The sequence below is a fragment of the Apteryx rowi genome, unplaced genomic scaffold, assembly GCF_003343035.1.
Source record: "Apteryx rowi isolate R43461 unplaced genomic scaffold, aptRow1 scaffold_149, whole genome shotgun sequence".
In the NCBI taxonomy this organism is placed as follows: Eukaryota; Metazoa; Chordata; class Aves; order Apterygiformes; family Apterygidae; genus Apteryx; species Apteryx rowi.
This window is the reverse complement of record NW_020447741.1, coordinates 1,669,547-1,808,567: the sequence shown is the minus strand read 5'-3', so window position 1 is coordinate 1,808,567 and position 139,021 is coordinate 1,669,547. Positions and strand designations below refer to the sequence as shown.

At 38.7% G+C, this 139,021-nt stretch overlaps 2 protein-coding genes across 2 annotated transcripts in view; both read right to left on the bottom strand.

The window, feature by feature from the left end:
- Positions 1-408, bottom strand: part of TTC39C (tetratricopeptide repeat domain 39C) — a 39,323-nt gene extending 38,915 nt beyond the window's left edge. The window contains exon 1 of the mRNA XM_026058641.1: positions 351-408. The gene's annotated coding sequence lies outside the window, so the exon portion shown is untranslated. The remainder of the gene's footprint in view (positions 1-350) is intronic.
- A 17,097-nt stretch (positions 409-17,505) lies between these two features.
- LAMA3 (laminin subunit alpha 3) lies at positions 17,506-87,371 on the bottom strand. The gene is given in 57 exon segments (XM_026058613.1): positions 17,506-18,207; positions 19,105-19,224; positions 19,573-19,666; positions 21,042-21,169; positions 21,324-21,483; positions 22,284-22,424; positions 23,081-23,270; positions 23,678-23,847; positions 23,951-24,095; positions 25,676-25,807; positions 26,657-26,787; positions 27,584-27,724; positions 28,997-29,117; positions 29,476-29,600; positions 30,453-30,572; positions 31,315-31,465; positions 32,012-32,145; positions 32,656-32,818; positions 32,920-33,071; positions 34,265-34,441; positions 35,483-35,625; positions 37,722-37,901; positions 37,985-38,101; positions 38,512-38,611; positions 39,216-39,357; positions 40,712-40,866; positions 41,412-41,528; positions 42,961-43,157; positions 44,314-44,481; positions 45,037-45,148; positions 45,248-45,358; positions 45,871-46,022; positions 46,415-46,465; positions 49,154-49,260; positions 50,752-50,832; positions 52,392-52,501; positions 56,188-56,301; positions 60,121-60,351; positions 61,553-61,636; positions 62,706-62,807; positions 66,435-66,599; positions 68,037-68,177; positions 68,968-69,112; positions 71,762-71,966; positions 72,795-73,006; positions 73,530-73,645; positions 74,023-74,162; positions 74,245-74,371; positions 74,782-74,947; positions 77,289-77,386; positions 79,625-79,733; positions 81,982-82,142; positions 83,681-83,834; positions 83,939-84,039; positions 85,557-85,699; positions 86,971-87,103; positions 87,294-87,371. Coding segments are annotated over 57 exon segments (7,809 nt in total). The 3' UTR covers positions 17,506-18,061.
- Positions 87,372-139,021: the final 51,650 nt, after the last annotated feature.

Genomic DNA, 139,021 nt, shown 5'->3' with positions numbered 1-139,021 from the left:
GGGGCCGCGCGGAGGCGGCCGTGGCCTGAGAGGGGACTGGCGGGGGAGCGCTGCTGTGGGCGGCCGGGGGTAGCCTTTCCCGTCGCTGGGGGTGTGGGGGGTTATTTGCGGGCTCTCGCCGCCGGTGAGTTTGGGTAACGGCCGGCCGAGGACGGTGATGGCGGTTTTCCTCCACGGAGGAAGCCTAACCGCCCTGTTGGCCCTCCCGCCCAGCGCGGGCCCGCCGTCCCCGGCACCGGGGAGGTGGCGCTCAGGGTAGCAGGGGTTTGTGGCGGGCTCCCCCCACACACCTCGTTTTTCCCCTCAGTCTTTGCGGTTTCCTCCCCCCCCCCCCGGGTATTTTCACCTACCGCCTCCCGCTACCGCAGCTCTTTGGCGTTGGGAGCCGTTTTTGCAAAATCTGCTCGGTTTTCCTCAGGTGGGACGTGGTAGCAGGGGCTGCAGCAGCCAGGCCTTCAGTGCAAAGTCATAAACAGATACCTCGCCCTGCAATGCAGCTTTCCGTTTTCTGTGCTTTCTTGATTCTGTTCTTAAAGTGATTTCAGTCGGTGGCTGAGTTGACTAGCACAGAGGCTGAAGTGCTTTGTTTATTGCTAGAGCAGTGCCTTGGCGACTTCCCCTGTGCTGGCCTAATGGTAATTCACTCCCTGCCCCTCAACGCTTCTCCTGTTAGTAGTAATGTGAACTTGCCCATGAAGCTGACTGCAAAACCAGAGGCAGGCATTCAGATAAAGCCTAATCATGCAGATGGCTCCAAAAGGATAGATAAGTATACTTACATAAACGCATCCCTTCTAGCTCAAAACAGCAGTGTCTGGGCACTGAAAATACATTCACAACATTTCCCCCTTTGCTGGGAGAAGCTTTCCTTTCTGTGCTTCCATTTAGAGAAAGCCAAGGGCTACTGCTTGCAATCTGGTCTTGCTTCCTGCTGGCTAGGACACTGCTGCAGCTGCTCTAGTGAAAATTAAGAATTAGGCTGCTTTTTTTTCTTCCCAGCATACAAAAGAGTGGGACCACACTACTTGTAGTGGCAACCCCAATTCCCTGTCAAGAAAAACATCTGTCCTCTTGTGAATCCGGTAGCAATATTCCTGTACATGACTTAGGGGAATAGCCATCACCACCTAAGGAAATACTCTGTTCCTAATCCCTCTTGAGACAACCCTTCCTGAAAGGCAAGGAGTGCCAACGCTGGGAGCCCTCTGAGATCTGCCGGTTGTGAATCAGGCCCTTTGGCTCACTCTCAGCCCCTCTGCCTGTGCCCTTACTGAGCAGGGTAGATGCTCAGCCAGGTGTTTACAGAGAAACTACCTTCTGTTGCAATGGACGTCTCCAAAATAGCACGATTGTCTACAAAGTCTAGAAACCCTCAAGAGCTTGTAGGAAGAGCAAAGTCAGTACAGCGTGAGTGGGGAAGTGCGTGCTCTCCCATACATTCGCAGGCAGTTTGTGAAATTGGGCCTCCAGAAATTCAGACAGCTTCACTGAAAGGAAGTTGCAGGTTGCAGTATTACTGCCTTTATTTTCTGTTTCAGTTGAGGGCAAGATACTGCATGCTAGATAAAAAAAAATTAGGAAATTGTCTCTCACAGGGGATTCTGTGCGCAGAAGTTCATGGTCAATCTATGAGATTTCCTTTCTAGGACCCAGTTACTCCAGGTCTCTTTCAGGGCTTGCACTGAGAATCTGTTTTCTGTAACAAACGTTTTTATAACTATCCAGTAGCTGGCTATTAATTTTGAAACTCGAGACACAAATAGCTAAATCAACACTCCAGAAACATGTCTGTAAGTCTATAGAAAGATTTGGCAGAATAAAACTGCATTTCAGTGGCTAAAGGAGAAAAGTAACACACTTAAACATCAATATTGAAGCCATGTGACATCTGCAGTTTGGTTTTAAAAGCTTAGCAGCAGCAGTTTTATAGTGCCTATAATGTTATGAACACTTCAGCCTTTTTCTGTAGGACTGGCTTTGAAATCAGCAGTGCTCTAAGTTTTGCCTCCTGCCACGTAATGGCAGACAAGGTCTTGTGATGGGTTACAGTTGATCTGATTCACATGGAGGATGTGGTACTGCTGATTCAGTTTACTGAAGAGGGCCAGGGTAATGAGGAAACCTGTGAGAACAGAGCAACAGGGATGGCTGGTACCGGCTAATCTAAGCTAGTATGTACTTTCCAGTGCACTGACACTCTAAATAATTTTTTTTCTTTTAATCCTGATCACATACAGTCATCAGCATCATAGGCACTCGCTAGAACTGCAGCCAGTAATTTCAGCAGAGGGGCCAGTCAGTGACCATGTTCAACTTTCCACTTACCCCCACAGCTGCCCGCAGTGCAGTATTGAAGAACCTACACTGCTGCAGCCTGTTATCCCTCTGTTACAGACAAAGATTGAGGTGAACAGTTTGTAATTTCTCATGGGCAATAAAGTTACTGATGGTGAGCAAGAGTTGTACTTTTAATAAATTAACTGGCCTAAAATTTCCAATACCTTTACTCTGGTTTCCCAGAGACTGTTTTAAAAAAAGGAGAAGAAAAGGTGAGGTGGTTGGAGTATTCATCTCCTATAAGAGATACAGAATGCTGGTTTTTTAATAGCTCCTTTGTAGGGGACTGCTGTCACAGTTCAAGATAGCCTATGCCCTTGAATACTCAATTGCTCTTTCCTTTGATAAGCTTTCCAAGTTTTTGCACTGTGTTTGTACTTCTGACAGGAAGTCCTGCAAGTCCTCGTATTCATGGACTGGTTCCTGAATCAAAAATTCTATTTCATCAGTGTTTTTCCTCTGTAAGACTAGTTGGAATTTAGCCCTACTATAAACTCCATGATTTACAGACAGTGTCAAAAAAATGTAGTCACAGGGAATAAATTATTAAATAAAAGCATTATTGATTTACTTGAAGTATCAGAGAGGAAAGAGTTAAAAACAAGAAAAGGCCTATATTCCTGTTTTCTTCCTTGAGTGTCATTTCTTTACAATCTAAATTAGGTCCCACTTGTCCCAGGGCCCTTCTCCACTGTGTCTGGATAAGACAACCTAAACCCTTGCTTCTGTCTCAGAGTGCCCCTAAATCTGATTTTCCTGGGTTTCCTTTTACTTGTTTTCTTCTAAAAGTCTTCCTCCATCCTGGAAAACCTCAGTAAGCCTAGTACAATTCATGCTTCTTAACCCAGAGATGAAATTTCAGCAGTGGATTTAGAATATTTGTTCATCAGCAATTGAGTTAGAGTCACTGCTCATTTGAGTAGAGAGAAGTAAAATCCTTCAGAATTGAATTAACTTTTTTCCTCCGTGCTGCTGAAAGCATGACTATATATGTATAAAGTTTTGAAAATTTTGAAAATTAGTTAAAATCATAAAGACATCTCACACACTTTTTCAGCCTCAGATGCAAGGCTGCAGAATCAGCTCCTATAATTTCAAATTCCTCTCAGGGATTTGCCATTCTAGTTAAATAACAGATGCAGTCTCACTGTTAATCATGAAGGCATGTTAGCATCCAGGATATAGCTATCTTCTCCAGACCAGCTGTCAGACAGGTCTTATCTCTGTCAGTAACTGCTCACTGTCAATAATGGTTAGTGAATACATAAATTTTAGTGTTTTCCCTTTTTGAGTATATTGTATTTTGTATGGAAAAAATGACTACACTCACAAGTACATTTCTAAGGAAACATTGCACTTTGTAAGTAGCTAATGGCCTTTGTTCTTGGGCTTTGTGTCTCATACTGTATCACTGAGTCTTGCAACGATGAAGGTTCTGCCTATTGTGTCTTATCACTTAAATATTTATGAGTGGTGAGCTCTACATCTGTTATCATCCTGCATTTTCCATACAGCACAGCAGCTAAGCAATCCTACAAAGCCAAGCTAATCTTCAGAGTTGGCTCTCCACATCTTCCTATTAGGATGTATTGTCTTAAAATGACAATATAGGGCTAAACCCGGGCTAAACCCGGCCTGAGGACATACATACACACATTTAGGGCCGGGCTAAACCCAGCCTGAGGACATACACGTGAAGTGACTACTATATTCTGCTCTGTCAGTAGACAAGAACTCTGCATACATATCCTGGTAAACTAAAACAGGCTTCGTGAACCTCTTCAGTCAAAGCATACCAAGGAGACTGAAATTGAGTCTTTTGACCCTTTCTTCTGATTAAATAGCATTACAGTAATAACAATTAGAAAAACAACCTCTGCTTGTGGACTTCTATTCCAGAATTAAGTACCTCTTCCCCTCACAAGCTATCTCTTTTTCCTGCCTATCTGTCTCCCCCCCAAAGGTTGGCCCTGTATCCCTAGCTGTCAAATGGGAAGTGAGCGAGCCCCCTATTCTGTTCCCTTGGGCACTTGGTCATTCGTGGCTGCTCTCTTCTGTCTCCACCGAATTTCTGGTCTGTAACAACAGCATTTCCGCACAGAGAAGCCTCAGAGATGGTGGGTCAGAGCAGGTAGCATTCTTGGAAAGTCAAAAAGGGAAGTAATAGATGAGACAGAGCAAGTATTTCCAAGTAGTCTGACCATTCTTAGATAATGCTGACCTCTTCTGATGGCTCTTTTTTCATGCGTTGATTATATTTGGTAACAACATTTATTTTTATCTGCACATTGCTGCTCTGGATCCACTATTTAACCAGTCATGTAATGGTATAAATCCATGTGCAGTCACACAGAGCTATTTTTACTGAAGCATATGAAGGTGTGTAATTTTTGCTATTTAAAGCATGCTAAATGGCAGAGCATTTTGTTGGGTTTTTTTCAGGATTTGCTATTGGCCAAACATATGCACCCAATTCCAGAGAAAACAAAGGAATACACAAGTATTAAATACTAACAGCTGCTCTGTTCAGGCAGCAGCCACATGCTGGCCCATTTCATGAAAATTAATTGGGAAAACTTCAAAATAATCATCCTACTTGTATTTTTAAAAGCCAATTTAAAATGTTTTACTTCTGAAGGAATGCCTTCATAGAATTCAGATCTACATTTGGTTGTAAAAATACCTTCTTAACCAAACTGTATTGCCAGAGAGCATGAAATGTAAAGCACAAAGTGATTGCTAGAAATCACCTAGTTCTAGTCCAGTCCTTACTAGTGAGTCAGAATGAAGTTCATCTGGGTCATTCCAGACAGAGCTTTGGCTAAATGTCCTTAAAATCTGCTCATATGGAGAGTCTGCAAGTTAAATTTCCCTCCTGTTCTTGCTCCAGCAACTAGTGAAAACAGTTGATTGTCAGCTTTGTTGCAGAAGCAGGGGTGTAATAGTAAATGCAAATGGATGAGCTCAATGGTTTGCTTATGGGAGAGTGAGGTAGGCTGTCTTGCCCAAAGTGGAAAATAGAAACATTTTTTGCCCCACACAATACCCTTGTTTTAACACTGTGGGATCTTGACTGGGGCCCTATCAGTCTTTCACTTTTTAGAACAAATAACCCAGTTGCTTTGACTTTGAATGGCCATGAATTTTAAACCTCTTAGCATTCTTCCTGACCTGCTTTGGAGCTTCCCTCCAATTTTCCCACATTCTTCATTTGTGCATATAGCCATTTCACAGACTAGATGCATTTGTAAATATTCTTCTATATACATGTGCATGTATCTAATTATATGTGTAGTCTTCAGTAACAAATATATTTGCCAAGTTACTGAAGATGTGCCTTTGCACTTTTAAGCTTCTCATGGAAAATGAGGGGTCAGCAAAGCCATAGATAATCAGGTGAACATTTCAGCCTTAGTAAACACCCTCTTTATTAGTGCCCCCCCCAATCCTTGTATTTTAAAATAATCAAAAATCCATGTAGAACATATTTTACAATGCTTGGAATGTAATAAATATCTCATAATATTTTGCTAAGGCTTATTTTCCTTCTACTAGTTTAGCAATAAATGTTTTCTCACAGGTGTCAAGCAGCTTGATGCGGTCTGCAATGAGATTATTTGAAGATTACTTGTAAGCAACATTCATATTTTTCTACTTCCATTTGGGACTTTTGGCRTTAAATGTGTTTTATATTTAGCATTTTAACATTTTTCACTAACTTGTTCCTCAGTCCTTCACTACAAAAGTAGAATGGCCTCTATTGGCCTCTGCAGAGGTTGTATTTGGGCCATGTTAGACTTCATGTTTGTTTTTCAGTTTTGAAATCTGCACTCCTTGCACCTTTATTTTTTCCCTTAGCTTGAGAGCAGGGAGTATTTTGTTAAAAATTCTAGTGACAAGAAAGTCAGCAGACCCCACTAATGACAGTTTTTCCGACACAAAACACAGGGATGTGTACATGTATTGTCATTTCCTACATCCAGGCTGATCATCTAGGAGATGCTGGGGAGGGCTGTGTAAGGCTGGGGCCTTACGTTCATTTTGCTGAAAGATATTCACAACCGGCAGGGCCAGTACTTGAGACAGACAGAAAGGAAGGACTGGAAGAAAGACGGGGTGGCTGTCGTTTGGGTCCAACCGGCAGCCAAGAGCTGCCCCTGCGAGGGAGAGGGACCCATGAAGCGGCTGTGGCAAAACCATGAATCTCCCTTTCCTTGCACTGGTGAAAATGAAAACCAGTGGATTCCTGTGCAGATGTCCTTTCTGTTCCTCTTTCACTTTTTGCTGTTGCTGTAGAGTTGTAGGGGGGAATTCCCCCTTAAGCTCTAACACACCACCCCCAAGTGATAGTCGTCCTTCACATCACTCGCACATGAGGAAACCTTACCTCACTTACCTGTATCCTTCAGCAAGACACCTAAATTCTCTGTGCAGTGGTTTTCATACCTATCGAACAGGGATATAGCTCACAAAAATGGTGTGCCTGTGCATGCGTTAACATCGGTGGCTATACTGCATCACGGCATTCAGCAGTCTACAAGTACCTCAGACTAAAACATCTTGACTTTCTATAATGGGAATAAACCGCACACAGATTTTGTTCTATTGAGCAGCCCTGTCAGCAGTGTATTTGCCTACAAAGCTGGTGAGCCTCCCCCCTTGCATATAAACTTTGTTAACTACTGATTTCTTAGTCCCTGACTATTTCTGTTCTTTATGTTTTCAGAGTTTGCTCCTGTCTTCCGGAACACAGTGCTCTCTGCTTTATAAAACTCTTCTCTGGGGCTTGCACACATAGACATGGCAACTGCCTTTTAAAAGAAGCAGTACGATCTGCGGCATCTATCATGAGACATAAAAAGCCTAAAAAACATATTGAGAGACAGATGCTACCCCAGATATCAAAGTTCTTGTTTCTGGATGCTAGCTTTTCATCTCTGAAACTTGTGCTTTGGTCTGAAAGGTTTTGCTGCACGCTCAGGAAAATAGCTAGTTATACCATATAATTTAGAGGGTGGGAGGAAAGTCATCATCTCTGTTTGTATAAACCTAAAGTGAAGGGATTATCTTCTATTAAGTGTGTATTCAAGCAGCATATCTTTTATGTGCACTCAGGTTACAGCATTATCTAGAGGAAACAGCTAGATAGAGCCAATCATGCTTAGATCATTTTTATTCTAGTGCCTTCTTTGCCTTAATTTGTTGTTCTATCGTCATAAGTATTTGAATAAACAATTCATGTAACATTCTTTACATTTTGATATAACTATAAAGCAGACATAAAGCCAAAATATCTCAGTCACTTGATGAGATTATTTTTCCTTATCCAACACTTAATTTAAAAGAGAATTTAAGAAACTGGAAGCTGATGCTTGTCCAACTTCCAGATTCTTGGTTTTGCTCTGTGTGTTATCTCCTGGTACTCAATGAAATAATCAGCAGCATAGAGTTGACCCAGCTTCCTCTTCTCTAAAATAAAAATATGATTTCTCTCTTTGCTTTGCTTACCATCAGGTTCTCCTTTCACTTACTTTTGGAAACCTAGGCCATTTCTTCAGAATACATACTTTCCCCAACTGGTTTATAACATGTCCATGTGTAGGCACTTGTCAGTCTAAGTACATGAACTAAGAAACTATATCTGGAGGGTTAAACACTCTTCTAAGCAATGACTATCAGACTCAGTTCCAACTATGAAAAGTGGCAGACACAGCATTTTGTCCTAAAAGTGAAACACTGCATTGCAGATAGAGGGAAATGGCAAAGCCAAGAATCTGTATGTGTGTGTGCATGTGTGTACCTCTGTGCATATGTAATAATCACAGGAGTCACTTGCAGATCTTAACATGCAACAAAACTCATATTAAAATACAGCAGAACAACAAAGCTAATAACCTTCCTCTTCAAAATTTTCAAAGTGCATTTGGATTCTGAAAGCATACCTGACCTTAAACAGTGTAGTGCCTTTTAAAACCACATATTGGCAAGTGGTTCTGCACTGACTCATTCTGCATTGCTCCACCAACAKCATTTTGTGAGGCTGCGAGCTGTATACCATGCAAGCATCTTAAACTGGGTTACGTAATTTTAGCCATTATGAGTTACGCACAGCAATAACCGGGGTAATACAGCCAGAAAAGCTATGCTTTTATTGCAGGCCGTTTTTTTGGAGTTCCTATTCCAAACATAGCACAGGAGAAATAATCTTTTATTTTCTCAGTGCACTCTCCATTTTTCATTCCATTAGCATTTTTCTCAAATGCTTTCTTCTACTGCAATTCATCCAGCAAGCATTCTTCTCTTTTTTCTTCCATTCCTTTAACAGCTCTTTCACTTGCCTATTTTTAAAGGGGTTATAAGCACACATACATTTACACAAACACATCTCTTGATTTTATATGCCTTTCTCTTGGGGTTCAGTCTACATTTTCTCCTCAGGTTCTCAAGCTTCAAATCATATAAAGTGCAGCAAAAATAGTTCACATATGTTATTTTTTCCGTGATGTAAGGGAGAAAAAGAAGCCCACCAGTCTGCCTAGCTCATCACAAAAGCAGTGACTTCAGTAGAGGTTTCTTCCAGTGGTAGCACCAAGACACTGAAGGTGGAGAAATGCTGGCAAATCTAGTGTTATAGATCCAAGCACTGTGTTATCATCGTGATGAATGACGGTATCGCAGYGCAGAGATGCTAGGAGCTAACCACACTATATTTGGGTAAATCAATACTGAAAAGGATGAGTGACAAAAGCATTTGTAATGGCAAATTTTCTTTGTAACTGGAAGCAGGAGAGACCTTGTCATTGGAAGCAGGAAGCAGGAGAGACTTCTCTTTGGCTTGCTCCTTTCTTCGGTGAGGCCTGCTGACAGCACTGCACAATGGTATTTCCAGACGTAGGTCCTAAAGCAGTCTAATTATTCCTTAGGACTAACATGTAATCAAAAGCCACATCCATCTTCAGGGAATTAGTTCAGTGAGTTTCTTGCTGCTGTTCCAAATGGTGCCTTGGGAGCTCGGAGCTAGGCTGACTGTTGCCATGTCCTCTTACGATACATGTTTAAGATAGTGTGTGGGTGTGCTCTTGTTTAGGGATCACTAACCTCCTCAATTGATTAGAGAGAGAGAGCAAGCGCATAGAGTAGATACCCAGCTTTTATACAGCTGAAGTTGTGGGATGAGTAACTGTGCCACTCTGCAAATGCTGGGGGTCCTACTGAATTGAGGTAGATGTTATATGGCCTGTGCTACTAGAGTTTCATATAAGCACAAATCTATGTCTAGCTATTCAGTTTGCTTAAAATCAAGTAGGTCTACATACTTTTGAACTTTCTGTGGATCGCAAATGAAAAATAATGAGTTGACCTCTCCTAATAGTAAAAGTCTTAACATTTTTGCCTGGATTTGGTGGAGGAATGTGCTCCCATATGCACAACTATGCCTGAACTGCAAATGCATGTGACAGCGTTACAGTACTGCTTGGTGCCAGTCAGGCTTATTTTGTGCATTGCTGTTACAGGACATTTGCAAGAAACCTACATTAGCATTCCCTGCTGAAACACCAGCAGATTCCTCTTCATCTTTATGAAAAGCAAACTTTTGTTCTCAAACAGATCTCTGGGCCTTAATAAGTTTCTGAAGCTGCAGTTATATTTTCAGACTAACAATGCAAATGGTTTCTGCAATTTGTGTGAATTTGTCATAGCTGGGTAAGTGCCTACTTACTACTAACACACGCAAGTAGAAATGTTACAAATTATACCCAAGAATGTCATTTCAAACACATGCAGGAATTCTCCAGTGAAGCTCACTAGGTAGGTGTGAGACTCACTTCAAGAAAAGCCTTGATCAGACGGCTGGGTTATACAGTGAGCAAATGCAAGGGACCACATGGAGTCATCCCTGTTATCCAGCCTGTGAAGCCTTTCCGGTGAACCTAAGTACTGCTGGTGGCACAGCGGACCCCTTAATCATGCTCCAGCCCTTCCTTCTCCAGTTTGGGCCTGCCCTTTCTGAACCTGCCCTGCCTATTACTGTGTTCCACTTTGGCACATAGGTAAAGTAAAACAATGATGCCAGTAGCAGAAATTCAGGAATAGGCAGCACAGTCTTTGGTTTTCACAGAACTAGAGATGTTTGCTGTACTTTGTAACTGACTCTAAATTGTATCTCTTACTTGCAGCTCAGAGCAACTTACATGTTACCTGTCCAGAGAGTTTGACCCTGTTACAGGAGAAATGAGGACACCTGTCATGGGTGACAAAATGCTGCCTATGGCTCCACTGCAGGAGACTCTACAGGTGAAAAGGCAGGCGTAGGCTATATGAATTTACTTGATGTGATAAAATTTTAAAATATGCCATTCATAGGCCCGGGGTGGAAGCCCTATAACAGGTGTAAACTTCTTCATAGCTGAAGGGAGTAGAGAACCAGCTTCTGCCTTGCCCATGCACAGGGAGGCAAGGTTCAGATATAAAAAATATTATCACTCAGAAATGACTATCCAGAATTCAGTTTCCCCAGAGCTAAAAGGAGGGACTAGGAATAAAACCAGCTTAGCTCCAGCTCTTCTTTCTGTGAAAGCTTATGACTGGAATGCAGACACAGGTGTTTGGATTTGGGCTGCTTGCATCATGTCTTAGGCAGGAAGCAGTTTCTACTACAAATTGATGACTGAAGTTCAGCCTCATCAAGGTTACATCAAAGGGTTTAAGCTCAGCCATGCAACTGTCTTCACAAATATATAAGAGGTCAGCACTCAGCAGCTCTCGGAAACATGTGCTTGAGAGGGCACTGCAGGGGGAAGAGCAGCACAGGCAGGAAGGGGTGTGGAGAGCGCTCTGTATGACTAATTGCTGTTTGCAGCTGCAGACAGACACGTGTTTAATTATCTGCTATATGCATGCAAATTTGGTGTGCTGTCACTAGTGTCCAGATGTTCCCTTCTGCTATAGAAAGTAAAACAAACAAAAGGAAAAAGGGTCAGAGAGCAAAATAAGAAAGGGTAGGAGTGGCAGCCTCGTGCTATTTTCCTTCCTGTTGGGTGCTACCCTGGCCTGTCCTCCCATTTTTCTGAACTCCCAGCGCAGACTGAGATTTGGGAGCCCACAGGTGGAGCATCTAGTTAGGGAGGAGGTGAGGCCTGAGAAAAGCTGTTCCCTGCAGTGTCTCCCAGGCCAATAGCTTTCTTGCTAGCTTCTCTCCTGTAGAAATATCCCTCAGCAGGGGTTAAGTCCTCCCTGACCAGTCTTAAGGCTTTCTTTCCCTTATTTACTTTTCCTTCTTTAACTGTAAAATCTTTGTTCTTTCTATCCAGCCCTCTAGGCTCTCATCTGTCCCCTATGCATTTTTGTACGGATAAAAAAATGCTGCATTTTTTCACAGAAAGTGAATCAAAACATTCTTAATTTTAACACTTTGTAACAAAGAGATTTTCATAAGAAGAGCTATACTTTGTGTTCCCAACATTTAAAAACAATAGGCTACACAGGCAAGACCAAATCCTTTTCTCTGGAACTCAGCTCTGATCCGGCATCAATGGAGCGATGTTGATTTATGCCAATCATGCACCTGGCCTTTATTCCCTTTGATGGCATTTCAGTGTCTCTTTAGAAGATTGACCTATTCATTCCTTTTTAATTAAATAATCATTATGATTATTAGTGTTTTTGTGGTGTCTGTTTTGAATTAAATTTGTTCCGAGTATACACATCAGGTCAGTTCATTTTATCTCCCACAATAAAGATAGTATATAGCGATTCAATGATCACATGTCTTCCTAAGTGACTCAGAAGTAGGAGCATTTCCTTCCTCTAATGTGGCAGCATAAAGTTAGAAGAATCCAAGTATTTACAACTTATCAGTTCAAAATCTGGATTTATTCTTTTGCACTCAGGGGTTATATCAGAAGGGTTTTCCTTCTGTCTAGTGAAGGCACAGCGGGATCGGTGAAGTTAGTTCTGATTTAGAGCAGTGAGAGAGAAGACTAAGCCCAGAGCGCCTCTGCGGGCTTGCCCCTTACTGGCATACTGAGGCCACTCATCAGTGCTGCCTTCACCACTGATATTTGTCCGTCAGAGTGTTTTACTTGCTTGGTCTCCTTGTTTCCAGCTCTGTTGATAATGCAAATACCATTTGCATTGGGTAGGGTTTACATTTATGTAAATTTACATAAGAAGGGTTATCTTAGGTCTTCCGGAGACTGTGTCCTGCTTTCTTGCATTACAGTTTTATTCTTCAATACAAATTCTTTATAAACCTTGGCAATATCTTAGAATATATATTTATAAACATTATGTAAAATTTTCTGAAGGTTTTACTAAAGTGCGTGAATGAAAGTCCTGTGAAGTGGTTAGATCTTTCCACCAAGCCACTGAACTTTGGATCACACCTACATATTTTCTTGGAGAATTGCCCAGAGCTCCTTTAGCTTCTTTAATACTTGGGTTACTCTGTCCCCAAGGGTACATCATTACCTTTGATTTAAATGAATACAGCAAAGGGAAAGTTACAATTTCATTACTGACACCTTGCTCTCACAGGTAAACTTTATTAGCTGAAATCCTTGTCTTAGCCAGAGGAATTGGTATCTGTGCATTTTACTAACTCTCTAGGTTTGTAGCTTCTAGCCAGTAATTTTGATCAGAAAGTAATCAGAAGCTTCTGGAATTAAGATTTATGGCAGGTGCTATTACATAAGATTATAAATCTTATATACCAAGTAATATCTCATTCTTATAGATCATGGCTCATTATGTTATTAACACATTGTTAATTAAAACTGTATCTGCAAGAGTTGGACACAGAGCTATTTATATCAGTATTCTTTAAAATTATTTTCTCTACTATGTCTTCAAGCCTCAGAAAACAGATCTCTGAACAGTTCTTTCTGGACTGAAATTCTAATAGCGACAGTCTTTTTCTATACTAATTGAGATTCCTATGCATGTAATTATTCATTCTTAACAGTGTCTAGTTCTTCAGTGACAGAAATCTTAGTTAAGACATAGGCTCATGCACAACAGAGAAATCTATTGCTGTTCCAAGTTTAAATATAACTGAATAGAGACAAAAGATCATGATGCAAGCTAACTCTGTCTTTTTATTCTGTGTAATAATGCGGCAGTGCTCAATCTCTATCAAGGAGCAGGTGACATCTTAACAAAGAAACTGTGTTGCACCGACCATTTCACATGTGCTTCACATTCAGAACAACCTTTAGGAAACACAGTCACTGACTGAGGTGCAAAGCAGTGATAGGAGTGTGTTTAAAACGTATCTTATGCATTTTGCATGCTGGCAGCTGCAAACCTGGAGACACTGCATGATATGCACACAGGTCAGAGTTTGGGATCCTCTGTAGCAATGAAGCCAGAAATCAACACAGAGAAAATCAAGACCCAGTGGTTATCTTGCTTTCAATTCTTCTTACTCAGAGGATGCTTCACTGCAGCTCTGGCAATGACCAACCTCTTGCAGCTTTGCAGCATCTGGGCCAGCTGCATAAAGGAGGTTTGTGCTTATGCCTTCCAGTCTTAATGCCTTGAGGGAAGCTGTAAGATTGTATTGTGGCACTATCCCATTTAACATAAAGTGGTTTCTTTTGCCAGGAACATCCATTTAATGTATTTTTAGAAAATACAGGCAGATTTACAGAAGACTGGACCATTGTGCCCTAAGTTTCTTTGCAGCACTGGAGAAAGATGCAGCAGTTTGTAAAATGAGGAAACCACAAAGAAAATAGTAAGAAACAAAAAGCATAGCACGAGTTCATCACAAAGCCATAATGCGTTATAGAGTATTCAGTGAGACCACATTTTCCAGCCTACTCTGCTATTTTATGAGGGGTAAAAAGGAAGCAAAGGGGAGCATAAAAACAAATATTGCACTGAAGACTCCAGAAGATCCAAGGCTACAAGCAGGAGGAAGGGCTAAAATGAAACCACTCACGGATGAACCCAGACAAGTGGTTACAACTCTGGAGAAAGCTGACCCTCCCAATTAATTTTGCTGCTGAAAGAAATGAAAGGATGAGGGCTCTGTATTTGCATGAAAGCTCCACAGTAACAAAAGCAGAGACCTTCAAGCACAGATAAGGGAACACTGTGAAGAAGTTTTACTTGGAAGCTTTTATTATTAGAGACTTAAGTACCAGTATTGTTTAGAAGTAAAATGAAAAATGTTTTCCTTGCATATACATATGCATTCTACTGCTTTCAACAGTAATTGTGTATTTCTTTCTACAATGCCTGTGATCTATTTAATTTTATTTGCCTGCAATTCTCAGTGTTAGGCTTATTAACTCTCTTTCAACTCCCATTATAATCTGGCTGTGCTTTGTAGTTACAGTAAATGGGAACTCACGGACCTTGGTGTCATCCACCTCAAATCATGATCCTGTTAAATCTAATCCAAATTAACTAAAGAAGAACTCTTTGCCCTTGATTCTTAAATAGACAAGAGAGAGGCTTGGCAATGGAAAACAAATGTGGTTTAGTCTAGAAAGAAAATCTTCTTCCTTATATAATTGATTTGGGATTCAAATGAGCCATTTCTGACAATCTAAACATACTGCTAAAGAGCATGATTATTTAGCAATGCACTCTCAGTTTATTGAACCCTGTATTTGATATTTTTCATTAAACTTTTCAAAACTTTTCTCAGAGGCTTGACTTTAAAGAGGTACAAACAATATAGCAAAAGTTAACCAACAGACATTAACATATGCATTGTCTTTGGTTACTACTTTTAATCATAAGGTGAATGACACTGTTTCAAAATACAAGCTGTGATATCTTTGCACCCTTGAACACAAGCAATGAGCAATGAGCAATAATGCAGGCTGAGAAAGGATGGCCAAAGTTAAGAGGTTTTACTGTTCAAAATATTAGCATTACTTCAAGGCTTGAAGCAAATAATAAAGAAGACTACAGAATAAAAAATTACAAGTAAAATCTCTCCTGATGGAAAGTTATTTACTTTTATTATGATACAGGAATGGATAGATTTGGATGTCCATCTGAAATAGGCAACAGAGGAAAATAATCATGGAAGTTACCATCAAATGCCAACACTAGAATGACAAAAGCCTGGTAACAATAAAAAAACGCAACAAGGTATTTACCAAAGGCCTCGCATTGCTATTTATTCACTTAACTTTTCATCTTACTACAGGATTTGTTCACTTTTTGTCTGTTATAAAATGTATCGGGGGAAATTGTTTATTTTCACTTTAACAAATACCTTTCTTGGTGAACTTGAACAGAAGGACTCTTTATAGTTGAAATTATGCCTGCCATTCATGACTTGAAATACTTGAAAATTCAGGCTCTTGTTTTCCAGTAGATGTTTCCCAGTGAGAAAATTCAGAGTATTCTAAACACAGATCAGGCAATGCATGAAATATAGTTCAGTGTCCATGTGGATTTCCTCAAGTAATAAGAATTCTTTATCAGACTAATCTAAACAGGACAACTTCTTTCCTCATGTAAAGATTATCCACTGGCTTTTTTTGGATCAAAAAGCCTTGTAGTAAGTGTTTATCAGCCTGATGTAGATTCACCTATGTTTCTCAACAACTTGTGAGGCCTGACTCTATGGAAACAATACGACTCAAGAAATTGAAAAAAAAAAAACCCAAAGCCAAAAAGAGAGACTTTTCAACACTTTTTAGTTATGTGTTAGGATTGTACCGGAATGAATGCTTACTCATCATTATTACACACATTTACTCAAGTCTTTATACATTTTTTCATTTTTTTTCTAGTCAGCACTAAAACTATTTCTGATAAAATAAATTCAAATGGAAGGGAATTGAAATCCAGGACTGGCTCCAGGTTGGGATGCAAAATCTTTGCTATGCTTGTTTTTTTCTGGGGAGAGGAAGGGAAAAAGGAAAAGGCTTTTTTGTGAGTAGGAAAAAGTCACTGAGATGTTACTGGAGAATGGCTTGATAAAGTTTATTTAACTGTTCTTCCTTTCCCCTCATGGGAATTGTCAGTGCCAATTAAGGCCAATAAATCAGTTGAGTATTTCAACTGTTTTCGTCACCTGAACATTTGGCAATACTTCAAAGGTAGGGAGCATTATGCATAGAGAGGATTCAGCTGTTGCCATCTGAAAAGATCCTTTCCAAAGCCATGGCCTCTAGGTAGATGGGTGTTGCTTTCCGGAGGGGCAGGCAGCCATGCAGGAAACAGTTTCTGGAGTGCGTCTCCAGAGAGAGGGGGTTGGCCAGTACGTGCCCATCGTCTGCTCCTGCCAGATCTCACCCCAGTGTGATTTCACCATGTCCCATTTCCCCAACATTAGTTTTATGGCCAGAAGACCTCAGTGCAAAGGGACGGATCTGCCTGTAACAGAATGGCACCAAAAGACAAAGCAACCAAAGGTTTGATGTGAGCAGCTTTCTGACCGTTTTGCCACCATGAGGACCTGAAACTGCAAGATTTTATAAGGAATTAACGACCAAAGCCATGAGGGCTATTGATCTAGCATCTTCTTCTACTAATCCAGCTAGCAGCTCCTTCCAAACACTGACACTGAGGATAAGCTGCTGAAGCTTGGGCAAAGAGGCACGGGCAAGGTGGGAGCAAACGGGAGCAAACATGGGAATCGGTGGCAAGGGAGGTCTGCTTGTATTGCTGTCTTCTCCTGCCTGGTGGCCAGCTGTAGAAAAAGCTTTAATTTTAAAAGGGAGAGATGGCATCAGGGAATGGGGAAAAAAAATAGCATCAAAAGGCTGCTTCTGAAGGACAGTGGGAGGAGAAGCCATGTCAAGCCTTCTCGGGCCAGTCCTTTATCCAGAAAAATAAAGCAATAAAGCTGTGTTCTTTCGTCCACAGGTCATGATTGTAGCTCTGAAGCTTACAAGGAAAAATAAAGCAATAAAGCTGTATTCTTTCATCCAAGGGTCATGATTGTGGCTCTGAAGCTTACAAGGAAAAATATTTTCTTTCAGAGGTTTTTATATAGCCAAATCCTAATAAGCAGAGATGATGGACTCCTGCTTATTCAGGCAAATGAACTTTTAAAGCTACAGAAACATTTGCATAAAGCAAGCAGGATTTAGTTGCTTGTAAAAAGCGCATTAAGGAAAAAAAAACAGATTAAAATAACCAAACAAGAAAATGGACAGTTTACAGAACATACTGCATTTATTTGGCCCCCAAATTCCTAGCACTGTAACAAACTCCCAGAGTTTCACTCCTTAAAGTGCTTCAAACTCCATTTATATTATTATTACTTTTAACATTAATGTACATTTCTGTATAAACATTCTGTTCATCACTCCAAAGAAATTTATATTTTTATAAAAATTCTGTATATTAGTGGATCAAATTTGCTCTCAAGATGACCAGCATTAAGGCAAATTTCCAAAATTAAGACACTGGAGTTACTCGATACTATGCTGTTATGGGTGAGAGCAAAATTTGGCCCAGTAGGTGTATATACAATCCTGTTTTATATTTTATGCATCTATTTTCAAAAGACACAATGGATTACCTTGGAAATCAATAACATTTAGCAGGGAGTTTATCAAATCCAATACTTTCAATTTGCTTCGGCACAGTCCACATCCAGAGGATGCATTTGCTCACCAGCCACTCTGAATAACCAGCCTGAGGACAATGACACAGTGATCAGGAAAAGGGAACCCACATTGCATGAATTCACAGAGTACTGCAGCAGATCCAATCTGATGAGTGTATGAGTAGTGTAACAGCAAAGTTACTTGGCAGGGCATCCATGCAAACTCACTACACCATGAATCTCTGAAATTTTGTTGGTGGAGACAGGTTTGTCATTTATGCTAATATTCCGAAGACAGCCAAAAAATGGATCTTTAACTGGAAGCCATGGTGTGGCCAAATTTGCTACATAAAACAAAGTAAAAAGATCACATTAATAACATAAAAATGATTTTAAAGAACAGTAATTACTGCAAAACTTGCAATGTTTTGATAATGTACTCCTAGATCTTAGATCCTTTCTGCTAAATGTAGTAGGAAACAAACATCCCAAGATGCAGTGAACTATTTTCTACTGTAGATAAAATACTTAGAATATTTTTCCATGAATCTATTTTTCCATGATTTGGCTCCAAATATGACCAGCACCTGATGTTCTTCATTCTTCTTTCAGTTTGAGGACCTTTTCCTCATGATCTGTCTTATGAGAAGAAACACCTCCCATGTAGTTGTATTCTCCCCTGCTTCCCATCTGAGTGAAAACTCTCTCAGCGGGAGCATCACTTCCCATCTTTTCTACCCAAACTTAATGGGGAATCTCAGCACAGAATAAAGACACCAAGCCCTAGCACTTCTGAGGCAGGGATGTACCCAGCAGACACTCCTTTTCTGTTGAAGCTGAACTAACTGGAGATTTGAGTGTTAGAGCTTTGATTTGATCTTGGAACATCTGAACTGGATTCTTTTCAGGTGAAACTAAACCAGAAGATCCACTCCAGGAACATTCACCTAATGCACCCCAGCCACTAATAGGCAGTCAGCCTGTTTAAAACTAATCGGAAGTAAAGCTCCCAAAACATGCATAGCATACATGCTGGGCCCTCAGCAGTTCAGATCTAGTTCTCTCTACAGATCTGCTCCTATTGCATGGCACTACTAGATAGAGTCTTAGTCTCTATCAAAAAGAAGTTGTTCAAGAGAAGAGAGGGAATGATATAGGACTACATGCTTGAGTGGGCCTTTGTACTGGAAAGGAATAAAAAGCCAGTAGATAACTGAAAAAGTAAGCAGCAATAATATTACCTGGAATTCTGCCAAAGTAGAGTGGCTGACGCATGTGTCTAGGAGTAAAGGGTGGAAGTCCAGTGGTATAGTTACTCTGCGTGCCTACCTCTAGCTGCATGGTGTTCTCCCTCTGAGAGACTGTGAAGAAACAGGTAAATGAATTCTCTTTCTCAACCCTATTGAAGAATTGGCGAGATATGACACTATTTTAAAATGCACCTGTCTTGTTGAAACGTAATTCATAGGAAAAATATATTTTATTCTAATTCAAAGACAGATTGACACATCTAGATACTCTGGGGCTAAATAAACATACCCCCCCACACACACACGTAATGCCCTGAATTAACACAAGACACTTATATTGTTCTAAAGAGCATTCTCAGAATAAACAGAAATGAAATGATTAGTATAAATCTGGGTGTGCAAAGCTCTGTGTCCACCCACCTTTCCAAGTCTCAGAAGAACTGGAACAATACAACATACCTGCAATTGTATGCCACTGTCCATTAAACAAAGATTGCTTAGGTGTGACTGATGTCTGAAACTTGCCAGCCCCATTATTTCCAGTAGCAATGAGCTGTAAAACAGTTATCTTTTAAGGTACCATAGTAAAGAAAAGAGCAACAGAAAAATGCAGGACTAAGTAATTTACAGGGAAGATGGGTTTCATTTAATTTTAAGAGTCACAGTCAGTGTATTCATATCCCAGAAATGATCTTCTCCAAGAGGAAACTAAATTTCCCTAGTAGAATCCTAGGAGAGGATATTTTATAAATTGTACAAGCATAAATGCACACTTTTGTCTCTCTTTGCCCCTCAGTCTTACAAAATTATGTTAATTCTTTTGACATAAACTCATTCCTTGTGAACACATTATTTTTCTTCAACATCTTCCTTTCAAACTCTCTTTTGCTGTGATGCTTACAACAAGCTTGATAATGGTCAGGTGACAGATACGCTGAATCCACTTCCTATCAGGCTGACTGATGGTGTCTCATTGACCTTTTATTCCATCCTGTTGCTTTCGGTCCACACACACACCCAGCATCAATCTAAGTTACTGCTGAAAAAAGTGGGCTTGCCCTTAAGGAGTCCCCAGGTGCTGATGCTCCTGCCTCCACGTGCTCATTGTGCTTTGAACCAGATGAGTGTTCTGAGTGAAACTAACTAAAAACAACAATAAATAAATAAATAAAAATGTCAGCCATCTCAGTTCCCTAAGCTGGTTCACTGGTGCCTGCCCTAGTGATGGCCAGGAATGGACAGCTATGTCTGGCGAAAGAAAGGTAAAGCTGACCCTTTCTGCAATTAGGTGGACTCATGCTGGTTTAAACCACGTCTTGAGACAACAAGTTCTGTGGAGCAGAGACTAGCTTTTTATTTGATGTCTCTCCAGCAGAGAGCACAATGGTTTTGTGGTCCAAGACTCACATTCTGAAGCTGTTTTTTATGAAAAAACAACAGTGATAACAACCAGTATCATTACCCGTCAGCTAGAGGCAAAGATGCTAAAACGAAGCAAGACTGCTCACGTTCTGCAATGGACATAGTTATGGAACTGCATCAGTACCTTAGCCAAACGATGACTAAAATAGGAGTGGGAATAAGCCATGGAGTTCTGTGGCCTCTGGCCAAAAGCCCAGTGGGCTTTTGTAAAGGCCAAGAAATCCAAGAAGATGAAGATTGTGGCCTACTGCTGACTATCGTGAAGAGAACATGTGCAAGCCAGTGTGCACACAATGGAAGCTCCTTATGCAGGCACAGAGACAGGTTTCATGCTCAATTTTCCATAGGATAGTTTTAAATCATTGGAGGAACCACATGAGGAAGTTGTTTAATGTTAAATCTATAAATGTATGTTGTAATAAGTAAGTCCAGTATTCAGGGTCAGAATTTTCTCTGCTGAATGATGGCAATACAGCTGAAATGGAAACAGAGCCTGTAAAACTTACCTTTCCTCCTTCTATGTAAACAGTCAAGTAGTTGTCTTGCTTGCTTCCAGAATGGAGGAGTACACTTGTTGAGCTCCTTGGTCGAATAGTAAATACAATCCTAAAATCCAAGCCCATCACCAAATTATCTGTAGAGAATTAAACAGTGGGTAAAGGAGTGACCACAGAAGAAGATAATTGGAAGAACATGCAAAAAACGTAAAAAAAATAAATTAAAAAAAAATCCTTGCATATACACATTCAAGACATAATTCCATATAACATAATCTCAACACAGCTTACCAATGGTGATATATCCTCCTTCATTAAAGAAATAAATCCCAGTCTCCGTGGGAACACCCAGACATGGAAGTACACCATTTTTTTGCTGAGGTGTATTCATGACTTTTCCATTCATCTTAAAATTCCTCAGGCAACCTTTGAAACTGTTCACTGGCATAATCTGAAAGCATATTTCAAAACGTGAATACTAGAGCATGATGACAATCTTTTTAGTAAGAACATCCAGTATTTCTTTTGTATTGTTCAATTGTAGAAAGCCAGCTGTCTTTAAAGGCATCTAAAACCTGTCTCTGATGCATTGAAAACATCCTGAAATTAAAACAAACAAAACATGAAAGTAACAGCTGATTTTGAGTTAACACAACCTGCTTGCAGAACAGTTGCTTCCCAATGATGTGTCAAAAAGACAACGCAACAGGAGTTGTGAGAGCTCAAATATACCTTTCCTTTCCTAAGAGGCTGCATATTCATATCTGATTTTATACAATGCCTTGCATCATCAATTGTCCATTTTTAAAGTAATAGGGACAACACATATTTCAGATTAAAATCAGGTTTTACGTTCATAATTCCTTAATGAGAAGTATTCCCTTGCTCCTCTACTGAATATCATTAAGTCCATTAAAATAAATATTCTGTAGGAAGACCGTATCTCTGGAATTAAAAATGTGACTTTGGCCTTTTCTATTTCTTAAAGAACAGAAATGAAAACAGCACATGGTTATCATCAGTGTCTCACCAACACATGTTGAAAACAAGGGTCCAGCTGGTAGCTGTGTGTACAGCTGAGGAAGAAGATCTGTAATGAACAACTACAGACACCAAGCACAAATGGTGCTCAGTCAGTGCTTGGAAATATCTCCCAAACCTTTTCACCATGGAAATACGGCATATTAGTACTTTCACATGTAATTAATGCAGCATGGGGAGTGTGTCAGAGTGGATGCATCAGTTATTTACCTGTTGTTTCAGTGATGGCAACCCTCCCAAGTAGATCGGTGGCTTAATGCTGTTGGCAGAATTTGTTGCTAATCTTCCATGCTGTACCCTTAGACCATCAACAACAAGACGGATATTCTTCCCATCTCTACTGAATACCACCTTTGCAGGGTGCAGACATAACAGAATGAGAAATCCCAAGCCCAGTGAAAGTCACGGGAGCTAGTGCTCCAAACAGCAAAAAGGTGTTTTTAGAAAAATTAATCATACACAGTACAGCTTTAAAGCAAGCATATACTTTTCTGTCTAGCCTGAAACTAGTAAAAATAGAAATGGAAGTAGATAAATAAAATGCTTCCATCAAATATCAAGATGGTTTGAAAACCAGGAGCACCTTGCACCTCAATCATTCAGACTTTCAGGGATCCATTCTGGTCACCCTTGCTGCAGTCTATGAATGGAATAATTGCATTAGCTCTCTGGGTGTGACAAAAATCAGAACACTGCCTGCTACACCTACACTCACCATCTCCGGAATCTTAATGATCCTTTTTGGAGAATTTTTCTTTAACACAGTATTCTTGAAATATTTAAACTGAAGATAACATGTTAGGACCTTAAGTCACTATAAGCTCTCTCACAATAGATACCTGTCAACCACATGAACTTTCAGCAATATGAATTAATTTCAGATGCCCAAAAGGAACAATTTCGCTCTTTGCTTCCCTGCCTCTGCCCAGTAACTTAGAAATTGAATAGGCTGTGCCTGCTGAATGCTTATTGTGGTCTCACCATGGTTCCTGTGCCATACTACTTACAGTGTGCCATTGCCCATCATTGTATTTAGTATCAGTTTTGATTTTGATTCGTTTTCCTCCAGAAACAAGTGAAAAGACAAAACGTCCTTTTGAAATGTGGAGAGCCATGTAAGAGTTCTCAAATCTCTCCTCCACGAAAAACATTAATCCTCTTGATGATTGAGTCCGTATGTCTACAGAAAAATGTAACCTACAGTGGAAAGAAAGCATATTCAAATGTAGGTCTATTTTGTTAATTGTTGTATCCTTTCTGTTCTCCAGAAAAATGCCAGTAAAACGCCATTTGGGAAATGCAGAATAGCTTTTGGGTAGAATCACTGTTCTACATTCTTTCCATTTCTGAATGTGGATGAAAGTTGGCATATTCAGCTTTAGGACTTGGCATCAATATGCAGTATAGTTGTCAACCCCATCCAAGTCAATCATATAGCTTTGTCTGGGGAAATGTTAACTACGAAAAAAATTTCCTGAACCTTTAGAACCATACTTCTGTTGTGCCCAAACATATTAGCAAGAAGAAAGACCTAGCCCTTAGCACCCAAAGATTCAAGCAGCATTGAAGATTAAAGTGAGGTGAAAAGAGAACATTTGTATTACCTGTCTGTAGGGGACATTGGGGAAAATGCGTATGACACAAAACTGTTGGGAGTGTTTCCAAACAGATATGCTCCGCTGCTGACATTTAACTGAGGTGGCAAAGCATGGTTTTGCTGGTCCTGCTGCACTTCAGCATCTGTTAGATAATCAAGGTATTTTTCATTCTGTAACTGTAAGACAGAATTGAAAGTTTCTCAGTCCTACAAACCATGGTTGTGCAGACAAAGCCTCAGTATCAATATGGAGTAGAGAAGACTGTAAAAATAAACATACCTTGAGCATCTTAAACCTGAGAGGATTTCTGAATTCTTTCAGCAGCATTGGTTCAAGGTTCTTGTATTGGCGGCAAGCTCCAAGAGACACACCGGTCTTCCTAGTGTAGTCAACTAGATTTTGAACCTCAGGGAGCTGACCTGCCCTAGAATGATAAAAGCAGTAAGTGCTATAACACACCATTCCTTTTCTTCAACAGAATCAGCAACATACTGTAAAACTGTGCTCTGTACAAAATAGATTTCTCAGTGACCTGATGTTGAAGTACCAGTTTTCGCCTGTCCTCCAAATAGAGTTGATTTCACTTTTTCTTCCAAATATTTTTTGGTGAAAAATTTAGGTTTGTTTGGGTAAAAAGTGTTCACATTTGTCCTGGTTCTGTCCTTTTCTTTTTAGCTTTGGAAAGAACCCTTTTCTCTTTGGAAAGAAGAGCTGTTTTGTTCTCAGCTCTTCCAAACAAATTATTTTGTTTTAAAAGACATCTTTTTAAAAAATATATATTGCCATTGAGAAAAGGGGACAAAATGACAGCAGCCTTAGTTGAATAAGATTCTGGATCAGACTACAAAACTTCGCTGGTTCATATATGAATAGCCAGTGGCAGATCAAGAAAAAATGGAAACATCAAGTCCTGCTAACTCAACCACTCTCTCCTTCAATAAGATGTTGTAATGAGATTTGTCAAGGGGTAAAGTCCATCACAACTTGATATGCAGCTCTGGTATTATAGCCAAATTATCAGAAAGACTGTCAAAACCAATTTCCTGTGTGTAAAAAGAATATTATTAATACTATCATTTTGTAGGTCTTACAGAGTATCTTTAATCAATAAATTACAAAACACAACAGAGAAAAATCAATGAAGCTCCTTGCCCATTGATTTCTATAAGAAGATTTGGGAGCAGAATCTAGACTTCTTGAAATCCAATCCAGTTCTCCATTCACTTGATCACACTAGCTATGATATTAATTGTCCAGCTAAAGGTTTTCATTTTTGTATTGAAAGTAACTCTCCAAATTTGTTTTTTGATGGGGAGGTTAATATAAATGTTACTTCAATGTCTTGCAGTGTCTTGGTTGAGATTTAAAGAAGCTTTAACCAAATCAAAATACATTACTTTTTGTAAAACCACACATGTATAAACATTCATTAAGAGTCTGCTGAAATAAAGCCCCATTGGGACAGCATTTGTGACTGAAGGAATGCTTTTATTTAAAGAATATGTGTATGCCAAATTTCTCTCCTAAATTTCACTTGTAAGATATCTCTAATAACCAGATAAACACATGTGAAAAAGAGATAACATAAATCAGACATCTGCTCTTATTTGTTTGTGTAACTGTTCTGGACTCGTCGGTAAGCTTTGCTCATTCATTACCTGGCTCCCTGCGTAGTTATAATGACACAGTCTAGGAGATCTCTTTGGATGCCTTGTTGGGACACTGTCAATTCACTATATTGAGTTTATTCTTTGATTAAAAGACTACTAAACACGTATCATTCAGCCTAAAATTCCATTACATCTGAACAACAGATTTCATCATAACTTGATACTATGTATAATCTGTCTGAATAAAAGGATATTTTGGGGCAGCAAAGTTATGTATTCATGAAGGCTTCATGTATGTGGAAGAAAAGCAATTTAGCAAAAAGTAATCTTAATATGATCAAAAGGGAAAGTAGATCAAAATGCCTGAAACTGAATATCTTTCTAGGCCAAATACCTTTCTATAAAGATGTTTGAGATGCAACCTTCAAAATCATCTCCACCAAATCTTATAGGCTGGATTAATGTCTGTGGTACTGGAGAGTCAACTGTCATTGACACAGGCTCATCATCAACCAGCAGTCTTAGTCTGAAACAATGTGAATACAAATAAGCATGAAATCTGAAGAAATAGTTATGCATCTAAACGAGAGAATAAAAAAAGAAGAAATATTTGAGAGGTGTTTCCCTGTTATATTCTAATAATGCTAGAGCTCCATTACCTTATTTCTGGGATTTTTACATCAGTATGTGCTCCCTGACTTCTGTGGAATCACCCTGCTTCTCAGTGGTACATATTTAGCAAGAGTTGAAGCTAGCCCTTCAGTGCTAGGATAAAATCCTGATATTGAAATTCCCATTGACAGCTATGGGATAGATTTCATTGTTTGTATCAAAATGGTGCACTTGACATGTTAGCAACAACTAGTGCAGAAAATATTAAAAGTTATAATTAGCCTAAGTTAGGGACAATCATGGAAAACTTTCTTCTTTAGCCAGCAATTATTTTATTTTATGTAATCCTCAAAAATCAGTACGATTTAGAAGCTTTTCAGGAAATTTTATTCAACTCCTGAGAAAACAGACACAATTATTAGCTTCTTCCCTGGGCTTTTAACCACCTATGCTGGATAGATTTATAACTCACGATGACACATGTAAAGGCTATGGGAAGGGGAAGAGCTCCAAAGCTCAGGCTTGCCAAGCAGACAAAAATCACACAGTATATACAAAAAGACATCCATACTGATGTACAGCTGAAACTTAGTAGGTACTGACATGCAAATTCACAGGCCAAATATCTCCTTTTGCTTCATTATTTCATTATCCTTTCCTAGCACAGGCCATTTTTAGCTGTGTACCCAAAGAACAAGTCACACAAAATCTTAATCTTTCTCCAGCTACAACATTAAAGAATCAGATAAAGAACTGAACTCACGTATCATCATTTTTTATGACTGTCACATAATGCATTGACCCATCTTCATATTCCTTGTTCAGTTTGTTTTCCGTCTCTCCCATCCTTACAACTACAGAGCCAGGTCTCAGGAAGATAATAAGAATATTAGGCTAAAAAAAGAATCCCACAAAATGATCAATAAATGCCAAGTTCCTTCAGTTCTCCTTGACACTGCCGTTAATAAAGCTCTCAGTGGTAAGCAGGGGGGGCAATATGCCTTGCTCCTGGATTGTCTATATCTTACATTGCCTTGTAGGAGAGAAATCGTCCTACCCCAAAACCACGTTTCTCAGGTAATCTATTATCGGACTTTACCCCCAGTTCTTTACAAATTGCATAGTTACTTTTTTAGAATACCTCTGCACCTTGAATACCAGATAGTTATTTACACTTCTTGTTTAAACAATTTTTACAAAGAGTAGAGGATTCGATTCTCCACTTCTCAAATATTTGATGTGCACTCTCTTCTTATCATCAGCTCCTCCAGCTAGCAAGAATGGGATTATGACTGAACTGCCCTGCTTCCTGAGGAAATATAGCCAAAATCAACTCCTTTCCACTGAATATTTGATCATGGTAACATTTTTGTTTGGGGAGAATGTCAGTTTTTCCTCAGAAAATTTCCAGCCAACTGTATCAAGCAACACTTATGATATTGGGATGATGGTGTTGTGGGGCATGAGCTGCTTCTCTGCAGAAGGCTGAAATTCAAAGCTCTGTTACTCATGAAACAAAATACTGGTCTGGGGAAGAAATCACCAGGCTGAGTTTCTTTGGCCTGTGATATGCAAGATGCCATACTCGAGAGACTTATTTGTGATGCCAAAATTGACATGGTCACAAACACACATGAACGATCCAGAAACAAAAAACAATCACATATTCTAAGATAAACAGGCTTCATACTCATACACTGTAATTTAAGAGTGTTCCAGTTGATGCCATGGTGCGAAAGCCAAAGCTGACTTGGAAATCCTTGGGAAATGGGAAACCTGTCGCGCTCAGGCTCAGTGTTCCCTCCCTGGAGAAAGCTGCAGATCTGACAATCTGAAAAAGAGATAATAATGCTTTCAGTGATTTTCCTTTTAGTCTGAAGAAATGACAACATAGGACAATAACTGCCCTACGCAACTTAACATAATTGTGATTGACTCCAGTCAAAACCAAACAGAAGGTAAACTGAAAGTTCAGTATTTCAGTACAGAACAGATTGACTGAACTGGTTTCACTGGAATTAACTATGGTCTGAGAAACTCTAAAGGCAAACAAGGCCTGCTGAGTATAATGTATTGTTTGTCTCTACTCTTTGCATTGACAGGACAGTTTTATAAGGTTTTACACTCAGAGGCACAAAAGCGAGCAGCTGGAGAAATACTTTGTAGGTACAGAGCTGTGAAGATGAGCATGTATATTTGAAGCTGTGTGAGTCATGGAACAGAATATACCTGGGTCCTTTTGAACAAAATGCTTTTTAATACATGACAAGTCATACAGAGACAAACAGAGAATGAAGGCCAGATCTTCTGCATAGGGAAATAGCCTGCAAAGAAATTGCTCTGTGAAAGGTTTAGAGGTCGCAGAAGGAAAGAAAATGAACACAAACTTTCTGTACAATACTATCATAGAAAGCACAAATGCAGTTGTGCACCACGTAAATAGCAGTAAGCAGAAGCAGAGGGATAATTTTCATCTCTTCACACATCATTGGATAAGCCAACAATGAAACATCACATTGTCCCATTTTAAAAAGAATGTGGCAAAACTCATGGGTGCACAGAAAATAACTACAAAATGATCTGATGAGTGGAGAAATTGCCTTACAATGAGAGACTTCAGTGGAAGTAGAATCTGCTTAGCTCTTTCAAGAAAAAGAATCAAGAGATGATTTGTTTACAGAGCATAAGCACCTCAGCAAGAAGAAAGATTCTGAGTAGTATTCAGTGTGTAAATCTTCTGGAGAAGGCCTAATCAATAACTGAAAGCCAAAACAAATTTACATGATAAATATGCACTCTTAATTGTACAGAGTTTAAATTAAGATGGTAGACTATGCACTGGAGCAAAGTACCAAAGCAGGGGTGGATTCTCTTTTCTTTCTTATCTTCATACCAAGCTGTGGCTCTTCATTATCATCACATGTTAACCAAAAATAATTTTTGACCTCATGTAAGTAAGTAAAATATAATGCTTTTATATAATATAATATATCCTAAAATATAATCCTGCTTTTATAGATGAATCAGACTCTGCGATCTGGTGATCCCTTTTGGTCATGAATTTTATGCCCAGAAAAAATTTTAAAGTAATTTTGTTAGTTACCTTCCAGTTATCTGAACATTTCTTGCTGACACCAACAGTCTCATCAAAAATAACAGATGCAGTTCTAGGGTTTTTCACATTCTTCATGCAGCCTCGGAATGGAGGTGTGGATATATTAAAGCTGGTTTCAGAGAGTGGGAGAGAAAAAAAGAATTCAGTAACCTGGTATTTCAAAGCATTCACCAATATAATAGCCTATAGATGTTGACAATAAAATAAGAAACAGAAAAATAAAACAAAAGCAATCTTTATTGCACACACATGCTTAATGCTGATCAAAACCTTTTATCAGGACACACTCCAACAAAGAACCCACCATCAGCCAAAAATTGCAGATTATGATCATGTATCATAAACCGGTTATTTTCCAATCACATATGATACACAATATACAGTTTGAAAAAAAATACCTAAGGAAAGAGTTTAGATGAATGTCCCATAAAAAGGCTGTATATTATGGTCTTTTTATAGTAACTCACCGTTCCCTTAGAGAAGATGGAATTCCACCCAGGTAGTACTTAGTGAAACTGAAGACACTTATGTTGACACTAATACCAGGACTGACACGAACAATACCCTTACTTCTGGCAAGCAACAAACTAATCTGAAATAGGTGAATAATGAGAATTACTTCACTTAATAGCCTTTAATCCTGAATAATTGCAGTAGTGCAAAGGTACTTAGCAAAATTTTGGCATTTTAGCCAAAGCAAATGCCTGAGGAAAATGCTCTACTATCCAAATAAAGGATGAGTTTTTATTCTTCTCGAGAAGATTGCCCTAAAAATACACCTCACCTAACATTCACATATTGCCTTCTATTTGCAGTTGAAGATTGAGGAGCTGCTGCCTGATACGAAGACTAGATCAGTCAACTGACTGGAGGTAACTTGACCCAGTAGAGCATAAAGACTCCTTCCAGCAGTCCCTGCAACCTACACTATCTAGTTGAAGATGCAGGAAGGGGAAAAGGGAGAATGAATCAAAATAGCCATCAAAGGTTTTAACAATGTCCTTAAGATTTCACTTTAGTAGCACAACAAAACAGCTGGACTAAAGCTAAGCAGACAAGCAACAACAAAAAGATTACAAAAAGTAATCTCTATAAAGATCAGACTGGCCTGAAGAAATAAACCTTGAGCTGGTGAAAACACTTATCTACATATTAAAATAATGTTGATATTTACAATGAACACAGCTCTCTCTTAATAAAGCAATGCTCTCACAAAGGCTGTTTTCTCTTGTGGTTATTCTGTAAAAATTGAACTTGGTCATAGGAATGCATGACAGTAGACAGTGTAAAGATTCATTTTCATATGTTCAAACTAATCCTATCCAGCTCAATCTTCTCAACACAAAAGCAAAACTTCACAGCTAAACCTTACTATAGGATGTTTAGTTTCAGCTAATGTGTATTTCCACAAGTAATGGTCACTTAATTGTTTAAAAGGACATACTTGTTTATATGTTCCATCATTTACAATTGCATTGTTTTCTTTTTCCTTTGGAGGCCCAGAGTCAATTTTGTATCTAAAAACTGGATGACCGTTTTTAATGAGTATACTGATGAACTGATCCTGCAGTAAGAACAAAAATAATTTAAAAAATTAAACTGTGCAACATTTCCTGTATATTTCACTGTCATGTGAATTAATGAAGCTATCTAGTTATTTCAACAAAGCTTTAGGGGGAAAAGAAAACACAAAACAGCATAAAACTTATAATAGTTACTATAATTACTTTAAACTCTTACGAACAGATCTAGTGTCAGCTCTCCAAATCTCTAGAGGACTTTTTCTCATTTCAAGATGTCTACCTATTTTTTACAGCATTAAGAAATTACTAGTACCTGTTACAGTGACTGTAAACATTCTTATAATATTATTAGCTAAGTAGTATCATTGCTGTGTTTTGACCAGCTTTTACAGGTATAATTAACCACTTTCTAAATTCTTCCTTACTGTGTTACCAAACACATCTAGATTTGGGAAGGAGACGGCAATTCCATTTTTGGAGGATTTCAAAATCAAAATTGGTTTGATTCAAATTACAAAATGAAATCCCTCAAATTCTGAATTCTCTGCACAGCCTAACAGAGGAGCTATCTGGAATGATTTTTTCTCAACTATGAAAAATGAGTCTTCAAGCAGCCATAAAATATACAGCAGAATATACTAATCTGTTACACAGACAAACATAACAGTTTTAAGAAACTTTATCACAGTTATTACTAAATCTAGCATGTTCTCAATTACGTGAAGTTTTTAAAAAATTTCTTGTACCACAGAACACCACAGACAGAGGCACTCCATGAATTACCTCATTTGCTGCAAAAAACACTAGGCCTTCATCTGCAGTAGTCTGAATTGTCTGTTCATAGCGTGCTGGTATGTAAGCATTTATTTCTTTAGATGTGACACTGGCATAACCAGTGCCTTCAAAATAGCTTTGGTCAGACTCTTCTTTATACCTGCAACAATGTGACAGATGAGAATATATGAGAGCAAAAATTCCCACTACAGGGACTTACTGTCATTATCATTTAAAAAAAGCTTAAGCTAAAAGAGTTTGGTACAGGGCCACTAATAGGGCCAAATTCTGATCTAACCCAATTAAAGAGAAAATCTTCCACTGGCTTCTATTGGATTTGCCTATGGTCTTTACAGAGGAAAAGTCTGAATTTAAATTTTTAGTGACTGAATTTTTCCACTTAATACAATATTTATCCTATAAAGAAGCTGAATACATTAGTCCACGGATTTGGGACTTCAATTTTTGTCTGGGTATTGCAATGTTTAAGTTCTTGGCCAGTGGACTGAGATTGCCATAGATGTGAATGTTGCCAACACTGAGGATTTTCTCTAGGAAATGCAGTTAATGATCAAGAGTTAGAGAAAAATCACCAGTTCAGCTACAGTGCTTATTCTCCTGGATGTGAAGAGACAAGAATTCCTGATGATAAAATAACAGAACTGTGAATTTCTTACTGTAAAACACTCTTGTGTTTATATCATACCTTCTGCACGGTTGCACTTCAGTGGTATTGAGATTAAATGTCCTCTTGAAGTTGTACAGGCTCAAAATATTCTCATTTAAGTTGTCTAATTCAATGCAGCCTTCATAATGAGGATAGTCTAGCTTATGCGGAGGCTGCAAAATAGTGTCATCAAAAACATACTGTCAGTATCAGCTGAAAAAATTTTACATTGACATGTATCTGCTAGTACTTATTGCAAATTTTAATAAGACACAGAATATGATATTCTAAATATCATAAAGCTATTGTATGTTTGGATATAATATACAAATCATCCAACACCACCCCAGGAGTACTACCGCACAGTTTAAAGCGGGGTCATGTGGGTAGATTGAGGAAAACACTTAGCAGGGCTGGACAGCTGTCATGCTGTCCTTGGTAGATGAAAAAAACATTATGCTCCCTTCTTTGAGTTCTAGCATACTACAAGCCAGGCAGCTTCTGCAGGATGAAGCATCTTCTTTCTCCCTCTTTATTCCTGCTTGCATGGATAAACTTTTATGCAAGCAAGAATACAGTCTGGCACCCCACCTTTGAAAGACTGCTAGTTCCAATCTTAATTGTAAGAACAACAGAATAATTAATACTGAAATTTTTTTAAAAGCCTAAGCAATTCTTTTTACCCTAAAATCTGGTGGGTATCCTCCAACATAAAAGACAACATTGCTGGGATCAAGATTTAGGAGAGTGTGACTCTCTCCACTGTTCCCATTCAAAGGCTTTTCATACTCTGGAGAAGTTGATGTAGCTGCTTTGATGTAATTCAGCTTCGCATACTGGTATATCCTAAAATGAAAACAGAAAGGCAAAATAACACATTTAATTAAAAAAGATGTTCTTAACAGGTTCTGGAAGAGCATATCTGTTGCACACTGTGGATCTTTTACCTTTCAAACTTAACTTGATCCAAAATGGCTTCCTCAGTGTTGCTCTCGGTCACCAATGGCTCCACATCTATTTCCGCCTCGTTGCCTCCCAGGTTATAGACACAAGTGAGGTGACCACGTTTCAGGGCCATACCGATATAGTCCTGGGAAGCCTAAGAATAGCAAAGCAAGTAATCATTAATAAATGATTCATGTTAGTGATGGTCAGTATTTTCTCAGAGACAATATCATACTGTGAATGAGTCAGAAGAAGTCCACCTCCTCTAACATATAAAGCACTGTGATCAGATTTTTATTAAATTTATCGGTTCTATTTCTGGGAAGAATAAATTGTAGTCCTATGTGTTGCACTGATTCAGTGAAGGTATTTATAATTTAACTGAGGAGTCATGAGTAGCTTTTTATTTTTATAACAATAATAGTTAAAATAATTTCCACTTTTGTAACATCTTCTGGCTAAAGTCATGAAAATGTGACACATTTAGTAAAAATGTAGACTCAACACTCCTGTGAAATAAAAGGAACATTAGGAACAACACTCAATCAAGGGCAACGGTTCCTACTGAGATGACTAGAAGCAGTAATTTTCCCCCAAAATTTGTGTTTTATTTCTTCAACATACCATCTTTCACAGGGAAAAATTAAATCTCTGTCAATGGGTATCCTGGCCAGATGTTCAGGGGAGAAAAAGGGTGAAATCCAGTGTAGAATAACTACCTTTAAACAGCTGTCAATCTATGCATAAGACTTACTACAGATACAGCTGCTGTCAGATAAAAAGACATAAAAATACATAGTTAGGCATCTCATGTGCAGGAAAAATTTGAAATGTTTGTTGGTGCCTGTGCAAGCAGGAATGTACAAACAAGTCTGTATTATTCTGCATATTCAGGAGAGGCAGAAATTAAGAGGTGAGAGGCTGAGTCTTAAAATGAAAAGATCACTTTTTTTTGTTTTTTTTACCTAATACAGAAAACCACAGTTCTTTATCTTATGATAACAGTCAAAGATCTGAAACAGGAGAACTGAGTTTGTGCTGAGTGCTGAAGAAACACAGCTAGTTCTGACAAGATTATATGACGATATCCATGACTGAGAAGTAACTTCTGAAGCAGCAAAACAACAAACTGTCAAAGAGGAAAATAGTTATTCACCCAACAAGTTACTTTGTCAGTGGAGGAATGAACCGGTCTTAACAGGACACTTCTTCCACCACATAATGGCAATTATAAAAAATTAGGCTAACAGTAGCTACAAACTTCAATCAAAATAAATTGTCTTTTGTTTATTTCTCAAAGCATGTTGCCTGTTTTAAAAGTTGTATTAAATTGCAAAATATACCTACATCTTTACTACCCAGGTACAGGACAAACATATTTGGTGCCCTCTGGAGGATATCTGATCTTTTCTGAGGTCTTTGGAGAAAGAAAGAAAGTGAAGTATAGCCTCTCAAATCTTCAAGGTTCCTTGGAGGTCGAACTTCTACCCCAGAGCTGCCATTGAACCTCATAGGAAGAGCAACCTATTAAGAAAACAAATTCAGTTAGCTAAAAGTAGCTGCTGCAGGTATTTCTACTTATCTCACTGTTGTGTGAATGAATGGCTCTGATCCTAACAAACAATATAACTACGAATCAGGATGGATAAAACTGTATTATCAGTACTTATCACTTACACAGCACATTTTTTCTTCAGTATTTAGTAATCAACCCTCACCGCACCTGTGTCAAATAATTGTTACCTTCACTGTACACACAGGGGAGGATGTGCCTTGCAGCTCTAAAGAGCAGACCTACAAATTACTTAGATGTCTATTTACATATCTTCATGCTTCACTTAGCTGGACTTGATTGCTGGAAATTAAAATGAACCACTATTAATAAAGATATCTTCTATTACAGCTCTTTACACCAGGGTCACAGATTCATATTATTCATTATAAGGACGCTATGTTAATTGTGATTACCTCAGGGACGTTTCTGCCGCTATCCGAGACCACACTATCCCTTGAGCAACTATAGCAGTTGCTTAAATGGAAAAAGGGCATCCTAACAAGAATATGTTAGTAGCTGACTTCTAATGTGGTGAGGCAGTTAGAGACATGAGAGGCAGCAGCACGTGCTTACACAGCTTTTTAGGACGCACCAGTGCTCCACGAGCCATGCATTGGTGGAGAACCCTGCCTCTGAGCTACAGAGCTGACTTTACCCCTGCTATCAAAGAAAAGTCACCACAACATACCTTGGAAGGAAAGAGACTATTGTACAAATGGGGATTGTAGAGATGATCTGGAAAAAAAAAACTACAAGAGGAAGGAAGGAGCAGGAAGGAAGCTATATGATGGTACTGTATCCACCACTCTATTATGTATGAATTATTATAATTCCCATCCTCACAGTTGCTGTAAGTGCTGGGTGGTGCTACTGGGTTGAATTTATGTCCCGTCTTTCATGCACGTTTTAACAAAATGATTTAGAAGAAGAATAAAAGCACTGCTGTGTGCCCACGCCACTGAGATCAACCATGACCTCAGGACAGGCTCAGGACAGTGTTCAGGACAGACCTTGTTTGCAGCATCTCTTGCCTGCTGAATAAGCTCCCTTATGCGATTTACGTTCTCAGAGATGTTGCTTATTGGCATTAGCTGTTGGTTAATACTCTCAATCTTGCTGAATAGATCCGGAAGCGTGTTTGTCAACATTGTTACTGAAATGAAAGAAAAAACATCATTGAGGGTAGAAAGGAGGAGGAAAATGGATGCAAAATATGAGAAATGATTATATGGTTATCATTAAAGCAGTGAAGGGGGTGACTGCAGAACTGTTTTCATCAGTTCCACAATACTACGGATTTCTCATTGAAACTAGCAATTTACACAGTAAATATTATACTCCTGGGATCTGTGACCAAAGGTATTTGCGGAAGCAGACAGAACTAGCAGTTCCAAAAAGGTGTTAGATAAATTCAATCCACAAACAGCTACTAAATAAGAGGCATGGATGTTCTCTTTAAAACTATTATCCATTGACTACGGATACTAGGGGAGTAATGGAGAACACATAGGGTCAGGCTTATGTGCATTCCCTTGAATAGCATCTCCTGTCGCCACTGTTGAAGAGTGAATACTAGAGTAGGGAGACCATTGGTCTGACCTAATAGGGTATTTCTTATGTTCTTGTGTCAGGGTTGTCAGTCATCACAGTTCGATAGTGAGTCTCACAGTATTTTGGAAGGTTCAGTTTCAGGAGAAGAAGAGATATTATGAAAATCTCAACTTTCATTAAACAGGAAACAATTTTTCAGCTCTTGTGATTGCAAAGAAAAGATGGAAACATTAGAAGACTGCAACCTAAAGATGCAGAAGCCCAATAAAAATAAATCCAGACCTATTATTTTTCTAAATATGACTTCTAAACTGATCTCATATCTGCAGGGATGATTCATGACTCGGCAGTAACACGCAGTGCTAGCTGTTACAATTATCTTGATTATTCAAAATGTTTTATCTCACTTGAATTTATCAGATAAAGTTGCTGAAAAGATGAAAAAAGATCCCTGTAAGTGGTTTGGCTTTGTGATTGCCCCTTATTTTGTATTCTACATGGTCTTTGTATACAATGGATGCTAAGGGTGGAATCCACTTCACTTAATTTCAGCTGACAGTCTAATTGTCTAGGTCTTTTCTGTAGTCAGTGTAGTAGAAAATACGACTTCAGGAGCAAATCATGGTATTAGCTGTGCTGCCATCCAGAGAGACTTGGACAGGCTGGAGAGGTGGGCGGAGAGGAACCTCATGAAGTTCAACAAAGGCAAGTGCAGGGTCCTGCACCTGGGGAGGAATAACCCCAGCCACCAGGACAGGTTGGGGGTTGACCTGCTGGAAAGCAGCTCTGCCGAGAAGGACCTGGGAGTGCTGGTGGACACCAGGTTAACCATGAGGCAGCAATGTGCCCTTGTGGCCAAGAAGGCCAATGGTGTCCTGGGGTGCATCAGGAAGAGTGTTGCCAGCAGGTCGAGGGAGGTGATTCTCCCCCTCTACTCAGCCCTGCTGAGGCCACATCTGGAGTACTGTGTCCAGTTCTGGGCTCCCCAGTACAAGAGGGATGTGGCACTACTGGAGCAAGTCCAGCGAAGGGCTACAAAGATGATTAGGGGACTGGAGCATCTCTCTTATGAGGAAAGACTGAGAGAGCTGGGCCTGTTTAGCTTGGAGAAGAGAAGGCTGAGAGGAGATCTTATCAATGTGTACAAGTATCTGAAGGGAGGGTGTCGAGAGGATGGAGCCAGACTCTTTTCAGTGGTGCCCAGTGACAGGATGCGAGGCAACGGGCACAAACTGAAACACAGACGCTTCCATCTGAACATGAGGAAAAACTTTTACACTGTGAGGGTGACAGAGCACTGGAACAGGTTGCCCAGAGAGGTTGTGGAGTCTCCTTCTCTGGAGATATTCAAAACCCGCCTGGACGCAATCCTGTGCAACGTGCTCCAGGTGACCCTGCTTGAGCAGGGGGGTTGGACTAGATGATCTCCAGAGGTCCCTTCCAACCTCAACCATTCTGTGATTCTGTGATTAGTTTTAAACCCATAACTCAGGATGGCCTGAACTACCTTCTGCAGTGTCTGTCTCTTTCCATTGGCAATAAAAGAAGTTCAGATAATTAGCATAGGCTAGATGCCTAACTTTTAGATGACTAAAATTAGAGAAGACCATTCCTGCTGCAGAACTAACTGGGTTCACCTAACAGTGATTTAACAGGTGTCAGACGGTGAGCACTTGCAATAGCACTTACAACACCCACCTGAATTGTTTGCCTCCGTCAACATTTTATGGAAGTCAGCGCTCTGTGTGCTTCCATAGGTACTCTTAATTTTTTCCACATCTGCTTGAATTGGGAGCAGTTCACCTAATACATTAGTCATGACATCCTTGGCACTTTTTACCATGCTCTTTGCATTGGTGATTTTGCTGTCGATATCATCTGAAACGCACACAAACACATGTGCAGATTCTTATAGTAATAGGTGAACGAGGGAAAATAAAAGTGAACAGTAAGTAACTGACCTCTGTTTATCCCATTGAGATTATTTTGAAGAGTAACAAGATCAATTTGTAGTTCATCCTTCTGTCCATCAACAACACCGACTCTTTGATTTATGTCTTCAAGGTCTGGACCAATAACTGCAAAACAGTAAATCTGCCTTCAGAGTTTTATACAGAAATACCACCTCTCTGATGGACAGATCGCATGGTAGCATCAGTCTGCACCACTGAACAGATCTTACATTGCCACTGAGGTTTGAATGTACTGCAAAACAAATGCAAGGCTTGGAAGTTTTGCTGGAGGGGAATGCTGCGAAAAGAGGGAAAAGGGAACAGCTGGACACCTCACATTCCCAAACATAGCAGAGGTGAGAAATCTACTTCCTTGCCCATGAAAATAACTATCATGATATGTTCCATTTTAATGGCACTATCCTCATCTGGTTAAATATGTGCTGAAATGCTTCACTGAACTGTGAAAATTGCATCATTCAATGAAAATTTCTAATACTGTGCCAACATTTCTGCTATTGCTTTCTTTCTGGTACCTTTTAATGTCCTTTCAGTCTCCCGTGCTTGTTTCAAGAGCGCACTGCTCTCAGCTTTTAACCTTGCAGCTTTTCCTGATAGGTCTTCTCTCTTCACTGTCTGGTAATAGAAGCATTGTACTATAAGTTTGTTTTAATAATTATACTAAAATCTTAAGTAGTAAGAAAAGATAGCCCAATCCAGTTTAAAAAATAAATACACAAGGGCTGAGATTTCATGCAAAGAACAAGACCCTCCAACCACAATTATCCAGATTAATCTAGCCATAACACAGCCTTGGTCTTTGACAAAGTTCTAACAGAGTTTGGGGCATCAGACAGCAATTACAGAAATACAGCTGTTAGATACTACTCTCCTGCTGGAGCACTCACGGGCATTACTAGAGCAAAATAAAAGAGAAGAGCTGAAACCACCTTCTGTGATTATCAGTACTGGGTCACGCAGACCTCTCTTATTTTGCACTGCAATGGACAAGGAGTATTCACATGGACAGCCTCACCAGAAAGGCAGTAACTAGCCTCTTTAATGCTCAAGCAAGACTAATATACAAACATGCAAAACAGCAACTTCCTCATATAATGGCCACAGGTAAACAAGGCATGCTAAGACAAACAGGTCTTTGACTTTGGTGCCCCTCTGATAGTAAAAAATGTTATCTAGCTGTAACAAACTTACCATCGTTTGGCTACTAATGGGGACTTACCAATAAAGCTGAGTCAGCTGCACCCCCAGCTCTGTTGGCTGCTTCCTCCGCTGCTTTGATGGCATTAATAATATTGTCATAGGCAGTAGAAGCTTCCACAGCACAGCTTACCAACTCATCCTTCCTGGCATTGTTCTTTATTCTGTAGGAAACACGGTGAAAAATGCAGTCTTCTGCAAAGACCACAGACTTCGAGAAGCATACTGAACAGACCTGAACTCAGTAGTTTTTAATCAATATCAATACAGAAAATGTTTTTTCAGTTAGATCTTTAATTTCATTCTGCAAAAATGTCAAACTTAGAAGCAGACCAATATGAAAAGATTCTTTAGAAGACAGGACAAGTTCAGGTACTTGGCAAGATACAATTGTGGATATCCAAAGTAGTGTTTGCGTGACTAAGATAGAGAGAATTCCCCAACACACAGGTCAGTGAGTCACCTCCATCACAGCCCCCAAAATATAATTCAGTTCAGAGGATTAGTTCAGAGCACTACAGCTTCCAGATAATTTCTGACTGCTCCAGTGGCCTATAGAAGTGGCCGCTGATGGAGCACAAGACAGCAACTTTGAGACCACTTGTTCTTGCTGCAAGAACCAGTGTGATAGCTCTGAAATAAGAAACAATAGAGAAAATATCTTGTACCCATTCCACTTGAGCTATGCAACCACCCAATACTAGCTACCTTGTATTTGTGTGAACACTGTCTTGTTAACTGAAAAAGTCACACTGAAAACTAACAAAAAAACCCAACAGTTTTTTACCAAGAATTTTCCAGCTAAATTTTGTCTTTTGGAATTTAACTTTTTGAACTGGTATATATAGCTCATATAATGACAAAATGCAAACAATTTGCACAAAGAAAAATTAGGGTTCTGCTTTTTCTGTTTCTTTCCAAAGTACTGTTGAAGGCCTCCAAAACCTCCCTCATATTTCCAAGGTAAAGTACAAACAATGGAGAGAGAAAACCTGAGTCATATCAAGTTTTCCTATCTTTGCCTTTCTAGAAGATTCCTTGAAGGATGAGAAAACTATGGGAATTCTTTAACTCATTAATGCTAAACAGGCATGTTTGAAGACTCTGCTAAGATACCATTTCTCCCAGTTATTTGTCCCAGTTCATTCCCATCATAAAGGTATGAGTACAAATACCTAAAATAACACTACAAAAATTATTCTAAACATCTTCCCACTCCCTGCATGAGGATTTTCTCTCTTGTTCATGAAATGTTGCTGTAGTGCAGTAATGCATTATTCTCAACCCCAAACAGTTCTCGAGAAAAATAGAAGAAAAATTCAGGAAAATACAGAAAGACCCGTTTCTGCAAAAGGGAAAGCTTGCAAGAAATTGCCATGTATCCTGTAGAGGCAGAAAAAGGCACAAACAGAATTTTTTCTGGCTTTGCAAAAGGTCATAAAAGCAAGTGAAGTTACAGACATTGCAACCGTGGATGTGATGTACAAAACTTGCTCATTTACAAGAATGGTAACATACTCATCCAATTGTTTTGCCAAGGCTTGCAAAGATTTGGCATGATCCTCAGCCTTCACCACCAGAGGTTCTTTGCTGGCTGATAAGGAACTGTTTGTCAGCTTTTCATTCAGATCCTTCCTTGCTCCATCAAGCTGAGCAGCCAGACTTTCATATTCCTATGGGTTTATAAAGATAAAATTTAATCCGTATTCATATATGTTTGATTTTGTCCTTGCCACCTTTAGTGTGACATATACATTGCACCTGAGAAGACCAAGGGGAAAAACAACCTTTTCCCACATACTCTGGAGTTTATTGTAAATAACTGCTAGTCGTTACATTCTGCTTTTATGTCCATTACATAACAACATAAAAACTGCCATACTGAGTCAGACCAAAAGTCTTTCTAGCCCAGTACCTTGTCTCTGACAGTGGCTAAAAGCAATTGCCTAGAGAGATGCACAAGAACAGCACAATCACGTAACAATATTGCTCCCAGCTACCCTCCCAAACATCTGTGGCTCAGTGTCTTTCTCAGACACATAATAACCCTCTCTTCCAAGAACTTGTCCAGGCAGGCTCCTCTTAGAGCCTGAGATCCTTCCCTTCCCTTCTTGTGTGGCTCAGATAAGCCTCACGTTCTAGACATGGAGGTTTGCTACCCTTTACACTGACAGCAGGATTTTTTTTTTTAATCTTAACTTAAACAGGTTAACTGTACCTCTTTGCTCTTCTGCAATAATCCAAGTACACCATTAGCTTGTGTCAGGGAAGTTTGGGTAGAGCTCAAAATATCCAAGATATTGTTCTGATGTAAATTTGTCTCATCAATCCGTTTCTGAGGAAAAATAAAGGGTTGAATAACATGTGATTGGTTCAAAGATGAGAGACAGGGAAAATCATATCTACGTAGTCTAGCTTGCAGTAGGATTTTCCAAAGATACTTTTACTATGTTAATCAGGTGCCTATAGTGTTTAGGATCTAATGCCATCTTAATGATGATAAGAGTGAGAAACTCAGAAATTTGCAGTAGTAACAGCAGAGCGCCTCAAGACAGCTGAGCAGCAGGCTACAGAAGTTCAGTTATTAACTCTCAGACAATGAAAAAGTAGTACTAGTGAACTCAAATGGACTGGCAAGACAGACCATCTAAGTCTCTGTTCTCTCAGATCTGGAAACTATATCAACAGCTCCCTGGTGACTGCTTCTCTTTCTCAGAGGCAGAAATAAAATCTTTACATTATCCTTTGGATTGGGAATCTCACCAGAAAGGGGGTGTGAAGCCTCCCCATCTTACCCTATGAAGACTTGGAGGGGAAAACGAATGAAATTTCTTGGTCTAGAGCAGCCCTGTGACAGTTTACACAGTAGCTCTGGGGTAGAGGCACATTATCAGCTCAATCAGACAAGTTGTATGGGTAGGTAAGCGAGTGTTCACCCTCTTCAGTGGTGTTTCTATCATTGTAACATGTCAAATCTCTCTCTAACAGAGAAGTGTATCAGCATATTTATGACATGTACAGATGCCTCCATCTTTTAAGACAACTGTGCTTACTGATGTGATGCACATATTGTACTGTTCATGCACATAAAGGTACAACTTAACAATTAAAGGTAAAGGTCAATGCAGAAATTATTTTGTCAACCCGTGCTAGCAAACTAGAGAACAGGAGTGTGGTAAAACAGTGACATATTTCAGCAAAAATCCAATTCATTTAAAAGAATGGGTCCTGTAGCACTCTGGTATTTCTTGCATTATTTCATAAAAAACTCTAAAAATTAAGCAGTGTTTAAGAATGACAGCTCTTTCTTGTCACCTTTCGGATGAGACCTTAGGAGCAGTTATGTAGACTATTAATCCCAAAATAATTTAACAGTATGGCACACATTATTGCTTTCATTGTTCATGGCTTTTAAAGCCAAATACTTTAAGGACATTACTACAAGAAGTACATCAGAATCAGGAATTTCATCTAGAATAGGAGACAAAATGGCTAGTTACAGCTGAAGAGAATGGACAGGCAGAGACTCTCCTTCCTATCTCTCACTAGACCTACATCCTTTTCACACTGTCCTGGTCACACAGAAAGGCCACATGTAGAAGTAGACTACATTTATACCTGGGCATACGTGGATTGACAGAAAGAGACCTCAGAGAAAGTTTAAAGAATTTATGCCACTTGGCTTTGCAAGGCCAAAAGCAGCAATAAAAAACACCCCCTATAGCCTGAGATTTAATTTTCTTCTCCCAAACCCCAAGTGCTATTACCTTAATGTCTTCCAACAGAACTCCGTTATCTCTGTTTAAATTTTCAGCCTGCTTGATTTGTCCAGTGGCCTCATTCAGAGCTTCACGAAGATCAGTGAGTTTGGATTCATATTCATTCAATGAATCCCTCACAATTTTAACAAGCCCATGATTTTCTTGGTGGTACTTTTGTAGTTCATTCTTAACATGTGCCAGTACTGCAGTATCAGAACCAGAAAGAAAAGCTTTGTTCAGAGAAGAAGGGAACCAAAACAAACCTCCTTCAGTAGGGCTTAACATTAGGATTAGAAAGCTGTGGTGATGTGACTAAACATCCTTTGCATTGCTATAGTATCAGTAATACTATAGCAGATATATTATTCAGCATCTCACTGGCTCAAATTTGCTCACAAAACTGCTGCTGCAGACATGGAGCATACTCTTACAGAAAAGCATTTATTTGGCTATTTCTAAATTAAATAAGGATGATCTTCTGGATATATTGAATTATTTTCTTTTTTAATACAAAACTAACACAATTTCATCACCATTTTCATCTACAATGTAGACATCTGCATCCCAGTTAGTCATTAAAGCTTCCTCTGTAATCAGCAGAGAGATACATGCACTTCCAGGTCACATTTCATCTCACAGAAGGTAGAAACCTAAAACAGGTAACATGAATCACACTCTTTAAGAGTGTCCATTTCACTGCCTACACATAGGATACAGAAGAGTTGCTCAGAGGTAGGTATCAAAATCCAAAGTTAAGGAAGACGAATCTCACTCATAAAGTCCTTCACACTTCTCAGCTATAACCCTGGTTAGGAGAGAAGGCTGTGACCTTGCTATCCTTGCTGTCTCTACTATGCAGAATCAGGTTACTGGCTGTCCCAGTCAAACACATGCAGAGAACATAAAATGGAGTACAACTAAAACTTCTGTACTTCCTTATCCTTTTATGACCTGAGCCTTGTATTACTCTATTGGCTTCTTAACATGTGACTTTAAATTACACGTGTAATTTTTCTAAAAGAGCTACAGGTACCATATCTTATATATTATAATACATAGAAGCACTGGGTAAGTATATATAATCAGCTACATTTTTTACTGACATTCCTCTAGTTATTAAAGATGACTGTACTGGGTTTCTTCCCCAATCCAACTCAGTTTCTTTCATAACAAAGTAAAAATGCCTTTAAATGCCCTACAGAATTACCACTTTGATTTTGACTAACAATTACTACAAACCCAGCGATACTTGCAAAATGCCCCTCCCTGCACTCCATCCCAAACAGTCAATAATGCTTTGGATTTAAGACTGATCTTTCTAGAGAACCAAAAGAAGAAGCTGGGAGAACAAGCCCTTACGCAGCTGAGCTTCTCTTCTCTCCTCCTCTGCATCTGTTTGCAGTTGGCCAAAGTTGCGGTTTCGCATCTCTGTCATCATTCGTTGAGCTTCAGCCAGTTCTTTGGCAGCATCCCCCAAGGGCAAATTGTTACCTTCTGCATTTGTACCAGCTATTTGTTCCAAGAGCACTGAAAAAAAGAAGTCAAAAGAAGTCAAAAGAAGTCAAACAGAGGATGCACTTAAGCCTATGCAACAGACACAAATCACAGGGCTGCTATCCTTTCTGAAAAAGGCATGCCTATTCCTGAATTCATTAATGAAGTAGATCCATTTTGTGTTAATTGTACCAATCAGAAGTACCCTGTGTCACACCACCAAAGTTAGTAAGATGGAATCAGGCTTGAAACTTGTCCAAAATTACCAAATTCCCAGCAATAATTTTAAGCATCTAATTTAAAATACCCTATGTTAGCAATCCAGGCTAAAGTCAGGACAGTCAACCAGGTGCTCTAAATTGCCCTCTGGAAAAGCTTCTCTGTCCCTATTCACTATATAGGGAGGGTAGGTGCCTAAATTTGCATCATATATAAGATTTTTAATAGGAAGAGTGAATTCCACACCTATGTCTAACTTTCTATTTTATGAAGCTGTTTTCTGAAAAAAATCTCATGCTTAATTAAGAATATTGTAAGTAGACTGTTCATAAAACAAAACATACTGGAAACCATTGGAACCATTTTTACCTTGTATATTATTGACAACTATTTGTATTCTTGAAACCAAATCCTTTCCTTTCTGATTAGTTTCACCAAAATTATTAAATAATCTCTCTGCTGTCTTGTAGTTCATTTCAGCCTAGAAAGGGAAAAAAGCAATTACATTAAAGATACCTGGATACAACAAATTAATATGCAGTTAAGAGAAGTTTATTTTTAAATTAATTTAGTAAGTCACCTTTTCCTGGAGAGCATTTACATCACGATTTAGGTTAATGAAGTCTGTCTCCAACTCATCTGCCTTTGAACCCTGATTATGAACAACAGAACGGTAATTGTTCAATAAGACCTGGAACAAAAGTAAAAAGAATTTCAGTAAATCACCCAGACACAGGAGATAATGAGCAAAAATTCACTGGCTTAGATCTTTGCCCAAGGTAAATAAAGACAGCATTACTAACTTCATAGCTGACCAATTTAACAGCTGGGTCTTTGTTTCTGTGAGTCCGGCAACTGCTTTTCAACTAAGGAAAATTCATTTAGAATGTAATGTTTACAGTAATTCAGAGGCATGAAGTGCTGGAAAAAGATAGGGCTATAGGGAAACCTCAAACATAGAGCTTTCAAGTTGAGTAGGCCTAAGAAAAAGCAGAGATACTCATTCCCTTTCAGAGCACAAGATAGAACTAAAAGCTTTCTGCCAACAGGTGGAGCCCAGTACTGTCAAGATGCAGCACTTGAAATTAAAAGTTCATCAATGTCTGCTTGTAAACTGACAAAAAATGGCATAAATTCCCAGGTTCAGCTCTTGTATGCTTAACCTGAAATCAATTTAAGACTGCTCCTTTTATGTGTGTGTACCTTTAAGTCCTTGATGCGTGTTTCCAAATGTCTCATCTGCTCCAGTGTGTGGGTACTCGCATGGACATTTTGCAGCTGAGACTTAATCAGCTGAAGCTCATCACCTATTGTGCTCAAATCCTTCAGCAATGTAATTACACAGCTATCACAAGCTGAAGAGAAAGAGCATGAGCAAAGGAAAACAATACATATTATTGATATTTTGCACAGAGAACATTGCACTGAGCACATTAATAAATAAGATGCAGTGGAAACTTTTTGATGCTTGTCACCTGGTGGCACCTGAAGAACAAAGGCAACAACAAGGCCCGCAGTATTAAGGAGAGTGACCAAACCCAGAAGTGAGGAGGAGGCCCCACCTACATCTGGCTAAATGGCCTTTTTAATCATATTTCCCAAATGTTTGCTTGACTGTTTGCTTTTTAAAGATTCATTACAGGACACCGCCATGCCTTTTTAAAATCTGCCACCTTTAAAACAGTCATCAGTATATATCCAAAGCCAGAAATCAGCAATCTAAGTGCAGTTCTGTTTTATTACTTACAGTCACAATCTTCATCAGGATCCACATCTTTTGGTTCATTATTTAAACATTCTGAAATCAGAAAACTATCATCAGTAACCAAGATTTTCTTATGGAAATGTTACTATTGCATTTTTACACTCACTTTGCATGGTTGGCAGCCATGAAAACACTGTGCAGCCCTCTCATAAATCCATAATCAGTGTGAACTAGCTAGAATGTCCAGAAGGCTTGAGAGTGCTGAGTTCAGCTCCCACTTGTGCCTTGCTGAGATCTACATCTTATTCATCCCTCAAAAGTGGACTGTAACCTCATAATATATGCTACTTGTGTAGCAGCAGGAAGCTCTCTTGCATCAAGGCTGCTGAATCTATTTCATTTTGCCTAGAATAATAATACTGTGATTGGAGCCAAGACTATAGAGCCTACTAGTTAAAGCATGTACCCAAGACATAGGTTCAAACCCTTTATCTACCTCAGCATCCACGTTCGAACCACAGATTCTTATTCCCAAAGGATTTTAATCCACAAGGTACTGAGAAGTGTTTATGGCCTTCTTTCATAGCTGCTCCAGTTTGCATGATTAAGAGATTAATCAGGCTTGAGAGAAATGCTGAGTGTGTGGATGGAAGGAGGCACTGTCCGTAACCTAAAGCACGGAGCCTGGGCCACAGATACGGGTGGTATACAGGTGGTATAGACACTGCCATCAGACTTTCCAACAAGCCAGCTCAAGTGACTGCCTGTCCCATGTGCTGTTTTCTTACAAAACTTGTTATAAGAAGGTTAACAATCTCCAGGCATTTGTAGGATTCTTACCCGGAATTCTAACTTTTAGGAAGCCGGAGAGGAGCTGGCTCCTAAAAATATCATCATATAGGACAGGAATCTCCCCACCTTTATGCCTAGGTCCCTGTTAACAGATTTGGTCCTATTGGCTACTGCAAAACTCACAGGGCTGCCATCTCCTGTTGAAAATGAAAAGGGCTGAGCAAGTCTTTTCCTTCAGAGGATGCACACAGGATATAGCAGTCTTTGCTGCTGCTGTCAAGAGTCAACAACAGCTTGCAACTGTGAGAGGTTACCGTGATAAAATTAACTGTGAGAGGCTACCGTGATAAAATTAACTGAACTTTAAGAGTAGCATGAAACAGCCTGGAACAAACTGCCTAGCTGTGCCATTTCCTTTGGCACTTGCACATTAAGTCATCAGGAAGTTAAACAGGATTGGTAGTGAGCATTCCTGCCAAAATAAGAAAAGTCACAAAGAATGTATTTGTAAGAGAATGATGGAAATTATTTTGAAAGCAAATACACGTGCAGTCCTGCTGTTGTATAATTCAGCTAACACCAGGCACATTTCAGCTGTGGCGGTGAAGTATCAATTAAATAAAACTATTATTACAGCTTGTGCACCAATGACATCAGCCAAGAAATGATGAAATGAAAAAATTCAGCCAAGTACCAAACATCATACACATATAAACCTGCTAGAACATGCTGTGCTGCTGATCACAGAAGGTTTTATTGCTAATGTGGAAAAAAAGATGGCTGATCAGAATATATTGTTGGAGACAAACTGAAAACAAACTGGCTTGCTGAATTTTGCCCTAAGGATTAGTTTGTCCTAGCAAACTCTTGCTTCAAAAAGAGAGGAATGATAAAACATCAAACACTGCTTGGATTCGTTCCACACAAAATATAAATATAATAAAGATGCCTTACTTTAATGATGAAATACAAAATGAGAACTAGCTATTGAAAAATTGCACCAGGTGCCAACTGCAGTTCACATCATTTGCTGTTTTTTTCTAATTTCTGTGACCAAAGAAAGACAAGATGATCCTTACAGTCATTTGAATGTAGTATGAACAGTAGGTGCAGGGAAATGAAATGTGAAAAAATCAGGAGTCATTAGTCTGACATTTCACTAAAATGTGAGAAGGAAAAGCTGCCTATGGTGAAAGAAAAGTATAAATTTATTGGAGAGTAAAAATATGGGAGAATCAAGAACAGACGTCTGCATGTTTCTGAACAGAAAAGAGTATTTCAAAGGACTGAGATGAATCACAGTAAAGATGGGCTGAGGAACATAGGATTAGACCCTTTACCTCAGAATTATAATAGATAAAGCAAACATACACCTGCGGCATAATACTCTTCAAAGAACTTAACTAGTAGCGGAGTATATATATGACTGATACTGGGAAAATTAAGGATGTCTCAGTCTGCAGATAGGTGTATAGCAGGATTTATAAAATAGCCTCCTGAGTTAGATGCCTAACTTCTATTGTAAACACAGTTAGCTTAGATACCTAATATGGCAGTGCCTGATGCAAACTCTGAAAATGTCATTAATCTGTCTCAGATACACTTTAAAAAGGCATATTAAGACTGCTCCATGAGGCTTGTTTCATAACATCTAACACAGAGTGGCAAGATATGACTTAAATATTTCAGAGGAAAAACAATAATGCATTTATATACACGCCTGTGAAACAGAAAAGCACAATATAATTGATACTGTTTATGAAGGAAAATACATGATAAAATGCCCCACAAGGATGAACTCAGTGACTCAGGACAGCTCTTCCATTACTATGCTCTTATATTTTAGGAAACCTTACATTTTGTTAAAAATGATCTACATTTCTTATAAGTCTAGGTTTTTCCCTTAGTTCAACTTATCAAAAGATCTTCCTTCTCTGCTTTCCAGAGAGTAAACAGTGCTTCCTTACATGTTCATAGGCCCTTACATACCTCCAGTCAGGTGATCACAACTAGCCAGCTGACCATTATTATTACAATTACATTTTCGACAGTAGCCTCCATATTTTTGTGGATTTCCAAAATATCCAGGAGCACAGCTAGATAAAAGAGATACAAATGTTGTTTTATTAAGTATTTGAACCTGCTTTTGTCAAATATATTTTCGCTTAACAAAAACTCAGTTCTCCTCCTGAAGAAACTGTCAAGTAGTAGATTTCATGTCTTGACTTAGACAAAAAGGGTGTATTTTTGGTTTACAGTATCCTCTGCGCTGTGTTAAAAATGTCTATCCAAGTGCTACAGAAAATGTTTCTAAAAATAAAAGAACTCCCACAATGCTCATCTAAAAATAACTCACTTAGTCTATAAAAACACACATGCACACAGATACATGTATGAAGAGTGTTTTAAAAGGCTTAACCCAGCAAATCATATCATTCTGTTCTGTGATCCCACCAGAATTCATTTATTCAGTAGGATCATACTGCAAGCACATGCTGAGTTTTTGAACAGCAGTGGCACTGAACGACATTAGCACCCTTCTGCTGGATGCTATCTCCTCTTGCCATCTGCCAGCAAAGCAGTTTGTGTGAGCAGTCCCTAAGTATTTTCTAGGGAAAATATATTGCCTGGACTGGCTAGATAGTATTTCTAAAAGTATTTCTAAAGTTTTTCACTCTGTTGTATGACCTAAAGGGGTAGTAATGCGTGATCAAGGAGCCATGATGAGCAGCTGAGGGTGGTAATATTTTCTACTGGTATGGCTAGATCTGGAAGAGCAAATCTGTCCATAACCTACTGCTTATATGTCAAAGGTAACAGCCCTGAAATACCACAAAGTTGCATTCCTAAAATATAATGCGGTATTGGAGATACTACCTTCAGGTGAGCCACCATAACTTACTAGCCTCAGGTTTCCGAATCAGACAACCCTATTCCATTATCCTTAAATTCCTCCTGGATTTGAAACTCAGTGAAATTGCTTCCTCTTCCTGCCTGAAATTGTTATGCTGTATTTATTTTGCTTTGCCAAACTGTTGTAATGTTCCAGCAAAAGAGATAGCTTCAGTATTGTGTTTGTACACTCCACCTGCAGGGCACATCGGAATGATTTGGGATGAAGGGTATGGTATTAAACGTTACATGGTCGCCACTGGACAGCTAATAAAGAACACTGAAGCACCAGCAAATATATTAGAAGAAATGGGAATATGTTTTCAATTGGAAATGGGACAAAATAAGTGAGAGTTATTATTATTAGCAAGAGTGAAGGACAAGACAATGCACAGGGCACATATTCAAAGTGACTGACACTACCCTTATTGATAAAAACTGTGCAGTCACTAAATTCATCGTGGAGAATTATTTACATTTCTTCAGGGTGTGCTGGGATCTCATCTGCAATTATACTACAGCACCACACTATAGCAGCTATTTATAAAATTATATGCCTCCCTAAGTGTGTGCATATTATGCAAACACATATGTACATATACATATAATACAGATATATTATAATACATAATACAGATATACCTCCTTTCATGGTGTCTCTCAAAGACATTTGTCCTGAGAAACAAGTCACTTACCGTTCGCAACGAACTCCGGTATAGCCTTCTTTGCATAGACACTGAATTTCTTCACCATTTGCCACACAGCCAGTTGCAAATCTGTAAGAAGAAAGAAAATTTTTTATTGGGAACACATAATCAAATAGATTTTAGATTCTGGATGCTAAATTCAGTTAAATGACTTTCACATTAAAAGGCTTTTATACCACCAAATTACTACTGAGTTAATTTAGTTGCCTCCAGATAAATTGCAGTGACCAGTTCTTTGAAGTTTCAAATTTTTCTCTAGGTTTTCTCCTTAGGTTAAAAAATAATCATTTTCTGACCCTCTGGACAGAATGTAATAGTTCATTACACAAAGGAATGCCTAAAATAAACCTTAACAGTGATGACGTAATATAAAACAAGTCTATGTGGCTATCTTATCTTACTAGGCAAAAATCAATAGCCTGTACTAGACAAAGTTCCCTCTTGTTTGTATAGTTTTTTTCTTATTTATGGGTGGAAGCATTAGATCTTATTTTTATGTAGCTAATACTCTTCTTCTTTTTTAACCAAGGCAGGATAGAATTGTGAACTCCCTTAGAGAGCTCTAGGATATATCTCATTAACACAATGAACATTTTTGTACGCTTCTTCTAGCAGACTCACCTAGATTCAAATTTCAATAGGGTGGATGACCATTTTTTGCCCATTGTTTGGTGAGAAGAAGGCAGGAGGTGAAGACAGGATAGGCCACCTTTGCTGTTTCCATTTTTTATCCCATGAATAGTTGGATAAACCAAGTCTCTCTATCAAAGACAGGTATCAGAAGTCTGCACTAAGAATTACGTATAATTTGACTAGGTGGAAAATTGTTAACGCCAATAATGCAAGATGGGATGCATTTCCCATGTAATGAATGGTATTTACCACCCTAATGTGCAGCTATGAAACTACTGCAGGTTTCATGGGCTCCTTAGATACTTCAGCACCCTTAAAGCAAAAGACAAGTAAAAATATGCTCAGCCAGCCTCAGGCAAACACCTGCAGAAGAGGCCAGTGCTGTCAAAAACAGATCTATCAGAGAGTCCTCTAATAAAGGAAAAAACCTGTCTATTGTCTACTAGTGTAAATCTCTCACTTAAGGCTACCTGGTGTTTGCTTCTGCACCTGGCAAATACTATGTGGTGCCTTTAGCAATTCGTAGCTTAGAATTTTTAAAACCTACTTGTTTTTGTTTAATACATTTCACATTTCAGAGCTGATCAATGACAATAAACAGTGTGGCTCAGCATACCATTTATTTAAAATACAATTTACTGCCCAGTTTTAAAAGCCTGGCAACATTGTTAGATCCGAGGAAATTTAATTTTTCTAGGTCAGTAATATTTGCTGAGTTCCATTTGCAGTTCAAATGGAGCTTCCGCCTGATGAGACAGCATAATCTTTCAGATATGTAGATATGTGCTTATGAGCTTTAATTTTCTAAATTATTTTTTCATCCTACTAAATTTTCTGAATTCATAGAAAAGGCTTCTTTCATCATTGCCACTTATCTCTATGCTGAAAGAGATCTGGCTGAGCGGAATGGTAATAAACATGAGATTAAAGATAACTTACATCCTACATTTCTCCCCTTTACCTTCTGTTTGGCTTCTCAGGACCTTTTACAGTACCTGTTTGTATAAGGGCAAGGGCACGTCCGACAGGAACCTTGAGTGGCATCTCCAAAATAACCATCTTTACAGCGCTCACATTTCTCCCCAGCAGTATTATACTGACAGTTCTTAAAGAGGAAACAAGCAACATGGTTAACAGTGCCTTCTCATTCTATACGGTTCTATAGTTATTTTAAAAATTATAGCCCAACTATTCAGAAACTAAGGATGTTCTTTCCCTTCCACATAACTGAGCATTTATTGCCAAACTGCCTTCACTATCAAGATAGATTGGTTTCTGTCATTCTCTAACTGTAGAAAGCCCATTTTGCTCACTATTGTGGAAGGGCAACAGATAATAATCAGTATTACACATATTTTAAAGGAATTCAGTCAGATGTGTGGTTTGTTAGGAAAATTCCCATAATGCATTCTCTATGTCTTGATATTTCAATGGCAGCCATTAAAAACTCACAAGATTTAAATGTAACTTTAAATTTTGCATCTTAACACAAATTAGAAGGCAGACATGATTTAAAAGCATGCAGTGAATTGAGTCCAAATACATTCTTAAAAAATCCCATGAAATTAATTCCAAAACTAATTCTATTGGTTGATTCTGATTAGATTTGAATTTACTGTATCTTCCTCAGTGTACATGTAATTTGTTTTTAATTTGCTAACTGCAATGAATAATGAAAAGTGAATGCTGGGAAAATGAATGCTGTAACTGATACAGCCCATTTTCCATGATAAAATAGCTGGAAATTATATCTTATTTTAGAAACATTCTTATTCCTGCTGTCGTCTGAACATCACACATGTCTATGTGTTATGGTGGGAGGACAACCAAATTGCTTTTGCTTTAACTAAGAAGATGTTAATTTACAACAGAAGTTATTTAAATGCATTGGTGAGCAGTCATAAAAATTTAGTGAAACCAAAACTCAAGGCATTCATACTCCCTAGTTCCACAACTGCTTTCTTCATAACTTCAGAGATCCACAAAGCTGAGTGTGTACTAATAAAGTGAAAGATGGAAAGAGAAAGTGGGCAACTGGCTGAGCAGACTGACTGCACACCTATTTCAGGAACCTCCAATGGCCTAGAGCCATGGTGAAAAGCCCTAGCACCATGACTTGCAGCAGGAGAGCAATTTTCCCCTTCAAATGAGGATCATTTCTGTCCTTTCCATCTCCCCTTGTACTCCATTCTCATTCACATTTCCTCATACCAAGATTCCCTTAACCACACCAACAAGCCCTCCTGCAGCCTCTGCACATAGTAACCCATAATTTGTTTGGGTTAAAGAATTAAATTTGTGGCTCATTTATGAAAGGCTCTGGGAAGGAACAGGCAAAGCTTCAGTTCATGGTGACTATGGGCCATTTAACTAGGGTAAGCTAAAGAAATATGAAGACCCTAAGCTTATAAAAGAAACCATTTTAAAATGCATTCTCTAAAAAAACCCTGTGAATATTTTCCTGCAAAAAGCTCATGGAAAATTCAACTGGTTTCTTAATAGTTACTGTAAATTTGGATAAACCTGAAGAAAAATTGAACAGCAAAAAAGTAAAAGAGAAGTATTTAATACTGCCTTAGGTGAAAATAGTTGTGTTGGTTGCATCCTGGAGCAAGCTCCCCAAAAGTTTATCTACTGACTTTTGTTTTGCTAAAGCCCACTCTGTCTACAGAAATGGAAGTAAATCATATATATATGAAGAAACTTTTCATATGAAAGCTATTCTGAATGTGCCCTACTTCCCTCTAGCTACACGGCATATAAAGAATGGTGGGGCATAATCCAGTGCTCCTACGGCAGAGTGGAAGGAAGCCAGACCAGCAACTCCCTCAGGGGTCCTTCTTCAAGTTTCATTGGGCCTTGCATAGGATAGGAGAGCAGAGACACCCTGGTGTCACAGCCTTTCCAAACAGTCAGGTATTGCAAACTCTGAAAGGAAAACTCTCACCTGACCCCCAAGGACCCATATGGAACAGGATGCCACTGTCCAGTGTGCCAGGGTCACAGGGGAGATACCTATGTATATGGGGTTATGTGACATGAAACAACACATCTGAGGATGAGGAAGTCTCAGCACCATGCTGCAGCAAAGGGAATGTACCTTTCAGGAGGAAAGGCAGGGACCACTGGGACACAAAAATCTGATTTGTGCTAGAAGGGCAGCATCTTCTCCATCTCCTCTTGTACTTCCTTCTCCGCCACATTCAGGAGTGCAGTCCTGCGACCCTCTCATCCCACCACCAAGCAACAGGACACTGCCTGAGCTGAGGAGGACTGTCCTGCTGCCACAGAGGAAAGGGTCAGGGTGAGCTGAGCAAAGCCTCCTATGGAAGCTGTAACAGCAGAGAAGCTGCCATGTGAAGGTTTTGGGGGCCAGTGCCCGTGGAGAGGAGCAGGGAGCGGGAGGCCGAGTGGGCAAGCCTTGCACTCTGGGTATGAAACACGACTGCTCCACAGTGGGAAGTCTCTCTGCACCGCTACAGGTCTTTGTGCCGTGGTTCCTCTACAGAGGGAGACAAACTCACTCCTTATTAGCTGGAGGCTCATAAAGGAAGGTAAATCAGGCCCTTTGCATTTTGTTTTTCACCGCATTATCCTGGATGACTTTGCTCGCCCTAAAGTTTGTCCCAGGGCCAAGTGTTGATTTAGCTCCGTCTATCTGAAAGTTAATACAATGGTGGAAAGAGGGACTAAAGTGAAACATTTTAGGAGGAAAAAGTGAAATTTGCATTTTTTGGATTTATAATTTTCATCTGAAGTAAAACCCTCTCATCTTTACAGCTCCGTGGCAGCAGTTCCTGTCACGGCCTGCCCTGCCTCACCACGGAAGCAGACTGTAAGTCATTCCCCAGAATACGCTGAATTGGCTTATAGCTTCCATCCAAGCAACAGGGTGGGTTGAGACAAAGTCAGGGCTGTTATATAATGCACAGGAATGCACTGCGGGCAGAATGGATTCAAAATGAACAAGGAAGAAATAACACAGAAAATAAACCATTGAAAGATTTTGGCAAGGTTCTTGTTTACACAGTAAGTGAAAAATTAGTGAAAAGTTTTAAGTGGGAATTTTTCGGAACAAACAGTTTAAACAAGCGTCACAGATGTAAGCTAGAGAACCATGGTCGGCCAAAAGTCACATTTTCATTCCTACTAGGGCTGATCAACTCTGATGAGGCTGCTTTAGATTTAATATGGTGTGTCAGGGAGCAGAATCTGCCCCACTATAACTCCTGTGACAGCTGCAATTTTCTAATTAACCTAACTTTTATCCCATTTATCTTATTTTACTCTCATACTTTTAAATCCATCTAGCTGTAAATTAAGATTAGTGGAGATTTATTGACGCTGATTAAAAAGACATTATTCTGCAAAGACTATACTATGCATGAATGTACTGTTTGTCAGCATTTATAAACCCTAACTTATATGTATAAAACTATACTGCATATGCCATGGTAAGACCGCACATTTATTAAAAAGAATTGCAAACACTTATATATGTGCTTAATTTGGTGTCTTTTTGTACCATGAGCTAACAAAGATTATAGGGGGAAAGAAAAAATCAGAACAAGGATACAAATAATTTTAATTACTTAATTATGTCAAATATACATGAAAGTGTATGCAAAACTGGAACTTACACTTATGATACAAGATATAAAGAATGAGGTATGTAAGGATTAATTTTAGCTGCTAGCAAGACGACAATACTATCTAGCTCATCCTGCAGTAAGGTGAATGCTTTTTCTTCTTTTTTCAAATTCATTTCTTCAACGCTAACATTTTACTTACAATGCATTTTCCAGAACCATCCTGACATCTGTTTGAATTTCCATTGCAGTTGCAGGGAACACAGCGTCCAGTAAATAATCCCTTATTCTCACGGTAAAATCCAAGGCCGCATTCCTAGGCAGAGGCAGGAAGAAAGAAAAAAATGGTGAAAGTTGATGAAAAGAAAGTTTTCACAGGTTATGGGATGGGAAATTGTTTGCCATTCCCAAGGAGTAGTGGAGGTACACATTTCTTGACAAACTCTTCTAAGCCCATGTTACTGTTTAAATAACAAGTATTTTAACTCAGTAAATGGCAAAGAATGGAACTGAAGCAGTTTCAGCCTAAGCATCTGAACCTTGTGCTCTACGTTTTGTGGTTGTGGGGATTGCACCATTTTGACTCTAACCCCTGAGCAAAACATATTTCCTGTGGCTATGTACAAAGATGTAGAATGTGACTTTTAAACCACAAAAAAAGATTTGGATATAGATTCATACTAGAGTGTTCTCAAAGAAGAACATATGGAAATCTCGTATATTAGCTAGTGGTTATATGAACTCTTGATAATAATTTAATTACAGTGTATTCTTTGGAAGTACTTCTAATGAGATATTTTTTATATGAATTCATCATGACTTCCAAAATAAGTCTACCTGGAGCTATATGAAGCCACACTTAGGCAGAGCTAGATGATCTTACAGAACACACAGTGGTCTAGTTTGTAAGTACAGGCTTGTCCCAGAGACCCAAAAAGTATGAAAAGAATGTTCAGCCACTGAAAGCACATGAACAGAAATATAGCGCATCAGATCAAAGTCAACTTTAAACAGGGAGCTGAACCAGAGGAATACCATGAATGAAGCAAGACACATTGTCGTTAAGTTTGTTAACCTACACCAGGTAGGTAGTAACTAATATGTTAAAACCACAGTCTTGCTTGGCATGGGTGCAGAGGACGCGAAAGTACAGGGAATTCTTCCTGGGCATGGAGCCTTCCCATATACAGACCAATTCAAATATTCATGCCCATGTTCTCTGCTCAATATCCTCCTAGGTCTTCTGCCACACCAACCACAGCAAAAATGACCGAGCATAAGTCTATCCCTGCTTCCCTTCCCCAAGCTCCTTTTCATTAGTAACTAAGCTGGTGCAGTGTAAGGAAGATCACAGGTTGCACTGAAGCAGGGAGAAAGCTTTGCTCCCATTATGCAAATACCTCCCAGATTCTTGCCTCAGGCAATGTAGTCCTGCACTGTACCTGTACCTCACCAGTATATCACAATTAGAGGCTGGCCCCAATGACATTCATAAATAAAGTGACAGTTGAACTTTAAAGCCCATAAACCTTTTCTCATAGCAATTCACCACCTAGATTGATGGGAGTAATCTGAAGAGCAAAGGGTTTGCAGGACTGAGCCTCAAGTCATGTTCCAGTTGGTCGAAGCATAAGCATTTGTGCAGGAACAGAACTAACTAGTGTATTTATCAGCCACATAAATACCAGAGAAAAAAATTCACCTCTCCCAAAGCAGATCCCCAAAGGAATATTGAGCTATTTAAACCAGATGCAAATGGCATCTTTGCCTTCTTCATATATGGGATAAATGGAAAAAAAATATGCAGAATACTAATATCATCAACAGTTCTTTTAATATTGACTTCAGTGAGAGCAAAGACTGAATTCAGAATATGCATCCTCTCTTGAAATTTTTCAGATACATTTTAAAAATGGTGAATATGCTCCCTGAACAACAAGGAATCAGTATACACAACTTCTGAAGAAGTCAGGGCCTGAACATTAAAGAGCATGACTAAGTAAAATATAGACACTGGTGCATATAAATTTTACTTACTGAAGTCTCTTTTTGGAAAGCAAAATGAATCGTTAATTTTAGAAATATATCCAAATGCATTTGGACATATCTATACAGCTTTTTCTTTTTTCATATTTATGCTCTCTTTAAACTTTAAACAATACATTTGAAGTACTGAGAACTTTGTTTTAGAATATTGAAATTAATATTGAAATATTTATTCCACATGAAGGCAAAGCTCTAGGCACCTTGAAGTGCATAGGAGTTCAGGCTGATTGTTTTCAAGTAAACAACAATTTAAATGCAACTTTTTGTACATACTTTTGTTAGCAAAATAATTTGAGATATAAGATTAGCCTTCTGATTACTCTTACATTAAATAATGTAGAAGTTGTTATAAAATTAGTTCATTTAAAAACAAAGGGAAAGAAGGAAGCAAGCAAGGAAGAGAAAATGAATAAATTACCTGTCTCAGGTTAAAATCCCTTTGAACTTGTTGGTGCTGATTTCTCTTCTGAAGATGAGGAAATGATAGCTTCTGTTGCATATCTTGTGAGAAACAGTGCCCCATGGCTACTAAAATGACAACCAGCCATCCTACATTCTTTAGCCTCTGTGTTTTGGCCGTCATTTTACTTTAGCTCAACTGCTAACATACACCGTGCTTTCAGTATTCAAATGTTCTCTTATACGCTCCCTTATTCTTAAGCTTCTGACTCAGATTAATGAGCCTATGTGCTGTGATGGGCCCCACCTTTAAACTTCATACGTGCGTCAAGTCGTACAGCACACATTACAGTTCCTGAGGTTAACGAATAACTCTGCAATTCCTGTAGCTCAGTATATACCTACCTGAGGGTGTGGCAGGCATCACCTTCTCCCCACCTAAAGCAGTCAGACTGAGCTAGACGATTAGAATAGTAAATCACGGAATGAGTAATGCTGCATAAACACWCAGCACTTATGAACTACACCGGTTTGTGTCTCGATCGCTTCCTTTGGGCTACGTATTTTCACCAATTTATGTAAAAATACCTCTTACTATATAAAAGCAGTATGCTGTAAGCAATGGGATGGGAGTAGGAATTTCAGTCAATATTCATCAATTCGCATGTGACACAGAATCAAATATGTGATAAATTAATTTCTAGAAATATTTCCAAAATGATATTCAGCAGATGATGAACAGTCCCTGAGCAGCGGACATGCATGAGAAACATAGGTCAATTGTAAACGGCAGTTTGATCAGTCTCTCTGCAGCTGCTCTGGTCTAGATATTATTCTTTCATTCTCATTTCAAAGATGTTTTCAAGGTTAGTACAGCTATTGCTGCTTTATGGTAACCCTCAACCATTTTCTCAAACAATAATGCCTCATATTTTGTGCCCTCTGTACACTGCTTATCTCTCCACTACTTTTTATGTTACCTTGGGTATTAATGCATGGGAAGAGTTGAGCTCTAAGCTAAGCAAAGTGACAGCCAAAAGATTTACAGCCACAGGAACAACTGGCTGGGGTAGGATATATAACTGAGGCTAGGATTTCACCATTCTTCAGGTGATAGTATTACTCTGCAATTTTCACATTATCTTTCACAAAAATATCTCCAAATATTTTGCAAATATGGACAACTTAAGTTTTAAAACATTTTCCTATAAAAATAGGAAAATGTTAGCCACCCCAACAGACTAAAAAAGTGCCCAGAATTATCCAGGCTCAGTTTCCATCCCTTGGACTTTCTCATGCATTTGCCTACTAAATAAAGAACTTTGTTATCAGGAAACCTTCTCCACATGTAGGGTCTCACAGGCTTTGATCAAATCAACTCTGACCTTCTCTCCATTAAAGTAAGTATAGACTGAGATTCTTCAGCCTGTCATAGGGCAGCAGAGAATTCCTCATTTTAGTGCTTTATACATGTAAAATGACATTTACAGTTCCACAAAGCAATCAAGAGTTGGATATCCCTACAGAGCTACTTAGACAGTGAAAGTAATTGAGCCATCAGAAGTGTACACACTTAAAGAAGCATATCTAAGTATTTTAATAACTAGTTTGTTTCTTTAACTAAACCAGTATGCATAGCTGCAGGCAAGACAGAAGATAATGGCACAGTATGGAGGCAAACATTTCCTACCTGACATGAGTCACCAGCATACTCAGGAGGGCAGGAGCATTTCTCTACATTGTACGCAATGCTGCCACTTCCTGTGTTGGTGGCTTCTTCCAGCCCAACCTCACCAAGGGTTAATCGCTGAGTCTCTGTGAAGTAAAGGCCTCTGATGTGTAAGCCATCTAGTCTAGACAGGATCACCATCAGTTCTTCTCTGGATACAAGGTTATTGCTGCCAAAATGTCTGAAGTTTCCCTGCACATTAAGGATACAAAATGAGCACAGTCCTGCAGCTTCTTCAGAAGAATATCTGCAGAGAAGACAATGTGGCAGAAAATAGAAAAAATCATGGAATAGACCCCTATAGTCCCAGGTACTGTGGGGGGAAATAGAGCTCAGGAAAATAAGAACCATGAATGTAAACACAGAATAGGTGGAAAAAGAATAATGAGCATAAAAAAGGACATACTCTGCACTTTGCATATTTACTAGTAACTAACTGATAGTATGTGCCAGCTCCCAACAAACTACAAAATACCTGAGAAAGATGTCTGGAATCAATGGGTATGTCCTGTAGAAAGAAAGTGGTAGAGAAATTTCTTGTGTGGGCAGAGAGAAGGAAAGATAATCAAGAAATAGTTCAATAGACAGAAAGTGAAAACAGAGATCCAGAGAGATGCTGACACCGGGAAAGGTACGTGAGACTTTGAAGCATCAAGAATCTGTCCTAAGATAGGAATAGTGATGAAGCAAATAGATTCCTTCTCAGTCATCCAAATTTCTTTGAGTGATCATTCACCAAATCAAAAAAGGGCAGAGGAAAATTATTTTATTTTTAAGAGTAAGCAAAGTCCTAAAAGCCCAATCTTTCAGGGCTGCCTTCACACAGCATAACTGAAAATGGAATTTGGCTTGAAGAAACATTATCTTTTTTGCCTGTACATGGGACGGAAATAACCCAGTTTGACTCTCTGAGCAAAGACTTAAGGTAGGAAATGCTAACTTCATCTGTCTAAATGTTGGGCATCCACTCTAAGTACCTAGACTCCTTTTAGAGTCAGAGGAGGAAAACAGATAACAATTCATTCCATCTGTATTAAGTACATGTCTGGGGCTGGGATGAATCATCTTCCATTGTTTACTGAGTCAGTATTACTCCACTGACTCCAGAAGGAGTGCTAAGGACTAGTACTGGACAAGATGCCTAACTTAAAGGTGCTAAAATTAGGTGGCATGAATCAGAACCCAGGTTCAGTGTGGCAGTATAGAGAAAAAAATTTTTTAGTATTTAAAATCTACAGTATATAAGTTTTTATTCATTAACATTATCTAGTATTTGGTATTTCTGCACAGATTACTGGCATATTTTTATGCACCTCAGAGAAGAAAAGGGAAGGCATGTGAAATAGACTCTTATCAACTAGGAAAATCAGGCCTTTCCATTTTAATTTCTTACCTCAACTAGCTGTACACGGCCATAATATTGACGGTCAGGCAGTGGGTTGTTAGGATCCACATAAACTACTTTCATTTGCTGGCCCTGTGTGAGAATGAGGATATAACATTACCATATCACTACTTTTTATGATGAAGTGTTCAGATGTTGATGAAGCTCATTAATCTTGTCATTTGGGGGATAAGAACTAAGTAATACCAGTAAAACTGTATGCTATTTTGTCAGCAAAGTAATATAGCAAGCATTGTGTTCCGGTGTCAGCAGGTTTTTCCCTGCTTTTGCCTATTAACTTCCTTGCTTTCAGATAAAACACTGAGATAATTAAATTAATGCTTGCCAATTTTTACAGTAACTAGTTATTACTTCTGTTTTGCCTTTGCAAATAGTCTCTTTTGCTGCCCTTATCTTCTTGTTAGAAAAGCAGCTGCCTCCTGATATCATCTTTAGAGCTTGTCTTGAGTGTAAATTTTTTTATTAGCATGAAAAGGGAAGTAAAAACAAAACTGGACTGAGCAACGTTCTTTGACCCTGATGCACAAACAAGTGGGATACTACAGAAATACTTCATGAAGCATATTTTCCAATGAGAATCCCAGAAGACCGAATTAATATTTCAAATGGCCTGAAGAAACAAAACCACCAAGTTGGGAATTTAAACAAAGAACTGAGATTCCAATTTTGGCCTTCATCTAGCTGAATTAAAAAGCAGTTAATCTAAAACGCATTTTTACTTCAGTCCATCAAAGGCTTATAATTACACTTAATTTTACGCTGAAGAAAATTCTCACAGAAAATGAGATTAATTACCATGGAATCCAGGACATATTTTGCAAAGTCAAGGTCACACTTGCTGACAAGTGTGCAATCATTAATTAATTTTTTTCCACAGGTGCATTTTACAGAGAAAACTCTATTTTATCTTTTTATTTGCTCTCAGGTCAGTTATGCTTAATAACATATTACTTTGGCAACAGAGATAGGTGTGTTGATGGCTTTGAGCAAAATGCAATAAAATCACTTTTATAGAAATGTAGCATTTTGCTGTAAAAGTTAAGCACACTACAGGAGCAAAATTCACCACAGCTGTAAGGATAATAGAAAAATTCATGGTATTGGTATTGCTTGAAAGAAAAAATAATAGTACAAAACTTACTGTCAGTTGTATATCAGGTCTCTTATCCAGAAGAACCATGCCTTCACTAGGTAAGCCAAATGATTTCACTTGGTAACTTAGGTAGCCACCATAAGAAGAAAGCTATAATAAAATACACAAGATTAGAAATACTTTACTGTATTATTGCTTGATATTAATATAATTTTGCATTCAGGTTTACCCCTTCATCCAGCACTGTAAATAATATATTCACTCTTTGTTCTTTAGACTAAATACGCAAATACATGTTGCCTGGCAGAAATCATTTTTTAAATTGTTTACTTTGTATATCTTCATGAGCAGTAATTGTTACTGTTCTCTGGAAGGCCATCTGCACCTTTCTTTTTTTTCTTTTTTATACCTGGGATCATGTCAGCTGTGTCGTGGGGAAATCACATGTTCATATGAATGTTCTTCCCCAGATTCTACAGGACAGATTCTGCTCATCAAGAACAGACACCAGAGTGACAATGAAACTGGAAGCGTATACCCCACGAACAACCATGGATCAAAAAGAGATGTTGGTCTGAACACGTCTAAAGCATTTTCTAAGCTTATGACAAACCTGAATCTAATCAGGAAATCTTTGTCCCACTTTCTGGCAGACAGGACTTCTACTGATCTCAGCTCTATAAAAAGTTGATAACAGACCCTTGTTGTTGTTTGAGCTAAAATTACCCTTCTTTTGGCTCAACTATTAATGACCACAGAATGCCTCAAACCAAAACAAATAAATATACTGCTGCCCAAACCAAAGACTTAGGCAAGTATGTTTGAATTATCTGACAAATAGCTTCCCTGGGCTGTTTATGAGTGAATAAGTTAGAAACACACAGAGAGGAAAAGAAGCTCCAGGCACAGCCTAGATGGTTCTTCTTGTACCAAGAGGAGCCTAGATGGTTCTTCTTGTACCAAGAGGAGCCTAGATGGAGGGTTTATGGGCTACGTGCTAGGTGAAACAAAAACTTTGGAAGAGTAAATAGCCACCTTTTGTGGCTTGACCTCTCCAGTGCCCAAATAGGACTCTTTGCAGTCTTTGGGGACAGACAAGACTGCATCCAAGAACCACCTGATTCCATTACCAATTTCCCCTCCACTTGCAGCAACCTGCAACACCTCAGATTTCCCTTTGTCTCTTGGATTAGGAGAGAGAATGATATCATAGTCAAGTCAACTCTATAAATTTTAGAATTTTATGCCTGAAGTGCATACAGGCATTTTCCCTCAAAAGTCTGTTCTCCATAAAATGTTAAGAATAAAATCTTTCAGCCACTTGGATTGGGATGATCAACATCAGAAGCAGCATTTAACAGAACTGAAAACAATTTGCTAACTCTTGATTTGACTAATAAACTCTATGTCACTAGCTCCAAATGAAATCTGACTCTCAGATCTACAGCAGTGAGATGTTAAGTTTAGAAAAGTAAAAAAGCTCAAAAGCTCGGATGAAAGTATATGTAACAAGCTGCTAAGCTAAAATCAGGTGTTTTTCCACAGGTACACTGATTTCTTTTCCATTCCTTGCTGTCTGCCCTTACAGCTCATGCTTGTTTTAAACATGGAAGGAAGAACTACTTTGTCAGGTTTTAGTGTTCTGCAGGTAAACACCAGCATTTGCTTTATCATTTCCCTGTATACTTCGATGAATTACAAACAAAACACAGACATCTCACTACTAAATTTGTTCCTTTGATCACAGAGCTATAATTAATGCTATTATATTTAGCTAACTGCATTTTCAATAGCATCATTTGGAACTTTGGATATATTTTGCCAACACAATCAAAACAACCCTGTATAAATAAAATTTTCAAAAATGTAAGAAGATTCAAGTCAGAACTAATTTCCTGTTTAACACACATTTTAGAACTCTACCATACCACCAACATGTTACATTATTGGGTTCTTTCTGAATAAGCAGCATCTCTGGAAATGGAAAAATATCAGTCTTATCAGCTATCCTCTGTATTCTATACGTATACTATTTATTTATAACATTAGCAGTGCATTAAATAGTATTAAATAGTGCTAAATAGCATTAAATAGTATGTTAAAATACACAAGAACAGAAAATGGGGACCATGTGTTGTCTGAATTTCTCAGTAAGTTAGTTTATAGCACTGCTATAGATTTTACATTTGATTCCCTTTTGACTTTGTAAACAAAAGATATATATAGAAAAATATACTCTACTAAATATTAATGTTTCAGTGGAAGTAGTTAAAATGTTCAAGATAATGGAAAACAGTGTTTTCAGTCTCCGCATATTGAAAAATGTCTGTAGTGATCTTGCTCACATTTTCCAAATGAGATGTTGTTATTTGAAATAGACTAAACACTGAAATTTTCAGAATACAATAAAATGAATGATTGGGAAGCTTACTGGCTTGTAAAACTAGCATCATGATACAGCCAGTGCCCACTAAAACATACACTTACACATAACAGAAGGTAAAAGCAGGGCCAAAATAGAACTATTTTATTTACAGTGGTTTCACTGTAAATAAATGCAAGTCATGACATGCCTGGTTTGATACTGTTATAAGCAACATAAAAAGTATAGCACTGTTCTTCATAGCTGTGCTCAGAGGGTTATGGATTGCTTTTCATTTTATTATGGGAATAACAAAAGTCCTTTTGGTTTAACACTATGGTAGTAAACAAAACATATATTTTTATGAAACTTCTTTAGAAAAGAATAGCCATTGAAACAAGAATCTCTTAAAAATAACAAAAAGCACCCTAACTAAATGCATTGTTTAATCACTTTGAAAGATATTTACCTCCGTGCGTAGGAGTAGGATGAAACTGCTGTACTCCTTAAAATGAGACTAAGAAGAACTTTGCAAATTGTACCGTCTTTAATACGACAGTGTCTATCCCATTAGTTTTCTCTTTTGTGACAGGAGGATTGCATCTGAAAAGCCTGTATGTCCTACAGATAGCTAACAGCTATAGACACTGTTAGAGCTGCAAATAGAGAGAACCGGAGACACTGAGCCTGCAAGCAACCACTAGCAAAGACCACCTGGTCAGTATAAACCCCAGGCTGAAACGCCGATAAACATTAACAGTTAGTAAGGGACTGCCCCATGCATGAGCAGGAAGAGCAGCAAGTAATACAAAGATACAAAGAAAAGAAAACCAGGTGCTACTCTTCCCTTCATGAAAGCTTTACCCGACACAAACAGTAAGTGTACAGTTCATGAGCAAAAAATGTAGTACTGGTGTCACACAGCCAAATAACACACCTTTAGACCTTTCACTCCTTCTTTTAATCAGCCTTTCCAGCAACATATCAAAAACAACGGGGGGCATTTTCGTTGGCCGTTGGGTACTTAATCACCTTTTATGCCTTTGGAAGTCTGCCCAGAAGATATTCTTAGGGAGTCTAAAGGATACTCTGGCATTGGCAAGCTCTGTGTGTTCTGAGTTTCAGAAAAGTGCCTGAAGGTATCAGTTCCCCAAACCATAGCTTTGACCATGTTGTTCACATAAATATCACTCTGACACCCAGCAAGGTGATTAATTCTATATTTTTGGTTATAATTTTAACACAGTACTCAAAAGTCAAATGTTGTGATTCCTGGCAGGTCAGGGGAGAGAGGTAAGCATCTATTGGGGGAAGAGAGATAAATGTATCTAAGACAGAGAAGTAGACTTTTCATCAACGGTGTTGGCAAAAAATGAATACTTAATATAAAAGCAGATGAGTTAGGTGTCACTCACCTTCTCTCCCAGGTAAGATGGCGGTGCTTTCCAGTACAAAGTATGCACTGAAGCAGGCAATTCTTGAACATCGGCCACTACACTATTACTGACTGGATTGAAGGTTACTGGAATGTCAACGTTTTTATTCACTGTCTCCAAGCGCCAGTTCCTCATGTCCACAAACTAATGAAAATACATAAAGGAAATAAAAGCTTGTTTTATCCTTTCCCAGGATCAACTAATGAGGCAAAAATGTTTTGACTCTATAATTCCCTGAGAATTAAATTCAATCCCTTTAGAGACAGCCTAAAGCCTTTGCACAACGGATGTTGCAAGGACCTCAAAAGAGAGCATAAGTGAGACAGATGTGCCAAAGCTATTGGGATGTAGGCATTTGGTTAGTTAGCTGCGAACTAAATTCTGTCTTCAGTCACATGAAGACATAATCCTTATGGAGGTGACTAGTAATTAATTTGGTGACAAGGTGACATGGACATAATTTGCAGCTGTATTTTTATGTTCATTCCAAAACCATGCCAAAGAGACTAACCAAAAAGACAAAGCGTGGACCTGTTGTAGTAAGGTAAGGTAACAGGGAGGGAGGGAACATGCTARGATATTATGGGGAGGCAGGCAAGATAACCTAAAATTCTGGCTCTTTACTACTGCACATTTGAATTTGGCTTTTTTTTTCCATGAAAGACCAGACATCCTGTTATTTATCATTACACTCTTGGAAAAAAAACATAATGTATATGGACCAGAACAGTTCACAAAGCAATATGACAAAAAGATAGACATGTTTTCAAGAACAGGCTTTGGTGAGGACAGGCAACCACTGGGTGAAAGCTCCCTAAAGCCAATGGAAGTTTGCTGCTGACTTCACCAAGGCCAGGTTTACATCCTTTGTTGGTAAATAATAAAGTGCCACAATCTGGATTACATCTAGTGTATGTCTAAACCTAAACCAAACTCCACGTCCAACATTTGAGGACTCCGCTTCTCTCTTCTCTTTCTCTTGCACTGTTTCAGGCAGCTGTTCCTTATTTTCAGTTTTCAGCCACCTTACATTACTTCTACCACTCACTTATGCTATTGTTACTTAAATATATCACATTTATCATCTCCTCCTCCTTTTTTTTCCTCCTTCATGTAATTTCTTTTTTTTACAGGAAGGGAAGAAGGACAGCTCTTATTTTTACAATCTCTATGGTATTTCTCACACATTTCTTAGGTTCCAAAATGTGTCTATGGTATAGAGATGTAAAATGACACAAGTGCTTATTGAAGCATCTTGAAGGAGACCATTGACTTTAATGATGAACTGGTGTTTGAAGCTATAACAACAGATGGCCAGATCAATTACTCCAGCTACTGATTTGTAAGCAACTAGTGATTTGTAAGCAAACAGGTGAAAAAGGCTGTTTCTGCTGAAAGGCACTTTTAGACTATATAGAAGTCTTAACGAGGCTGCACCATCATCTGCACTATTTCTTGCAGAATATTTCTCATCCTTAGCCACTAATAAAATATAATTCCAATTTTGGAAGAAATCTGACATTTCCTTAATGGGAAAAAAAGGCAGGTTCATGATAGCAAAGAAAAAACTATTGAATACACCTTGGTTCTACGACGATTTGTGCTGCGACAGTTGTTGGTTGCCCCAAAACAAAAGCAAGAGGTGCATCCCTTGGGATTCGAAGGATCCTGATAAAACGATCCTGGTCGGCAAACATCACATTCTGCACCTTCAACATTCTCCTGTTAAGGCACAGTTGAAAGAATTCTTAGAATTTTCCTTGTGTTAATGGTGAGACCCCCAAAATTTGCACATAAAGCAAATCTTCTGACAGAATATTTATTTAAATATACAGAAACACAAATGAAAATGTATGCTTCTCTGTATACACCATATTCCAAATGTAAACAAAACTGACTTCTTTAAAACTACCTTAGTTGTGAGCTGCTGAGCTTTCCAGCATATAAAGTGAATTGAGGAGTAATAAATATTAGTCAGAGACAGCTGGTAACTTCCCTGCCAAAACCCTCCTGCTGGGTTTTCCAAACCTACAATATAAATGGTTGCTTGTGAAAGTTCACATTTATCACATTCAATTATGCAAATCACAACAAAAGAAGACTTACTGGATATAATGATGTGGTGAAATGTCAACTGGCATAACATGGCTAAGAAAAGCATGGGACCTGGTCAACATCCAAAAACTGAGGTGCAGATGCATAAAGCAGATGTGTGGGGGGTACAGACTGTTTCAGTGACTCACTGAACATCTATTTGGTAGCACCTTAACCTCCTGCAAAGATGATGACCACCTGTGAAACTCACAGATAGTGAACTCATTAAAAACCTGCATTTATCTGCAGTCATGATAATCTGTGCACTTACTGCATGGTGGGGTGTTTCTGTTCAGATGAATTTAATTCTTACTGAAAACCTGGTGATAAACTCACTTTATTCACCCTGTTAAATACAAAATAGTCACTGAAGTGCAAATGATGTTTATGAATGCAGAAGTAATTTGATTTATCTGACCTTGCAGAGACAAATTCCTGTCTGGGGATCACAAACATCTGGTTCTGTTCCGCCTCTGTTGCAATTACACGGAATGCAGTTTGGGAAACCGTAAGTACCAGGACCACACCGATCACACTGCCGTCCCTTTATTCCTGGTTTGCATCTTTACCAACAAACAAACACAGCAGCAGTTAGTTCTTCTCACACAGGAAGGAGTCAATGGGAGAGGCAGCAAGAGAGGGAGAGATGGAGGGGGAAGATTAAAACCAAGGGCAGATGGATCTTTGAAGTGACTCCATGGCTATGAAACAACTGCATCATTTCCAAGGAAGAACAGCAGCAGGTTAGTGTTGTCCTCAAACTCCAACTGTGAGAAGTACTGCAATTTTTTATAGTGGTCATACAACTACTGAAAGACGGATCTGATTTTGAATGGTATAAATGCTCACAGTGGAATTAGATTTCTGCAGCTGTTCAGTGCTTGCAGCAGGGAACTACTTTCTGTATACAACAAGGTGTGAAATATGCATGTTGTACTCAGGTAAGCAGAGCCAGCAGAAGATTTATAACTGGAGCATGTGACAGAGCATTAGTCAAGGCACTTGCCTCCTAATAAGGTGGAGAATTCCAGGCATATTAATAATTATGGTGACTTCAACCTGCCTCAGTTAGTTTAAAACTGTTCACAAGGGATAAAATCCTCTTTGCTCACAGCAAAGGCTGAGTGTCTTGGATTTATTTAAGTGAAGTACAGAAGATGCGAAAAACAACACCAAGCTATGAACAGGGCTTGAGATAGCAGAGAACATCTTTCTTTGGGAGCAGCTACCTCCTACTGCCTTTGCCACAAACTTGCACAGACTGATAAAACTAGTTAAAATGTGGGTCTGATGATCCTTCTTGCTCCTGTCCATGCCGGCATCTTCTCACAATCTATCTTTATCAAGCCAAAACAGGTTTCAAGAGAGTAAGGATCCCTTGAAAAGGAATGTCTGCCACCACCAACGATCACATCTTTAAATTTTATCTGTGATAAGACGATTTTTAAAACTCTCAGCAAGTTGGCAGAGTCTCCTTTGGCTCTCAGCACCACATTTATATGTACACCAACACTATGAATTTAATGGAAATAGAAGTTAAAGTATGGGGACAAGGTATACTGCACTTCATGTAACACCCGGAAACAATTACTCAATTCAGCAGACAATGTGTGAAGTTTGTCACCATCTCCCTGAGCGTGTTACCAACATGAGCAGATAAATGGAGCTAAATGGGGGCTTTGAACTTCATGTAATCCACAGAGGGAATAATATTAATCAGAATGTAATGGTTGGCTACATACTTCAGTAATCAGTCCAAAAGTATTTGCTAAATGTCAAATTTTGCTTCAGAGTTTTTTACTAATAAACGGTCATTTTCATAGATATTACCAATTAGGCTGCAAGCGAAAAATACCACCCTTAGAATCAGGCAATATAGCTTTTCACTGAAACAGAAAATCTGACTATTTCTGAAAAAAAAATCCTCAATTTTACTGGAGCAGAAACATGCTAAGCCCTTTCTTTGGAGTATTAGATTTTATTTGACTGAATTATTGATTTATTTTATTTATTTTTGCACAGCTTTGGTTGACTGATATGAGAGTAAGGTATGGGAGAAATGAAAGCAGAGACCAATCAGATTTAGAGTGCATCAGGAGGTGCCAAATATGCTACACTTTACCCCTGAACCCCAACTGCTATGAAAATAGATTCCTGTTTTGCCTTTGGGATAAGACAATTATCAAATCAGCTGACATGGAAAGGACACACTTATGAAAATAAATTTAAATTCAGGAAATAATATACGTATTCTCTGAAAATAAGGTTTCTGTCCTATTTACAGGATTAATGGCAGAGCAGGAAGGACCATATTTTTTTGTCAGGACTGTGCAAACACATAACCAAACCAATTAAATTCAGCTAACTCTGGCTTTACGCAACCTACTGACTATCAAGTATTTCTTTTACTATTTAAGGACTCTCTATCTCTCCAAGCAAACAACAGACACGTTCAACTGCACTAATGTTGATGGGATGTGAATTTACGAAAATTCACTATTACTGTGTCTGTATGCTATACCTATTTTAGATAATGTAAATAAGAGAATTAAACTAAGGAATTTATTTTCATCTCAATATGCTGAGATACAGAAAAATAAGCATATGTTATGCGTAGGACATAATTTTAAGGGCCGTTATCACCTATGGTTCCAATGGAACAATATTTTCCATATACATAGCACCTATCATCAAAGTTTCCCAAAACTCACTGCAAACACTATTCAAGATTTACAGTCCTTAAAAACATTACAGGAGTTTCACACAGATTTTAGACTGTTGAAGGCCAACTGCAAAGTTTTAAGAATTTGGGAGATTATGTACACAATTATAATTGATGTACATGTCTGGAAGTCAGGATGATCTGAGGTCTGCTACTAACTGGACACTGGATAAGCCATATGAGACGGACAAAAATTTGGTGACTTACCCTGAGTAGCGTGACATGCCACTGGCAAACAGAAGTCAAGCTCAGGAATCCCAAATCCCACCATTAATTACCAGCACAAACCAAGTTTCCACTAAATATTCCAGGTATCCTTGAAGCAGCTGAGTTCTAACTGTAGGCTAGCACTGCTTAAACCCCTATTCATAAAAATTGCCCACATCCCCTCCAAATACCTGAAGAGTGAAGCAAACCACCCATGCATTTTTATAATGCACATTTTTAATATTAGTTATAAAGTGAGTTCAATCCAATAATCCAAACTTACTTGCACTGGCCATTGTTTTTATCGCATTCTGGGCTTGCCATATTAACAACTCCTCTGTCTGAACAGTTGCAGTTTTCACAGCCAGCAAGAGGGTGATAGCTGAAATAATGTTCCTTGCACACTTCACATTTTGGTTTCACCGTTTGGGGAGGGCAAATGCATTTACCAGTTATGTCATCACAAAGACGCTGGCCACAGTTGCATACTAGGTCAAAGAAAATGTTCTATAAATTAATCATATCTCAATTTACAATGATCGAACTTTATTGTTCTGTGTACAAAACAAACAAAACCTCATAAAGGACATAATTCTTTTCTCTCTTTCACTGGTTTTAAACTCAAGTGGCTTGTTTGGCTTCAACAATCACAATGATGTGAGAGTGACATGAACCAGGGTCACAGAAACTAACTGTGTGACTGTGACTGTTTCAAAGAGTAGCTTGAGACTCTGGCTCTTTTCCATAGATTGGTTCCTTATATTCATCGCAAGCATTATCATTTTTTCCCAAAACTTCCAAGCATTAAACAATCAATAGTTTTGGTGTTAAGGACAACACTTTCACAAGCAGTTTTAATAACGATAGAATATAATATCTGGGGAAGGCAGCTGAGGAGTGTTGGTGTAATCTATCAGTCTGTTGATGCTATTAAGAATAATTTTATGTCTCTGATATCTACGGAAAGCCTTGAAGGCCGAGATACAACAGTAATAACTTGGAAACTATTTCACAGTCAGTACAGAAAAAACCATTTGACTGGTAGAGTGGCAACATGGATTTTAATCAGTAAAATTGTAAGCCTACTACACGTGATCAGACAATACATGTGAAGGCACACTTCACCTTAAACCAGGTGTGTTTAAAGGGAATGGGATTACTCCCGTTAAACTGAATCCCACCTAAATCTAAGCTAGCTCACTCAGCCTCTTGCAGGATAAAGGCCTGTACAGAGGGGTGAAGTGGCAGTATCTGTTCAGTGAGAACAGAGGACAAAGTTCAGGTCAGCTGCTGGGTAAGTCAGAGCATATACTTACACTTGCAGAACGGAAATCCATAGTAGCCGGTTTGGCATCGACTACACCGACGACCAATGACATTAGGTCTGCAAATACACTGTCCTCCCATGGGGCTGCAAGTAGGGCTTGTGGCACCTGCTTTATGGCAATTACACGGCACTGCTCCGTTATTGTAGAAAGCCACTAGCGACCTCACAGAATCTTTACAGAAGGCTGATGATCCTTCTGGGCTATTGAAATTAAAATATAAATCACATAAGGGCTTGGAAATTGTAATGTACATACTTCGCAGTGGTTCAGTGAATTAGGGTCCTGTCTTTAACAAAATTCCTGACACAAGGATGATATCCATACACATGCAGGGACATACTTTAATTATAATTAGTAGCAAATGGCTTTGAACATGTAGGTAAGAGATTTTTTTTCAAAGAAAGTGCATATATTAGTCATATCTGCTCAGGCATGCCAAGCAAAATACCAAATACCAAGGATGGAAATACCAAAGACAGAAAGATGACACAGATTTTCCTCTTTTGTACAGTGAGCAATAAAGCTCTACCTTTACATTTCATTTACAATAGAAAGTCATGGAAAGATGACTCATGGAATTTTAATGGGCCAGCATAAGCCATGAAAAGCATATTCATGTAGCACAGTGACGGAGATTTTATATGTTTCTTTAATACAGAGTGAAAATAGTATTAATTCCCAGCTTGCTGACAAAGGTTCATTTTTTTAGAAAGTGATGCTTACTCAATATAAAAACTGTTTCCTCCACATTGGCTGATAAAATCAAATGACTTGTCCGCAGTCTTTTTTTCAAGAATTTTGTAACTGTAGTTATCTGCTGGAACAACTAAGACACTTTCCTTGAAACAACAAGAAAACTGAATTTTACATTTCAGAGAAAAACAAAAGAAATGAGCTAAGGCATTTATATATTTAAATGTTGCTTCATTATTAATTCTAGATTTTCTCACAAACCATAACATTTCAACTGAAAAAATAGGAAAATATATTTCATATCCTCCCTCCCAAGCTGTTACACTACAAGCAGTGCACAATAAAAGCAGAATATTGTATCTTAAAAATTTAAAATACAAAAATAATGTACAAGATCCTATAAATTTGAAACACAAAATTCAAAAACAAATTCTGGCTTTCTGGCTTTCATCTTTGCATCCATCTCTAAATGAAGGTGAAACTGAGAAGAATATCTCCAAGTACATTTGTGTAATAAACTTACCAGAATAAGCATTTTTCCATCAGGTATCATTACTGTGACAGAGACCTCAGGTTCAGAAACATCAAGTTCAATTTGGCTTTCTGCAATCACCTGGTCTCGACAGCCAGAGGTATGAGGGCAGAATGAAGCATTGAAGGAGCCTAGAAGAAAAGATATTGCTCAATGTCCCAAAATGCTGAGAAAGGGAAGAGAAAAGAACTTAGAGTAAAGTTGGATGCTCACCTGACCACACGTGTCCTGCGTCCGCACGCACTTGCACAGGGAACACTGGGTGTGCCGGCTGGTAAAAATGTACCACAAATACATATCTGCCCAAGTGGGGCACTCTCCCACTGAGGGTGATCTGGTTCTGCAGAAACAAGAACAGCTCTGGTAATATATTTGTTTTGTGAAATATATTTGGTTTTGTGCGCTTTGCTCTGCACTACCTATCTGCAATGAAAGAGATAGTGCTCAGCATCTCTCAGGAGGTTAACAACATCTTCCAAGAATATGGCATTATGTCTGCATGCTCCTATCTGTTTTCCTGCCAAGCATATCCAAATTCTTTCCTGCAGTCTGTGAGACTACTATGTGGTTTAGAAAGAAACTGCTATTTTTGTTTCTGTTTCTGTATATTATCTTTTTGGCTTACCCGGTCTGCAGCATCTTGGTTATATCACATCATTATTTTGATTCTCTTACAGTACTTGATCTATTTAACTTTTCTAACAATGTATTTTGTAACTTAGAAAACAATATTTTCAAAATATGAGCTACCTGTAATGGTGTCAAGGTGACTCCATTAACTGAGTCAGAAGGTAAAGGGGCACTCAGTGGATCATAGAGTATACTTCTCTGCACTTCAGAAATTTTTCCATCCCTGAATGCATCCAAAACCAAAGTCACTGGCGGAGTTTCATATACTGAAGGAATGCATGTTGCACTAAAAACAGAATTATATTAATTACTCTTGGGGTCAGGAGAATTCCTTAAGCATCATGAAAGAAAAAGCAGAAAAATGGTAAAAGTTAATATATTAGAACATAATACAAATAATAATGCAATAATAACAACATTTATTCCTTGGAGTTCTATGTAAATGCTAAGAAAGTAGAAGAAAACAAGATGCAAAAATTTAACTCACAGAGGGGAAAGTGTAAATTAATTGATTTTATTTACTCAAAATTTCCATAACCTGAATAGCTTCAATGGAAAAGATAAAGATGAAACAAAGGCAAGCAAGAGTGTTAAAAAAAAAATTAAGCAAATTTTAATGAATCCAGTTAGTTACACTCAACAAAATCTGAACTAATATTAAATTCTCAGTTCTACAAATATTTATGTACATGTATCCTTTAAACATGCAAGTTATCCCACTGAAGCCAATGCAACTACTTAAGTACTTAAAAGTTAAGTACACTCTCAAATATTTGTACAATTGGAGCCAAAATAAGTAACAGTATGCCTTGAAAGCATACTTATTCATCTGCTGCTATGTTTAACTATTCCTCTCTCAGTGCATTTAATTCTGAAGATCTTGATTGAGAGAAGTGTGTTCTAAGACTGCAGGAGAAAATGTTATTTGGTTGTTTCATGCTAGTCACTTGTGGTATTTATTCACTTCTTGTAAGTACTGAACCAACAAGGATTAATCTTTATTCAAGAAAGGTCCAGAACTGGAATGGCAAGTATGTTCCAGAGCGAGAACTGAGATGTATTTGCCAGGGCTGTGTGGGAAACCACATGCTGCAGCCACTTATAAAACTATTAAACTGAGCCAAGGCTTTGAATCTTTCAACTTGGTGAACACTAAACACATCCACAAAATTAAAAATGCAGCCAGATAGGGCCTTTATAACACAACATAAATAAACAGTAAATGCTATATGCTGGAACAGAAGCAAATATAACAAGAGATTAAAAGCAAAGTTAAATGTACATATTTTCACATTTGCTTTATTTCAAATCATGTTTTTCACCCAGCCTCTTTTCCCCATTTTACTCAGAGTGTAAATGCCCAAGAATGCAAAATTCCTTTGGTGTGAGGACAAGCATTTCCTATATTCAGTGCTAGAGAGCTTGTCTCTGTAGTAAGACTCTGAGCAGGAGAATTAAAGCTGAGAATCAACGTTATGCATGCTTGGAAGCCGAGTACAGTCACATGCTTTTACCCCATTTACTATCCAGATTTTTCTGCTTTCTATTTCAATTCAACAGTTATATTAGAAGCTATCATCTGGAAAACTATTAGACCTAATCACCAACTCTTTCTGCCTCTCAAGTTTTGTAAATGGCATTTGCTCTTACTTTAAGGCCTTTTCCTTTGCCAGTTCAGTAGGAAAAAAGCCTCAGGACTAGATTCCAAAGGGACACTTAAGGAATTACAACAGGAATTGAGATTTGGGGCTCCCTAATTAGGAAGCTGCAGTGATAGCTCCTCTCCTGCCCAAATAATACTAAAACATATGGAGAGGGGAAGAGTTTCAACAGGACAGAACAAGTGTCCTGCGCAAGCCAAAACAGACTACCACTCAGCAGTCAGAGCCTCTGCTTGGGAAGTGGAAAGTTCAGGTCCAAATCTTCACAGCAAAAAGGAGACATCAACCTGGGTCAACCAAGCTGCATGACTGCTCTAATTACTGGTCCTATAAAAATATAAAGGACTCCTCCTTTATGGATCACCTAGTATTGCTGTGCATGATGAATGCTGAGGGCACAACTACCATACAGGCCCTGCAAAGAGATGGGCATAGGAATGGCTTGCGTGTGAAGTGGGGATTTACATGTTGAGTAGTTCGATACTGCCCAGTTGAGCCAGGGAATTTGTGAATTTCGGACAGCTCAAAGGGCCTTCACATCCCTACCCTAATACAAATTAAAGCCATTTTAAAACAGGTGAAGTGGCAACACACAGAATGAAACTCCAGATAGAACTGTAACCGTTTCAGGCCTGGTAATTCATGACTTACCACAGAAGTAGCAACATCCTTACAACTTGGACACCTTTCATACTGTATGGTATGTGAAAGAGTCATGTTTTCTAAGGCATTAGCGCTGAATAGTTCAGACAGGCTAGGAAGAGACTAGTATTAACAGAATCCTGTGAAAAGACTGCCTAAATTAACACTAACGCTTCAGCTTTTTACAAGTACTACTTTGTAACATTGGCCTACCAATCATCTCTGAGTCACCGAGCAAAGGTTCATAAAATCATTAGAATTCCATTTAGTCTGCCTTTCAAGATCTTTTTCAGAAAACACAAAGGATAAAAACAAGCAAATTACCTTCTGTCATGGGTACTCTGGTAAGCAGCTATGCAACGTACTTTAGGCTCCACATATTCTAGAGAAAATTCTTCAGCTGATATAACACAAACTTTGTGCTGAAAAATAAGCACAAGGCACAATTAGCAATTAATGTTGTAAATAACAGGACCAGGCCCGAAAGGGAAGGATGGACCTAATTTTAGCACAGGGAGATCTGAGTCCAAACCCATGTTCTGCCATGGACTTCCCACACAAATTTGGATCCCTTTACCTATCTGCACCTGAATGTCTCAGTGTTTAATATCATGTTTCTGTCCTTCTCAGGGCAATGTTGAGAGGTTAAATAGATCAGACTGTAGGGATACATATGGTAACGGGAATCACAGAAGATCAGCTCAGTCAGAAGTTAGTCAGAAGCTAGCCAAGGAGCACACAGTGTGGGAGAGAGAAGCCCTCATCAGTAGCATTAAGGCTTTTTTTGGACCCTGGGGGAATTTCTAGGCTTTCTGAAATGCAGGTACTAACAGTTGCTAGCACAAAGTCCTCAGGAATGCGTTTCAGTGAGGACAGGATTTCTCCCAGTAGATTCAGAACTCATCTTAAAAGCCAGTGAAACTTCATGTGATGTTTTGGACTAAAAATTCACATGAGCAAATGAAGCTGTGATAGTTTTGCTATAGCCATGGTTGCCTAAGCATAAAAGACAAGGCTTGTAGGCAGACACAACAGCTTGTATTACTGAAATGTATTAACTGCACTTACAAAATACACTTGTGCATGAACTACTTGAAAGGAGATAAAAATAGCTGATAAGTAGTAAGATAACTAACACTATATGATTAATATAAATTAAAATTGCATAGGAAGAATGCATTAATGTACAAAGTGATCCAGTTTAGAAGCAGGTCTTCCAGGAGCTTAGCTTGTGTTTTAGCAGTATAGAGCAGGGAATATAAAGCTTTATAGGAAGTAGGGAATTTAGCTTTATAAGCTAGAAGGCAGATGCTAAAAATCCCTTTTCTTGAGCAGCAAGCATTGTGCCTATCTTGCCTGTAATGACCCATGGGACTCCAGCCTATGGCGGTAGAACAAAAGTAGTCTCTGAAACTTTGAACTGTACTTCAGGAGCGACTAAAAAGTTTGTGTGAACCATTGTCTGGACTTAGATAGCTCATATGCATCAGTCTGAGATGAAGACTATCAATCTGTAAGAGCCTTTCTTGAATGCTGACTACATGTTTCCTCTTTCTCCTTTGCTATTTATACCAGATTTCTGAATTCCAAAGTCAGGGGTGGTTCCCCTTTGTCCTTCTGTTCTTCTACATGACAGGGGGTCATATGAGGGTCTTTAATTCCAAAACTGCTGGGATACTAACTCCATCGTCATATTAGCACAGAGGCTCTTCTTTTTTCCCCTTCTTTCTGTCTTTTGCTAAGTGCAGTCTTTATATTTAACACAGGGAAACAGCATTCCCTGTATCTCAAGAGAATATTCAAAATTATCTGGCAGYGAGTTTATTCAGAGAATGAAAGTTAGAATTTAGATCTAAAAATAAAGACACTCTTAGCACAAGAGACTTACATATGTGGAGATACAGCCTAATAATATCAACATCTTTTGGACATGGACCTTGTTAGCACAGCAGTCACTACAGGGAACTAACAGACAATTCGATTGGTATTTGTTAACACTGAGCACTACCTCATGAAAATAAAAAAGCATGTATCAATTATTATTCCTAATAGTTCCATGAAATTTCTCTCTGTTTATAGCTGGATTTCAACTTTGGATTTTAATCAAGTGCACAAATAGCCTTGTGTTTCTAAAATAGAAAATACCAGAACAACTTAGAAGAAAATTCAGTGTCCAGAAAAATGTATTACTGGTGTGTCCAAAAGATGGCAGTAAAAGTTTTCCATTCAAAGTATTTAAAAGTGGTGGCATGTCAAAAATGAATGCATTCATTATCTGAAATTTTGTAAGAGACCCAGGAAACTCTCATATAGTTTTTGAGGATGAAAAAAAAGTGAGAGATACAGGAAAACAAGTATAATGATGAAGAATAAAAGCTACCCAAAGACTTTTCATTTAATCTTTACATGTAGAAAAGAGAGAGAAACTGAAATAAAGTACAAGAGAGTTGGTAATACCTTTGCCAAAAAGGGCAAATTTCCGTTTATCTTTAAAACTGAGCATTGACTCAGTATTCCTTGAATATATCCAAATCAACATCTTCAAAAAAATCTTTCACATGACTTTACCATAGAGCATGTGAACAGATGGAGAAAGGTATCTCCCTTTACCTTCTCGGGGAAAAAGCATTACAAAAAGGAAAAAGAAAAAGGAAACTTACCAGAAGAAAATTAATTGACAATGCCTTAAGATGTATCTTTGTATCTGCTAGAAGGTCATAGGCTGCAATGCGATTCCTATCATCAACTACAACACTGCGACAAAGGAAACTGCAAGATATAAAGCGGAATTAATAATTAGCCTCCTGCCATTGCCATACTGTTTATGCTCTTCCAGCTGGTACTCAGTTGCCTAGCTTTTGGCTAGCTTCACCACTGGTGCCTAGCCATTCTGCTGGATTGTGGGTAATGACTACCTTTGGCCACAGGTGAACATACAGCATCCTCACTGGTGAGACAAAGGAGGTACCAGGTAGAAAATGCTGCTTGCCTTTTGTAGGTRGACCGACCGAGAGTCCAAACCTCCAGACTTCAGCTCGTATCTCCATTTGAGCTCCCACTGAAAGTAGGATGTGAATAGAGAGACACATACACACATTACCTGCAGGTGTTTCCAAGCTATGTAACATGTCGTGTAACTCTGTGCCTAGTCCATGCTCTCTGAGGTGCCAGTGCATATCAGCTGCTGCATTCCACTACTGCCACACACTGTTCACGGTGTGGATCAGCAACTGTCACCCCCTCAGTGGCAGCTGGACAGTTCTTGAGTTTTGGAAGCTATTTATACAGCGAAATACTCTTTAATACAAGCGAAAAAATGCAGTTCTACCTCTTACTGATTACCTTTTATTGGCTGTGCATCTATGGTAAAGACAAAAATATATACAAAGAGGAAGAGTCTTCCCAAAGGCTTCAGATATTGCCTTGTGAAGGGAACATGATCTCTGCACCTTTCCAAAAGTGGCAACAGGCTCCACTTTTGCTCAAAAGGTGGAATTCATAAAATGCTCTAATTCTTTATTTGTCTAGCTAAGCTAGCCAGCATGTTGTGGGCGAGAGGCTGTAATCACCATATAGTTCCTTCTCTATTTCTCTACTTGGAATCAGGGCATATGAGAGTCTTAGTCTTCTTCAGAGCACAGCTCAGAAATACAGGCCAAAGGACATTTAAGACAGAGAAATACAGCTGCCTTATTTGGGATTCATCAGAGGCTAAGCAACTTAGTATCTCTGTGAATCTGGAATCTGTCCTCTTGCAATGTTTTATTGGAAATAATCAAGTTCATAGAGCTATAAATAGGCTTGGCACAATTTATTCATGATTCTACAAGGTACGCTTTAACTGCATGTACTTCACTATGTGGTTTCTTGACTTTTATTTTTTAACAGAAAAGACAAGTAGCTTCCAGCTCAGGAAGATGACACAGCAACTTACCTGCAACATAACCTTTAACTTCCTGCAGAACAGCAGCGGAAGGGATTTACTGCATTGCTACATAAAATAGCAAGGACTTTCTTTGTATTTTCATGAGCAAGTTCTTAGCATATAATATAAACAAACAAATATGTTCAAAATTAGCCATAAAAATGTGCTGGGAAAAAAGCAATAAACTGGAAGCTTTATAAGAAGTGCTTTGGAGTTCATAAAGTGTTACATAAAAGGTTAAAATAAGAGCTTTCCCCAGTAATAACCTGACAAGGTCACTGCTCCACATAGCTCTGTTCTGTATCACAAACATGCTGGTGCAAATGATTTTTCTTACAGGGCAGTTTCCTCCCAAATATCCCTAAGCCTCCAACACGTCAAACACTTGGCTCACAAGAAAAAGGGATACATATAAGTAGTCCCCTGGCACTGGGTAGGCTCTCCAAAGGGCACAAACATCTGTAGGGTCATAATCCTAACTTGAGTCATCTGCTGAAGTACTCAAGTGTCAAAGACAATCCCACTCAGGACAGACAAAATCTCTCCTGCGGAAACATCTGCAGTAACTTCAGTAGTCGACAAGGATAAAGAAGCAAACAGCTTAGACTTTGTCTATGGCCTAACAGCTTAAGAGGATGGCTACACTGAGAACTACAGGGAAACCTTTCTACCCTTTCTTCAGCAACTCCTGTTAGAAATGGTGGGAATACTCTTGCAAACTGGCTGCTACTTTTTTATAGCTAAAGCCCTCAGACATGTTCTTAACTAGATAAGTGCATGCATATGCAGCCAACACAGCGATACTCTGCCAATGGACTCAGATTAATAGTTTATAAGGATTTATGAGTGTATACAAAAAAGTAACTCTTTGTACAGAAAAACAGTTTGCTAAAGCAGCAGCAATATTAAACGTGCTGATGGCACAAACAAGAGGGAATTGGAAATCTGTACAGTACCCAGAGAATCATACATTTGCTTTTAAATCACACTAAAATTTGAACAAGCTATACAGTGAAATGCATTCCAATATATAAAAAATATATGTCTTAAATGGTAATTTAACCATTTAGTGATTACTTCTGAAATTCTTACCTGTATTTACAACTGTATATGTTCACTCTGCCTTCAGTGACAGGTCCAGGACTATTTATTATCACCTCAGCAGTGTATAACTGATCCTCTTCATTGGCATATTCAAAAACCAGAATGTAGCGACCAACTTGAGGAACATTTATGGTCATCTGAAAACTGACCTAGGTCAAGAATCATCAGAAAAAAAACTCTTTAGATTTTTCACCCTGTTTCTTGCAGGAAACTCTCTTTGCCTGCCCTGCAAGCCAACCAGTCTGCGTTAGTCCAGAGCCAATCCTGCATTGCCTCAGCAAAAGACAATCCAGCTTTGCAGAATAGAAACAGTGCTTATAAATATCACTTTGTCTGCTAACTAGAGGCAGTCAAATTCAGGAAACAACTGCCATACAACAGTTCTAGGAAGGTGGTAAGATAAGCCTAGGAAATTATACTACATATTATTATTTCTACTCTTCCCTGTAGGGACTAGCAGTGAGGAAATTTCAATGACAAATACTAAATAGTATACATAATACTATTTATTACAATAAATAAATGACAAATACTAAATACACTTCAATGACAAATACTAAAATACTTTAGTATTTTTAGTAAAAATACTGAACTTTTGTTAGGATAGGGAATTACCATGCCCATCTCTAACATATCTTTAATAACAAATACAAATTGATGCTATATCTCCACTGAAAAAAATATTTCCAGGAACATAATTCCCACTACAGCTGTGCTGTATGTTGATTCCTTAAAAAGAGGGAAAGTATCTACCCCAGGAAATAGCCAATGCCACTTTCTGAAGCATCAAGTTTTTCTTTGAATTTACCTGTACAGATTGGTTAAAATTATATTTGATGCAAAATATTTTGAAGCAGTTGCATGAAAAGTGCTGTAGTTACAGAGGTTTTTGCTACAGATTGCTATATAATTCTTTTGAACTTTAAACTGTTTTTCTCAGTATTGCCTTAGGCTATGAACACCTAAACATGCGAATAACTGTCAACAGCCACCTTGACTTCACTGCAATTATTCATACCATAAGGTTTTGCACATGCATCAGTGATGAAGCATCAGGGCCTTTGGCATGTAAGGATTCTTGTTGTAGTTGGTATTTTTAAAAGCAACTGTCAGAGCACAGTAATAGAGGACATAGTCATTTTACATGTAATTATCAGGAACTTGATTAAATACCTTATTTTTACTGATCACACTTCTAGTACAATTTTTCATTTGATAACATTTCTCTTTCAATGGACCTACAGTAGTGGCAAAATTGCTTCTGCTTGTTTTTTTCAGTAAAGCAAATATTTTACATAGGTATAGCTATTTAAGAAACCAAAAAATGATGAATTCAGAGTGACATATTTACACTATTACCGCTGACAAACCATTATGCCATTTCTGCTGCAGCTAGACAGTATGCTGAACAAGACAGCATCCCTAAAGCAGAGGGATTTCAGGAAAGTATATTCATAAAATATTTTTGTCAGAATGAAATGTCCACTCTACTCACAGCTATAGATTTGTCTATATTGATCTGTCTATAAATAGCTGTATAAAATGTGGAACTTGGCTCAGAGTCAGTTTTAGGGATGAGTTAGAGATTTGCAAATGCAGAGCTATATGGATCTGCAACCTTTCTAGTCCAGTAGGTTTATAGTTAACAGTGCATATGGGACTGTTAGGAACTGTGCAGGAATCTGACCTCTCTTCCGCTGATATGGGACATCACTGGATGATCAGGAGTCGGCTGTCGAACAGGTATTTTTCTGTATTCTCCCCCATTTGTGAAATATGCTGCTTCTGAACCAAGGACACAGGAGAATCTGCCCAATGGCAAATGCTGATAAAGCAAGCAGCTTAAACAAAAAACAAAACACAGGATTATTATTGTTATCAATTACAACAGTATAATAATAAAATAATCCAAGGCAAAAGTTTATTCTGTAGCGTATATACTAACTTGTCTGTCGAAGCACGTCCTGAATAGGTGCAAGGTTCAGTAACTTGTAACTGCAAGATGGATGCTTCATAATAATCACTAGGTAACAGCACCATATAATCCTAAGAACAAAGAATACAACTAATGCAAGATCATGCAGAAAATTACAAAAGGAACATCTCCAGATTTTCATAATGTAGCAATGATCAAAACCAACCAAAGTAATGATGTTTTTGGAGGATATCTGCAAGACACATATGCATTTGTTGTTACATGTGGCAATGACACCATAACATGGCTCAGTAATTCTAATTATATCTTCTTAGAGACGAGATGAAGGCAGCTGCACTGTGAGCAGGGAATCTCTGCAACTGCTCTACCATCATGTGTTGTACCAAACAGTCCTCATACAGGAGCCTCCCCATCGTATCTGTGCCTGGCAGGAAGCATGAAGGCCAGGGCCTCAGAATCTACCAGTACAGCTCCCTGTCACTTAAGCTTTAAGCTAAGAAACCCAGATCTACTGCTAGGCTGTGCCTTGCAGATCATAAGCCTCTAAGTAGTCCAGTCACTAGAGGGGGAGAGCGAGCCATTTGGCATGAGTTTAGATGCCTCAAAGGTTTAGTATGCACCGCTGGCTCTGCACGGTTTTCACCCATGCCTGCAATTCCCATGCATACAGCTCAGCTGTGTTTGACTCTGCAAGGGAGATGCACATATCCCAGCTGTCTGTATAAAAACATTCCAGAAGATGTTTCAGAAGATGGCATATTTTGGCTCTACCTTTCACACTTAAATCAACATCTTAGAGCTTATTTATAAAAACTTTTATCATGAAAAGCAAGCATGCTGGGTTAAGATCATTAACAAATTATTTTAAAAGGTGTTAGTAGAAAAACGGGCAGAATAACTACTGTCAATTTCAGCAAGAAATATGTATGCAAACCCTCTAGTAACATTTTACATGGTATTCCACAAATTTAGCAGAGCCCCAGGCTTCATGACTAACGACATTGGCTACTCATTAACCCTAAATAATATACAAATGAATTTGTGTGATATCTTTGCAATCATACATTTTTAAGGTTCTTCATAAATGATCACCTGAAACATTCTGTCTTTTTATCGTAATTTCTCAGAACTGCTGTCATAGATAATCTTTCAAATTTTCAGTGAGTGAAGGAAAGGTAATGAAAGGAGGACAGCAACACTTAGAAAGTGACCTGCCAATTATGCAGCCCATCTTATAATATTTTTCTGAAGAATCTTTGCCAAGAAACTACAGGCTTGATCATCTGCAACTAAGCCAAGCTTCAGATATATGAGATTATGAATTTCTGTGAGTTTTTGTGCTCAATCAATTGAGCTTCATATTAACATTATTTTATCCTTTGAAGGTATAGATTCCAGGTAGACTGAAAGTCTGTAAGTACATAAAAAAGTTAGAGCAGGTGAAATTCAGAAGAAAAAAAAAGAAATAAGAGGCAGAACTGTAAATTTTCATAATGATATTCTGCTGCTGTACTCTTTTCATTAATGCTGAATTTCAATCCCTTGTGGAGTTTTTCCTGGCAAATAACTCCAGAGCAAAACTATCGTACAGGCTTCAAGCACCTGTTTTCCTCAATTGTTTTCTTACCAAGAGGACTTCCTCTGCCATTATACTGACAATCCATGTGCCTGGAACCAGTGAGAAAGGTTCTGTGAAGCTTTTTCCTGGGATTGTGACAAAAGCTGGCTCCTTGCTGGGTGGGAAGACAAATTCTTTGCTCTGAGCAGCCCCTGTCAAAAAAATAAAAGTAAAAAAATAAGGGACTTTGCAAAATGTCTCTGCTAACTTAGTGCTCAGGACTGATGATTTCATCCATTAAACTTGGTCTAACAGGAGCTGATCAGTGCTCTTCCTTCAGTATGCATTAATAGTGTCTCCTATGACACACAGTAAGCTACAGAGCTATGCAGTTCTTGTCCTCTCTGTTCTTTTTAGTCTTGAGCAAACTGGTCCAGAAAAGCAGAGTTCTTCCCCCGCCACGGCCAGTTTTGCGAAGTTCTGGAATGCTCACTTCGCTTTCCACTTCCACTATTTTCCATTCCCTCTGCCTCTGCGCTGACTCGTGACACATTCAGCTGATGAAGGCCTGCTCTCATGTGACTGTCAGCAGATATTTCAGATACAAGAGGTTCTCAAATGCATCTAAAATGTTTGGTTACAAACAGTAACTGAAGGTGACTTCTGGGCAGAGATAATATACAACAGAAGCATAGCTGCGGTATACTTTCGAAAGAAGAGACATGAGGATCAACTGTTATGAATATTAAAGCCTTTCTCTTTGAAGCCCCTGGACACCGACAGGAGCTTGTACTTCCATTTGCCTCCCTATCTCCCAGGCAATATAACCCAGACCGGACTGCCAACTGCTGCCACCCTGCTACATGCTATCTGTCAATCTAAGTTTTGTCTCTTCCAAGTTACTGAAAGGATCTATGACTAAACTGCATTCGCTCCCGCAGAATATGCTGAAGGTAGGCAGACTAAGAGATAATTCTGAATACAGATTTGATATTTCTCTATCACTCAAAGGATCTGGAGTACTTATTTCTTCTCAGGGCCCAAAACCTCAATCAATGACATCACATGTTGCTGAGAACTAACTTTGTGGATTGGGTTCATCATTAAATAAATGTTACTGATGGAATGGAGACAGAAGCCACCTTTAAACTGAAATATTAAGGGCAACTAAATGAAGATAAGCACTGTTATTTCTTCATTAAAAGCTTCTTAAAACCTACAGTTCTGAGCCTCCAAATGCAGAACTGAAAGTACTGAATTTGGCAAACATTTAAAAAAAAGCGATTAATACTGTAAGCAGAGGCTTCATGCAAACACAGCCACATCAGTTACAACAAAATATATCAGGAAATGCACAAAAGCACCAACAGTGTTAAAAAAAAAGCATTTTAAGCAACATTACATGTTTGACTCAGCTGCAGCTCGGAAAGGCTTCTCTGATCTAACATTCATCTGTTCTGTTGTGCTGTTAAGTTGTACCTACCTGTTTCAGGCCGAGATTGACAAGCAGATATGCGGCCAGATAATGTTGCACTTCCAGAATTAATATATCTCAGGATAACGTGAAATAAGTAGAGGTTTGATTTTTCCACATTCAAAGTTATCCTCACTTCGTTCTGTAAAAGGGAAGTTAATAAACAAAAACAGCCGTAAAGTGCCAAATAGAGAACAGCTCGAAGCCATGCAAGCACCATACTAAATTCCTACAAGAAAAATACACATGCAGACAAGTATATAGTGGAATGGCAATACCAGTGTATGACAGATGAAGACAGGTAAGCCTAGTGAGAAAATTAATTCACTTACAAGTATAATTAGGGCCAAAATGTTTTCCCTCAGCAATTGAGATCTTCCCTTTAGAGCTTTTTGAACCCAGGCTGACATAGCGGAGGACTAGGTGGAAGAGCTTAGGGGAAGTCACAGTGACAGGTACAACCACCTCTGGCTGGCAAAAATAAAAAGAAAGGGAAAAAGGAGGAAAGGAAAGTATATTATTTGTTACTAGCACCCAGAGAAAGAAAAACCATTTGGCAAAGACAAACTCCATAACAGAAAAGAAAGACTTGGGCAGCTTACAAAAGAATATAGAACAAAACACTCCTGTGAAATAAAACACCTTATTGAGGAACAATTCATCCAGAGAGACATGGAAGGGCTGACCTAAGATGCATGTTGATATTGCACCTTGAAACATAGGCAGTATTTTACTGCTACTCTCCCCTCCTGTGCCTTAGAGGAGACACATGGTATCAAGGGCCATCCGTACCCCTGGATTCCTGAGCAGTAGGCCAGAATCATTGACACACATCTCACAGCATGCAGAGGCCTCAGGCAGTCAGTGCAATTTCTTCTGCTCCTCCACCAGCTCCCTTAGTTTGTTACAGCTGTGATACTCTGGCTCTCTCTTTGCCCTGTGGTTGAACTGACATCTCTTGAACCTCCTCAGCCACTGACTGGCAGTGCCGCCCACAGAAGACAGAACTCACCTAGCCCATTATTCAGAGCTTGCAGAGCAGTAGCGTCAAGGACAGAAATTTAGTCAGAATTGGCAGAGACATCCTCAAAGGTCATTGGTGGGTTAGGAAAAAATAGGCATGGTGCAACCTCAAGGGTTTGGCTTCCTTCTTCCCATTCTAAATGAGAAATCTCCCTTCCTCAAAGTTCACCCATCATAATCATCTCTCTGTCCCATTCCAAGACACTGGTGATATCGTAAGCTCCCCACCATCATGGTCAGTTCTGCTCCCCCAAAAGCACACAGGTGGTCTAAATTCCACACCTCTGAGAACTGAGCACAAAGCCTCTTCTTCTCTTATATCTGATACGGATGCTAGACAAATGCTAATACAAGCTGATACAAATGCTAGATTGACAGCTCTCATATGCTACTTTGAATGTGTATTCTTAAATTGATCTTCATTGTAGAGACCTCTTCCTTCTTACTAGAAAAGCAAAGCAGAAAGCAAAGATTGACCTGGAACAGATGACAGGGCTGAGATCTACAAACACTAGACAGTAAGATCTAGGGGATCACAGAAGGGCAGTGGAACAGAACAGAAAATATGAACAAGTGGGGGAAGATTTTACAATTGTTGTTTTAAGTGGAGAGAAATGACTGTCGAAGGGAATAAAGATAAGATAGGCACTGGGGGACACTTGAAAAATAGATAAGAACAAAAAAGAAAAGGCAAAAGAAATTAAAAAACATGCTTCAGAAGGCTTAACAAAACGGTTTCTAGGCATTTTAGGGGAAGTCCAGAAGACACAAGTGAAGGGAAGAAAAGCAGACACATGTGAGAAGTGAGGGAGAAAGAAATGTTAGTCCTTGGCTTCAAGCAAAGGCAGGAAGTGGGAAGAATTTGTTCTCTGAGCTCTGCCACAAACTTAGGCAGCTTTGGCCAATGCTTTAAAATCTGAGCCCCACTGCAGACTTCTCTAATGGAACTCCCGTTCCAGCAGCATGATAGGACACCTGCGACTTTGACTGAGGTCACACAGAGTCCAGTCTATTGCACCTCAACAAATTTTAATTGTATTGAAATAGTTTCTTTTCAAAAAGAGTTGTTATGTTAGCCTTCCTTGTGATAGATAGTATAACACTATTTGTCTTTCACAAGAGAAACGTCAGGAGGAATATTTCAGGGTCCTGCAAGACACCGAAAAGCTGCGTCAAAATTATAAATGGTCCTTGAAATGAAGAATGTGAAACTATCTCAGCTATGCAAGGATCTAATTGTAGAGGGGCTGGGGTTGGCAATTACTTATATGAGTGAAAAGCTTTATTCAGCTGAGCATAGTAACGCACACTTGTAAAGATCTGCAGGATTGGAGATTACACCCTTTCTCTGCCTCTGCCAATTGGATATGAAATGCAAAAAGGAGCAGAGTTAGAAAGCAGAGGTTAGGAAATCATAGTTGTTAAGCATTGCCTTCTGTGAATGTAGAGTAATTCTGAAGAGCCAACAAAACAACTCTGGGATAAAAAAGACAGAAAAGAACAAGGAGGAAAGAGTGAAAAATGAAGAGCAGAAAGAAAATGACTATGCTTGTACACTGGTTATGTGCTTATGTCTCAGCTTATAGTTTACGAAGGCTGGACACAACAATACCCCAGGACTAGAAAATCTAATCAGCATCAAACTGATAATAGAGTACTATTTTTAAGAAGAGTGAGCAAATACCATTTATTGCTCAGATTTGCTGTTTTAAAATCCTGGTTCCCTTGCTCAGTAATTCAGTCAAAAGTCAGACAGATCCCTTCTCACACAATTAAATTATGTTGACTTTCTTCCTTTAACGTATTTAATTTATTTATTCTTTCTGTTGTTGTCTACTTTATTTGTAGATTGTCAGGAAACAAAAGATGTTGCCAATGCACTCCTGCTCACATCCTGTTTTACTGAATTATATGTTGGCCTGTTTGCTGCAAAGTAAAGGTGTCACTCTTAATAAAGCTGGTGCCTTTTTCTCCCTTGACCAGTATGAGCTGCAAGCATAAGAAGGCTTCAAAAACAGTGTTGTGATAATGCCTGAGAATCAAATAGACACAGACTACTACAGTAACCCAAATCATTTAGCCAAACATTAACCTTCTAGTATTTCTGCTGTCCTTGGCATAACAAGAATTTCTGCAGTTAGTATTATACACTTTAAAGCTATTCTTTTGTTTAATCCTATGGCAAAATGCACATTTCTCACACATGCACACACACACAAAACTCTAAGAATGTCTCTGAAGAATATATATTTGCAGTAGCAACTAAGAACTCACAATAATACTAACACTTACTAATCCAAGCAGTGATACAGTGCCAAAGTGTTGAGATTAGTGAGATCCTGTCATTTATTTTGATTCCTCCATGACCTTGCACATACACAGCAGTACTATGGAGACACACATCCCAAAGACTGTGTTTTTAATCCAAAAGCTCAGATCCAATTACCAGCTTACTTGTATAGAGGACATCCGGGCATAACCTCTCCAACTGAAGCCAGGAAATTCCTCAGGATTGTAACCAAAACGAATTCCCCTTCCTTTGACAGTAGTACCATCTTCAATCTCAAACTTCATGTGGTGCAGATCAGGGAAAAAGTAGTTTTTTTCAGGCCTTACAAAGAGAAAAAGAGTAACATTCAAGGACTATTCCTTTTCTCTGAATCTTTTAATTTTTGCTCTTACTGTCAGCTTGGGCATTTTTGCCAGTATAAAATACAAATATAACTACTGACCAAACATCTGATACTAATTTTGGAAAGACATTTTACGCAAGCAGCCTAAATCACATCACTGAACAGCTAACACAAATTCATTCTGATTTGAGCTCTCATTTCACCAGTATGTAAGCTAAAGAAGCCTGATGAATGCATGACATTTCTACACAGTTTGTTACCTGAATATCACCTCTACATCCAGCATTTTGGTCTGTGTCATTACTCAGATTAGCAAGAAGCTTCCATCCACCATTGTAACCTGAAAGCATTACCAATCGCTTATGATCTACCTCGAAGAGAAAGAAGCGACAGAAGGGAAGTGGTCTACGGACCACAGAGAAATCGTTATAGCATTGGTTTATAAATTCCTGACAGCAGCTAAGATGGAGGTAATAGAATTCTCTTTCCAGTTACATTGTCTTTTCAGATAAAAAGCTGTACCTTTTTTATATAACTCTTAATGAATACAGATATATACAAATACATGCAATGCTATTGCAAAATAGCTACTGGCTATTTAAGAAAACAAGTTTAAAATCTATACATATAATATTAAAATAACAAAAGAAAACTGTCAAACAAAAACAATCTATAGATAATACCACAATTTACTGGCTTATTAATCAACAAATCCAGAATCTCATGTGAAAAGAAAACAAGGAACTCATGGGCATTTTTAAAAGATTGTTTTGAAGCATGAGCTGTTTGCTACAGCTAGACTCACTCCTGACAGGTCATCCCCACAATGTGTTCTCTGCACTGGCAGGCGCCCGAGGGCTCAGTGCACACAGAACTGATGGATCCTCCAACATCACACTGACAGCCTGTCAGGCAAAGAACAGAAGCCAGATATCCCATCAGAAAAAGTGATAAATGTTATCCAAAAAACACACCTCGCTTCCTCTAATTAAACACCATTATCAACTCATTTCCTCCTTACGGAGCCCTTTAGACTCCCCTTGGAGTTTTTCAAACACACATTAACACATGTGCATAAACTGCAATTATTCCTGGATTCTCATGTTTGTGTTTGTTTTCCTTTTTTTTCTTTTAATGTGACAAAAGCCAGATTTTTTTTTTAATCACAAGTAATAAACCATGCCACATTTCCAGATCTCCTTCATTAGATCCTTGGTTTGAAAATTAGGCATGAAAGCTATGTTTGATAAGCTAGCCATTATTTTTAACTGTGCACACATAAAACGATTGCTAAAAGTACTTCAATGTTTTACAAATAAATCTCTTATATCATCACTGGACAGGTGCAAAGCACAGTGAAGTCTGTGGAAGTGCTTTCAATGATTTTAACAAATTCAAATTCTGGAGGGGAGCAAGGAGGGAACAATTGAAGTAGCCCTACGTCCCTCAAAACACCTTCTTCAGAGGAATGACCACTTTCTCCACATCATAGCTACACCTGGCTCTGGTTCAAAACACTTTAAGCCAGGGCCTAAAGCAATAAGCATAAATATCTGCAGAAAATCAAGCTAGTTATCTGTTGCAACATTTTAAATTTTTATTGCAGCAGCAGACCTTAAAAAATAGCTAAGCAGAAGAGAGAGCTGCCACTCTTACAGGTATCTGATGTCACTAACACTTGGAGGAAAATCAAACATCCCTGGTCTCACATCTTGGGTGGAGGATTGCGAAAAGAAACAACTTTCAGTTATCTTGTTTGGGAATCTCTTTAGCAACAATACTTACATATTTTGCTAGGATTATCTGGGTATTATGCACTGCACTAAACTTTCCACTTCATTTAAACCCCTGACTGCTTCTCAAAGTGGGGGGTATTAGATTTCAACAGGGAAGTACAGTATAATAGATCAGTGAGGTAAGCCATATGAATGAAGCCGAAACACGTGCGCACGAATGAAGGGGAGGCACAGAGCCCAGGATTTCCCAGGCCTGCGCTGGTTCTGTGCTGGGCAAGCTTCAGCAGCTCCTCAGCACGATGCCACAACAGGTTTCGACAGCGCCACAAGAGAGCCTCAGACACGCTGAGCCCAGTGAGGCAGGAACCAATTTTCTGAAGTGAGTGAGCCACAGAAATGGCTGGGAACTATGTACTATGTACATGTGCCATGGTTTCTCTCCCCTTGGAAGGCAAACATGCTTTAACTGGGTGGAAGGACTCTAGAAATTCTAACCGAGGAGATTTTCACTGCAGAACACATCCAGTTCCACCAACCGAGACTTGCATATGTTACAAGCAATTACAAGCAACAGTGCAAAATGAGTGATTCAACACGAGTGATGCAACAAATGCATCCACATTTAAAAAATACAGCCTATGGAATTCTAGAGAGTTTTGTGCTAAGTGCAAATGTTTTACTAGAAATGTTTCTTATTCATCTTACCTTGGCAGCCAAAATAATTCTTGTTTTCCAGAGCATAACAACCAGCTTCACAAGTGTCACAGGAATCTCCACAAACATTGGATTTGCAATAACAGTGTCCATTTTCCTGGGAAAAAACAACTTGATCAAAAATGTTTCAGCACCTTTTTCAGAACTTCATTCTTTCAATATTTTGAATGCCCTCTAATTCTAAAGAGGGTAAAAACTTTAATCTCAACAAAAAATATTACCAAGACATATCACCTGTCATTCATCATCTTTAATGAGCAGACTAGAAAGTACATACATTCAAGGTGATGAAAAATTTTCAGAACTTTTATACAACTTTAGAAAGTCACCAGTCACTTTATGTATAAAAGAATAATCAGTTCTGACATTTTTATCTTGCAAATGTTTTAACAATTATCTTTACAGAAACCTATTTAATTAATGTCTTTCTATTAATTTCATTTTACCTGCTGACATTCTCCAACTCCACTTAATGTTCCACTCACATCACACTGGCATGCTGCAAAGACAGAAAAAAGATAATCTGCATTTTATCTTTCCAGGATCCTTTGGAGGTGAAAAAAAATGCTGAATCTGCAACGGTGAGTCACAGTGCAGTAAGGTGGATTTTACTCTGGAAGGGTCAGAATAGCAAATAGATATTGGCACAAGGTAAGAAGAAAAAGAAAATGAGAAAGAATGAGGACTTTGTGTGTGTGTCATTTACTGACTTGTGCTAGTGTAGTCTATCTTGCGTTTAACAGAAACAGGCTTGAGTTTGGATTTGGAGTTGTCTTTCTTTCTTAGAAACGTTCAGATGACTGAAGCAAAACTGTGTTTTCCAGCCTGACTGGCAATTCTATTTTGCAGTGCTGCTTTGGGACCAGTACAACTCTGTGCATGAAATATAAATTAAGGAAATATTGCAGGAATGAGCTATGCTGACAATGAGGTTTTGTGAAACCCCATATTGACTCTGTGGCTGAGGGCAGAGAAGACAAATTGCATGAAAGGTGCAGTAATTAATCTCTGAGGAGATGTTTGGACTGTGCAGTATTTAGAGCCAAAATGTAATGATATTGGTAGCTGCTCTGAGGCTCCTCATCTCATCTAGGTAGCTGTTGTGTAACCTGCTGGAAAAGAAATAGATGGGGAGAAAAAATAGGGCTCTGAAGATAAAATGATTCTTCTCTGCCTGAAGTTAGCAAACACTGAAAATTGCAAAGTGATCATTGTTACATAGGCTTAAACCATAACAGATTTGTCGGACTTTGAGGCAACAAGAAGGCTTTTCATCCCTCTGCAAGCTAGGAGAAGATAATTAATGAATAAGCATCTTTTTCTCCAAACAATGAGCCAAATTCTGGTTTCAGTGTTAAGGAAAAAAGTCCTGCCTCTGCAATACACATCAATGTAACTCAGAGTACACTTCGGTCCAGCATTATTAAGCACTCATGGAATAATGGTCTAATTTCTAAAAATAACTGGTTTCATGAGTAATTTGGTGTCAAATTTAAGCACTAAGAAAAACACACTATTAATAAGAGTTGTTAAAGTCACTAAGCATCAAAGATGGCCACTGCTAACAAAGATCATTTTCAAAAGAACTTAACACATTTCATGACCAAAGAAATAAGTCGTGAAGCTGTACCTGTACATCCCTCAGGGTTTTCTTTGGCCAGGTTCCAGTACAAGGGTTTGCATTTACTGCAGGTAGGACCTTCAACATGCTGAAGACACTGACAATAGCCCTAATGACAGAAATAAGTCAATATGGGTCTTTTCAGAATCAAAATTAGAAACAAAAAAAAAACAAAAAACACTTAGTAAATGCATGCTATTGGAAAAATAAAGCATGACTGACAACTTTTTCCTACAATGGCTTTCTAAGGAAAATAAGACCAAGTTGCTGTACGTTCTATTCCCCGAAAGATTGTCATTACACACAGCATTTAAAAGAAATTAGAACCTTTCTCTGCTATCCTATCTTCACAAAACAGAGAACTTTTACTATATGAATTCAGTAAGTATTCAGAAAATCTCAGTTCATATGTTTAATAAAAACATACTGCTCTTTCTTGCATATTAAACTGCCCAAAGTCACTGAGAACAAGAGGAGTCCTCTCCCACTGCTACTAAGAAAATACTAATATTGTAACAACTCAGGCAGTTTACTGACTTTCACAATGAAGCTGATTCAGACTTTTTCGATTTTTCTGTCCCATATACCAGTACAAGATTGTTCCACATTGCCTATTTTTTCCCTACCTAACCTATCCTAAATGTCCCAGCAGACATACTTTCCAACTCTTTCATAGCCTTATTAGAACTGTTCTAAAGTATTAATTGTTTTTCAGAAAGTTTAAAAAATGAATTTCCTTAAAAATAGTCATTCATTTCAATATTTTCTCTTTCCTTTATTGCTTCCTTTTTCTTCAGAGGACAGAATGGAAAAGAGGGTGGGAAAGAGAACCAGTTCAGATTCCAAAATGTTAGAATTACTAAGAATTTTTTAAAAATAATGGCACTGTCATACCAAGAAAAAAAATGATTCTGTACTCTTAAGACTAGATATCTTGTGTTCTAATTCACCCTAAGTTCTGTGCAGCATCGGGAAACAGGCATGATGTCTGTTTTTCTTTCTGTAAAATTGACTTGGGCACATCTATTTGTTCTGTCTCTTCTCCCTATTTTCTGGGACTTGTCCATTTATTCAATTATTTTAAAAATAGTTATACAAAGCTCAAAGAAGACATTTCTCTGAAACATACCTGTTCTTATGAACAAACAGAAGCAAATAATGAAGGATTCTGCTTTACTGTGGAACTCTTTTCTTCTATCCTTTCTATCCATCTATCCTTTTCCATAAAAACTATGGACGCCTCTCAGTGGGGTTGTTTGCTCATGTCACCACAGTTTCCATGACTCCCAACAAGCCAATTTTGAGTAGAGGTGAAAGACACACAGAGCTGTATATATTAGCCTACACAGATACCTCTTTCACCTGCCAGACTTATCCTCTGGTTGTGTTCAGTTCACAGTGTCAATGATGCAGGCCTATCTTCTTTGCTATGCATTTATACAGAATATAGCATAATAATTTCTGACTCCAACTGTGATTTCTGGTAATACACTATGAATAACAACCATAGTTGTAATAATAATAATAATAGGGAATCATAATGGTAATAGTAGAATAACAACAGTTATTAAGATATAATAAATTTTTTCATGAATAATTTGGTGCTGTAATGGTCCATAACCATCCAGAACCACAAAGTCTTTGAGACATGCATACGCATGCATGCACATCTGCATATATATATTAGTGTTCTAGCACTCCACGAACACATAAACTGTATGTACATTCCATAAATAAAAGCTTTAAAAATACCACCCTCAACAGGTAATTGCACTGTTATGACAAAAGAACAAGAAACAATTTATCTCCATCATTTTTCTGCAATTAAGCTTTCGCAATTCTTTCACAGTCTAAGACCAGGCTCTAGGTGCTTAAGCAATGAAGTGAATATATTCAGCAGAGACAGAGATTCACAGGCAGTACATGAATTCTTAACATGCATTGTTAGCTGCAAAGATATAATACTTACAAAATGAGACCCAAAGCTGCCTGAAGGGTCACATTCACCATTGATTCCTGTATGAAATTAAAAAAAAAAAAACATATTGAAAGATCTTTTTAAAAAAGAGTCCTGGAATACAGCACTATAGAACTGCAATGTAGCAGTTTTAAGTTTCAAAGGTTTATTTTAATGTGGTTACCCTGGGGTGACTCAAATACTTTAAACTTCAAAACCAGCAGAAATCTTTAATAATGATGGTGCAAATGTGTATTTCACCTAGTTTAGACTATTTATTTTACTATGCAAAGTAGTAATTTGCAAATATATGTCACTGACCTACGGACCTGAGAGACTTTTTCTCACATTTCCTGTGCCACCAGCTAAAAAAGAGTTTAATCTTAAAATGTCCTTCATTAAGTAAGATATAGAACAATGAATAAGCTCATCTAAGATGTGCTCTTGGTGTGTCCCTCTCTCCTTTTCAATGGATTTCTATAATGCTTAATACATAGCAGAATGCCCTGGAGAACCTGGTGATAAAAATGGAGGAAACCTGAATCAGAATGAAGTATTTTCTGTCACAAATGTTACCTTCACAATAGGGGAAACTGTAGGCTCCAGAAAGGCATGTGTCACACTGTCGCCCCATAACGCCTGTTTGACACTCACACTGCCCTGCTGTTGGCTCACATGTGCTGTGATGGGAACCGTGAGGAGAACACTGACAAGCTATATAACAAAAAACATTGACAATGTTGGTAGGGTTCACCCTGTATATACCAAGCAGTAACTTTCCAAACCTTTAGTACTTTAGAGGTTTCGAAAACTATTTGTCTGGAATATGTTCGATTTTTCTTTGCAATAAACAACTCACATTTATACACAATCCTACTTGGGACCTATGGGTTTGAGATGACTTGCATCATATTGACAAGCAGGATTATCAGGAACCTTAGTAAGTTCCTCTTCCTCTACTTTGTTCCATTCTAAGAGCAGACTGAGGGGATTTGGTTTTCTGTTTTTTTGATTTTTTATTGTTACAGAAAGAACATGGCAAATTCTGTAACTAGACTTGCACCTAAAAATATGATGGCAAAATACAAAATGTAAAATTGTACGCCCAGCACACCTTTGAATCAGAGAGCAGAGGAGGCAAGGAAGAAGCTTTGAAATAAATCATGGGACAGTCTTCTTGTTTCAGATTCTTATGTAAGGCCTCAGCTTTCTAATGATTTACACGCACAGAGTAAATAAGAATAATGCCACAAAAATGAATGATACTACTATAACAAAGGAGGCTAATCTTTGCTCAGGTAGAATCTAAACTTGAAATGGTTAATGACAATTATTTTAGACAATCTCCTAAAGAGGGAGAACAAACTTGTTAGATTATTTTTCGTTATGGCTGTGGTGATCAGCAGTAGCCAAATTTTGAGGACATGTTGCTTCTTTAGCACTAACAATCTTTTGATTTTTAGGAAAGAACATCCCTGTTTATGATGATCAAGTAGCTTGCTGATTTTTATCACAGGACCTGCAGGTTTTACTCTGCTTGATGTGAAAAACTTATATATACATTCTAGGTCTGATCAGTTGATCCACTTGGACAGTAAAAATTGTTGATGTGATGGAAGTTTTTCAGAGTCAAGCCCTTCTAGACTAGGATTTAAGGTTGGTGTAAAGAGCACCTATGAATGCACTTTAAAAACTTACACAATAGTGTGTGAAATAGTAGAAGTCCAAACTAGCTGAAATGAAGCTTATGCTCTCTAAGTTGAATGAGCCAGAACTCATAAAGGTGCATGCCCAATGCCTACACTCAACTTCAGATTTCCTATATTAAAAGGAAGATACAGCTACACCAAGGCCAAACATTCTCACACTCCTATTAATCCAGCTAGCACAGATAATAGGAACAGAGATGATGGCCATGGTGAACTTGTTAGGAATACTGGCCATTGGCTGGGTCTTCAGTGTTATTGTTGCCAGCACTGAATGGAATGAAACTTTCATAGTTACATATGTAGTTTTAGACAGAAATATGTTTGAGGGAATCAAATGAATCTTTTCTGTGTAACAGAAGTGAGAGAGAAAAGCCAGTAAAGGGAGGAAAGGCTATTACTCACGCAAGCAGCTGGGATAGCTGTAATAACCTGGAGCACACTGGTCGCACCTAAGTCCAGCATAGTTACTATGGCACAGACACTGACCTCTAGGACCACATGTATTGGCCACTGAGCCACGAGCATCACAGTTGCATTCTGCACAGGGAAAAATAATAGATAATTATCCTGACAGATACATATCTAAACCGGTATTATCTAAAACAGAATTTGCCAAAAAGCTACCTTTGAATGCAAAGCAATCTATGAGGAATTCAGACAAAGCCATAGTTTTACCAGCAAAAATAAATATCCTCAAATAGACACTTACAATGTAATTGCCTTCTCAATCATTGATAATAAAGTTCTTATTGCAATGCTATAATTTATAGTTTTGAAATTTAGTTTGGTCCCTTGCAAAACACATTTAAGGAACAGTAATTTATCTTAAAATGGAAAATCACATGAGAGAAGTACTTAATAACTTAAAAATTTAACCTCAGACCAAAAGCATCCACAAAGCTAGGCTGGGTCTAATGGCTAACAAGAAGCTTACTAGTAAAGCAGTTTGATAAATGATGCACAAGGTAAAATCTGCTCACGTATATTGGTTCTACAAGCCAGCAAGCTGGGCAGTGCAGGAATCAGCATGTGATAGATACAAAGCACATTGGCAGACTATAACAACTAGCTGGATGGGTGCTTTTCATGGAGTTATCACTATTTTAAGCTAACGGCTCTAACACAGATAAGATACACTCTGTTACTGATACGATGCTGGAAGTTACACAAGCCTAAGCTTTATAGGTACATGAATGGGAGCCCATCTGGAGATCCCAGCTGCCACAGGTAGAAGTCGAAGAGTTGCAGCTGATCACTTGAATTTTATGAGACCACAGAAGCTGAAGGGTGGAAAGATTCCACTCAGCTCCACCGTCCCACCCAGGATGACTGACAGAAATATAAAACAGATGCTATTTAAGCATTGTCTTTCTGTTCCATTTTGATATTCCTGGTTCCCCCTTTCGGTTCCTCTCTCTCTAGCAGCCAAGGATGTCTGACTTTGCTGTGTTTACTTCAAAGGTTCAAGGAAATATGCAGGACTTGTTCTGAAGTTAGTATGACAGATACAAACACTGAAGCTTCCAAAAACATCATCTATCCTAGAATCAACCCCCAGCTGAACATATATTACAGCCTCTCTTCATTTTAATGGAACTGATTAGTTAAAAGGCTTCGTATTGATATTGCAACTATTGAATACTTCGCTGTGAGGGTGACAGAGCACTGGAACAGGTTGCCCAGAGAGGTTGTGGAGTCTCCTTCTCTGGAGATATTCAAAACCCGCCTGGACGCGATCCTGTGCAATGTGCTCTAGGTGACCCTGCTTGAGCAGGGGGGTTGGACTAGATGATCTCCAGAGATCCCTTCCAACATCAACCATTCTGTGATTCTGTGAATAAATCTTCTATTGATTTCAACAGGGCAAGACCAGAGAGGTCAAGTTTAGCTGTGGCAGCCAAAACGTTGCAGATCTACCTCTCTTCTAAAGATCAGAACTCCAAACAGGAGTAGGTTAGGCTGCTCATCTTCCACCACAGTTTGCAGCACACCACATTTGTTTAAATTTAAACCAATGGCAGCTTATTTTGACAGAACAAGCTGCGAACAGTGGCAGTTAGGAGTGATCCCACTGCCTGTGTTTTCAACTGTTTTTTTTCTGTCTTTCACAGCTTGTTTTTGCATGCTTTCTTAAGCTTTCATATCTCTTTTCACGTTTCAGTGTCAAAAGTTTGAACACATTCAATATGGTTTGATTTGCAAACATGTGAGCGAAGAGGTTATACAACAGAGCATACACAGAGGCCTGCCAGGGCAATTATTTTTGATGCTATACAAAGAAGAAGACAATTGGCTACAAGAGAATAAGGCTTTTGGGGATGTAATGGCAACTGCAGACAGCTTCAAGAAAACAATTAGGACTTGTAAATGCATAAATGGATTAGCACTGTCTGCTTATATTTAAGTGTCTGCTCCATTAACAGAAGAAAATACTTTTCCAAACGCCAGCATAAACTCCAGTTCCATGAAAGCTAATAGATATAAAGCGGAATAATGTCAATTTTAGTATCTAACAAAGGTTGCTACTTTTTTAAATCTATTAGTCCCAAATTGCATTACAATTATGTATTTAATTAAGTTCTAGCTGCGATGCTGGCTCAGTTCTGCAGTATAATAATATATACTTAAAACGTAAACCCACTGAAGGAATCTTTACGGATTTCAGACAGCTTTGCAGTGGGCTAAATAATAAATATGTAGCTCTTTTAGAAATCAAAGTAATACATTGCCAACGGCAATGTACAACTTCCCAGGTGTAAGAGGACAGTCCAGAAACAGAGGGCAGTTAGCCTTAAGAAAGAGATTTACACTGTGAAGCAGATGACAAGTTGTACACGTCAGAAAGTCTTGATGGATTTGTTCATAAGAGCAACAAACAAGATGGTCAGCTTCTTCTGCAGATGTTTGCCAGAGGCTGGCCAAACCTGTTTTGATCCATGATTCTTTCTGGAACCAGCCCACTAAATTGTTTAATATTAACATGACTATATGATAAACTTCTGGTAAGACCAAAGCCTCTCTAAAAGATAAATATCAATACTGGCAAAATTACAACATAAATTTGCATGAAAGAGCAAGCAGCACTGAAACAGTGAAGAACAGCGAAACAAGGAAAAACAGTGAAAGAGGAAAAAAAAAGAAAAAGAACTTGCCTATTATGTCACCAGCCATAGCATCTCTTGGATTTGGAGAAGTAAAAGGATAAACAGGAATACCTTTAGAACAAAAGAAGCAACAAAGTATACTTGAAACAGACAATAAATTTATTTCTCTAAAGATCATGCCATGAAGTTGTCTGTTGTCAATACAAAAAGAATGACAATCATATGACTCTAGTAACCAACTTCAGTTTAGTTTTGTTTTAGTTAGGAGCAGCAGAAGAAACTTTTTACTTTTGATCTCCAATTTAAGACCAAACATCCCTTCTCAAAGAACAGTATGAAAGGCCAAACATCATTTGGAAATGCTACCAGGTTGATTCCCTGCTCCCACAACCCTGGTATTATATTTTCTTCTCAATTATTGTATATTTAATTTGTTCATGAGAAAAGCATTAGTTTTTCTGAATTCCCAATACTTCATTTTAATATCCTTATTTAAAAGTAACAATCTCATTTTTAAATAATCCATAGCATTAGATACTGTTCCAATACCATTTTGAATAAATGGAAGCAGTCAGCATTTGTGTCACATCATTTTTGCAATGTGTTTATTTTCTTTGGATTTACAAACATCTTTCCTTCAACCATTTTCTTGACAAATCCAAAACAAACTGTAACCCCTCCTTCAACCACATATCAGCAACTACCAGCAGTCCAGCAAAAACAGAGAGTGTGTCTGAGAGTCTAATGCTCTCCCAGGAGGCTCTTTCCAATGTTGCACAGGCACTATTTCAGAGTTAGAATCCTCTAGAAGTCCACAAACTCGGTTTATGGGGGGTTACCCTAGAAGACCTCAAGGAGAACACATAACCATTTTCTCCCCTCTCTCTTGCTACAGCTATGTTCCACTTTCCAGCTCAAGTGAGTTATGCCTGAAGACACTGAGACATATTTAAAAGATTTGTCCAGGGCTTTAGGACTGGAATTCATGATGTATTGAGAGACAGGCTCTAACTTCTCCCAAGGTGTCTTAAATGAACTCAGAAGTCTGAGAATGCAACCAAATCTATTTGATTTTCAGGTTAACTGCCACTTTGTAAAACAAACCAGACTCTCTTTAGTATTATGACAACTGATTTACCAGAATGTGTAAACATCAGAATCCAAAATGACAGATGTTTCATCCAAGTCAAGTGTAGTGAAAATGGTTAATTCCTTAATGCATGCTAAAAATAATTGAAAAGATACATTTTTATTTATATACTTACGGATACAAAACGGAAAACCATAGAATCCATCTGCACATTGCTCACAGCTTTCTCCCTGGAAATTCTGCTTACAGTAACAGCGGCCAGACCCTTCCTCACAGCCCTCTGCAAGCTCCAAGTTACAACTGCAGGCTAAGTAAGTATCAACAATTAGGCACTTTATAGAAAAGAATTAATTTGCCTTCTGTAGCAGTGCACAGTGGCACTATAATAGTGTTTCATTTGCAGTTGTGAATGTCTCATTATTTAAAGAATTAACATTTGCATGCTATTTCACATTTTCCAGGTACTCTATACCAGCAATTAATCTTTGTGATATTCCTTAGGAGTGATACCATAGGAGTATTTGTGATACCTTAGGAGTAAGACCTATATTATTTTCTTACAGTGTTTATTTTTCATAATTCAGAAATTTGCACTTTATTACTCCACAGCACTGCAGCAACTGCCCTTTCTGTGGCTTCTTCTCATCTCTCTCCACGGTCTGGGCTAAGCACCAGATTCTGTCCACCCTCCCTTACATAGAAAATTCAACAACATCACTGCAGCATTCCTGCTCTGTTGACTTCCCATGCATTTCAATACACAGTCTGCAGCCTTCTCCTACCTGTCACAAAATTCCTTCCCCCTGTTTATAATTCAACCTTTATCTCATACCTATACTCAGTTCTTCTTTCTTAAATGTTGTATTAATAATCATCCTATTGCTTTATTTATTATAGACACTAGCTTCACCACTGCATAAAGTAGGAGTAGCCCTCATGACCTGAGCTATAGAATAAAATTTTCAAGTGACCAAGAATCAAAAGGTATCTTACATGTACATCAAGAGCTAAGAGGAACAGGGTCATGAGGGTGGGAGATGAGAGTGGCTTCTAAGAGGTCATACCAGTTCACTGTGGGGTGGGCAGCTGGGCCCCACGTCTGTGTGATCCTATCTCCTCAGCAACCTTTTCTGGCTTACTTCCTCCTATTGCCCTGCTGCTGCTCTGAAGCTTATGGCTCATATGATACAAATGTTGAGAAGAATATCATTAAAAAGGTCTAAAGCAACATAGAAAGTCATTTGCAGTTACTCTCCCACATCTTTGGGGCACTTTTAATATTTCCTCCCTGAAAGACACATCCCATGCCCTGATTATAGGAAAAAAAAAAACACAAAAAAACCCCAACACCTTACCACTATGAGAAGATACTGCATAAAGAAGGACTTACGTATACAGCCATCATGAGCTCTCACTGGAACACCATAAGGACGATAGTAACCTTTTGCACATTTCTCACAGTTAACACCAGCTGTGTTATGCTGTGCAAAATAAAACAAAAGGAGAATATGAGGTGAAAAAAGGAACTTAGATGGAGAATTAAGAAACAGTAACATCCTTTATGCTATTCCTATACATCACTAAGCATCCTATACATCACTTCAGCACAGAAAAAAATAGCATATGACTGCAACAAAGACAGCATTTGTCAGTCGGTGGTTTTTAACTACCTGTATTCTCTAAAGCTTTCTGAATTACAGTATTCTCAAATTAAAAAGCTGGATTTTAACTTTAAAACATTATAAAAAAGACCTATTTTAACAAAATATTAATTTAAATCAAGGGAAAAAATCTTCTATACACTACCATCAGATGTTTCTGTCTTTCATACTGCATTCTCATCACAATGAGGACATAATCCAGGCAACTGCATTGTGAATTTTTCTCATGGCCTACATTACTTTTTAAAATACTCTATATCTAAGTTCAGTAACATCAAATGAAATCAAAACCTGATCAGTCTACAGGAAATGAAGTAAAAAGCACAAAACAGATCTTCCATTAGAAAAACATACATTTCTGCAAATGTGTTTTAGGCACACAGAAAAAATAGTGTAAGTAATTTGAACTACAACAAAAATATATAAACCTGCCATCGCAGAACAAAGTCCTGAGTGTATTTTGACAATAAATCTCTCTCGCTGCAAAGCTTTCTCTTGCTTGAGGGAGGCAGGAGCATGCAATGGCGATGATGCTCACAAGTTGAGTAAATCTTGCTTGGGAGGCATTCTGGCGGGCTTGTAGTCACAAGAGGAGACCCAGCAGAGCCGGGGGGAAGCCTTGTCCCAGAGCAGCCAGAGAAGGAAGCGCCTGCCCCTAGTTTCCATTTGCTGTTTAGTTGCTCTTAGGGAGTGCTGCAATTCAGGGGGCTGCGAACAGGGACTCGGCAGTTAATGGGGCTGGTGGTGGGGCAGTTTGTGTGCAGGGCACCTGGGATGCTGCTGGGGCTCATGTTTGCAGTTGGTCTCAGTCCATGCCGCTGTTTCAGGCTATGCTTCCAGCTCTGCGGGGAGTTTCTTCTGTTACCTTCAGATCCAAGCTCCTGCTGGGAAAGGCTGACTGCTGATTAGGGAGGGTCACACTCACATCGTGCAGCAGATAGAGACACAGTAGTTGTTGCAGTGCTTAGCATAGCAGGGGTGCAGAGGGGCCCAGCATTTCTACTCAAGACTGTGTGGGGCTACTTGGATATTGTGCAGTGATGGTCTCCATACACTGTAGGGCACAGTCTCTAACAGCTACGGGTGCTAATGCCCTTGGCTCAGATAGAGCTCCAGGAGGCGGATGCCACTCTCCAGGTCTGGGCCTGCTGAGAGTGCCTGGGGCCACCTGGGGCTGGGGCAAGTGATGACCCAGTGGAGAACTTGTGCATAAGATCAGAGGACAGACTAGCACAGATGATGTAGTAGGTATCTGCTACAAACCACCTGATCAAGAAGAGAAAGTAGATGAGGCCTTCTTTAGGCAGTCAGAGAAAGTTTCACAATCACAGGCCTTGGTACTCATGGATGTCTTTAACCACTCCAACATCTGCTGGAAGGGCAATGCAGCTGGGCACAGGTAATCCAGAACCAGGCCTTTGACAGAGTCTCCTTTGACACAGTCTTCTTATCACCACATTGGTGAGATATGGGCTGGATAAGCTGATGATAAGGTGGGTGGAAAAATGGCCGGACTGTCAGGCTCAAAGAGTTGTGATCAGTGGTGCAAAGTCCACCTGGTGGCCAGTAGCTAGTGGCATGCTTCAGGGATCAATACTGGGACCAATACTGTTCTGTGTCTTCCTTAATGACCCGGATATCAGGACAGAGCGCACTCTCAGCAAGTTTGCGGATGACACCAAACCAGGGGAGAGGTCAATGTCCTGGATGGTAAGGATGCTATTCAGAGGGACCTGGACAAGCTCGAGAAATGGTTTCATAGTAAACTCAGAAAGTTCAAAAAAAGCAAATGCCAAGCCTTACATGTGGGATGGAATAACCTCATGCAAGAATACAGGCTGGGGGCCGATTGCCTAGGAAGCAACTTTGCAGAAAAGGACCTAGGAATCCTGATGGGTTTAACAAGTTTAACATGAAGCAGCAGCATGCCCTTGCAAGAAAGAAGCACAACAGCCTCCTGGATTATATTAGTAAGAGTGTAGCCAGCAGGTTGAGGGAAGTGACTCTTCCCTCTCTTTGACACTTGTCAGACTGCATTTGGAGTACCGTATCCAGTTTGGGGATCTCCATTACTAGACAGATATTGGCCACCAAGATGGTCAGACTGGAATATGTGACATTAAAGAGGAGGCTGAGCAAACTGGGTCTGTTCAGCATTGAGAAGAGAAGGCGAAAGGGAGACCTTATTGCTATCTACAACTACCTGATTGGAGAATACATAAAGGATGGAGCCAGACTCTTCTCAGAGTTGCACAGCAATAGGACAAGGAGCAACAGACACAAGCTGGAACATGGAAAACTCCGATTAGATATTAGAAAACAATTTTTTACTATGAAGGTAAGTCACATAACAAAACAAGTTTCCCAGAGTGGTTGTGGAATCTCCATCCTTGGAGATGTTCAAGCCACAACTGGAGAAGTCCCTCACTAACCTGACTTACTAGACCTGCTCTGAGTAGGGGGTTGGACTAGATGATTTCCGGAGCTCCCATCCAACCTAAATTATTCAATGGTACTATGATTCTGTTCCCTTCCAAAGTTGTGGAAGGATTAAAGTAAGAGAGAACATGGAAAGTACAATACTTAACACTATTACTATCTGACACATGCAGAACAGAATATATGGGGCAATGTTATCAGACTCTAAAGAAACAAAACCTGTACTTGTGTGCAACACTTCTACTCCTATTAATTTGTCATTCAGGCATCCATTCCTAACACTTTCTTCCATGACACAAACAAAAAAAGTAAACTAAAATCCATGTGTTTTTTCTATGAAGAAAATACTATAATTAGATTTATGGTAAACTCATTTAATCCAATGTAATTTCCTCAAAATTAGATTACAAACATCCAACATCAGTTATACAACCAGGACTCATAGATTTAGATTAATCTTGCTCTTTTATATCCCGAAAGCAATTTAAGAAAAATGTTCTTTCATTAATAAAGAGCTAACAGGAAGCACCACCATGATATATCTTACCAGACTGGGTGAACAAAGTTATGCATAGAAATGTCAATTGAAAGACAAAGAACATTTCTTCCACTCATGTTAGCAAAAATAATTCTACTTTCTTCTGACAGCCATTTGGACAATATCCGATTATATTATGGCAATAAATGGGAAACACGCTATATAGTTTTACTGAACATTTCCTATTTTGTTGCTTAAATAGAATTATATTTTTAAATGCATAGTATGGTAATATATAAGTCATCATGTGTAGGTTTCATAGGAATATACACTTGATGCTAATTTTCCCTCTGATCTACATTCTGCTCAGCAGCTTCTCATCATTCTTCAGAAGACTGAGTTGACAACAAAAGGAAGACATGCTTCCAAATAAGTCTGGCTGTATTTAGAGACCCTGAGATCATTGAATCAATGAATAATTTAGGTTGGAAGGGGCTTCAGGAGGACCAGATGGTCCAACTGTGCTCAAAGCAGAGCTAACTCTGAGGTTAGATCAAGTTGCTCAGAGCCTAGTCTGATCTTTCCTAATAGTAATTAGTCAGAGTAGTGTAAAAGTTACTTAGGATGAGAGACATTCTTTCTCTTCACAATAACATAATATTCAGTAATGACACAAACAGTGTAAAGTCTCCAAGTTTACATGTGTTGATTGAATCCAGTGTAGCCTCGAAGATGGTTAGGGGCCTGGAGCACATGACATGTAAAGAGAAACTGAGGGAATGGCTTTGGTTAGCTTGGAGAAGAGAAGCTTAAGGAGGGGTAAGTTGTCTAATTACAATTTTCCATTACCTAAGAGGGGAGTACAGAGACAACAGGGCCAGACTTTTCTAAGACATGCACAGTAAAAGGACAAAAGCCAACTACCACAAGTTGCAATTGGGGAAATTCCTATTGAACAGTAGCAAAAATCTCTTTACCACTGGAGTGATTAAGTGCTGGAACAAGTTACCAAGAGATTGTAATCTCCATCCTTGGAAATATTCAGAACTCAACTGGACAAGTCCCTGTGCAATCTGATATAACTTTGTAGATAGCCTGCTCTGAGTGGAGGGTTAGACTAGATGACTTCCAGAGGTCCCTTCAACCTAAATTTATTCTGTGAACTATGCTTTTTCAATAGCAATAAGCTTCCTTCTTGATATAGCCCATGCCCTCCTTTACTCCTGCTAGTGAAGGAGAGGCCCTCTGTGTTTGCTTCCATAAGGAACCAGTTGGTCTGAGTTGGTATTTTATTTGGGAAATTTTATTTCTCCTTTGTTAAGCAAGGAAATGACAAAGACCAGAGTAACAGGAAACGGATTTTCTTCAGTTATTTAATTGTTAAATGGTGTGGCTTTATTTGAATCACATGGGACTAAAGTACCTAAACGCATTTACTTCTAGTGCAGGCACAGTCATACTCCAGTATCCATTTCTCCAAATGTCATTAAGTTAAACTGACCAAAACCACCTTTTTACCTGGCAGTTAATGCAGACTCCTCCACCTTTGTAATGCCCATTGATGTTTAAGCTTTCTTGATGCTGATCAACATCAGCATCATAGTAGCAATCAGTGGCATGTCCATGACAATTGCAGGCTGAAAAAGTAATTATCTCAAGTCAGCTTCCATTATAACAGCGGAACTCAGTAACGTAGCAGAAGTGAAAAAGAAGCTTTGAGTATTTATATAGATACATGCACTCATGTGTGTTCAAGTATGCTCAGATACACATATTTACCTATCAGCAAATGATCTCTCACACCTAGAACAAGATAAGATCATCTAGACATAACAAAAACATATGCTGCTAGGTTTGTCAGAGGAGGCAACAGTTGTACCATCTCAATATTACATATTTATGGGTAAATGCAGAACTAGGAAGCTCCAAAAGAATGGTCTCAACTGGTTTTTAAAAACTATCAAAATCATGTTCAAATGCTTATTCTATTTTTTCATGTCCAAAGACACATCTAAGCTGAATCTGTGTGCACTAATTCTTTATTTAAAATAAACAATTATAGATAAGCTATACATATTTGAACAAAAAGACCTACAACAGGGAACTCACATACTCAGCCCTAAGCACAAAGATAACAACAAACCTAACTATATGTTTACCCAGCTGCTGTTTTCTGAATGGAGAGTTTTTAAGAAAGAGTTCACTCTACTGCCCGAGAATTATGGACTCAAAAAAAAAGCAGGTTTATATAAAGAATATAAACAAAAACAATAATAATAATAATAATAATAATAAAAAAATACTCTAGAAGGGGACAGATTTAGGTGACTGAAATGACTCATTTTCCTAGTTTATGGCTGTTTACAGTCTCAGCTGTGAAAAATTTTACTTTGTGTGGTTTGTGGTTAGCTCATTTCCTTTGTTTATTTTTCTCTTCTATTAAGCCAAATAGAGGTAGCAATTGAACTCACAGACACTCTGAAACCATCTTTAAATGATATGTTCTGCTATACTTTCAATTTCTTCTAACTAACATTAATATTGCAGTCTTCAATATAGATTGAAAAAGAGATGCCTGTGAGGCCTTGCTTGCAGGCACATTAGCCTCACAGATGCCCTGACCTAGGAGATTCACCTATTGAAAGCATCTGAAGTACATCTATTGATTGACCTTGTATGCACATCAGCTGAGTTCACTCTCAAGATGTGAGACCTAAAGCCAGAAAAGCCTTTGCTGTTTTACCTTTGGCAGAAGGGCTGTAACAATATAAATCCCAGGACCAGCCAAATGTTCATGCCTTATTTGCAAAAGAGAATTAATCTGAAAAATAGCTCTGCACTTAGAATAGTTCCTCCAAATACAGTTTGAGTAAAGGGTGATGGATTGACCCAGAAAAGCATTTATCTAATTTCCTGTAGGCCAGTTAGTGTATCTCCTAATCTGCTCATCAAGCAGGATATTAGCTAAAACTAATCTCTGATCTTCACTCCATTCAGCAAAGTAAAGCTCTGCCCGTGTTCACTGAAATCTTCCAGAACTGCAATATAATTCTGAATATGGACTAACTATACCAATATACAGGCAGAATAAATGAAAGGCAGGCCTGTGGTTTTGCCATAAGCTCTTTCTAGCTCCCTTTTCTTAGATCTGATCTCCTTTCCTCACTGGAGAGGAACAACAGGAAACTCTCTAAAAGAACGCAGAAAGCAAAAAAGGCTTCCACAAGCATCTGAATACTAGGTGTGTTTTTCATTACAAATGCTCCAGTATTCCAGGAAAACCTTCCTAGAAAATTCCTGAAGTTTGTTTCATGCTTGAGAAAATCCTCCCTTCATCTGGACCAGGGGATACTCTGAAAGGCACTGAGTTCCTGAGCACCTCAAAACAAAAGTTAAGGTCCCTGGCCCTATTTTTTTCATGATGAGGGAAGTGTATCCTTCCAAATTCTACACAAAATACCTGGCACAATTGGGAGCATAACTTAGGCAAAACTAATTCTCCATGCCTTGCTATGTGACCAAATAGACAAAAGAAGGGACACTGGATCATTCTTTGTATCTCCGCTAGGTCTTTACATCTGAACAGCTTTGGACAAGGAAACCGTTTCCTAGAAACTGTCAACAACCTGGATGAGGAAAGTTGTAGCCTATCATCACATCCTTTGACCTGCTGAGAGGACCCAGAGACAAGACTGGGTTACCTGGCTGGGTTGTGATAGCCTATGTGGATCTTTTTGTTTGTTTGTTTGTTTTTTTAACTCATATAATTCTTCAAGAAAATAAAACATTACACAGAAAGGATGCTGATTCAAGACACTAAGTCAGAAAAGGCACAAAGAGAAAACAAAAAAAAAGATTGGAGGGGGGGTAGAGTGGAACGAAAATTGGAGGTTTTTGTTTGTCATCAGCCCACCTGATGGACAAAATGAGGATCTGTTCATAGAAGTGAACATTTCCCTTTCTCTACGCTGTCTAAATAAAAGCTTCTTGTCTCTGTGGCCAAATGCTCTGAGAGATACAGCTCACAAGTATGTCTTTTAACAGTGACAGGGAATTATTTGCTTTGATCAAAATAATGGCATTTTTTTCTCGCAGGTGAATAAAAACTCCTTCAGTCTCACAAAGCACTTTCTTAAAACTTTGAGTCATTTGCTGACCCATATAGTACTAGGAAACTCATAGCAAAAATTTGGGTACATCCCTACTATCTCTCATCAATCTCTTTCAAATAGTTTCTCTCAAGGAATCTCAGGCTTCTGGGAAGCTTAATAAGGTTGCTCTAATTCCTTCACTACCGGCTTCCAGGGAAAGAGGTCTGCACCTGGCAAATACTCTCAACAAATCACCTAAAACCACTAGGAGCAATCTATACTGAAAAGGGTATTATTTCAGAGGTAGTTAGAAACTAAGCTATTTTGACTCAGTATCTTGTAGATGATTGTTTATAAACTGATTATTTTAAAAGCATGACATTATTTATGCTCTTTGTCTATCTCTTCCTGGCAGAAAATATTTTCCTTTCAAAGAAAGGAATTCAAATGGGGTTTCAAATATTTTTCAGAAGTTGAGTCCCAGCATGCCTACCCCCTATCAAATCACAGAATCACAGAATCACAGAATGGTTGAGGTTGGAAGGGATCTCTGGAGATCATCTAAGTCCAACCCCCCCTGCTCAGGCAGGGTCACCTAGAGCACGTTGCAGAGGATCACGTCCAGGCGGGTTTTGAATATCTCCAGAGAAGGAGACTCCACAACCTCTCTGGGCAACCTGTTCCAGTGCTCTGTCACCCTCACAAAATGTTTTAATCATCTGTTTTTTTTCCCAACCCTCAGTCTTAGTGCTGCAATTCTGATTAAAACAATACCACAAGGTTTATTCCTCAAACCAATTATATAGGTACATCTATTTGGCTTTCAAATAAGATTCCCCCATTAACAGTTTGTACCCACTGGCTATGTTACTCTCAGGAAAGGTAGACCAGGAAAAGGAAATTAAATTAGGCCAGACACAAAGGAAAGCAGCAGGCTGCCAACACATTTGCTCAGAATAAGAGATGCACAAAGACAGCAAACACCATCTGTACCACAGTCACTGTTTTCTGGCTAGAAGGATACAAAACACCTGTGTGGCAGTATGTATCCTCCCATCTAAAGAGGATCCATGTTGTCAGTTTAACCCTATGTTACATTTTCTTTCGTAAAAGAAGGAAACACTGGGAAGACAGGGGAAAGGACAGTGGGCTTCTCCAGTTTGAATATTCAGTCTGTGGGGCTAAGGCACTCTAAACTATTAACTATGAGCACAGAAAGGAGAGCATGTATGCACTTCCTTGGACTCCTCATCAGAAACGCTTTTGTGCCCATTTACATCAGGTCAGAGAGGGGTGACCGTCAGCACGAGAATGGAGTGAAGCTCCAACAAACACATGTGAGTAGTGCCAGCCTTAAACAATCTGCCACTACAGTGCTCCAGAGACAGGAAGTTCAGAGTCAAAGGAACCTGCTTAAGAGCTCAAGGCAAGTAAGGCAGAAGAGCCTGCATCAATTTACAGGAAGCATGTATCAATGCCAATGCAGCACTCTACTGCTGTAAGGACTTTCAGACCCATATGTCTGAGTAATTAGATCATAAATTCAAGACTCTCTTGGAGAGATGACATTTTACACTGGCTCCTTAAACATGTAAGTATGCTTAGTTTCCAAAACACAGATTTTCTTCTAAAATACCTAGTTTATAAGACAGATTTTTGAACTAGGTTCCTTTACCATATTAAAGATATAATAAGTACAACCACAAGAACAATGAATAACTAAGATTCTCTTTCCAACAAAATACAGCAAAGACTGAGTGAGTTGTACCTTATCAACAATACTTCACCATTTTCTAAGTGAGCTTGGTTGTATCAAAATGAGGTTTGCAGTATTGTACTACGTAGTTCTCTTTTCTATCAGTAGCAAAAAAATACATACCACACAGGTGAACACACACATTCGCCTTCTATTGACAATACATAAAATCTAGAAGTCAGATGGAGAGTCCTCCTTTGACATCAGTGAGCGAACCTGTTTACATATTTAATTAATCTAGTTATTTATACAGTCTGTCTCTCTAGATTCTGAATAGGAAGAGGTTGGGCAACAGAGGGACAAATTTTGAAGCTGTACAAGACAACTATAACCTCCGCTCTGCTGATGAGATGCACAGTCTGCTAACAGACACACCTGTGACTGGGGGGAGATGTTGACTCAGTGTACTACAAGAAGGCTTCCACCTTTCTTATGTAATATTTTAAATGAATGACTATTATCATTGTTTAATGAGACCAAATGTGAAACAAATAATACTCACTGAATCTTTTAATCCTTACTGCTGTATGGAAATAACTTTTTCAGTAAAGAAAACAGGTGTTAAAACCTCCAGTGTGTTAGTTATGCTCCATGAATATGTGTGGTCTACAGTAATTCTCACTCATTTGTCAAAGTTGCTTTTAAACTAGCATCTTTTAGGCTACTCACGTTCACATATATTCATGTTCCCAGCTGTTGCAGGTTGCCACTGTTTCTGATTATATCCAGGACAGCAGTGATCGCAGGTTTCTCCACAAGTATTATGCTGACATTCACACTGAAACCTAGAGAAGGAAAGACCTCATATTCTGTTGAAGTTGGATTTAACACCCCTTCCTCCCCCCATTTTTATTGCAGTCCAAGACTTACACATAACATGAAAAGGACAGGACATAAGCTCACATGTAAAGAGGTCAAACAATAATTCTAAAACATTTTAGAACTTTTCTAAAATTCTTCATAATGGATTACTTTAATTATATGATTTTGAGCTTATTAGCACAAATGACTTGTAGATAATATTTATAATTGGATGTAATAGACTGGATTATAAAACTTTCTCCTAGAATGTTGAATCAAGGTGACGCACAACAATTTAAGTTGTATCCTATTTTAGCATCATTCCAAAGGTCAAGCTTGTTGTCCTACTTTAAATCAGAACATTTATCACCTTTATATGCATGCCCTCATTACTTTTCCATTATGCTTTGTTTACAGTAATTAGTGTCCTCAATAGGCCAAGTTTGTAACTTCATCCACTTATTTTTAAAGCAATGCACACTATTCATCAAGAAAATGCAGTTCAAATTTATTTTGACTTAGCTGAAGAGCCTACATAAGGGCAGGGTCTCATTACAGGCTAGGTCTTACTACCATCCATAGTAACTGAATCCCAAGATTAACAAAGAGACTTTGAGATTGGAGAGACCTCTTCCAGGGATGCTCTGTTATCTGTGTAGTCTAATACCCAAGCACAAAACAATTGTCAAGTATAACCATTCTATTCTGGTAGATTTTATGTCTTTTTCACTTACTTTTCTCTAGAATAGACATCTGGAAAGGGTAAAGGCATGCATCTGCTCACTTACTCTTCTTTAAAAAACAACTGAAAATATTGAATCATCCTGACAAAAGTTTGTTTCATGATGCATAAGAGCAATGGCTGTTATAAACCAGGCTCTTAAAGTATGTTTTAGACAGCCTGATTATTCACTGTCACTTTCCTATAGCAGAGGACCACAAAGCGTAATCTAACTCCTTGTGAAATCTATATGGAGATCATAAACTTCACAGGAAAAGAAAACTTTCCTACAGATTTCAGTCAAGTGTATGACCAGTTGTCAACCTATTTTAATTCAAGCTCATTCATAGAAAGTGACATTTGTAATTGAAGTTAGAATAACATAATGTATTCATTCTGGGAAATGAATATACCACTACTGCCAAATCACTTCACATTGCCAAAAGAAATTACGTTTTTTACATCTGATGTTTGATTGCTCATGTATGTGACAATAATGAAAACACTTCTCACACAATTAAAGGCATTTAAGGATAATTGTAAAAATACGCCAGATTTATTACACTTGCAGAATGGCTGCTTTTGCAACTATTGTTCTAACCAAATGTTGGTTAAAGCCAGATGTCCATAGGTCCTAAATAAATAGTCAGTGTTCCCAAGTTCTGCTCATACAAAATGTTCAAGCAGAAAAACACGGCCTGTCTGAGTTCTATTAAATTCATGGCTGTCCTCCTTATGTATGTACTAAGAATATTGTACCAAAGGCCATGCTTTTCTCTTCGAAGTATTTTAACAGTCAGTTCAGCTCAAAGGAAGTATCACCTTGTTGCCAGAGAGGACAACAGGATATAGTTCATTCAGTTTCTGTTTTTATTTTTTCTAGTAATGATCGACAACCGTTGGATCTTGGCTGACCTCATTTATAATGCTCTATATCTGCAGGAAGTTCACTAGCTTTGTTCTTGAGTTGGCCTTCTAATTTCTGCCGTTCAGAGGTGATATCAATCCAAGTTTTCCAAAAAGAAGTAAGGGTTTTTAACAAACTATTCGCTCTGCAAAATTCTTATTTCAATTTAAAAAAATCTCAAGTATAAGACTTTTTATTATTAGATTTCACGCACAATAGTTGTTTACCTATTTTCATATCAATCATTAATAGATTCTCATTTTTAAAATATGAAAAATCCCTGTAAGACTACATCATTCTTTAACAAATGAAGTCATTTGAAAACATATCATTTTGCCTGATATTAAATTAATGGGATGCTCAGTTTACTTACTGGTATTGGTTTTCAGCACTCTTTGCATTACATACTTCAGCATGGCCATGGCAAACACATCGACCGCCAATACTGATGTCCTTTATACTGTAGTAATACTATGGAACAAGCACAAGAAGCACATATGGATCTTTCCTTTACTTGCATGATGACGGATACCTCAACATCAGAGTTATCTCTACATTGTTAAATCTTGCTTATCCGAATTTTAAAGGCATGACTTTAGAAAACACCGAAGTTAGACGGCCAATGGCCAAACCTCTATTGATGTCTGCATTTCAGTATTAGTCCCATCAAATCAAAGTCAAGGCACATGGGGCACCTGATAGCAACAGAACATGTCTGCAGGCTTGTGCAGCTCACACTACATCCATTCTGCTGTAGCTGCCCATTCCCAAGCAGCTATACAGCTACCAGTACCCAAGCTCAAAGCTAGTTCAAAGCCAGCTTGAGGATGGAGACATAAAGTACAGTCACAGCATTGTTTGTGAGAGCTTGGTCTGTTCAACAAACAGGACAAGCTGGTGTGGGCAGCGCGGTTTCCCCATTCAGTCAGTCATGATCACTAAGCACTAGAAATAGATTGAGATTACCAAATCAGACAAAAGCTGTCGTGACTCACACTGGATTTAAATTTGTGACCTGAAGTTGAAATATTTTGTATCTCATCCTCATGCCTTGCAGGCATCTGGGCAATAGGAGATAAAAATTTAATCACTGATTCAATGCAAATATCACCAGTATAGACATTTCAATAGTAACTTCTGCATAGTTTTTGGTAGCTCTGAAGTTGTTTCCCTGTCTCCCTAGAGCATCAGCTTAGTGACCCAAGAAAGGAGGCAGCATGGAGAGCTGGTTGTAAATCTTGATCTCTGTGTACCTCCAGAAAAAAGTTAAAGGGGCAGATTTATTTTTAATGCCACTGCAGGATGAGGAGAACAAAGAAAAAATTTTGCAGTTATGTCCCCATCTGTGCTCACTCTATTCACAGTATAGGCCTCTCAGTGGTCTATACACCTTCTCTTTGTACGTAGGGGGAGCTGGCTGGCACAGAAGAGATGCTTCTCCAAGACTGAGAGATTTTCCTACTAGCTCTCTTTGGCTGCTATAAAGCTACTTTGCTGGAGGCAGGTGAAGAACAGTAGGTAGGATATATGGACTAAGAAATACAGTCTGTATTACTTTTTGTCTTCTGAACTATCTCTATGTAAATATACATGTTAATTTCTAATTGTGCTTACTGTTTCCACATTATAAACAAAACCTATGCTTTCAGTGTTTTCAGCATAGCTAGAAATGATCATTGTGACTCTGTCCAGCATATTTGACAGTGTTTGCTCCAGAAAAAGAGTCCTCACAATCCAGTCTCTAGTCTGTTACAGCTTTGTAGAACTATGCTGTACTACTAATAGTAATTGTACTGTTACAGGTCAGTAATAAGTCAAATTAGCAATAGTCCAAAACTAGTAATAGGCCAAACTGCCACAGTTTAGACATAAAACATATCTTAGATAATTCAGAGTGTCATGAACTCAAACCATTAACAGGCGAAGCCAGGCAGTTACTTGGACAGGAGAACAGACGGGTCTGGTTTTCAGTTGTTTCTATAATAAGTTTAATGCAAAGACTCTCCTTCAGAATATTAACCTTTTCCTAGACTTTGAAGGTCTCTACAATGAAAATTTGTGGTGTCTTCTAACAATTTAATAAAACGCTGGACCCTTTATTCATCTATGCTACATCCCATGGCCACAATAACATGGAAAGTTCCTTACACTAAAGCTATGTTGCTGGCCAAGTAACCTAAGTACTCCATTTACATCTGCCTGTAAGCAACATCTTAAAATGCACTTAAGACAATAAAGGTATTTAATGGGAGTGCTATCAAGTAACTGGAATAGTTTCATGATTTTTTATACAGAAACCCACATATATTTGTGCAGTGCCTCAGCTCAGTATTTCCTCCAATTGTTACTGAATCTTCATTTTAAATTTAACAGGTTAAAAATAACAATGCAATATGAAGTCTGGAATCAATCTAAGTATATGAAATTCTGTGCAGTGTTCCCTTGAGGGGTCTGAATTTCCTTGCATTTTCCCACTGAATGGGAGGGGGATTTTGTCTTTCAAGCCCTTGAATTGCCCCAAATCCACAGGAAAACCCTATGCATCTCAAATGATTTGTGGTCAGATAGCACCTTTCCAGTATGCCCTTTGATTCTTTGTTCCTTCAGAAACTGAGGTACAATTTCTGAAAATCTTTCTTCTAATAGATAAGACAGAGCAGTGTAAAATAAATCTGACAAGGTCTAAACTATCTTATACAGAGCTGAGGAGCAAGATAATTTCCACTTTGGCTCCTTATAGTTTCCATGATGCACCCAACTCCCTTCAATATTCATAAATGGTTTGTTAGCCTTGAAAGAAGACAGTCTGTTACAAAATCATTACTTGTTCTTCAAACTCTGTGCTGTCCGAATCACTTTCTCATCACATGCAGATGTGAAGAAAACATGGAGATTTAAAGGTGGGTCACAGTGCATTTTGATTGTTTTGAAGTTTGCAAACTAAAGAATTTCAGTTCATTCTGTGCTGAAATGCTGAATACAACTGTTGAATCTATCCCTGTGAAAAGAGTACTTACCCTGCGGGTTACAGTGGGGTCCCGTTGAGCTTTTGATATCAAGTGTCCAAGAAGTGTATTGGTTCTGAGAAAATGAAGGCGGATGTTTGTCGCTTTTGTAAATTCTCCAAGACTAGGGGAGTAAGTGAAGTTTTTTGCTCCTGGGCGGCCATTTACTAAGGATACTACAACCTAACAGAAGAGTAGACATATGTTTGTTAAAACGTATCAGCTGCACATAGCAGCAGTGGGCACAGAGCCAAAAGTTTGACTACTAAAAGAATCCAAAAATTTGCTATTGCTTCTGAGTGTATCTGCAGTAGCAACTACACTTTCCATACTGAAACCAGGATATTGATAAAAATAGTGTCATTAGTCTTGAACCCTGCTGAATTCTTGTTACCTATATTACACATCCAAAACCAAGTGCCTCTGTATGTTTTGAAAAGAGTGGTAGGATGCACAAAAATACACACTTTTTAATAGGAAATAACAATAGTAATAGTCACAAATAGCAACACTAAAAGCTGATTGTGTCAATGGGAGTTTTGCCTGAGTAAAAACATCAGATTTTGGCTCTTTCCCAAAGCACATTTATTTTTGGGTTAAGGCACAAACATTCCCGGAAAATATTATTGTTACCAGGTCCAGTGCCTGGGAGCATATTAATGGTCTTCTGGAAGAAAGTACACAGTGTTACTTCAGAAAATCCCTTCACATGAAAGCAGGCTTATCTGACATTCAAAACAAGTGCTGCAGTACTTTTTATTTTTTAAAGAAATTGATGTCTGCAGTCTAGCAATCATGAATCTGTTAAATTAACAATCCAATATGCATGTACACAAGTAAGTAAGGGACTTTCATTTATTTATAACTGACGAGATAACATATTTCTACTTCCAAATAACTCCTATAATCTGTAAGCATGTAACAATGGATTGATGATGTCTAATCACAGTACAATTCCTTTAGGAAAACTGATACAGCATGCAATAGGGGATGACACCAGCAACGTACTTCTACAGAAATTATTCTTAAAAACATATTATTAGGACAATTTTACAGAAATGTTAGTAGACAATTTCTACTTTAATTTTAAATTACAACTCAAAATCCGAACCCTCAAAACTCCAAGGAACTCTGAAGGAGTTCATATCTGGATTCTAATTTCATCAGAAGTAAAAAGAGAATGACACCAAGATTGATCAGTATGGCCACTAGTTTAACATTTGTTCAAATAACATAAGTCAAGCTTCTGCCTAGGAAGGAACAACAGCTAAAATCAGAGAAGCACTTTTCCAAACACATGTATTACATTATAAACAAGTATCATTTTTTATGTATTCCTTACAGTTACTTATTCTTGAATGGTAGATATCTGTTTCTACACCATTTACTCCTATGAGGAATTCTTATATAATAGGTTATACTATGTACATTGGGACTACTCAGAAAATGTGGTCAGCAGGTTCAAATGCACATGTCTAAAGTAAGGTATATAAATCATAACAAAAAATCTACACAGGTGGCTCTGAGAAGTCCCCACCGCCACAGGGAACGGTGAAAGTTGGGAGGAGTCAGTTCATCTGTCAAAAATCTTACCACATACTTAAGTGCCTGGTTATTGATTTATCAAAGTAGTTTCAGTCAATCATAACTGAAAATTTACTTCATGTTTTAGGTTTTTATTGAAAGAGCAAACTTCTAAAACTAATGCTGTTTACTCCCAATATCACACATTAGTTTTCTAAAAACACTTACCTCTCCATTTTCAAGAGGCACAATGCGAGAATACTCTGTAGTGCAAATGACATCATCGTCCCTCCTCACAGGCACATTAGCTTCCTTTCCAAAATGTTCCAAACAATCTGCTTTGGAGTCTAGTCAAGTGAGATTGAAATTATTTTTATATATGAAAATATACATTATTGTTCTAACTTAAATTAACAAAGAAATACCGCATGTGCTTTCAAGTAAATTCTCCCCCTTAACTGAATGATAGCAGTGATTGCTTCACTCAGTGCAGGAATAAACAAATATTAGTACAGAAAAACGGAAATTACTAACAACAAACTAATTTTTTCTCATTTCTCATCCTAAGTGATGCCTGACAAGGTACTGCACCATCTTTCCCTTATCATCACAAAAAAGCTACATGTATTTCAAGGTGCCTTGCTTGTATCTCATTTTGATTTTTGTAAATAACCTTAGGGTCCACTGCAATGAATAACACTGCAGTTCTGATATACTAAAAGAACAAAAACAAAACAAAACAAAACCCAACAGATGGAAAATTTTTGCAAAATATGTCAAAATACCATGCTCATTTTCAGTCACACTCTTGTCACTAACTTATTGCAGATAACTAAGACAGGCAGGAGAAATATACTTGACATTAGCTATCTTCACTACAGTTGAAATCTTCAGTGAGGCCCATGGGCTGATTTTCCTGCTACACTGCAAATAATTAAAGAACCTGTCTATAAAAGAGCAGTGACACAAGAGTTGATACTCACGAGCAAAATATTGCCAGGGAGTGTAACTTCTTCCAAAATCCACTGATCTTTCTAAGATCCAGAGATCTGGGCGAGGAGAATTTGCAAACTTGATAAGGATGTAGGCAACATGGAAGAGCTGGTTACAAAATATATATAAATATTATCAAGAGCGTGTTGAATTTTGTAAAATCACTGCAATAGTAAAACTAATTTCAGCGAACACCTTTTCTTTGTGGACGTTAAGAAGGTTAACTTCTACAGTTTCATTCCCATTAAAATAAGAGGCCAGATTCTCTGCTGGGAGCCTCCAGGCAGCTGCATCAACCTATCTCACCTAGCAATATGCTTCAATGCATTAAGAAAGCCACAATACAATTATGTTAAATGCCATCTCTTACGTTTCAGAATAGCTCCATCTTGCATTTGATAGTAAACTGAGCCACTTGTTCCCTCACTACAAGAATGTTTCTAGATAATTGGCTACCTGAAAGACCTTCCAAGTAACAGAAGCAAGTCTCCCCAGAGCTCTGTTTTTATCAAATAACTCAGGAGAGATTCTTATGACTAGTAGTTCATTTATTGGCTGAAACAGCTCAAAAAGCTTAATCAGATTCAAGGTTCCCAATGCCAAGAGTTGTATCCATCCTCTTTAATCATTCATTGTGTATCATTGTGATAGACCACAGCCACAGTAACCTCCCAAGCACTAGAGCAAAAATGGATTTTCTAAGAAAAGAAATCTTATTGGGAGCATCTTGGGATATAAAAATCTGGTCATCAGCTAATCTAGGGTCACAAAAATCTGCACAGTAAAATTACTTCTACACGAAAGGCTGACAAAGTGAAGCTATACTAATTGATTCTAAGGGTCATTTAAAATTTAAACAGCCATGGCACAGATATGAGGTAACAATAAAAGTGATTAGATATTGAGGGATTGTCAATATCAAGTGCAGCTTCACTGGAATTTCTTACTCCACAACATAAATTCAATTTTTCTGTTTGCAAGAGATTCTTACTTTGGTGGAGGAGGCAGGGATTTACCAGTCAATGTTCTGTCAAATAACCTGCTGTCAGAGTCCTCACACCAAATACATCTGTACAGTTTATCTTTGTTCAGACATCACAAATGTCATACCCTGGAGGCTAATATCTTCCATAGACTATTAGACTCCAAATCACAAAGTTGTACAAGTCTCCAACCACAGACTGGGAATAAAAGCTGTTGCCATGCCTGGCTCATTCACCTGCCAACTAGGGCCAACTCAACTGCTCTCATACCAGCTGGGGCCACCAAGAGCCAGACGCAAACAGCAAGTAGAATGGACATCTGGAAATCTTCATCCCTAATCAGTACTGCATTTGCTGATCATGTGGCTACAAGCACAGAGTGATCATATGGCTACCTGCAGACTAGATCTTCACATATTCATCTTCTGAACTTTGACAGAATGGTTCTGTCAAAAGCATTCACAAAAGAAGGTGAAACTTTCTCACAGAGAAATGGGAGGAATTCTGGGACACCATGGAGCGTGTTATCATGACAATACCTCACATCTCATCAGAAGAAATAGCTTTTTCACTGTGCTTTCATTTAATGTAGTGTGTACATCTACTATCCAGGACCCAATCTACACATACCAGGCAGCACTGCAGTCGGTGTTGCACCCTGAAGGCTATTTCAGAAGCTGTTGATTTGCTGAATGTTGCTGAGTTAGGTCAGTGGAAGAGGCAACTCAAAAAAAAAAAAACCCACCCCTCTCATCTGTCTCTTAGTAAGTATCGGAATTACCCTGCCTACTTAACACAGCCTGACAACCACCAGACTTCACCTCCTGTGATACCAAATTAGCTAGCTGAGTAGCCAGAAAGCATCTACATATGGGAAATGACTTACTAGATGACAGTATCAAGCAAAATAAATGGCAGATACTCTGTTGACAGAACTATTCTTTTCCCCAAAACTACACACAATGACTGCACAGATAGAGTAATGTCCTTAAATTACTGACCGAAAGCCCCTAAACTAATTATCAGAAGAGCCAAATAGCTGAACAGTTTGGGGACTGTATGCCAGACTTGCTGTTACTGAGTTTCTGATACTCTTTGCCTAAGTAACTTCCACTACTTTACTGGCCACTTTCAGAGAATGGATACTGGCCATGTGAACCTTATATGTCACCCAGTATGGCCATTCAGTGTGAAGTTTGGTATCCTCACAGGGAAGGGTAACAGTTCTGAAATTCCTAAAACATTTTTTTCCATGTTCGTGCTTCTGGCCAGCTAAAACTCTCAAAGAGCATTGCCCTGTCAAAACCAGGTTCCCACTGGGCAGGCAACTACTCATCCATTAATGTTTTTGCTTCCCCTAAGTTTTAAGGTCATACAAACAAGGGTGGATAACACTCTGTGTGTTGATCAAGCCAGATTTTATCCAACCAAATGGTTTAGAAAGCTCAAGGGGAAACAGAAGAGGTGTACAGAAAAGGCAGACTACTTTTTCCACAACTTCATTGCTGGCAGTCACATTGTTGAATCAACAATAACCTTCCACACACTTGCCAAAAAAGCAGATGACATCTGCTTCAGCCTGTCATATAGTTACTACATTTTTCTACTTATATGCTACTCAGAGTGCTGACACTGCTAGTTTGGCCTCATATAGTAACAGGTGATACCTTCTCATAAGCATGTGCAAAATAGTAGCAGTGAATTACATTTCCACAGTGCTTCCACACTGCTGAAGAATTGAAATATGAGACATGCTCAGTTATACATCAATGTCACCCTGACTATAACCTTTCATAAACATTTAAAAATCCAGTGGCCAAAATGAAGGCACAAAACAGTCTTCTATGTAACTTAGCTGACTCAGCATGTAGTGCCCTTCAAACACCTGCATGCCACATCTGCTGTTCAAATGTGGAATTTGCTTAACCCCATGACTACTCAATGCATGTGAAGTTGAACTACTGTCCAACATGTGCATTATATCAGGAACTTTGCAACATATTCTTCCACCAGGTCTGTCAGTGCTTAAAGAACAGCCTCACAGCACCACACTTTGCATACTTCCATGCAAATCACAAAATGGAAAAGTAAAATTACGGCAATTTCAAACTACCGTTGCATATGGAAAGCTTCAATTCACGTTAGCTCACCTCTCAAGGTGCTGGCATAGCCTGAAATACTGCTCAGAACAGGTTTGTAAAATCACATTGGAAAAGGAGAAAGGGGATAGGTCTTCATAAAAAGTAAATTAGTAATAGTTGATGACAATCCTTCACTAAAACTTAAGTCACCAACCTGTCCAGATTCTGACTTCACACAGGTGCTAATGAGTTGGTTCTGACCTGGACCAAGGATGCATAACAGCACCTGAAAGTCCAAATGGCAACTTCAGTTGAATGCAGTCCAAGTTGATGAATGGTCTCTGTCCAGATTTGATGAGGCAATGAAGGAAGAAAAATAATCCTTGACTTAGCAAATAAATCCCAGCTAAAGATAAAAGAGTAACCTTTCCGACATAAGACCTAGAACAGCAACTGATATTTCCGAAGTTGGTTTTTTTGAAAGTTAATTTTAATTACATATCCTAAGCTGACATTTCACTAATTTAAATCTTGATCCCATTGCACTGACAGAAATAAGGCATATAGTGAAAAAAGGCATAACAAACTCACAGTACAGTGAGTTTATTCTCTTACCCTTTTTCTTTAACAATCAGTCATTAAGTTTCAAGAAAAGGAAATGCATTTCTTCATATCTGAAAATTTGTTTTATTTGGTTACTTTTTAATTAAGTTTCCTTGATTACAGAAAAGCACTATTTTTCAAAGGGAGTGTTGAAAATGTAACAAGGCATTAAAAATAACTGCTCTTTTGATGCAATTATCAAGTTATTGGTTGTCTCTGTAAAAAAAAATGAAAAAAGTCTGAAATATGATTTAATCAAAATTCTTATAGTTTTTTCATATGAATAAAGAATTAAGTTTAAAAATAGAAACATCATTTGTTTCTGATAACAGAAACTATCTGCTCTGGAAATGCATACTTGAAAGAGCATATATAGACCTATAAATTTCCCAGTACCATATGCTGTTGTAATCTAGCAGCGTTGATCAAATCTGATGGATTGTCAACAACCGGAATTTTAACCACTTCCATATTTCTGTGACTTTTCCTGTTCATTAAAGTTCATTCAGATGGGAAATGTTCTTGCAGGCAGTGGCCTTGAAGGTTCATAAATATCCAAACAAAACTTTAAAAAATCATCCAATACAATGAGTAAAATGTCTTCTTCATCTGCGAACTCAAATGATAATTAATTGTTGTGAATTAACAATATTACACTATAAAGACAGAAAATTTCTATAAAAACTCTTACAGATTAATTTAAGACTCTCTTAGAAGAACTTGTTTAAATTGAATAGGAATCATTCTGTATCGTTATTGTTAATAAATGTTTTATCTAACAGAATGCATACTTATTTTAACTCAGTAGAGAGAAAACTTCCTGCAACACATTGCATCCTCATGAGTAGTATGAAAATTATAATAAGATCCATTAAAAATCTCTTCTCCATTTGCTCCTTAAAACTTTACTCAACTCTTTAAACAGAGGAATTTCCAAGATCTGTTTGAACCCTGAAATACACTTGCAAATGGAAGAAAGTTAGATGTGTATATTCAAAAGTATATCATATTTTTCTCCATCCTACCACCATAAACCCAAAACAGAATACTAAAATAATGAAATGACCGTTCATTAAACGCTGAACATAAACACCTACACAACAAAAATGCAGTATGTTCCAAACAATCATTATGCAGTACATGTAGGAAAGGATTAACAATTGTTCTCCCTTTTTGGTTCATGAAGAATAAAAATTTCTGGAGTGTGGTAATAACAAGAACAAAACTAAAGTCACGTAGACTTTAGTCTGGTAGACCAGCTATCTATCAGACAATCTACAGATTTCAAGATGTGTTTAAAGAGTTACCACAATGATCTCTCTTCATATAAACCTACTTTTAAAAGCACAGAGAACAGCTGTTTTCAGCAGAATGGATACTTCCTATGAAGGACAACATCTCCTCAAACTATATTAGCAGACACACCTATACCAGCAAAACTTCCCTCGACATAATCTAATTGTTCTTGTAAGCTTCTTACTGACATTATCTTGAATGATGCCACTATGTTTGGCATTGCACATCATCCAGAAGACAGTGAGGTCTCTATGCTGAAGAACGTCTGCCAAAGATGTCCTTTATTAGCAGACATGTGACCTTACTACACTTGCAGCATAAACTAATGAAGAAAGTGAGAAAGGGGCAGAAGTCTGATGACCTTTTGGCACATAAACTAAACTTCTTAGAGGTGGACCAATGTAGGATTGGGGTTTCAAGGAAGTGAGACTTGTTCTTAGCTCACAAAAAAGAGCTATTAAAGTGTTTATGCACCTGCTCCAGAACACACCTTAGTGCCACTGATTCCACTCTCTCATGAGTCTCTTAGCTTACAATAGGGTAGGCACGCGCATGCACATAAGTTTCTCACTGTAATGAAGCCTTGAAAACTTAAGCATGGCACTGATTTCTGTCAGAGATCAGGTCATGAAAATAACAAACTATTCAAATGAAATAAAAGTCCTATGCATTTTGGTTAAAAGGTTTGAAAGGTTTTTTAAAAGGTTGAAAGGTTTTGATTTGAAAGGTCATGGTGATTGTGAGAGGTGCCTGAGGACTGGAAGAAAGCAAATGTCACTCCAATCTTCAAAAGGAGCAAGAAGGAGGACCCAGGGAGCTACAGGCCAGTCAGACTCACCTTGATCCCTAGGAAGGTGATGGAGCAGCTAATCCTGGAAACCATTTCTGGGCACACGAACAACAAGAAGGTGATCAGGAGTAGTCAGTGTGGATTCACATGTTTAACCAACCTGATAGCCTTCTACAATGAACAATTCCTTTGGTAGATGAGTGGATAGCAGTGGATGTTGTCTACCGTGACTTCAGTAAGGCTTTTGTCACTGTCTTCCATAACATCCTCATAGGCAAGCTGATGAAGTACAGGCTAGACAAGCAGACAGTGAGGTGGATTGAAAACTGGCTGAACGGCCGAGTTCAGAGGGTTGTGATCAGTGGCATGAATTCTAGCTAGAGGCCAGTAACTAGCCATGTACCCCAGGGGTCAATACTGGGTCTAGTACTGTTTAACATCTTCATTAATCACCTGCATGATAGGACAGAGCGTATCCTCCACAAGTCTGCAGATGAGACAAAGCTGGGAGGAGTGGCTGATACACCAGAGGGTTGTGCTGCCATTCAGAGGGACCTCAACAGGCTAAAGAAATGGGCAGAGAGAAACCTCAAGAAGTTCAATAAAAGGAAGTGCAGAGTCCTGCACCTAGGGAGGAACAACCCCAGGCACCAATACATCCTGGGGCTCTGACCTGCTGGAAAACAGCTCTGCAGAGAAGAACCTGGGGGTTCTGGTGGATGACAAGTTGACCACGAGCCAGCAGTGTGCCCTTGTGGCCAAGAAGGCCAGTGATCAAGTTGAAGGAGGTGATCCTCCCCCTCTACTCAGCCCTGGTGAGGCCACATCTGGAGTGCTGTGTCCAGTTCTGGGCTCCCCAGTACAAGAGGGATGTGGCACTACTGGAGCAAGTCCAGCGAAGGGCTACAAAGATGATTAGGGGACTGGAGCATCTCTCCTATGAGGAAAGGCTGAGAGAGCTGGGCCTGTTTAGCCTGGAGAAGAGAAGRCTGAGAGGRGATCTTATCAGTGTGTATAAATATCTGAAGGGAGGGTGTCAAGAGGATGGGGCCAGACTCTTCTCAGTGGTGCCCAGTGACAGGATAAGAGGCAATGGGCACAAACTCAAACACAGGAAGTTTCATCTGAATTTAAGAAAAAACTTTTTTTACTGTGAGGGTGAGTGATTACTGGAACAGGTGGTCCAGAGAGGTTGTGGAGTCTCCACCCTAGGAGATATTCAGAAGTCATCTGGACAGGGTCCTGGGCAACGTACTCCAGGTGAGCCTGTTGAACAGGGTTGGACTAGACGATGTCCAAAGATCTCTTCCAACCTCAACCATTCTGTGATTCTGTGATTTCTTGTGGTTTCAAGGAGGATCAGGGGAGGACCCCCTCTTTTCAGTAACCTCTCAGTGGGACTTGAGGGCACCCACGCTTACTCAGAGACTTAATAATCACTCCTGACAATCAGAATTTGGCAATCTCCAACAATGAATTCTGCAGAGAAAACTGATATAAAAAAATGCCAGCTAGAGAGAGCCAAACTGGAGTTTTTGGCAGTTACTAGTTACACTTCTGGGCATCTGGAAAAGTAGCTACTGCAAACGTGCAGAGAAAAGCTCACGTGGGTAGTATGTGAGACACATTAGATCCACTGAATGTGTTCCAAACAGTTTGACCACATACATATATAACAATGCTAATGCCACACAGCACATTTGTGGAGACACATAGCACACCATACAGAAGGCATTCTTTGCATGCCAGCTTCACAGTCTGGGGCACAGAAGCCACCAATAAGCACAGGACTTCCAAAATTGTTCAGCTAGCACTGTATGCGTAGTATTCATATCACTTTTTCAATTAACTAGCCACTGATGCTAAAAAGCTACATTTTTACTTAGATAAGTCAGTCCCTGTGAATATGCATCACTGACATTATTGGAGACGCTGAGTCCTTTTTCTATCACAGTTGATGTGCAGGACCAGAAGGGAGAAGTTCTCCATGATTCATGGCCAGTATTCTGGAAGGAACACTTTCAGAAGTGAAAGGGTAGTCCATTGTCCAGGTTCAATCAGTCTTAGTCTTTTTGCCAAGACTGCAGGCAAGTACATCAATTAGTGTCAGTTATAATCTTGAAATTTCTCATGCAGTCACATTTCCAGTGGGAACTGGTCAAAGACCAGCTCAATGCTCATAACTATTTCTTACATATGGCCTATTTCTTCACAGAACACTGAAGCTATTCATATAGGAAAGGATTTGTAGGATTCAGACCTTGGTGTGCAGGAGATAAACATCCCTTCATGAAGGCTATAGTCCAAAGTAAAAAGAACACGGTAGTACTGTCAGCGCTGAAAGGAAACACAGGGAAGAGTGCAGGGTTGAATGGTATCAGGAAAGGTTCTGCTTTTACTATACTCAGTTTAAGTTGAAAGTGAGGTACTTGACAACATACCATAGAATGAATGTACTATGTAGGACTGTGTCAGAGCCTTGAGTGCACTAATAGACTTTAAATGCCCTGACCAGCCTCACATGGGGCCTCCATCCACACCCCACCACTGCCCATGGGCCCAAAAGCTCTATTTAAGCTCAGCCCTGGGTGTTCAGTCCCCACATGAGCTATGCTGAAGGGGTGTTGGTCTGCAGCTCAACCACAGCTGTGCCTGGCCCTGCTGATACAGACCCCAGACTGTGGGTTGACTTCCCACTTGGTTTCAGCCCTGCCTCATCACTAGGGACCTGTCCAGCAATCACTGGACCTGATCCTGACCTGTGGAATGATTTCCTGGTGTGACCTTGGAGCTGCCTCATCACCACTGACTTGCCGGCTGATCTGGACTCTTGGTGGAAACTGGCTGCAGTCTCTGGGTCTGCCCTACTCTCCTTGCTTGGGTACTGTGGGACTGGGTCCTGGCTGGTGAGGCCTCTGCCCTGCCAGCCATGTTACTGCCCTTGGCTTCCTGTCCCATAGGGAAACAGCTGGCCATTGCAGCTGCCTGACAGACTGATCATGGGAAGGGAGGTGGGAGATGTACAGACACTGTCTAAAAGACTGTAGTTTAACAGATAAGAGTCAAGAGGGAAGTGAGACCCAGAAGTGAGAGTAAAGACCTTCTTAAGGAATGTTGAAAAAGAACCAGAGGAAGATAGTGTCAGGAAAGTTGAGGAGAGCAAGCCTTATCTTTTTTTTCCTGCACACTTTGAGAATAAAATCTCTGAATGCCCAATACACATTTTAAAGCCAATGACCTAGAGCTATTAATGTAAGCAAAAGGAAAAACTGTAGAGCCACCTGAAAGATCATTTAATTAAAGCTTCAAGAAAATACATCCTATTGCATACATATTAAAGAAAAACATATGAGTAAAAAAAGCTGTATTTAGGGTACTTAACTCAAAATGTGCTGCTGCTATGTGACTGAGAAATAAATGGATTGTTCACTACCTGATAGAACTTCTAGAAACATTTGTCAGACAGCTACCTGATCAGCTAAAGTTGTTAATCTAGTGTTCACAAGAAGTGGATTCATCTTACTGTGATATGAGACAAAATCAGCTAACTTCAAAGCACAATGCTTTGTGGCATGATCCCAAATTGGCCTCCTTTAGAAAGAGGAGGGCTTTTCTCTGGTATGAAGTAATATAAAATTCTCTATGATGCTAGCATCCCAATTTTTGGTCATTGCAGGGACAATGTTGGACCTTCCCCAGCCCTAAAAGCCCCCTTTTCTGAAGTGAACCACAGCACCAGAGCAGGGTCAGTGCTACTAGGGAGCCAGCTCTATAGAGGTTCCAAGGAAAGACTGTCTCATTGTGGGGGCAATTCTGTAGGGCTGCAGAAGCTTTATTTAGTGGTTCCTGTGGGCTGATCTGTAGAACTTCTGGGCATTAATACAGAGGTTCTGCAATTCCACACTGGACTTGGGTCTACTTTCAGTCAGCTGTAATATAAAATCTACAATAGTCAAGCACTATGATTACATTCATTACAATGAATGTAATGACTGTTTTGGGAGGCCTAGTTCAATGCAGCTTACCATGATAAATCTACTGCCACTTGACAGTTTCCCCTGAGAAGGGGCCTACAGGACACTTTCTATTCTAGAGAATGATAGTTTAATTAATTGTAACTTCAGACCCATTTTAGCAAATGATGTCAGATCTTTTGTAAGAGAAGAACAATTGTTTTTAATAACCACAGCAATAGCTGATTAATATCCTCAACAACAAATATTTTTTGTTAAGCTATGCACATGATTGCGATCAAATATAAAAACTAAATTCACAATAAACACCTAATACAAAAGCAACTCAGAAGATCTGCCAAAATATGCAGGCTTTTTGCAAAACATTTACATGCTTTAATCAGCGGCTAACATAGAAGCCTCAAGTCCTTCACAGTCCACACCACTGATCTTAAGTTCATGGTTGAGTTTTCCTTCCTTCCTTCCTTCCTTCCTTCCATCCTTCCTTTCCACTGTGTGTGTGTGCACACAGTGGTGTGAACCCTGATTAACAGTTAATTTAGCTATCTAGCTGTAGAACTTGGTAACAGCAAGGTCACAATAAAAAGCAAAGGCTATCTTAATTGCTGAGATTTCCTGCATATAACCACACTGCAGACCAGAAGTATCAACCTTGGAAAAATCACTCTTTTTTTTTTTCACTGTTTCAGCTTTTCTTTTGATAAAATAAGAACAAAAATGCTTCTCTGTCTCTTTCAAAGTTCAGGCACTTATACTCACAAAATACTCAGATTCTACAGGGAGAAGCAGCATATTGAAAAAAAAGCACAATAAATATATGATTACCATTTTGTAACAACTATCTGGAGAGATTTCACAACTGTTCTTCATGTTTCTGCTGAACAATGGTATTGCCCATAAAAGGTGCAAGTTTGAGAATGAAAAAGTAAACTCTGAAAAGGTTTTTCTAATCAGTAGGCAAGCAAGGACCCCATCTCAAATGCTGTCTGAGAATTTTATCTGTTGAAAGCATTACTTTCATCACACACTGTACTCTCACTGTAGAGCAGGCTACAGCTAGCAGGCCACAAAGCAATGATTTTCTGGAAGACACTCAGGAGAAGTCTAATGTGCTTTGTGCAAATCTTTTGCTTGGATTAGAATCCTTGAAATGGTAGATGTTCCTTTGTAAGACTGTGAGCAGAACAATCAAAATTAGAAGTGAATGAAGTGAGCATAGTTGATTCCATGGAAGATAAGGTCTATCACAAGTCATTTTCCTTACACATTCCATGTGTTCTGAAAACTTGAGGTCATGAGCCATGTATATCACATGTACATGCACAAAGAAAAAGTTCATTTCTGAAGCAACAAAAAAATCTAAACTAAATGGAAACAACAACAACATGGAAAACAGCACTATTGCAAGTCGTACGTAATGAAAGCAGTGTCCGATCACATGCACTAGACATGAAAGATTTTCACAGCATAGCCAGTTTTCTAAGAATTCCTTGACACCAGCACCAACAAATAAACTAGAAATCAGGTTTCAGGCTTTTCTCAACATGTTTCATATCAAGTTGACAAACTGCTATAGAAAACAGTTTCAGATCCCTTCTCCCATCAATATGGAAATAAAAAAAGAGCGTACAGCACTTGTGAGTATATTTATTTATTTCTCTTAGAGAGCAAAGAGACAGAGAGAACTATTTTGGACACCACATTCCACTGTATGCCTTCAAATTATGACAGTAGTTAATTAAAAATATCACCACACCACCACCACATAAAAACAGTCATCTATTAGTGCATGAGGTCTCAGAGAGTCTGAGCCTTTGAGCGTTACACTATTGCCACAAAAGCACCGTAAAGAAATGACACTAAAAGCAGTGTCAATACTAAAAGCAACAATGAAAACTGCGGACTATATTTTTCAAAGTGTAACGATTAGACATTTAATTTTCATTCATTTTCATGCACTATCATGCTATCCTGAACCTTCATCTTCTGCTTCTGAACACAGAGTTCAGCAAAATACCTGGGGGAGTATTAATGTAATATCTGCTGAGCATTAAGAAAGCCAAAGATGAGGGCACACCTGCTAAAACTAGGCAATCCAGAGAGTCATGTGAAGGTCAATGAACTTCAGGCAGACATTCTGGATTTGCAAGCATAAAATATGTTGAAGACTATGTTGGCAAAATCTGGACCAATTAAAGGAACAAGCAAAACTTATTTGATCCAAGTATTTTAAACAAGTCAGGAATAGCCACAGTATAAATATGTATGTTATCAGGATGGAGAGATGCCTCAGGGATCAACATTATAATTATTATTCAGAAGGACTGTGATTGATTAGAAAATTTAACTAAAGTACAGTAGGTCAGAAAGGGAAGCATAGCAGGGCTTTTGCTTTAAGGTTTTTGCTTTTTCTCATATTACAAACTACAACAAAATGAGCATTTTTCTAGCAGAAAGATTTAAGATCCTGGAGGGATTTTGACTTTCAAAACCATTCCTAGTCCTTGTGAACCAGAAACAAATGTGGGTGGGTGTTCTATTTTAACTCCATTTTAATCAGCTCTCAAACTTTCATCACCGTGCAACTATTTAATTAAATGCTGTCTTCTGAACACTGACAAAAGGCTCTATTGGGACTCCACTCTTAGTCTTAAAGACTGCAGCAAATGAAAAGATTTTGACACTGCACTAAGTTCTGCTTCCTCTACTTGTGAATATTTGATGATCAACTTAGTCATTGCTTCTCCGCATGCAAATGTACTTTAATCTTTGTCAGTAAGTTGCATATTTTGTTTGCAGAAAAAGCTATTCTGTGTTAAAATAAAGAATGGGACAACTATTCAGTGAGGAAAACTATGTCTTCCTCATCTTTTCAGTATTACAGCATGTGGATCTGCAAGGTATTTAGGCACACATTTAACTTTAAGCACATTTATTTTTCCCTAGAAACCAAAACTTTCATTTCATCTCACCTAAACTGAGTGAATTGGACTCTGAAAACATCTGTCTCTCTCTGCTAACTACTGAGAAAATCTGCATGACAGACTTAGACTAAGCTCTTAATTTTTAGGTCCCTGAAATAGGGTAGGGTGAATTGGGGTCTTCATGTTTACCTATTTGCTTGAGTAGACTTACTCCATCATAGTATTTACTTTCCTTCTTTATTATTAGCATTGTGCATAGGGACTTTATTAGAACACTGTGCACAACAATATGAATTTGGGGTGCGAGAATACAAGGCAAAATGTTAAGAGTGAATCCCAAGTTCAAACAGATCCTGAAGCTAAGATTTAACTGACTGAACACACAGATGGGATCAAGTCTGTGAAATGAAAAAAAAACATGAATCCTACTAAACCCTTGTCCGTTCACCARCTAAAATTATCCCTTCCTGATCACATAACCTGCAGTCATCCTGACCTCTTGTCTTGCGTTTCCCTTGCTTCCATGTACGCGAATTTGAAGTCACCTTTCCAAGTAGTACCAGAGTAAAGAGAAAAACATGGTCTCCTTCCCAGAAAACCTTTAATAATTAGAAGAATTTCAGTACATATCAGTTGGTCTCCAAGGAGTTCAACGAGAAGCGGGCACTCAGTCCATATCTTTCCTCCAGAGGAAGAGAGTTCTCTGAAGTTTATGCAACACAGAAAAGTTTAAGGGTCTGTTAGTAGATCTCCAAAGAAATGTACAAATACACAGTGGAGTCAGTAATTTTGGATGCAACAGCTTCATGGGTGCTACACAAGATTCTGATGATGATATATAAGTGCTGGCCAGAAATATGCTGGACTACACTGCAAGGTAAATTATAGACTTCAGTCTGCAACCTAATCCTATGTCATGCAGAAACCACGATGGTTGCAAGAAGCTCAGAAGGTAAGGCCTGCCTTACTGGGAGGTGACTGTCTTCCCATGCTACTCATAGCACTCTGCTCTCTGTTCAGTGTCCCTACTCTGTACGCCCAGACAGACAGGCACATTTCTTTACAATTCGCTGGGAAAGAATGACTGAGTTGTGCACTTTACAGGAGCACAAAGCATCAGGGGATGCAGAGCCATCAAYAGCACATTGCACCAGAAAGAGCAACACTAACTCAGAGATAGCTCTGATCACTCTGTGCTAGGCTAATGTGGATGCTGTGACCCAAAGATTAATCAGCATACACATAGCTCTCCTTTCTTTCATGGTACAGTCAAGAAAAACAATCATAACTGGCATGTCAGTCATGCAATTAATATATATACAAAAATCACAGCAGTTTAGTTTAACTGTTGAAATTCTCCATCTCAATCTTAAGTTGTCTTGCATTTCTGCACTGCTGGTACACTGGAAGGTTTCAAAAACACTACAGAATGAAGATACCATCCAAATGTGAACCATTCCAGTCATGTGAGGGATGGGAGCATTAACCCCTCATAAAAGAAGTAACCACAGCACCCAGGGAGAAAACGATTTGCACCTGGTTCCCCAGCAAAGCAGCAGCCAAGTCTCACAACAAAACTAATTTTTTTTTTTAATCATTTCTCCCCTTGCTGACAATTAACTTGAAAGCCTACTAAAAAAAAAATCCTGTGCTATATAATCAGTGTCAGTAAACAGCTACTATTGTCCAAAAAAATATATATATATTGCAGCTCAATATGTATTTATAGCCATATATTTCCAGCTGGTGTAAACTTGCAGGGCATAACTAATTTTACTGGAACAGTGCCCAATTATGGCAGCTGAGAATCTGGCCTTATGACTTAAAAGCTACATTTACAGATACAGAGTCTTTACTGCTAGCCTATCGCCTGCAGGAGAAATCAGAGTGTCCATGTTACTAGTCATATTACTAATTCACATTACAGTGATTTGCTGTCCCATCCTTTTAGGCTATTCTATCAATATTTTTCTGTTTCAAGAAACTGTCTTATCTCAGAGATCTTGCTGTACAACAAAGAAACCAGAAAGACCCCCGAGGCAAAAGCAGACTCCCAAAATTAGTCTAAAAATAAGTGTATGGTATGAATCATGAAAAGTCTGTGTACCCATGGAAAAGGAGAATATGAAATGGTAGGTAGAGCCCCAGTTTCAATGGGCCAATCCTCTCTGTAACCTCAGGTTAAGGAATTATAATGCCTGTGTCAAGAAGGCACACAGTCAGTGAATCAGTGTGATACCTGTGGCAAGAAACCACATCATCAAAATTCCTGAGGAAGCTAATCACTTTAGTAAAGTTAAATTAGTAAAAACAAAACACATGCCACATAAAAAAGCATGGCACTGGAAGGTAAAATCATCAGTTCAAACATTCGCTCTGCAATTGTAAAGCTTTTATATAAATACAGAAAATGATCAAACGTTAAATAGTAGCTCATGCACTCACCTGTCCCAGATCTAAAGTGACATTGACTTCATTGTACTTTAAGCCCATAGAAAGAGGAGGACTTTGCCACCAGCGTTCAGTTCCATCAATCGCATTAGTTACAGGGTGAGCTTTGCTGGGATCATCAGCATTGCAATAATCACAAAACTGGCCCTGAAACACAATATATTGAAGAGATGGTGTCAGTTGAAATCCTATGCACTGCAGATGCTGTTGTTAATTGAGATTCTAAAATAGAGCTTTGACTAAAAGAGTGGTTAAATTTTGTTTCTCTGTTTATATAGTGTATTTCTGGGTTTTTATGTAAAAATGTTACAAAATTAAAGTATACACTTACACCTGGATACACACACAGTTTTATGTTACAAAACAAAAAATGTCAAAAATCTCTTCAAGGAAACTACAATAAATCTTTTCTTTTTTTATTAGTAAACATACTGATACTTTGGTGAAATTACCTATACCTATTCCTGCAGGCTCTCTGAGGAAATTAATGAAATGAAGAAGCTTAATACAGGATTAAGAGAAAGGCACAAATTATCCTCGGTTCTTCTAAACTACTGTGAAATATCATTATATGCACATAGATGGATATTAACAAAACAATAAAAATACTATACCTGCTACTCATTTATAATTTTGGTTTTATAACTTCATAATACTGATTTCATTTTTTTCATGACATTATAATATGTGCTGAATCAGAGACTTCTGAAAAATACACGTTCACAGAAAATGTAATGGATAATGTGGAGTGCTCCCTTTAAGAACAATTAAAGAATCCCATTGTATTTTCACTTGCACAAGTTGCCACCCAACTCTCAGTCCACAATTAAAGCCATACTCTGGAAATGCCCTGATAAGCTCTCTCTGATAGTATCTAAAGCTCTTTGTACTGTTCTGTGTAATAACAATGAATAGTCTTCAGAAAACTTTATTGTCTTTTAACATGATATCTTGGCTTGCCCCACAGACAGTATTTTTATCTTCAAGAAACCGCATTTGACAGTCCACTAAGATTAGTGTTAAGTGTTGAAATCAGTTACTAAGGGATTTTTTTACTATCCCACTCACGTCCTACTTCAGTCACTGGGTACAGAGTCTTCTCAGAAGTAGATAATCGATGGAAGTGTTAAACAGTGTCAGGCACAGATCTTTGTAGAACCTCACTAGAAAAATGGCATCTTCATTAAATGGTAGTATCCCCTCAATGGTGACTTTGGATATCTGTCAGAGAGTTGCTTAATCCACTCAGTCTGTGAGGTGTAGACATTGTACTGGATTAATTTTTTAAATAAGGATGAAATACTACATCAAATTTCTTTTAAATGTCATATTTGCACCACTCCCTTTGTCAGTTAAACATATTTTCACAGAATCACAGAATAGTTGAGGTTGGAAGGGACCTCTGGACGTCATCTAGTCCAACCCACCTGCTCTAGCAGGGTCACCTAGAACACATTGCCCAGGACCCTGTCCAGATGACTTCTGAATATCTCCTAGGGTGGAGACTCCACAACCTCTCTGGACCACCTGTTCCAGTAATCACTCACCCTCACAGTAAAAAAAGTTTTTTCTTAAATTCAGATGAAACTTCCTGTGTTTGAGTTTGTGCCCATTGCCTCTTATCCTGTCACTGGGCACCACTGAGAAGAGTCTGGCCCCATCCTCTTGACACCCTCCCTTCAGATATTTATACACACTGATAAGATCTCCTCTCAGCCTTCTCTTCTCCAGGCTAAACAGGCCCAGCTCTCTCAGCCTTTCCTCATAGGAGAGATGCTCCAGTCCCCTAATCATCTTTGTAGCCCTTCGCTGGACTTGCTCCAGTAGTGCCACATCCCTCTTGTACTGGGGAGCCCAGAACTGGACACAGCACTCCAGATGTGGCCTCACCAGGGCTGAGTAGAGGGGGAGGATCACCGTCCTTGACCTGCTGGCAACACTCTTCCTAATGCACCCCAGGACACCATTGGCCTTCTTGGCCACAAGGGCACATTGCTAGCTCACGGTCAACTTGTCATCCACCAGGACCCCCAGGTCCTTCTCTGTAGAGCTGCTTTCATCAAAAAATGAGAAAAAAATTTTTTGACAAATCTGTTGTTTCTATAATCCATGTTGTCTGGCCTTAAGTTTACTCCTACCATTTAAGTATTAATGGAATCCCACATGACTGCCATTATTTTGTTTGTGATTGATGTCAGGCTAACCAGTCTAAAGTAACTAGGGAAAACACACTTGCCAACTTTTAATACAGGAATAGCAGCAGCACTATTTCATTCTTACTGGGTGCAAGCCTTGCAATCTTGCTGATTATAAGATGTTTATCTCTCATAAAATTTGTTTAACATCTTCCTTAGTTACTAATGGGTTGGAAACTACTTCATCATTCTCATGTGATACAAACACATCATCTTGTGTCTTTCCAAATACAAAGCATAGATATTCACTGAATATTTCTGCATTTTCTGCATCAGGAATAATAACTTCAGTCTCTGCATCTGGTCTTGTCCCACTCCTGCTCTTGTTGAAAGCCCAGAATATGCTGTTGCTTACAGAAGAGATAACTAGCATGAGTTGTTCTGATTCAGCACTGTACTTGTCAACCTGACTAAGTATTAACTCTTGAGAATTCAGAGTTGTTTAAAGACTTACTAAATTCTCATGTACATATGTTGGTTAGCTATGTCTGCAGATCATGTTATAATATGATTCTCCTCCAGCTCTGCTAGAGATGATCTGGCTGACTTTCGTACAAACAACTGCAATATGCCAGGACACTACTGGATTCTGGCATAGTTTGCTGCAGTAGACACCACATCAGCCTGTGATAGCTACAGGCAACATTGCCAATTTCTGTAACGACCGCAAAGAACAGTGTGTCACAATCTGCAAAAATCAATACACTGAGAAATTAATCTATGCACTAATGACTGCAGTTACCACCACATCAGAGCATCTTTACAGTTAGGAAGATTTTCCTGACAAACGCAACTTAGAG